The sequence below is a fragment of the Chiloscyllium plagiosum genome, unplaced genomic scaffold, assembly GCF_037043375.1.
Source record: "Chiloscyllium plagiosum isolate Xiang-an unplaced genomic scaffold, Cpla_swu_hap1 HiC_scaffold_33, whole genome shotgun sequence".
Classification (NCBI taxonomy): domain Eukaryota; kingdom Metazoa; phylum Chordata; class Chondrichthyes; order Orectolobiformes; family Hemiscylliidae; genus Chiloscyllium; species Chiloscyllium plagiosum.
The window spans coordinates 2,966,360-3,108,972 of record NW_028270171.1 but is presented as its reverse complement, the minus strand read 5'-3'; the positions used below and the strand labels follow the sequence as shown (position 1 = coordinate 3,108,972).

Sequence of the window (142,613 nt, the reverse complement as noted above, 5' to 3'; positions counted from 1 at the left end):
CCAGGGGCTGGGTGTCAGTGAGTTACTGTGACCCAGGGGCTGGGGGTCAGTGAGTTACTGTGTCCCAGGGGCTGGGGGTCAGTGAGTTACTGTGTCCCAGGTGCTGGGTGTCAGTGTGTTACTGTGTCTCAGGGGCTGGGGGTCAGTGATTTACTGTGACCCAGGGGCTGGGTATCAGTGAGTTAGTGTCATCCAGGGTCTCGGGGGGTCAGTGAGTTACTGTGACCCAGTGGCTGGGTATCAGTGGGTTACTGTGACCCAGGGGCTGTGGGCCAGTGCGTTACTGTGTCCCAGAGGCTGGGTATCAGTGAATTACTGTGAACCGGGGCTGGGGGGTCAGTGAGTTACTGTGACCCAGAGCATGGGGGTCAGTGAGTTACTTTGAACAAGACCCAGGGCTGGGTGTCAGTGAGTTACTGTGTCCTCGGGGCAGCATGTCAGTGAGTTACTGTGACCCAGAGGTTGGGTGTCAGTGGGTTACTGTGACCCAGGGGCTGGGGGTCAATGAGTTACTGTGTCTCAGGGGCTGTGTGTCAGTGAGTTACTGTGACCCAGGGGCTGGGGTCAGTGCGTTACTGTGTCCCAGGGGCTGAGTGTCAGTGAGTTACTGTTACCCAGGGGCTGGGTGTCAGTGAGTTACTGTTACCCAGGGGCTGGGGGGTCAGTGAGTTACTGTGTCCCAGGGGCTGGGTGTCAGTGAGTTTCTGTGACCCAGAGGCTGGGTGTCAGTGAGTTACTGTGTCCCAGGGGCTGGGTGTAAATGAGTTCCGGTGACCCAGGGGCTGGGGGTGTCAGAGCGTTACTGTGACCCAGAGCTGGTTGTCAGTGAGTCACTGAGACCCAGGGCTGGGTGTCAGTGAGTTACTGTGACCTAGGGGCTGGGGGTCAGTGTGTTACTGTGTCTCAGGGGCTGGGGGTCAGTGATTTACTGTGACCCAGGGGCTGGGTGTCAGTGAGTTACTGTGATCCAGGGGCTGGGGGGGTCAGTGAGTTACTGTGACCCAGGGGCTGGGTATCTGTGGGTTACTGTGACCCAGGGGCTGGGGCTCAGTGAGTTACTGTGTCCCAGGGGCTGGGGGTCAGTGAGTTACTGTGTCCGAGGGGCTGGGTATCAGTGAGTTACTGTGACCCGGGGCTGGGGGGGTCAGTGGGTTACTGTGACCCAGGGGCTGGGGGTCAGTGAGTTATGGTGCACCAGGGGCTGTGTGTCAGTGAGTTACTGTGACCCAGGGGCTGGGTGTCACTCAGTTACTGTGTCCCAGGGCTGGGTGTCAGTGCGTTACTGTGTCTCAGGGGCTGGGGGTCAGTGAGTTACTGTGACCCAGGGGCTGGGTGTCAGTGAGTTACTGTGATCCAGGGGCTGGGAGGGTCAGTGAGTTACTGTGACCCAGGGGCTGGGGGTCAGTGGGTTACTGTGACCCAGGGGCTGGGGGGTCAGTGAGTTACTGTGTCCCAGGTGCTGGGTGTCAGTGTGTTACTGTGTCTCAGGGGCTGGGGGTCAGTGATTTACTGTGACCCAGGGGCTGGGTGTCAGTGAGTTACTGTGATCCAGGGGCTGGGGGGGCCAGTGAGTTACTGTGACCCAGGGGCTGGGTATCTGTGGGTTACTGTGACCCAGGGGCTGGGGGTCAGTGAGTTACTGTGTCCCAGGGGCTGGGTATCAGTGAGTTACTGTGACCCGGGGCTGGGGGGGTCAGTGGGTTACTGTGACCCAGGGGCTGGGGGTCAGTGAGTTATGGTGCACCAGGGGCTGTGTGTCAGTGAGTTACTGTGACCCAGGGGCTGGGTGTCACCCAGTTACTGTGTCCCAGGGCTCGGTGTCAGTGCGTTACAGTGTCTCAGGGGCTGGGGGTCAGTGAGTTACTGTGACCCAGGGGCTGGGTGTCAGTGAGTTACTGTGATCCAGCGGCTGGGAGGGTCAGTGAGTTACTGTGACCCAGGGGCTGGGTGTCAGTGAGTTACTGTGTCCCAGGGGCTGGGTGTCAGTGAGTTACTGTGACCCATGGGCTGTGGTTGTCAGTGCGTTACTGTGACCCAGAGCTGGTTGTCAGTGAGTCACTGAGACCCAGGGCTGTGTGTCAGTGAGTTACTGTGTCCCAGGGGCTGGGTGTCAGTGACTTACTGTGACCCAGGGGCTGGGGGTCAGTGAGTTACTGTGTCCCAGGGGCTGGGGGTCAGTGAGTTACTGTGTCCCAGGTGCTGGGTGTCAGTGTGTTACTGTGTCTCAGGGGCTGGGGGTCAGTGATTTACTGTGACCCAGGGGCTGGGTATCAGTGAGTTACTGTGATCCAGGGGCTCGGGGGGTCAGTGAGTTACTGTGACCCAGTGGCTGGGTATCAGTGGGTTACTGTGACCCAGGGGCTGTGGGCCAGTGCGTTACTGTGTCCCAGAGGCTGGGTATCAGTGAATTACTGTGAACCGGGGCTGGGGGGTCAGTGAGTTACTGTGACCCAGAGCATGGGGGTCAGTGAGTTACTTTGAACAAGACCCAGGGCTGGGTGTCAGTGAGTTACTGTGTCCTCGGGGCAGCATGTCAGTGAGTTACTGTGACCCAGAGGTTGGGTGTCAGTGGGTTACTGTGACCCAGGGGCTGGGGGTCAATGAGTTACTGTGTCTCAGGGGCTGTGTGTCAGTGAGTTACTGTGACCCAGGGGCTGGGGTCAGTGCGTTACTGTGTCCCAGGGGCTGAGTGTCAGTGAGTTACTGTTACCCAGGGGCTGGGTGTCAGTGAGTTACTGTTACCCAGGGGCTGGGGGGTCAGTGAGTTACTGTGTCCCAGGGGCTGGGTGTCAGTGAGTTACTGTGACCCAGAGGCTGGGTGTCAGTGAGTTACTGTGTCCCAGGGGCTGGGTGTAAATGAGTTCCGGTGACCCAGGGGCTGGGGGTGTCAGAGCGTTACTGTGACCCAGAGCTGGTTGTCAGTGAGTCACTGAGACCCAGGGCTGGGTGTCAGTGAGTTACTGTGACCTAGGGGCTGGGGGTCAGTGTGTTACTGTGTCTCAGGGGCTGGGGGTCAGTGATTTACTGTGACCCAGGGGCTGGGTGTCAGTGAGTTACTGTGATCCAGGGGCTGGGGGGGTCAGTGAGTTACTGTGACCCAGGGGCTGGGTATCTGTGGGTTACTGTGACCCAGGGGCTGGGGGTCAGTGAGTTACTGTGTCCCAGGGGCTGGGGGTCAGTGAGTTACTGTGTCCGAGGGGCTGGGTATCAGTGAGTTACTGTGACCCGGGGCTGGGGGGGTCAGTGGGTTACTGTGACCCAAGGGCTGGGGGTCAGTGAGTTATGGTGCACCAGGGGCTGTGTGTCAGTGAGTTACTGTGACCCAGGGGCTGGGTGTCACTCAGTTACTGTGTCCCAGGGCTGGGTGTCAGTGCGTTACTGTGTCTCAGGGGCTGGGGGTCAGTGAGTTACTGTGACCCAGGGGCTGGGTGTCAGTGAGTTACTGTGATACAGGGGCTGGGAGGGTCAGTGAGTTACTGTGACCCAGGGGCTGGGGGTCAGTGGGTTACTGTGACCCAGGGGCTGGGGTCAGTGAGTTACTGTGTCCCAGGGGCTGGGAGTCAGTGAGTTACTGTGTCCTAGGGGCTGTGGGTTAGTGAGTTACTGTGACCCAGATGCTGGGTGTCAGTGAGTTACTGTGACCCAGGGGCTGGGGGTCAGTGGGTTACTGTGTCCCAGGGGCTGAGTGTCAGTGAGTTCCTGTGACCCAAGGGCTGGGGGTCAGTAAGTTACTGTGACCCAGGGGCTGGGGGTCAGTAGGTTACTGTGTCCAAGGGGCTGAGTGTCAGTGAGTTACTGTGACCCAGGGGCTGGGGTTCTGTGAGTTACTGTTACCCAGGGGCTGGGTGTTAATGAGTTACTGTGTCCCACGGGCTGGGTGTCAGTGAGTTACTGGGACCCAGAGGCTGGGTGTCAGTGAGTTACTGTGTCCCAGGGGCTGGGTGTCAGTGAGTTACTGTGTCCCAGCGCAGGGTGTCAGTGAGTTATCTGTGACCCAGGGGCTGGGTGTCAGTGCGTTACTGTGTCTCAGGGGCTGGGGGTCAGTGAGTTACTGTGACCCAGGGGCTGGGTGTCAGTGAGTTACTGTGATCCAGGGGTTGGGAGGGTCAGTGAGTTACTGTGACCCAGGGGCTGGGGGTCAGTGGGTTACAGTGACCCAGGGGCTGGGGGTCAGTGAGTTACTGTGTCCGAGGTGCTGGGAGTTAGTGAGTTACTGTGTCCTAGGGGCTGTGGGTTAGTGAGTTACTGTGACCCAGAGGCTGGGTGTCAGTGAGTTACTGTGACCCCGGTGACTGGGGGTCAGTGAGTTACTGTGACCTAGGGGCTGGGTGTCAGTGAGTTACTGTGTCCCAGGGGCTGGGTGTCAGTGAGTTACTGTGACCCATGGCCTGGGGGTGTCAGTGCGTTACTGTGACCCAGAGCTGGTTGTCAGTGAGTCACTGAGACCCAGGGCTGGGTGTCAGTGAGTTACTGTGACCTAGGGGCTGGGGGTCAGTGTGTTACTGTGTCTCAGGGGCTGGGGGTCAGTGATTTACTGTGACCCAGGGGCTGGGTGTCAGTGAGTTACTGTGATCCAGGGGCTGGGGGGGCCAGTGAGTTACTGTGACCCAGGGGCTGGGTATCTGTGGGTTACTGTGACCCAGGGGCTGGGGGTCAGTGAGTTACTGTGTCCCAGGGGCTGGGGGTCAGTGAGTTACTGTGTCCCAGGGGCTGGGTATCAGTGAGTTACTGTGACCCGGGGCTGGGGGGGTCAGTGGGTTACTGTGACCCAGGGGCTGGGGGTCAGTGAGTTATGGTGCACCAGGGGCTGTGTGTCAGTGAGTTACTGTGACCCAGGGGCTGGGTGTCACCCAGTTACTGTGTCCCAGGGCTGGGTGTCAGTGCGTTACAGTGTCTCAGGGGCTGGGGGTCAGTGAGTTACTGTGACCCAGGGGCTGGGTGTCAGTGAGTTACTGTGATCCAGGGGCTGGGAGGGTCAGTGAGTTACTGTGACCCAGGGGCTGGGTGTCAGTGAGTTACTGTGTCCCAGGGGCTGGGTGTCAGTGAGTTACTGTGACCCATGGGCTGGGGTTGTCAGTGCGTTACTGTGACCCAGAGCTGGTTGTCAGTGAGTCACTGAGACCCAGGGCTGTGTGTCAGTGAGTTACTGTGTCCCAGGGGCTGGGTGTCAGTGAGTTACTGTGTCCCAGGGGCTGGGGGTCAGTGAGTTACTGTGTCCCAAGTGCTGGGTGTCAGTGTGTTACTGTGTCTCAGGGGCTGGGGGTCAGTGATTTACTGTGACCCAGGGGCTGGGTATCAGTGAGTTACTGTGATCCAGGGGCTCGGGGGGTCAGTGAGTTACTGTGACCCAGTGGCTGGGTATCAGTGGGTTACTGTGACCCAGGGGCTGTGGGCCAGTGCGTTACTGTGTCCCAGAGGCTGGGTATCAGTGAATTACTGTGAACCGGGGCTGGCGGGTCAGTGAGTTACTGTGACACAGAGCATGGGGGTCAGTGAGTTACTTTGAACAAGACCCAGGGCTGGGTGTCAGTGAGTTACTGTGTCCTCGGGGCAGCATGTCAGTGAGTTACTGTGACCCAGAGGTTGGGTGTCAGTGGGTTACTGTGACCCAGGGGCTGGGGGTCAATGAGTTACTGTGTCTCAGGGGCTGTGTCAGTGAGTTACTGTGACCCAGGGGCTGGGGTCAGTGCGTTACTGTGTCCCAGGGGCTGAGTGTCAGTGAGTTACTGTTACCCAGGGGCTGGGTGTCAGTGAGTTACTGTTACCCAGGGGCTGGGGGGTCAGTGAGTTACTGTGTCCCAGGGGCTGGGTGTCAGTGAGTTACTGTGACCCAGAGGCTGGGTGTCAGTGAGTTACTGTGTCCCGGGGCTGGGTGTAAATGAGTTCCGGTGACCCAGGGGCTGGGGGTGTCAGAGCGTTACTGTGACACAGAGCTGGTTGTCAGTGAGTCACTGAGACCCAGGGCTGGGTGTCAGTGAGTTACTGTGACCTAGGGGCTGGGGGTCAGTGTGTTACTGTGTCTCAGGGGCTGGGGGTCAGTGATTTACTGTGACCCAGGGGCTGGGTGTCAGTGAGTTACTGTGATCCAGGGGCTGGGGGGTTCAGTGAGTTACTGTGACCCAGGGGCTGGGTATCTGTGGGTTACTGTGACCCAGGGGCTGGGTGTCAGTGAGTTACTGTGTCCCAGGGGCTGGGTGTCAGTGAGTTACTGTGACCCATGGCCTGGGGGTGTCAGTGCGTTACTGTGACCCAGAGCTGGTTGTCAATGAGTCACTGAGACCCAGGGCTGGGTGTCAGTGAGTTACTGTGACCTAGGGGCTGGGGGTCAGTGTGTTACTGTGTCTCAGGGGCTGGGGGTCAGTGATTTACTGTGACCCAGGGGCTGGGTGTCAGTGAGTTACTGTGATCCAGGGGCTGGGGGGGCCAGTGAGTTACTGTGACCCAGGGGCTGGGTATCTGTGGGTTACTGTGACCCAGGGGCTGAGGGTCAGTGAGTTACTGTGTCCCAGGGGCTGGGTATCAGTGAGTTACTGTGACACGGGGCTGGGGGGGGGTCAGTGGGTTACTGTGACCCAGGGGCTGGGGGTCAGTGAGTTATGGTGCACCAGGGGCTGTGTGTCAGTGAGTTACTGTGACCCAGGGGCTGGGTGTCACCCAGTTACTGTGTCCCAGGGCTGGGTGTCAGTGCGTTACAGTGTCTCAGGGGCTGGGGGTCAGTGAGTTACTGTGACCCAGGGGCTGGGTGTCAGTGAGTTACTGTGATCCAGGGGCTGGGAGGGTCAGTGAGTTACTGTGACCCAGGGGCTGGGTGTCAGTGAGTTACTGTGTCCCAGGGGCTGGGTGTCAGTGAGTTACTGTGACCCATGGGCTGGGGTTGTCAGTGCGTTACTGTGACCCAGAGCTGGTTGTCAGTGAGTCACTGAGACCCAGGGCTGTGTGTCAGTGAGTTACTGTGTCCCAGGGGCTGGGTGTCAGTGAGTTACTGTGTCCCAGGGGCTGGGGGTCAGTGAGTTACTGTGTCCCAGGGGCTGGGGGTCAGTGTGTTACTGTGTCCCAGGTGCTGGGTGTCAGTGTGTTACTGTGTCTCAGGGGCTGGGGGTCAGTGATTTACTGTGACCCAGGGGCTGGGTATCAGTGAGTTACTGTGATCCAGGGGCTCGGGGGGTCAGTGAGTTACTGTGACCCAGTGGCTGGGTATCAGTGGGTTACTGTGACCCAGGGGCTGTGGGCCAGTGCGTTACTGTGTCCCAGAGGCTGGGTATCAGTGAATTACTGTGAACCGGGGCTGGCGGGTCAGTGAGTTACTGTGACCCAGAGCATGGGGGTCAGTGAGTTACTTTGAACAAGACCCAGGGCTGGGTGTCAGTGAGTTACTGTGTCCTCGGGGCAGCATGTCAGTGAGTTACTGTGACCCAGAGGTTGGGTGTCAGTGGGTTACTGTGACCCAGGGGCTGGGGGTCAATGAGTTACTGTGTCTCAGGGGCTGTGTGTCAGTGAGTTACTGTGACCCAGGGGCTGGGGTCAGTGCGTTACTGTGTCCCAGGGCTGGGTGTCAGTGCGTTACAGTGTCTCAGGGGCTGGGGGTCAGTGAGTTACTGTGACCCAGGGGCTGGGTGTCAGTGAGTTACTGTGATCCAGGGGCTGGGAGGGTCAGTGAGTTACTGTGACCCAGGGGCTGGGTGTCAGTGAGTTACTGTGTCCCAGGGGCTGAGTGTCAGTGAGTTACTGTGACCCATAGGCTGGGGTTGTCAGTGCGTTACTGTGACCCAGAGCTGGTTGTCAGTGAGTCACTGAGACCCAGGGCTGTGTGTCAGTGAGTTACTGTGTCCCAGGGGCTGGGTGTCAGTGAGTTACTGTGTCCCAGGGGCTGGGGGTCAGTGAGTTATTGTGTCCCAGGGGCTGGGGGTCAGTGTGTTACTGTGTCCCAGGTGCTGGGTGTCAGTGTGTTACTGTGTCTCAGGGGCTGGGGGTCAGTGATTTACTGTGACCCAGGGGCTGGGTATCAGTGAGTTACTGTGATCCAGGGGCTCGGGGGGTCAGTGAGTTACTGTGACCCAGTGGCTGGGTATCAGTGGGTTACTGTGACCCAGGGGCTGTGGGCCAGTGCGTTACTGTGTCCCAGAGGCTGGGTATCAGTGAATTACTGTGAACCGGGGCTGGCGGGTCAGTGAGTTACTGTGACCCAGAGCATGGGGGTCAGTGAGTTACTTTGAACAAGACCCAGGGCTGGGTGTCAGTGAGTTACTGTGTCCTCGGGGCAGCATGTCAGTGAGTTACTGTGACCCAGAGGTTGGGTGTCAGTGGGTTACTGTGACCCAGGGGCTGGGGGTCAGTGAGTTATGGTGCACCAGGGGCTGTGTGTCAGTGAGTTACTGTGACCCAGGGGCTGGGTGTCACCCAGTTACTGTGTCCCAGGGGCTGAGTGTCAGTGAGTTACTGTTACCCAGGGGCTGGGTGTCAGTGAGTTACTGTTACCCAGGGGCTGGGGGGTCAGTGAGTTACTGTGTCCCAGGGGCTGGGTGTCAGTGAGTTACTGTGACCCAGAGGCTGGGTGTCAGTGAGTTACTGTGTCCCAGGGGCTGGGTGTAAATGAGTTCCGGTGACCCAGGGGCTGGGGGTGTCAGAGCGTTACTGTGACCCAGAGCTGGTTGTCAGTGAGTCACTGAGACCCAGGGCTGGGTGTCAGTGAGTTACTGTGACCTCGGGGCTGGGGGTCAGTGTGTTACTGTGTCTCAGGGGCTGGGGGTCAGTGATTTACTGTGACCCAGGGGCTGGGTGTCAGTGAGTTACTGTGATCCAGGGGCTGGGGGGGTCAGTGAGTTACTGTGACCCAGGGGCTGGGTATCAGTGGGTTACTGTGACCCAGGGGCTGGGGGTCAGTGAGTTACTGTGTCCCAGGGGCTGGGGCTCAGTGAGTTACTGTGTCCCAGGGGCTGGGTATCAGTGAGTTACTGTGACCCGGGGCTGGGGGGGTCAGTGGGTTACTGTGACCCAAGGGCTGGGGGTCAGTGAGTTATGGTGCACCAGGGGCTGTGTGTCAGTGAGTTACTGTGACCCAGGGGCTGGGTGTCACTCAGTTACTGTGTCCCAGGGCTGGGTGTCAGTGCGTTACTGTGTCTCAGGGGCTGGGGGTCAGTGAGTTACTGTGACCCAGGGGCTGGGGGTCAGTGAGTTACTGTGATCCAGGGGCTGGGAGGGTCAGTGAGTTACTGTGACCCAGGGGCTGGGGGTCAGTGGGTTACTGTGACCCAGGGGCTGGGGGTCAGTGAGTTACTGTGTCCCAGGGGCTGGGAGTCAGTGAGTTACTGTGTCCTAGGGGCTGTGGGTTAGTGAGTTACTGTGACCCAGATGTTGGGTGTCAGTGAGTTACTGTGACCCAGGGGCTGGGGGTCAGTGGGTTACTGTGTCCCAGGGGCTGAGTGTCAGTGAGTTCCTGTGACCCAAGGGCTGGGGGTCAGTAAGTTACTGTGACCCAGGGGCTGGGGGTCAGTAGGTTACTGTGTCCAAGGGGCTGAGTGTCAGTGAGTTACTGTGACCCAGGGGCTGGGGTTCTGTGAGTTACTGTTACCCAGGGGCTGGGTGTTAATGAGTTACTGTGTCCCACGGGCTGGGTGTCAGTGAGTTACTGGGACCCAGAGGCTGGGTGTCAGTGAGTTACTGTGTCCCAGGGGCTGGGTGTCAGTGAGTTACTGTGTCCCAGCGCAGGGTGTCTGTGAGTTACTGTGACCCAGGGGCTGGGTGTCAGTGCGTTACTGTGTCTCAGGGGCTGGGGGTCAGTGAGTTACTGTGACCCAGGGGCTGGGTGTCAGTGAGTTACTGTGATCCAGGGGCTGGGAGGGTCAGTGAGTTACTGTGACCCAGGGGCTGGGGGTCAGTGGGTTACAGTGACCCAGGGGCTGGGGGTCAGTGAGTTACTGTGTCCGAGGGGCTGGGAGTTAGTGAGTTACTGTGTTCTAGGGGCTGTGGGTTAGTGAGTTACTGTGACCCAGAGGCTGGGTGTCAGTGAGTTACTGTGACCCCGGTGACTGGGGGTCAGTGAGTTACTGTGACCTAGGGGCTGGGTGTCAGTGAGTTACTGTGTCCCAGGGGCTGGGTGTCAATGAGTTACTGTGACCCATGGCCTGGGGGTGTCAGTGCGTTACTGTGACCCAGAGCTGGTTGTCAGTGAGTCACTGAGACCCAGGGCTGGGTGTCAGTGAGTTACTGTGACCTAGGGGCTGGGGGTCAGTGTGTTACTGTGTCTCAGGGGCTGGGGGTCAGTGATTTACTGTGACCCAGGGGCTGGGTGTCAGTGAGTTACTGTGATCCAGGGGCTGGGGGGGCCAGTGAGTTACTGTGACCCAGGGGCTGGGTATCTGTGGGTTACTGTGACCCAGGGGCTGGGGGTCAGTGAGTTACTGTGTCCCAGGGGCTGGGTGTCAGTGAGTTACTGTGTCCCAGGGGCTGGGTATCAGTGAGTTACTGTGACCCGGGGCTGGGGGGGTCAGTGGGTTACTGTGACCCAGGGGCTGGGGGTCAGTGAGTTATGGTGCACCAGGGGCTGTGTGTCAGTGAGTTACTGTGACCCAGGGGCTGGGTGTCACCCAGTTACTGTGTCCCAGGGCTGGGTGTCAGTGTGTTACAGTGTCTCAGGGGCTGGGGGTCAGTGAGTTACTGTGACCCAGGGGCTGGGTGTCAGTGAGTTACTGTGATCCAGGGGCTGGGAGGGTCAGTGAGTTACTGTGACCCAGGGGCTGGGTGTCAGTGAGTTACTGTGTCCCAGGGGCTGGGTGTCAGTGAGTTACTGTGACCCATGGGCTGGGGTTGTCAGTGCGTTACTGTGACCCAGAGCTGGTTGTCAGTGAGTCACTGAGACCCAGGGCTGTGTGTCAGTGAGTTACTGTGTCCCAGGGGCTGGGTGTCAGTGAGTTACTGTGTCCCAGGGGCTGGGGGTCAGTGAGTTACTGTGTCCCAGGGGCTGGGGGTCAGTGAGTTACTGTGTCCCAGGTGCTGGGTGTCAGTGTGTTACTGTGTCTCAGGGGCTGGGGGTCAGTGATTTACTGTGACCCAGGGGCTGGGTATCAGTGAGTTACTGTGATCCAGGGGCTCGGGGGGTCAGTGAGTTACTGTGACCCAGTGGCTGGGTATCTGTGGGTTACTGTGACCCAGGGGCTGTGGGCCAGTGCGTTACTGTGTCCCAGAGGCTGGGTATCAGTGAATTACTGTGAACCGGGGCTGGGGGGTCAGTGAGTTACTGTTACCCAGAGCATGGGGGTCAGTGAGTTACTTTGAACAAGACCCAGGGCTGGGTGTCAGTGAGTTACTGTGTCCTCGGGGCTGCATGTCAGTGAGTTACTGTGACCCAGAGGTTGGGTGTCAGTGGGTTACTGTGACCCAGGGGCTGGGGGTCAATGAGGTACTGTGTCTCAGGGGCTGTGTGTCAGTGAGTTACTGTGACCCAGGGGCTGGGGTCAGTGCGTTACTGTGTCCCAGGGGCTGAGTGTCAGTGAGTTACTGTTTCCCAGGGGCTGGGTGTCAGTGAGTTACTGTTACCCAGGGGCTGGGGGGTCAGTGAGTTACTGTGTCCCAGGGGCTGGGTGTCAGTGAGTTACTGTGACCCAGAGGCTGGGTGTCAGTGAGTTACTGTGTCCCAGGGGCTGGGTGTAAATGAGTTCAGGTGACCCAGGGGCTGGGGGTGTCAGAGCGTTACTGTGACCCAGAGCTGGTTGTCAGTGAGTCACTGAGACCCAGGGCTGGGTGTCAGTGAGTTACTGTGACCTAGGGGCTGGGGGTCAGTGTGTTACTGTGTCTCAGGGGCTGGGGGTCAGTGATTTACTGTGACCCAGGGGCTGGGTGTCAGTGAGTTACTGTGATCCAGGGGCTGGGGGGGTCAGTGAGTTACTGTGACCCAGGGGCTGGGTATCTGTGGGTTACTGTGACCCAGGGGCTGGGGGTCAGTGAGTTACTGTGTCCCAGGGGCTGGGGGTCAGTGAGTTACTGTGTCCCAGGGGCTGGGAGGGTCAGTGAGTTACTGTGACCCAGGGGCTGGGAGTCAGTGTGTTACTGTGTCCTAGGGGCTGTGGGTTAGTGAGTTACTGTGACCCAGATGCTGGGTGTCAGTGAGTTACTGTGACCCAGGGGCTGGGGGTCAGTGGGTTACTGTGTCCCAGGGGCTGAATGTCAGTGAGTTCCTGTGACCCAAGGGCTGGGGGTCAGTAAGTTACTGTGACCCAGGGGCTGGGTGTCAGTGAGTTACTGTGTCCCAGGGGCTGGGTGTCAGTGAGTTACTGTGACCCATGGGCTGGGGTTGTCAGTGCGTTACTGTGACGCAGAGCTGGTTGTCAGTGAGTCACTGAGACCCAGGGCTGTGTGTCAGTGAGTTACTGTGTCCCAGGGGCTGGGTGTCAGTCAGTTACTGTGTCCCAGGGGCTGGGGGTCAGTGAGTTACTGTGTCCCAGGGGCTGGGGGTCAGTGAGTTACTGAGTCCCAGGTGCTGGGTGTCAGTGTGTTACTGTGTCTCAGGGGCTGGGGGTCAGTGATTTACTGTGACCCAGGGGCTGGGTATCAGTGAGTTACTGTGATCCAGGGGCTGGGGGGGTCAGTGAGTTACTGTGACCCAGGGGCTGGGTATCAGTGGGTTACTGTGACCCAGGGGCTGTGGGCCAGTGAGTTACTGTGTCCCAGAGGCTGGGTATCAGTGAATTACTGTGAACCGGGGCTGGGGGGTCAGTGAGTTACTGTGACCCAGAGCATGGGGGTCAGTGAGTTACTTTGAACAAGTGCCTGGGTGTTAGTGAGTTAGTAAGACCCAGGGCTGGGTGTCAGTGAGTTACTGTGTCCTCGGGGCTGCATGTCAGTGAGTTACTGTGACCCAGAGGTTGGGTGTCAGTGGGTTACTGTGACCCAGGGGCTGGGGGTCAATGAGTTACTGTGTCTCAGGGGCTGTGTGTCAGTGAGTTACTGTGACCCAGGGGCTGGGGTCAGTGCGTTACTGTGTCCCAGGGGCTGAGTGTCAGTGAGTTACTGTTACCCAGGGGCTGGGTGTCAGTGAGTTACTGTTACCCAGGGGCTGGGGGGTCAGTGAGTTACTGTGTCCTAGGGGCTGGGTGTCAGTGAGTTACTGTGACCCAGAGGCTGGGTGTCAGTGAGTTACTGTGTCCCAGGGGCTGGGTGTAAATGAGTTCCGGTGACCCAGGGGCTGGGGGTGTCAGAGCGTTACTGTGACCCAGAGCTGGTTGTCAGTGAGTCACTGAGACCCAGGGCTGGGTGTCAGTGAGTTACTGTGACCTAGGGGCTGGGGGTCAGTGTGTTACTGTGTCTCAGGGGCTGGGGGTCAGTGATTTACTGTGACCCAGGGGCTGGGTGTCAGTGAGTTACTGTGATCCAGGGGCTGGGGCGGTCAGTGAGTTACTGTGACCCAGGGGCTGGGTATCTGTGGGTTACTGTGACCCAGGGGCAGGGGGTCAGTGAGTTACTGTGTCCCAGGGGCTGGGGGTCAGTGAGTTACTGTGTCCCAGGGGCTGGGTATCAGTGAGTTACTGTGACCCGGGGCTGGGGGGGTCAGTGGGTTACTGTGACCCAGGGGCTGGGGGTCAGTGAGTTATGGTGCACCAGGGGCTGTGTGTCAGTGAGTTACTGTGACCCAAGAGCTGGGTGTCACTCAGGTACTGTGTCCCAGGGCTGGGTGTCAGTGCGTTACTGTGTCTCAGGGGCTGGGGGTCAGTGAGTTACTGTGACCCAGGGGCTGGGTGTCAGTGAGTTACTGTGATCCAGGGGCTGGGAGGGTCAGTGAGTTACTGTGACCCAGGGGCTGGGGGTCAGTGGGTTACTGTGACCCAGGGGCTGGGGGTCAGTGAGTTACTGTGTCCCAGGGTCTGGGAGTCAGTGAGTTACTGTGTCCTAGGGGCTGTGGGTTAGTGAGTTACTGTGACCCAGATGCTGGGTGTCAGTGAGTTACTGTGACCCAGGGGCTGGGGGTCAGTGGGTTACTGTGTCCCAGGGGCTGAGTGTCAGTGAGTTCCTGTGACCCAAGGGCTGGGGGTCAGTAAGTTACTGTGACCCAGGGGCTGGGTGTCAGTGAGTTACTGTGTCCCAGGGGCTGGGTGTCAGTGAGTTACTGTGACCCATGGGCTGGGGTTGTCAGTGCGTTACTGTGACCCAGAGCTGGTTGTCAGTGAGTCACTGAGACCCAGGGCTGTGTGTCAGTGAGTTACTGTGTCCCAGGGGCTGGGTGTCAGTGAGTTACTGTGTCCCAGGGGCTGGGGGTCAGTGAGTTACTGTGTCCCAGGGGCTGGGGGTCAGTGAGTTACTGAGTCCCAGGTGCTGGGTGTCAGTGTGTTACTGTGTCTCAGGGGCTGGGGGTCAGTGATTTACTGTGACCCAGGGGCTGGGTATCAGTGAGTTACTGTGATCCAGGGGCTGGGGGGGTCAGTGAGTTACTGTGACCCAGGGGCTGGATATCAGTGGGTTACTGTGACCCAGGGGCTGTGGGCCAGTGAGTTACTGTGTCCCAGAGGCTGGGTATCAGTGATTTACTGTGACCCGGGGCTGGGGGGTCAGTGCGTTACTGTGACCCAGAGCATGGGGGTCAGTGAGTTACTTTGAACAAGTGCCTGGGTGTTAATGAGTTAGTAAGACCCAGGGCTGGGTGTCAGTGAGTTACTGTGTCCTCGGGGCTGCATGTCAGTGAGTTACTGTGACCCAGAGGTTGGGTGTCAGTGGGTTACTGTGACCCAGGGGCTGGGGGTCAATGAGGTACTGTGTCTCAGGGGCTGTGTGTCAGTGAGTTACTGTGACCCAGGGGCTGGGGTCAGTGCGTTACTGTGTCCCAGGGGCTGAGTGTCAGTGAGTTACTGTTACCCAGGGGCTGGGTGTCAGTGAGTTACTGTTACCCAGGGGCTGGGGGGTCAGTGAGTTCCTGTGTCCCAGGGGCTGGGTGTCAGTGAGTTACTGTGACCCAGAGGCTGGGTGTCAGTGAGTTACTGTGTCCCAGGGGTGGGTGTAAATGAGTTACGGTGACCCAGTGGCTGGGGGTGTCAGTGCGTTACTGTGACCCAGAGCTGGTTGTCAGTGAGTCACTGAGACCCAGGGCTGGGTGTCAGTGAGTTACTGTGACCTAGGGGCTTGGGGTCAGTGTGTTACTGTGTCTCAGGGGCTGGGGGTCAGTGATTTACTGTGACCCAGGGGCTGGGTGTCAGTGAGTTACTGTGATCCAGGGGCTGGGGGGGTCAGTGAGTTCCTGTGACCCAGGGGCTGGGTATCTGTGGGTTACTGTGACCCAGGGGCTGGGGGTCAGTGAGTTACTGTGTCCCAGGGGCTGGGGGTCAGTGAGTTACTGTGTCCCAGGGGCTAGGTATCAGTGAGTTACTGTGACCCGGGGCTGGGGGGGGGTCAGTGGGTTACTGTGACCCAGGGGCTGGGTGTCACTCAGTTACTGTGTCCCAGGGCTGGGTGTCAGTGCGTTACTGTGTCTCAGGGGCTGGGGGTCAGTGAGTTACTGTGACCCAGGGGCTGGGTGTCAGTGAGTTACTGTGATCCAGGGGCTGGGAGGGTCAGTGAGTTACTGTGACCCAGGGGCTGGCGGTCAGTGGGTTACTGTGACGGAGGGGCTGGGGGTCAGTGAGTTACTGTGTCCCAGGGGCTGGGAGTCAGTGAGTTACTGTGTCCTAGGGGCTGTGGGTCAGTGAGTTACTGTGCCCCAGATGCTGGGTGTCAGTGAGTTACTGTGACCCAGGGGCTGGGGGTCAGTGGGTTACTGTGTCCCAGGGGCTGAGTGTCAGTGAGTTCCTGTGACCCAGGGGCTGGGGGTCAGTAAGTTACTGTGATCCAGGGGCTGGGTGTCAGTGAGTTACTGTGTCCCAGGGGCTGGGTGTCAGTGAGTTACTGTGACCCATGGGCTGAGGTTGTCAGTGCGTTACTGTGACCCAGAGCTGGTTGTCAGTGAGTCACTGAGACCCAGGGCTGTGTGTCAGTGAGTTACTGTGTCCCAGGGGCTGGGTGTCAGTGAGTTACTGTGTCCCAGGGGCTGGGGGTCAGTGAGTTACTGTGTCCCAGGGGCTGGGGATCAGTGAGTTACTGTGACCCAGAGGCTGGGTGTCAGTGAGTTACTGTGTCGCAGGGGCTGGGTGTAAATGAGTTACGGTGACCCAGGGGCTGGGGGTGTCAGTGCGTTACTGTGACCCAGAGCTGGTTGTCAGTGAGTCACTGAGACCCAGGGCTGGGTGTGAGTGAGTTACTGTGACCTAGGGGCTGGGGGTCAGTGTGTTACTGTGTCTCAGGGGCTGGGGGTCAGTGATTTACTGTGACCCAGGGGCTGGGTATCAGTGAGTTACTGTGATCCAGGGGCTCGGGGGGTCAGTGAGTTACTGTGACCCAGGGGCTGGGTATCAGTGGGTTACTGTGACCCAGGGGCTGTGGGCCAGTGAGTTACTGTGTCCCAGGGGCTGCATGTCAGTGAGTTACTGTGTCCCAGAGGCTGGGTGTCAGTGAGTTACTGTGACCCAGAGCATGGTGGTCAGTGAGTTACTTTGAACAAGTGCCTGGGTGTTAGTGAGTTAGTAAGACCCAGGGCTGGGTGTCAGTGAGTTACTGTGTCCTCGGGTCTGCATGTCAGTGAGTTACTGTGACCCAGAGGTTGGGTGTCAGTGGGTTACTGTGACCCAGGGGCTGGGGGTCAATGAGTTACTGTGTCTCAGGGGCTGTGTGTCAGTGAGTTACTGTGTCCCAGTGGCTGGGTGTAAATGAGTTACGGTGACCCAGGGGCTGGGGGTGTGAGTGCGTTACTGTGACCCTGAGACTTGGGGTCAGTGAGCTACTGTGTCACAGGGTCTGGGCTTCTGTGAGTTACTGTGTCCCAGGGGCTGGGGATCAGTGAGTTACTGTGACCCAGAGGCTAGGTGTCAGTGAGTTACTGTGACACCCCCCGGGGCTGGGGGTCAGTGAGTTACTGTTTCCCAGGGGCTGGGTGTCAGTGAGTTACTGTGTCCCAGGGGCTGGGTGTCAGTGAGTTACTGTGACCCAGGGGCTGGGGGTCAGTGAGTTACAGTGACCCAGGGGTTGGGGGTCAGTGAGTTACTGTGTCCCAGGGGCTGGGTGTCAGTGAGTTACTGTGTCTCAGGGGCTGGGTGTCAGTGAGTTACTGTGTCCCAGGACTGTGTGTCAGTGAGTTACTGTGTCCCAGGGGCTGTGTGTCAGTGAGTTACTGTGACCCAGAGGCTGGGTGTGAGTGAGTTACTGTGACCCAGGGGCTAGGGGTATCAGTGCGTTACTGTGACCCAGAGCTGGGAGTCAGTGCCTGGGTGTTAGTGAGTTAGTAAGACCCAGGGCTGGGTGTCAGTGAGTTACTGTGTCCTCGGGGCTGCATGTCAGTGAGTTACTGTGACCCAGAGGTTGGGTGACCCAGGGGCTGGGGGTCAATGAGTTACTGTGTCTCAGGGGCTGTGTGTCAGTGAGTTACTGTGTCCCAGTGGCTGGGTGTAAATGAGTTACGGTGACCCAGGGGCTGGGGGTGTGAGTGCGTTACTGTGACCCTGAGACTTGGGGTCAGTGAGCTACTGTGTCACAGGGTCTGGGCTTCTGTGAGTTACTGTGTCCCAGGGGCTGGGGATCAGTGAGTTACTGTGACCCAGAGGCTAGGTGTCAGTGAGTTACTGTGACACCCCCCGGGGCTGGGGGTCAGTGAGTTACTGTTTCCCAGGGGCTGGGTGTCAGTGAGTTACTGTGTCCCAGGGGCTGGGTGTCAGTGAGTTACTGTGACCCAGGGGCTGGGGGTCAGTGAGTTACAGTGACCCAGGGGTTGGGGGTCAGTGAGTTACTGTGTCCCAGGGGCTGGGTGTCAGTGAGTTACTGTGTCTCAGGGGCTGGGTGTCAGTGAGTTACTGTGTCCCAGGACTGTGTGTCAGTGAGTTACTGTGTCCCAGGGGCTGTGTGTCAGTGAGTTACTGTGACCCAGAGGCTGGGTGTGAGTGAGTTACTGTGACCCAGGGGCTAGGGGTATCAGTGCGTTACTGTGACCCAGAGCTGGGAGTCAGTGAGTTACTGAGACCCAGGGCTGGATGTCAGTGAGTTACTGTGACCCAGGGGCTGGGTGTCAGTGAGTTACTGTGTCTCAGGGGCTGGGGGTCAGTGATTTACTGTGACCTAGGGGCTGGGTGTCAGTGAGTTGCTGTGACCCAGGGGCTGGGGGGGTCAGTGAGTTACTGTGACCCAGGGGCTGGGTTTCAGTGAGTTACTGTGACCCACGGGCTGGGTGTCAGTGGGTTACTGTGACCCAGAGGCTGGGGGTCAGTGAGTTACTGTGTCCCAGAGGCTGGGTATCAGTGAGTTACTGTGTCCCAGAGGCTGGGTATCAGTGAATTACTGTGACCCGGGGCTGGGGGGTCAGTGAGTTACTGTGACCCAGAGCATGGGGGTCAGTGAGTTACTTTGAACAAGAGCCTGGGTGTTAGTGAGTTAGTAAGACCCAGGGCTGGGTGTCAGTGAGTTACTGTGTCCTCGGGGCTGCATGTCAGTGAGTTACTGTGACCCAGAGGTTGGGTGTCAGTGGGTTACTGTGACCCAGGGGCTGGGTATCTGTGGGTTACTGTGACCCAGGGGCTGGGGGTCAGTGAGTTACTGTGTCCCAGGGGCTGGGGGTCAGTGAGTTACTGTGTCCCAGGGGCTGGGTATCAGTGAGTTACTGTGATCCAGGGGCTCGGGGGGTCAGTGAGTTACTGTGACCCAGGGGCTGGGTATCAGTGGGTTACTGTGACCCAGGGGCTGGGTATCAGTGAGTTACTGTGATCCAGGGGCTCGGGGGGTCAGTGAGTTACTGTGACCCAGGGGCTGGGTATCAGTGGGTTACTGTGACCCAGGGGCTGGGGGTCAGTGAGTTACTGTGTCCCAGGGGCTGGGTATCAGTGAGTTACTGTGATCCAGGGGCTCGGGGGGTCAGTGAGTTACTGTGACCCAGGGGCTGGGTATCAGTGGGTTACTGTGACCCAGGGGCTGGGTATCAGTGAGTTACTGTGATCCAGGGGCTCGGGGGGTCAGTGAGTTACTGTGACCCAGGGGCTGGGTGTAAATGAGTTACGGTGACCCAGGGGCTGGGGGTGTCAGTGCGTTACTGTGACCCAGAGCTGGTTGTCAGTGAGTCACTGAGACCCAGGGCTGGGTGTCAGTGAGTTACTGTGACCTAGGGGCTGGGGGTCAGTGTGTTACTGTGTCTCAGGGGCTGGGGGTCAGTGATTTACTGTGACCCAGGGGCTGGGTATCAGTGAGTTACTGTGATCCAGGGGCTCGGGGGGTCAGTGAGTTACTGTGACCCAGGGGCTGGGTATCAGTGGGTTACTGTGACCCAGGGGCTGTGGGCCAGTGAGTTACTGTGTCCCAGGGGCTGCATGTCAGTGAGTTACTGTGTCCCAGAGGCTGGGTGTCAGTGAGTTACTGTGACCCAGAGCATGGGGGTCAGTGAGTTACTTTGAACAAGTGCCTGGGTGTTAGTGAGTTAGTAAGACCCAGGGCTGGGTGTCAGTGAGTTACTGTGTCCTCGGGGCTGCATGTCAGTGAGTTACTGTGACCCAGAGGTTGGGTGTCAGTGGGTTACTGTGACCCAGGGGCTGGGGGTCAATGAGTTACTGTGTCTCAGGGGCTGTGTGTCAGTGAGTTACTGTGTCCCAGTGGCTGGGTGTAAATGAGTTACGGTGACCCAGGGGCTGGGGGTGTGAGTGCGTTACTGTGACCCTGAGACTTGGGGTCAGTGAGCTACTGTGTCACAGGGTCTGGGCTTCTGTGAGTTACTGTGTCCCAGTGGCTGGGGATCAGTGAGTTACTGTGACCCAGAGGCTAGGTGTCAGTGAGTTACTGTGACACCCCCCGGGGCTGGGGGTCAGTGAGTTACTGTTTCCCAGGGGCTGGGTGTCAGTGAGTTACTGTGTCCCAGGGGCTGGGTGTCAGTGAGTTACTGTGACCCAGGGGCTGGGGGTCAGTGAGTTACAGTGACCCAGGGGTTGGGGGTCAGTGAGTTACTGTGTCCCAGGGGCTGGGTGTCAGTGAGTTACTGTGTCTCAGGGGCTGGGTGTCAGTGAGTTACTGTGTCCCAGGACTGTGTGTCAGTGAGTTACTGTGTCCCAGGGGCTGTGTGTCAGTGAGTTACTGTGACCCAGAGGCTGGGTGTGAGTGAGTTACTGTGACCCAGGGGCTAGGGGTATCAGTGCGTTACTGTGACCCAGAGCTGGGAGTCAGTGAGTTACTGAGACCCAGGGCTGGATGTCAGTGAGTTACTGTGACCCAGGGGCTGGGTGTCAGTGAGTTACTGTGTCTCAGGGGCTGTGGGTCAGTGATTTACTGTGACCTAGGGGCTGGGTGTCAGTGAGTTGCTGTGACCCAGGGGCTGGGGGGGTCAGTGAGTTACTGTGACCCAGGGGCTGGGTTTCAGTGAGTTACTGTGACCCACGGGCTGGGTGTCAGTGGGTTACTGTGACCCAGAGGCTGGGGGTCAGTGAGTTACTGTGTCCCAGAGGCTGGGTCTCAGTGAGTTCCTGTGTCCCAGAGGCTGGGTATCAGTGAATTACTGTGACCCGGGGCTGGGGGGTCAGTGAGTTACTGTGACCCAGAGCATGGGGGTCAGTGAGTTACTTTGAACAAGAGCCTGGGTGTTAGTGAGTTAGTAAGACCCAGGGCTGGGTGTCAGTGAGTTACTGTGTCCTCGGGGCTGCATGTCAGTGAGTTACTGTGACCCAGAGGTTGGGTGTCAGTGGGTTACTGTGACCCAGGGGCTGGGTATCTGTGGGTTACTGTGACCCAGGGGCTGGGGGTCAGTGAGTTACTGTGTCCCAGGGGCTGGGGGTCAGTGAGTTACTGTGTCCCAGGGGCTGGGTATCAGTGAGTTACTGTGACCCGGGGCTGGGGGGGTCAGTGGGTTACTGTGACCCAGGGGCTGGGGGTCAGTGAGTTATGGTGCACCAGGGGCTGTGTGTCAGTGAGTTACTGTGACCCAGGGGCTGGGTGTCACTCAGTTACTGTGTCCCAGGGCTGGGTGTCAGTGCGTTACTGTGTCTCAGGGGCTGGGGGTCAGTGAGTTACTGTGACCCAGGGGCTGGGTGTCAGTGAGTTACTGTGATCCAGGGGCTGGGGGTCAGTGAGTTACTGTGACCCAGGGGCTGTGGGCCAGTGAGTTACTGTGTCCCAGAGGCTGGGTGTCAGTGAGTTACTGTGACCCAGAGCATGGGGGTCAGTGAGTTACTTTGAACAAGTGCCTGGGTGTTAGTGAGTTAGTAAGACCCAGGGCTGGGTGTCAGTGAGTTACTGTGACCCAGAGGTTGGGTGTCAGTGGGTTACTGTGACCCAGGGGCTGGGGGTCAATGAGGTACTGTGACCCAGGGGCTGTGTGTCAGTGAGTTACTGTGTCCCAGAGGCTGGGTATCAGTGAATTACTGTGACCCGGGGCTGGGGGGTCAGTGCGTTACTGTGACCCAGAGCATGGGGGTCAGTGAGTTACTTTGAACAAGTGCCTGGGTGTTAGTGAGTTAGTAAGACCCAGGGCTGGGTGTCAGTGAGTTACTGTGTCCTCGGGGCTGCATGTCAGTGAGTTACTGTGACCCAGAGGTTGGGTGTCAGTGGGTTACTGTGACCCAGGGGCTGGGGGTCAATGAGGTACTGTGTCTCAGGGGCTGTGTGTCAGTGAGTTACTGTGACCCAGGGGCTGGGGTCAGTGCGTTACTGTGTCCCAGGGGCTGAGTGTCAGTGAGTTACTGTTACCCAGGGGCTGGGGGGTCAGTGAGTTCCTGTGTCCCAGGGGCTGGGTGTCAGTGAGTTACTGTGACCCAGAGGCTGGGGGTGTCAGTGCGTTACTGTGACCCAGAGCTGGTTGTCAGTGAGTCACTGAGACCCAGGGCTGGGTGCCAGTGAGTCACTGAGACCCAGGGCTGGGTGTCAGTGAGTTACTGTGTCCCATGGGCTGGGGGTCAGTGAGTTACTGTGTCCCAGGGGCTGGGGATCAGTGAGTTACTGTGACCCAGAGGCTGGGTGTCAGTGAGTTACTGTGACCTAGGGGCTGGGGGTCAGTGTGTTACTGTGTCTCAGGGGCTGGGGGTCAGTGAGTTACTGTGACCCAGGGGCTGGGTATCAGTGGGTTACTGTGACCCAGGGGCTGTGGGCCAGTGAGTTACTGTGTCCCAGGGGCTGCATGTCAGTGAGTTACTGTGTCCCAGAGGCTGGGTGTCAGTGAGTTACTGTGACCCAGAGCATGGGGGTCAGTGAGTTACTTTGAACAAGTGCCTGGGTGTTAGTGAGTTAGTAAGACCCAGGGCTGGGTGTCAGTGAGTTACTGTGTCCTCGGGGCTGCATGTCAGTGAGTTACTGTGACCCAGAGGTTGGGTGTCAGTGGGTTACTGTGACCCAGGGGCTGGGGGTCAATGAGTTACTGTGTCTCAGGGGCTGTGTGTCAGTGAGTTACTGTGACCCAGGGGCTGGGGTCAGTGCATTACTGTGACCCAGGGGCTGAGTGTCAGTGAGTTACTGTTACCCAGGGGCTGGGTGTCAGTGAGTTACTGTTACCCAGGGGCTGGGGGGTCAGTGAGTTACTGTGTCCCAGGGGCTGGGTGTCAGTGAGTTACTGTGACCCAGAGGCTGGGGGTCAGTGAGTTACTGTGTCCCAGGGGCTGGGTTTAAATGAGTTACGGTGACCCAGGGGCTGGGGGTGTGAGTGCGTTACTGTGACCCTGAGACTTGGGGTCAGTGAGATATTGTGACCCAGAGCTGGGTGTCAGTGAGTTACTGAGACCCAGGGCTGGGTGTCAGTGAGTTACTGTGACCCAGGAGCTGGGTGTCAGTGAGTTACTGTGACCCAGGGGCTGGGTGTCAGTGAGTTACTGTGTCCCAGGGGCTGGGGGTCAGTGATTTACCGTGACCCAGGGGCTGGGTGTCAGTGAGTTACTGGGATCAAGGGGCTGGGGGGGTCAGTGAGTTACTGTGACCCAGGGGGTGTGAGTAAGTGAGTTACAGTGACCCAGACGCTGGGTGTCAGTGAGTTACTGTGACCCAGGGTCTGTGTGTCAGTGAGTTACTGTGTCCCAGGGTGTGGGGGTCAGTGAGCTACTGTGTCACAGGGTCTGGGCTTCTGTGAGTTACTGTGTCCCAGGGGCTGGGGATCAGTGAGTTACTGTGACCCAGAGGCTAGGTGTCAGTGAGTTACTGTGACACCCCCCGGGGCTGGGGGTCAGTGAGTTACTGTTTCCCAGGGGCTGGGTGTCAGTGAGTTACTGTGTCCCAGGGGCTGGGTGTCAGTGAGTTACTGTGACCCAGGGGCTGGGGGTCAGTGAGTTACAGTGACCCAGGGGTTGGGGGTCAGTGAGTTACTGTGTCCCAGGGGCTGGGTGTCAGTGAGTTACTGTGTCTCAGGGGCTGGGTGTCAGTGAGTTACTGTGTCCCAGGACTGTGTGTCAGTGAGTTACTGTGTCCCAGGGGCTGTGTGTCAGTGAGTTACTGTGACCCAGAGGCTGGGTGTGAGTGAGTTACTGTGACCCAGGGGCTAGGGGTATCAGTGCGTTACTGTGACCCAGAGCTGGGAGTCAGTGAGTTACTGAGACCCAGGGCTGGATGTCAGTGAGTTACTGTGACCCAGGGGCTGGGTGTCAGTGAGTTACTGTGTCTCAGGGGCTGGGGGTCAGTGATTTACTGTGACCTAGGGGCTGGGTGTCAGTGAGTTGCTGTGACCCAGGGGCTGGGGGGGTCAGTGAGTTACTGTGACCCAGGGGCTGGGTTTCAGTGAGTTACTGTGACCCACGGGCTGGGTGTCAGTGGGTTACTGTGACCCAGAGGCTGGGGGTCAGTGAGTTACTGTGTCCCAGAGGCTGGGTATCAGTGAGTTACTGTGTCCCAGAGGCTGGGTATCAGTGAATTACTGTGACCCGGGGCTGGGGGGTCAGTGAGTTACTGTGACCCAGAGCATGGGGGTCAGTGAGTTACTTTGAACAAGAGCCTGGGTGTTAGTGAGTTAGTAAGACCCAGGGCTGGGTGTCAGTGAGTTACTGTGTCCTCGGGGCTGCATGTCAGTGAGTTACTGTGAACCAGAGGTTGGGTGTCAGTGGGTTACTGTGACCCAGGGGCTGGGGGTCAGTGAGTTACTGTGTCTCAGGGGCTGTGTGTCAGTGAGTTACTGTGACCCAGAGGCTGGGGTCAGTGCGTTACTGTGACCCAGGGGCTGAGTGTCAGTGAGTTACTGTTACCCAGGGGCTGGGTGTCAGTGAGTTACTGTGACCCAGAGGCTGGGGGTCAGTGAGTTACTGTGTCCCAGGGGCTGGGTGTAAATGAGTTACTGGGACCCAGGGGCTGGGGGTGTCAGTGCGTTACTGTGACCCTGAGACTTGGGGTCAGTGAGTTACTGTGACCCAGGGACTGGGTGTCAGTGAGATACTGTGTCTCAGGTGCTGGGGTCAGTGATTTACCGTGACCCAGGGGCTGGGTGTCAGTGAGTTACTGTGGTCCAGGGGCTGGGGGGGTCAGTGAGTTACTGTGACCCAGGGGCTGGGGGGTCAGTGAGTTACTGTGACCCAGAGGCTGGGTGTCAGTGAGTTACTGTGACCCAGGGTCTGTGTGTCAGTGAGTTACTGTGACCTAGGGGCTGGGGGTCAGTGAGTTACTGTGACCCAGGGTCTGTGTGTCAGTGAGTTACTGTGTCACAGGGTCTGGGCTTCAGTGAGTTACTGTGTCCCAGGGGCTGGGTATCAGTGAGTTACTGTGACCCAGAGGCTAGGGGTCAGTGAGTTACTGTGACACCCCCCAGGGGCTGGGGGTCAGTGAGTTACTGTTTCCCAGGGGCTGGGTGTCAGTGAGTTACTGTGTCCCAGGGGCTGGGTGTCAGTGAGTTACTGTGACCCAGGGGCTGGGGGTCAGTGAGTTACTGTGACCCAGGGGTTGGGGGTCAGTGAGTTACTGTGTCCCAGGGGCTGGGTGTCAGTGAGTTACTGTGTCCCAGGGGCTGGGTGTCAGTGAGTTACTGTGTCCCAGGGCTGTGTGTCAGTGAGTTACTGTGTCCCAGGGGCTGTGTGTCAGTGAGTTACTGTGACCCAGGGGTTGGGGGTCAGTGAGTTACTGTGTCCCAGGGGCTGGGTGTCAGTGTGTTACTGTGTCTCAGCGGCTGGGGGTCAGTGATTTACAGTGACCTAAGGGCTGGGTGTCAGTGAGTTACTGTGATCCAGGGGCTGGGGGGGTAAGTGAGTTACTGTGACCCAGGGGCTGGCTATCAGTGGGTTACTGTGTCCCAGGGGCTGGGTGTCAGTGAGTTACTGTGTCCCAGGGGCTGGGGGTCAGTGAGTTACTGTGTCCCAGGGGCTGGGGGTCAGTGAGTTACTGTGACCCAGAGGCTGGGTGTCAGTGAGTTACTGTGTCCCAGGGGCTGGGTGTAAATGAGTTACGGTGACCCAGGGGCTGGGGGTGTCAGTGCGTTACTGTGACCCAGAGCTGGTTGTCAGTGAGCCACTGAGACCCAGGGCTGGGTGTCAGTGAGTTACTGTGACCTAGGGGCTGGGGGTCAGTGTGTTACTGTGTCTCAGGGGCTGGGGGTCAGTGATTTACTGTGACCCAGGGGCTGGGTATCAGTGAGTTACTGTGATCCAGGGGCTGGGGGGGTCAGTGAGTTACTGTGACCCAGGGGCTGGGTATCAGTGGGTTACTGTGACCCAGGGGCTGTGGGCCAGTGAGTTACTGTGTCCCAGGGGCTGCATGTCAGTGAGTTACTGTGTCCCAGAGGCTGGGTGTCAGTGAGTTACTGTGACCCAGAGCATGGGGGTCAGTGAGTTACTTTGAACAAGTGCCTGGGTGTTAGTGAGTTAGTAAGACCCAGGGCTGGGTGTCAGTGAGTTACTGTGTTCGGGGCTGCATGTCAGTGAGTTACTGTGACCCAGAGGTTGGGTGTCAGTGGGTTACTGTGACCCAGGGGCTGGGGGTCAATGAGTTACTGTGTCTCAGGGGCTGTGTGTCAGTGAGTTACTGTGACTCAGGGGCTGGGGTCAGTGCATTACTGTGACCCAGGGGCTGAGTGTCAGTGAGTTACTGTTACCCAGGGGCTGGGTGTCAGTGAGTTACTGTTACCCAGGGGCTGGGGGGTCAGTGAGTTACTGTGTCCCAGGGGCTGGGTGTCAGTGAGTTACTGTGACCCAGAGGCTGGGGGTCAGTGAGTTACTGTGTCCCAGGGGCTGGGTTTAAATGAGTTACGGTGACCCAGGGGCTGGGGGTGTGAGTGCGTTACTGTGACCCTGAGACTTGGGGTCAGTGAGATACTGTGACCCAGAGCTGGGTGTCAGTGAGTTACTGAGACCCAGGGCGGGGTGTCAGTGAGTTACTGTGACCCAGGAGCTGGGTGTCAGTGAGTTACTGTGACCCAGGGGCTGGGTGTCAGTGAGTTACTGTGTCCCAGGGGCTGGGGTCAGTGATTTACCGTGACCCAGGGGCTGGGTGTCAGTGAGTTACTGTGATCAAGGGGCTGGGGGGGTCAGTGAGTTACTGTGACCCAGGGGGTGTGAGTAAGTGAGTTACAGTGACCCAGAGGCTGGGTGTCAGTGAGTTACTGTGACCCAGGGGCTGGGGGTCAGTGAGTTACAGTGACCCAGGGGTTGGGGGTCAGTGAGTTACTGTGTCCCAGGGGCTGGGTGTCAGTGAGTTACTGTGTCTCAGGGGCTGGGTGTCAGTGAGTTACTGTGACACCCCCCGGGGCTGGGGGTCAGTGAGTTACTGTTTCCCAGGGGCTGGGTGTCAGTGAGTTACTGTGTCCCAGGGGCTGGGTGTCAGTGAGTTACTGTGACCCAGGGGCTGGGGGTCAGTGAGTTACAGTGACCCAGGGGTTGGGGGTCAGTGAGTTACTGTGTCCCAGGGGCTGGGTGTCAGTGAGTTACTGTGTCTCAGGGGCTGGGTGTCAGTGAGTTACCGTGTCCCAGGACTGTGTGTCAGTGAGTTACTGTGTCCCAGGGGCTGTGTGTCAGTGAGTTACTGTGACCCAGAGGCTGGGTGTGAGTGAGTTACTGTGACCCAGGGGCTAGGGGTATCAGTGCATTACTGTGACCCAGAGCTGGGAGTCAGTGAGTTACTGAGACCCAGGGCTGGGTGTCAGTGAGTTACTGTGACCCAGGGGCTGGGTGTCAGTGAGTTACTGTGTCTCAGGGGCTGGGGGTCAGTGATTTACTGTAACCTAGGGGCTGGGTGTCAGTGAGTTGCTGTGACCCAGGGGCTGGGGGGGTCAGTGAGTTACTGTGACCCAGGGGCTGGGTTTCAGTGAGTTACTGTGACCCACGGGCTGGGTGTCAGTGGGTTACTGTGACCCAGAGGCTGGGGGTCAGTGAGTTACTGTGTCCCAGAGGCTGGGTATCAGTGAGTTACTGTGTCCCAGAGGCTGGGTATCAGTGAATTACTGTGACCCGGGGCTGGGGGGTCAGTGAGTTACTGTGACCCAGAGCATGGGGGTCAGTGAGTTACTTTGAACAAGAGCCTGGGTGTTAGTGAGTTAGTAAGACCCAGGGCTAGGTGTCAGTGAGTTACTGTGTCCTCGGGGCTGCATGTCAGTGAGTTACTGTGACCCAGAGGTTGGGTGTCAGTGGGTTACTGTGACCCAGGGGCTGGGGGTCAGTGAGTTACTGTGTCTCAGGGGCTGTGTGTCAGTGAGTTACTGTGACCCAGGGGCTGGGGTCAGTGCGTTACTGTGACCCAGGGGCTGAGTGTCAGTGAGTTACTGTTACCCAGGGGCTGGGTGTCAGTGAGTTACTGTGACCCAGAGGCTGGGGGTCAGTGAGTTACTGTGTCCCAGGGGCTGGGTGTAAATGAGTTACTGGGACCCAGGGGCTGGGGGTGTCAGTGCGTTACTGTGACCCTGAGACTTGGGGTCAGTGAGTTACTGTGACCCAGGGACTGGGTGTCAGTGAGATACTGTGTCTCAGGTGCTGGGGTCAGTGATTTACCGTGACCCAGGGGCTGGGTGTCAGTGAGTTACTGTGATCCAGGGGCTGGGGGGGTCAGTGAGTTACTGTGACCCAGGGGCTGGGGGGTCAGTGAGTTACTGTGACCCAGAGGCTGGGTGTCAGTGAGTTACTGTGACCCAGGGTCTGTGTGTCAGTGAGTTACTGTGTCACAGGGTCTGGGCTTCAGTGAGTTACTGTGTCCCAGGGGCTGGGTATCAGTGAGTTACTGTGACCCAGAGGCTAGGGGTCAGTGAGTTACTGTGACACCCCCCAGGGGCTGGGGGTCAGTGAGTTACTGTTTCCCAGGGGCTGGGTGTCAGTGAGTTACTGTGTCCCAGGGGCTGGGTGTCAGTGAGTTACTGTGACCCAGGGGCTGGGGGTCAGTGAGTTACTGTGACCCAGGGGTTGGGGGTCAGTGAGTTACTGTGTCCCAGGGGCTGGGTGTCAGTGAGTTACTGTGTCTCAGGGGCTGGGTGTCAGTGAGTTACTGTGTCCCAGGGCTGTGTGTCAGTGAGTTACTGTGTCCCAGGGGCTGTGTGTCAGTGAGTTACTGTGACCCAGAGGCTGGGTGTCAGAGTGTTACTGTGTCTCAGGGGCTGGGGGTCAGTGATTTACAGTGACCTAAGGGCTGGGTGTCAGTGAGTTACTGTGATCCAGGGGCTGGGGGGGTAAGTGAGTTACTGTGACACAGGGGCTGGCTATCAGTGGGTTACTGTGTCCTAGGGGCTGGGGGTCAGTGAGTTACTGAGTCCCAGGGGCTGGTGGTCAGTGAGTTACTGTGTCCCAGGGGCTGGGTATCAGTGAGTTACTGTGACTCGGGGCTGGGGGGTAAGTGAGTTACTGTGACCCAGAGCATGGGGGTCAGTGAGTTACTTTGAACAAGAGCCTGGGTGTTAGTGAGTTAGTAAGACCCAGGGCTGGGTGTCAGTGAGTTACTGTGTGCTAGGGGCTGCGTGTCAATGAGTTACTGTGACCCAGGGGCTGGGTGTCAGTGAGTTACTGTGTCCCAGCGGCTGTGTGTCAGTGAGTTACTGTGACCCAGGGCTGGGTGTCAGTCAGTTACTGTGACCCAGGGGCTGGGTGTCAGTGCATTACTGTGTCCCAGGGGCTGGGTGTCAGTGAGTTACTGTGATCCAGGGGCTGGGAGGGTCAATGAGTTACTGTGACCCAGGGGCTGGGGGTCAGTGAGTTACTGTGTCCCAGGGGCTGGGAGTCAGTGAGTTACTGTGTCTTAGGGGCTGTGGGTCAGTGAGTTACTGTGACCCAGAGGCTGGGTGTCAGTGAGTTACTGTGACCCAGGGGCTGGGGCTCAGTGGGTCACTGTGTCCCAAGGGCTGAGTGTCAGTGAGTTCCTGTGACCCAGGGGCTGGGGTCAGTGATTTACCGTGACCCAGGGGCTGGGTGTCAGTGAGTTACTGTTACCCAGGGGCTGGGGGTCAATGAGTTACTGTGTCCCAGGGGCTGGGTGTCAGTGAGTTACTGTGACCCAGAGGCTGGGGGTCAGTGAGTTACTGTGTCCCAGGGGATGCTTGTAAATGAGTTACTGTGACCCAGGGGCTGGGGGTGTCAGTGCGTTACTGTGCCCCTGAGACTTGGGGTCAGTGAGTTACTGTGACCCAGAGGCTGGGGGTCAGTGAGTTACTGAGACTCAGGGCTGGGTGTCAGTGAGCTACTGTGACCCAGGAGCTGGGTGTCAGTGAGTTACTGTGACCCGGGGCTGGGGGGTCAGTGAGTTACTGTGACCCAGAGCATAGGGGTCAGTGAGTTTCCGTGACCCAGAGCTGGGTGTCAGTGAGTTACTGTGTCCCAGGGGCTGGGGTCAGTGATTTACCGTGACCCAGGGGCTGGGTATCAGTGAGTTACTGTGACCCGGGGCTGGGGGGTCAGTGAGTTACTGTGACCCAGAGCATAGGGGTCAGTGAGTTACTGTGACCCAGAGGCTGGGTGTCAGTGAGTTACTGTGACCCAGGGTCTGTGTGTCAGTGAGTTACTGTGTCCCTGGGTCTGGGGGTCAGTGAGCTACTGTGTCACAGTGTCTGGGCTTCAGTGAGTTACTGTGTCCCAGGAGCTGGGGATCAGTGAGTTACTGTGACCCAGAGGCTAGGGGTCAGTGAGTTACTGTGACACCCCCAGGGGCTGGGGGTCAGTGAGATACTGTTTCCCAGGGGTGGGTGTCAGTGAGTTACTGTGTCCCAGGGGCTGGGTGTCAGTGAGTTACTGTGACCCAGGGGCTGGGGGTCAGTGAGTTACTGTGACCCAGGGGTTGGGGGTCAGTGAGTTACTGTGTCCCAGGGGCTGGGTGTCAGTGAGTTACTGTGTTCCAGGGCTGAGTGTCAGTGAGTTACTGTGTCCCAGGGTCTGGGGGTCAGTGAGTTACTGCGGCCCAGGGACTGGTGGTCAGTGAGTTACTGTGTCCCATGGGCTGGGGGTCAGTGAGTTACTGTCTCCCAGGGGCTGAGTGTCAGTGAGTTACTGTGACCCAGAGGCTGGGGGTCAGTGAGTTACTGTGACACAGGGTCTGGGTGTCAGTGAGTTACTGTCTCCCAGGGACTGGGGGTGTCAGTGAGTTACTGTGTCCCAGGGGCTGGGTGTTAGTGAGTTACTGTGTCCCAGGGGCTGGGTGTCAGTGAGTTTCTGTGTCCCAGGGGCTAGGTGTCAGTGAGTTACTATGACCCAGGGGCTGGAGGTCAGTGAATTACTGTGACACAGGGGCTGGGTGTCAGTGAGTTACTGTCTCCCAGGGACTGGGGGTGTTATTGAGTTACTGTGTCCCAGGGGCTGGGGGTCAGTGAGTTACTGTCTCCTAGGGGCTGGGTGTCAGTGAGTTACTGTCTCCCAGGGACTGGGGGTGTCAGTGAGTTACTGTGTCCCAGGGGCTGGGGGTCAGTGAGTTACTATGACCCAGGGGCTGGGGGTCAGTGAATTACTGTGTCTCAGGGGCTGGGTGTGTCAGTGAGTTACTGTGCCCCTGGGTCATAGTAACTCACTGATCCTCAGCCCCTGGGACACAGTAACTCACTGACACCCCCAGTCCCTGGGAGACAGTAACTCACTGACACCCAGCCCCTGGGAGACAGTAACTCACTGACCCCCAGCCCCTGGGAGACAGTAACTCACTGACACCCCGCCCCTGCGAGACAGTGAGTTACTGTGTCCCAGGGGCTGGGGGTCAGTGAGTTACTGTGTCCCAGGGGCTGGGTGTCAGTGAATTACTGTGACCCGGGGCTGGGGGGTCAGTGAGTTACTGTGACCCAGAGCATGGGGGTCAGTGAGTTACTTTGAACAAGACCCAGGGCTGGGTGTCAGTGAGTTACTGTGTCCTAGGGTCTGCGTGTCAGTGAGTTACTGTGACCCAGAGCATGGGGGTCAGTGAGTTACTTTGAACAAGACCCAGGGCTGGGTGTCAGTGAGTTACTGTGTCCTAGGGGCTGCGTGTCAGTGAGTTACTGTGACCCAGAGGCTAGGTGTCAGTGGGTTACTGTGACCCAGGGGCTGGGTCACAGTAACCCACTGATACCCAGCCCCTGGGTCACAGTAACTCACTGACCCCCCCAGCCCCTGGATCACAGTAACTCACTGACACCCAGCCCCTGGGTCACAGTAACTCACTGACACCTAGCCCTGGGTCACAGTAACTCACTGACACCCACCCCTGGGACACAGTAACTCACTGACACCCAGCCCTGGTTCACAGTAACTCACTGACACCCAGCTCTGGGTCACAGTAACTCACTGACCCCCAGTGTCTGGGTCACGGTAACTCACTGACCCCCCCAGCCCCTGGGTCACAGTAACTCACTGACTCCCAGCCTCTGGGTCACCCCCAGTCCCCAGAACTACAACAGAAACTGAAACACCTGGTCAACGGATCCAAACACTCTATACAATCAACACAGGAATTCTTGGACATCATCAGAAATATACACATAGACAAAGAAGAAACCATGATATCATTTGACGTAACGGCACTGTTCACTTCGATTGACAAAACCCTAGCCAGAGAAACAATAGCCAACCTACTGGACATAGAGAACAGAAAACAGGACGCTGAACCTATCAACAAAGACGGCATACTTAAACTACTGGACTTGTGCCTCACAACACACTCCACATTCAACAACCAGATTTACGAACAAATCAACGGAACACCCATGGGATCACCGATCCCGGGACTCATAGCAGAGGCAGTTATGCATAGGTTAGAACAAACAGTCCTACCACAAATTCAACCCAAACTCTGGGTCAGATATGTCGATGACACGTTTGTAATCATTAAAAACATGGAAGTAGAAAAAACACACCGGATCATCAACGCCACACTCACAGGAATCCGATTCACGAGAGAAGAAGAAAAGGATAGCCAACTCCCATTCCTAGACGTGATGGTACAGAGAACACTAGACGGAGAATTCACTACAAGAGTATACAGGAAAGCCACACACACAGACCAAGTCCTAAACTATGAAAGTAACCACCCCAACACACACAAACGAAGCTGCATCAGGACACTATTCAAAAGGGCCACAACACACTGCAGCACACCAGAACTGCAAAAAGAAGAAGAGGGACACCTGTACAAGGTATTCGCCAAAAACGGATACCCGCGCAACTTCATTAGCAGATGCCTCAGAGAAAGACCACGGAACGAGGACATACAACAAACAAAAGGACTAGCCACACTACCATACATCAGGAGCATCTCGGAACTGACTGCCAGACTACTGCGACCCCTAGGACTCATAACGGCACACAAACCAACAGCCACGCTGAGACAACAACTCACCAGAACGAAGGACCCGATACCCAACATGAGCAAGATGAATGTAGTGTACAAAATATCATGCAAGGACTGCACTAAACACTATATAGGACAAACAGGAAGACAGGTAACAATCCGCATACATGAACATCAACTAGCCACGAAACGACACGACCGGCTATCCTTAGTAGCCACACACGCAGACAACAAGCAACATGAATTCGACTGGGACAACACTACTATCATAGGGCAAACCTGACAGAGAACAGCCAGGGAATTCCTAGAGGCATGGCATTCATCCACAAACTCCATCAACAAACACATCGTCCTGGACCCAATATACCAACCACTACAGCGGACAGCTGAAACTGACAACCGGAAGCGGCAGGGACAGACCACTATAAACACCGGAGGAAACATCAAAGAAGCGCTTCGCAGGAGGCTCCCAAGCACTGATGATGTCGCCTAGCCAGGGGACGAAACGTTTGCAACAAAAACTTCCAGCTCGGCGAACAGAACCACAACAATGAGCACCCGAGCTACAAATCTTCGCACAAACTTTGAACACCTATGCCAATTTGCTGGTGGCTGTTATGCCAAACCCCAAAGACATTCCCGAGGTTATTCCAGCTCCGGGCAGATTCACCTCAGTGAGGAAGAAGGAACTGGCTTTTCTTTATTTACCACCCCGTTTGGTTAGTTACAGCAAGGTTGATTTGAAAAGATCCCTCAGTAGTGGTTGCCCTTCTCCCAAACCAAATAAGCTTATCTTTTAAAAAGGGACATTTAACCAGGCTTTCATGAGTTAGCAAAGAGTGAGTTTGTTAATTATTAAGTACAAAAGAAATAATTATGTAATACACATACTCACAGGTTAGGAATAAGGAGTAAAACCTCTCTCTTAGGTTTCCTTGACTCTGCATAGACAACATTCAGTAAAAGATGTCTGTGCTATTTTTGAAGAGTAGTTTCTGGAACTTTGAGAGTTGAACAGTCACTTTCAGAATTCTTGGTTTTACATGTTAGTTGAAATCCTTTGGTCCTGTTCCCTTTTGACAGAGCTTGGTTGGCAACACTCAGAGTGACAGAGTCCTTCTTGACATGCTCCCTTCAAACTGGCTTGTTATCTGTTTGGTTTCTAGTATTCACAGAAAGGGTCATTTTACCTGCAATGAAGGGATGACCAGTTTCTCAGCTGACATTCACTAGGCTGGTACATGTCAGTACCTCAGCCCACTGGTACACATGAGCATCTCTGTTCACTAACACATCTTCTTCCACTAGTCCACACAGTCCTGGACCACAGACCTTTTTTGCACATTCTTCAATGGGCAAGACATAACAATGTCTGGAAGAGGTGCCTTTCTGCTTGGGGTGGGGTGGGGGGGGGGGGGTTTGGGGGAAGTGATAGTCAGCCCTATTACTACCTTTTCCTGTTATGTCTCTGCAAGTGGAACATTCCATGGGTACCATGCAGAATGTTACCGGACACTAACTGAATTTGCACCTGTATCTTTGCATTTGTCTTTTATAAAGAAACAAATTTGGAATTAAAACTTTAAAACATCTCCAAAAACCTTTGTGTTTCTGATCTGTTTTTTTATAACAGTTGCTAACATAACAATCCAGATATTATTAGTTTTGAGGTCCTGCTTTTAATTTTGATCCCGGCTGCTCATACTCCCACAGCAGAACTTCTGTCCTACTCCTACATATAGGATATAGTATTGTCCCCACTTGAACCACGACTACTGGACCCTCCACTCCCACTGAAAGTATGTCTCCAGCCCTGAGCAGGTTTTCCAAACCCTGGCAATGGGTAGGCAATACAGCCTTCAAGACTCTCACCCCACTGCAGAGAACTGTCTGTCTTTCTGACTAAACTGGCTTCTCCTAGCACCACATTCTCATTAACTTCCAACCTGAATGGTTTCCAGTACAACTATGGTCATTGGCTTATTCAACTTGTAGCCTCCACAGTGTCACAGAGTTGTAGTTTATGGTTTAACTCGCATTGCATGTGTTTACAAACCAATAAGTGATTAGCACTGCTGTCTCACAGCACCAGGGACCTGGGTTCAATTCCTGCTTGGGGCTACTGTCTGTGTGGAGTTTGCACATTCTCCCCATGTCTGCGTGGGTTTCCTCTGGGTGCTCCGGTTTCCTCTCAGTCCAAAGATGTGCAGGTTAGGTGAATTGTCCGTGCTAAATTGCCCGTAGTGTTAGGTGCATTAGTCAGGGGTAAGTATAGGGCAGGGGAATGAGTCTGTGTGGGCTACTCTTTGGAGGGTTGGTGTGGACTTGTTGGGCCGAAGGGCCGGTTTCCATACTGTAGGGAATCTAAATCAAACTCCTGACATGTTGCTGATCCTCCTGAATGACAATTGAAACATTAATTTAGGATATCTGGTAGGCAGGGATGAATTGGACCAAAGGGTCTGTTCTGTGCCGTAAACCTCTATGAGTCTTTCAGTAAGCATTTTTATCTAATAGCTGTGGGGATTTCCTGAATACATACGACTCTCTTTCCTAACTTTTCTTTTTTCTTTCTTCTCCCTCATCTCAATCATACTTTGAGAATTATAGACTTACCACAACCTCTCTGTAGTCACATCACATCCTGAACCTTCTGTTGTGTTACGACAAGAGGTAAACCTTTCTGCTAATTAAACCAAACACACAGAAAGGCTCACCTCGTCTCGTAATCTGTTAAAGTATGAGTGACAGAGAACTTCCAAAAAGAATATTAATTTTATTCTTTAACTCTAAAAATGGGTATATGAATAGGAAGGGTTTGGAGGGGTATGGGCCGGGTGCTGGCAGGTGGGACTAGATTGGGTTGGGATATCTGGTCGGCATGGACAGGTTGGACCATGCTGTACATCTCTATAGCTCAATGACTCTAACTTTAAACAACAGCTGTGTACAACTGTAAGTCTCCTTTCTCTTAAAGATTTGTTTAGATTAGATTAGATTAGATTACTTACAGTGTGGAAACAGGCCCTTCGGCCCAACAAGTCCACACCGACCCGCCGAAGCGTAACCCACCCATACCCCTACATTTACCCCTTTACCTAACACTACGGGCAATTTAGCATGGCCAATTCACCTGACTTGCACATCTTTGGACTGTGGGAGGAAACCGGAGCCCCCGGAGGAAACCCACGCAGACACGGGGAGAACGTTCAAACTCCACACAGTCAGTCCCTGAGTTGGGAATTGAACCCGGGTCTCTGGCGCTGCGAGGCAGCAGTGCTAACCACTGTGCCACCGTGCCGCCCGTGTTATCTACCTCCCACTCTGTAACAATACACCGATCCAATAAAGCCCCCATTAAATTTACAGCAACTTAATTTTCAAAACCAGACAGTGGCTCTCGTCTCTGGTGTCTGTCTTCCTCTGTTTGTAGATCTCCTTGGGTCATCTTCGGTCTCCTTCTGCAAAGATATCTTATGTGAAAAAGGTACCTTTGATAGTATTGTGAATAGCAGTCTTTCAATGGCAATGGTGCTCTTTCTCTGGCTAACTATCCAAAATGTCTGCTTTTTATACTCAAACATCGGATCATTTCATTGGTTCAATGTTGTCAAAAGAGTAAAATTCAAATTCAATTGGGTTTTAGTATCTTAGGGCATAATTTAAACTGATTGGTTAAATTCAAACTGCTGTGAAAACAACTGAGGTATCTCAGTTACAGCCAACTTTCTGTTTTCCAGTGCACTCTGTGACTGCTAGTCAGTCACATGACAGGTGCTTGCAAGCTTCCAGCTTTCACTCGCTTTTAAAGGTACAGTACACGCATTCAAATTCATAACAGTTGCATTTCACTTATACTCTCTCGGTTTCCCATCTTCATTCATTCAATGACCTCATTCCCTGTGCCATGTACACAATGTCAGCAACAGGATTTCCCAAGCGTTGATATCAGGACCACTGGTTTTTTAAAAAGTCTATATTAATGATCCTGGCTCGTGCACTCAGGACACAATTCCAAAAATTCTAAAACATCACAAAATGGAGAAGTTCTGTGAACAGTGAGGAGGAGAGTAAATGATTTTGCAATGATAAAGCTCGGCTGGTTAAATGGGCAAACACTTGGCAGCTGAAGGACATGGGGGGAGTGCAGCGGCAGACAGACCAGGGATATATATCTGTGCACAATCCATTGAAGGAGGCAATGCAGGTTGAGAAAGCTGCTCACAAAGTGAATGGGATCTTGGTTTTTAAACACAGAGGTGTAGAGTACAAAAGTAAAAATGTGGTGAATATAATAATTATAACAGTATGGTGAATAAAATGATGGTCTGACCTCTACTGGCAAATTGTATCAATTTCTGTGCATTTTAGAAAGGCTGTGAAGGGTTTAGAGAGGGTGCTGAAAAGATTTATAGGAATAGTTCCAGGGATGAGGGGCTTCAGTTTCTCAGATGGTTTGGAGAAGCTCATTGTTACTCTGAGCTTTGGGAAGCTAAGAGAAATTAGAGAAAGCTGTTCGAACCTGAGGGGCCTGGACAGAAACAGGGAGAAGGGTTGAGGAGGGTTGACATTGATGTATGGGAAATGACAAAAGAACCAAGGGAAAAACATAGGAGAAAATGAAATAGGTGAATGTTATGTGAGTGTTTATGATATGGAAGGTACTGCCTTTGAGTGTGAAGGCAAATTCAAATGCAGTTTTTAAGAAGGAATTGGATAAACTCTTGAGAAGAAAACAAAAGGCATCCAGAGAAAGAGGAGAGGAGTGGGATCAGGGAGGTCCCTCCTGCAAAGACGTGGCATGGAAAAGAAGGGCTGACAGGCCTCTTTCTTGTTGAACCTACCTCGGTACAAAGTCACTATGGCCCTCCCTGAGGGGATTTCTGAGAGACATTTGTGGAGAATGATTTTCCAGGAATTTCCAATTCTGAGAAATTTCCCTAATTTGATGCAGGATTTCTGAAAATATTTTGGCAGAGATCTCCTGACCTTGTTGCAGTTCACCTTTTTGGTTGTTCACCCTCTTCACTGCCTGATTGTCTCGGGTTGGCTCAATAAACTGCAGGCTTTTCTGAAGGGATCATAGCTGTCGAAGTTTTTCTTTCCCATTGCCTAGGTCCGACAAGTGTAAGAAGAGGAATTCTCCATTGAAATCCCTTCAAACATCTCTCCTGTGCACCTGATATCATTGGGATAGTCACAGTGAACGTATTTTGCAGATAAAATGTCAGGGAGTTGAGAGATTTGGAGATTGTGGCAAATGTTTAACAAATTCAAATTCTTTCTCCTGTTCAGTATACACACACCTACTTAATTCATGAGGATGACACCAACTTTTACAAAGTGGCTCATTTCTGGAAACCTAAAAACCAATGTATACAATTTCAGACAGGAAACTCCCGTGATCTGATCCTTTTGTAATCTGTCATGGTGCCAGACAGGATGGAGGGAACCATTCATGATGCATTATCTGATTGCAAAGTTCTCACACTGAATTATTTGAGCTCAATGACACTTGACACAGCAATCAAAAGAATGAAAAGCCGTTTAGATACACATTTTAATGACTATTTTATTGCTCAGTTAATTAGCTGAGCAGCAAAAAGTGTCAGCAGGCTGGAAATCAGAAACAAAAACAGAAATTGTTGGAATAGCTCAGCAGGTCTGGCAGCATCGATGGAGAGAAATCAGAGTTAACCTTTCAGGTCCAGTTACCTTTCTTCAAAAACAGTTGAACCCTCACTCAGTACTGTAGAATCCCTACAATGTGGGAACAGGCCATTCAGCCCATCAAGTTCACACCAATCCTCTGAAGAGCATTCCACCCAGACACATCCCCCCACCCCATTGCTGTAAACCTGCATGTCCTATGGCTCATCTATCTAACCTACACATCTTTGGACTGTGGGAGGAAGCTGGACCACCAGGAGGAAACCCACACAGACTGTAGGAGAATGTGCAAATTCCACTCAGACAGTCATGCAAGGGTGGAATTGAACCCTGGTCCCTAGTGGTGTGAGGCAGCAGTACTAACCACTGCACCACCAGTGCTGTACTGAAGCATCAGCTCAGGTTAATGGTTTATTGTCAAAGTTAGGACTTGAATCCACATCTTTGAAATGATAGAGTAGACTGCTGCCCATTGAGCCACGCTGAACATGGAGAGCCTTGGATAGGGATCATGAGTAGGTCTCTGGAATGAACTTGAACATTTTAAATATCTTTCTATATTGCAGGTGAGCAAGCTGTGCAATCTTGAAAGCAGAAAGGATTGTTGTGGAGAACCAGGATCAGGGAAAACAACATTGGGAAATCCCAACTGGTCATGAGCTGTAAAGCCATGGTCACCCTAAACCAGCGTCAGTGCTTCTCAAAGCTCCTGCAGCACTGTGGCAGTGTCTGGGTGACCCAGATTCAAATCCCAGCTGCTCCAAAGGTGAGTCAGAACATCACTGAACAGGTTGATCAGAGACTTCAACAGGATTAGCCAACCCTTACAGTTCTTACAGTCACCAATAAGATCGACCTTGAAACACGCGGGGCACCAGGAATTCCACGTATATTGACCGGTGACCCATGTTTCAGGCGATAAAGTACATTTCTCCAGACGACAGAGTGAATTACTAATAAATATTTGTGGTCTTCTGCTGACATCTTTAGGAAATGATGGTTGAATTTACAGCTACCACCCTGGAGAAATATTCTTTCATCACAAACTCCAGCCACCCTCCTTATTCTCTGTAGGTAAGACCCCATTCTGGTAACAAGACAGACACTGGGGAATGAGGCACCACTCAAGAGTCAAGAGCTGTACAGCATGGAAACAGACCCTTCAGTCCAATTGGTCCATGCCAACTAGATATTCTAAATTAATCTAGTCCTATTTGCCAGCATTTAGCCCATATCCTTGTAAACCTTTCCCATATATATGTACTCAAGATGCCTCTTAAATGTTGTATTTAAACCAGCCTCCATCACAGCCACCTCATGCAGTCATTTCATACACGCACCACCCTCTGCGTGAAAAAGTTGCCCTTTAGGCCCTTTTTAAATCTTTCCCCTCTCATCTTAAACCTATGCCCTCTAGTTCTGGACACCCTTGGGAAAAGACCTTGACTATTCACCCTGTCATGCCCCTGACAATGTTACAAACTGAATACTGAACTTTTGTGATCTGTGTCCCAGGATATCCAAACCCCTGCGTACTGAATACTGCAATCTTTCCCTACTAGCATACCTTACACTCTATGATTCTTCCCTTACATTTAAGGTGACTCACACACCAACTCCTCACGCAAAGTTCTTGCAAAAAAGTACTGGGACAGCTGTGCATCGGCCGCTGAAAATAGGGACAAATCAAAAGCTTAGCAGCGAGTGGAATTTGCTGAATAATGCTGCTGCACTCAGTTGGTGAATCTGATGTGGTTTTGGTGAAGTGTGAGTTGTGTTGAGTTTTCTGGAGAGATTCTTGCTGTCACATTCACCTGCTTTCTCGCTTTTTTTTCCCAAGCTCCCTCAGTAATTACCTACCCTGCCCTAGGGCATTCCTTACATCTGATCCCATTCCCACCTAATTACATGCCATTCCCAGAACAACTCACCCTGACTGGGATATCTGGGATTTACTACCATGCCCTGGTCCCGTGCCATCTTTAAAAGCCCATGGTGTACCCAGACCACCCCTGTCAGTCCAGAGCTGCCCTACCTGGTTCCTGATATTTACCCCCGATGTGCCAGGCAGGGGTACCAGTGCCCACATTGCAGGCAGTGGACATGGGCACGGATATTTAAACAGGAGTTTGTATGTATTGGGCTGTTGTACAGTGAGGAGGGCAGGTTTAATCATCTGGAGACATCCCAGGAACTAACTAATTCCAATTTCTTTGCGTGTGAAGAATTCTGTTCTCAAAGCAGTCAATGGGATGTGGTGATTCTGAATCATCAGAAACTGTTGACACCCAGGAGTCGGGAAAGAAAAGCAAGACCTGAAAAGCTATGCCTGAAAGGCAAGGCCTGGAAGTTTTAAAACTCCAAAACCCAGTCGATACCATTTCACAGATGAATAATGGGATCCCCCTGATTTAGCCCAGTCTCTGGAACACTGTCCACACTGAAGACCCCCAATGATCCTGGTGTTTCTTCCCTTGTATCCACTAAAGATTCCTATGTTCCCAGTGTATTTCTGTCGAGTTGGTTGGATGTGAAACTTGTTGTGGTGATGATGCTGATGCACTGATTGGTCCAACAAATGAATAAAAATGAGACACATTGCTGAAAACCAGGTTAATAATCTCGGAGATGGTTTACATAGGACAGAAACTAAAAATGATACATTCGTTATCTGATTAATTGTGTACCTGCAGCATATTTCAAATACAATGTTGATTTCTGGCATTATTTCCAGTTGACTGTGTGACAGCAGGATGCTCTTGTACCTTCCTGAGTCACGGGGTGGGGAGAGACCTGACATCTTTGCTGGGCTCTGGGGAAGGGAAGGGGTGTGTTACTGGTTACACTCTTGCATTTTATTAGCTGGGAATTAGCTGATGCCAAAAGTGATTCTAGGGATCCGGAATTTCTCGAATCCTATCCACCCCAAGATCCTCCTCGAATTCTTCCTCGACTGAGGCTTTTAGTGACTTACTATCTCCCTCTGGCTCAGTGTTTGTTCTCACTAAATAAAAACCAAAACAATCAAGGTTGCTGGAAATCAGAAACAAAAACAGAAATTTCTGGAGCAACTCAATAGGGAAGAAATCAAAGCTAATATCTTGGGTCAAGTATTCTGAGGAAGATGTCATTGGACACAAAACATTAACTCTCATTTCTCTCCCCACAGATGCTGCCAGACCTGCTGAACTTTTCCAGCAATTTCTATTTTTGTTTGCTCTAAATAGTGTTGCCATGAAGCACCTTCAGATATTGACCTTGAGCGTATTTAATAACAGACCTTCCTGATCAAAGGCAATTAGATTTAGCAACAACTGCCGACTACATCAACCACATCCCCATTCCATCAAAATAATGTTAAAAAGTCTCACTGTTGGGGTGTTCTGACTTCCCAAGAAGAGCCCTTGGACACGAAAGGTTAACTCTGTTTCTGCTCACACATGCTGCCAGTACTTTCTGTGTTTGTTTCAGATCTTCAGCATGCTTTGCTTTTATTACAGCATTGAGAAGGTTGAGAGATGCAGAGGTTGTGAAAGATGCTTAACAAATGCAAATTCTTTCTCCTGTTCAGGCGACACTCATCTATTTAGTCTCTGAGAGCGGCACCAACTATTACAAAGTGGGTCATTCCAAGACGCCTAAAGAATGAGTCAGTCAAGTTCCGACAGGAAACCCTCGTAAGTGGGTCCTGCTTTGTTCAGTGAGAGTGGTGAAACAAGAGGAGAAATGTTTAGAAAGACAAGTCCATGAGGGGCTGAAAGATTACAAAGTGGACCTGGGAGGAGGCGCTGAGTGGTTTGAGCTCAGGAATGGACATTCTTGAGGCAAGAAGTGTGATTGAAAGCCTTAATCCTGCAGATTTTTATGATAATCCCCAAAATAAATGATTCTGCTGAAGGGTTTGTCTGAGGAGCAAACAACGATGCCAGATTGGACTCTGCAACTTTATTCTGCATTTGATGTAAATGCATTGTGGGTGGACTTATCCCATTCAGATTGACCCCCCCTTCACCATTCCCATTTAATGTAATACCCATTTCAGGGTGACAGCACCAAACACCCCTTGGAGTCAAATCCAAATAAAGCCACAATTGGTGGATTATATTCACCAGTCTGTCCACAGTCCATCCCCATCAGACAGAGGGATCCCACTGTTTCTACCCAAAACCATTGGATCATCCACTGACTAAGGGAAATGATAACTCGGGGTTACTGAGTGGAATTTACCCCATTTCGCCCTGAATTGCCCGACCTCACAATGTGAAGTCCAGCCTCTGGGTCACTCTATATGCTGCTATTCTGCTGTAATTTCCTCTTGCTGTGATTCTCCTTCCTGTCCACTAGGATACCCCTTTCCTCACCTTTTCCATGTCCTGACCTATCCATCATTCATGAAAATTCACAAAGGACTTGATTAATCACAAAATCATTTCTCAGGGAACAGTCTGATGAACTGCCTCACATAGGCTGATGGGAAATGTCTCTTTGATCTTGGGTTCAGGATCTACTGAATGATCTAAAGCTGATTCCAGACTGAGTGGAAGGAAACACCTTATTTTAGATCAGCGCAGTGACTCCCAGCTCTTGGGACACAGTAACTCACTGACCCCCAGCCCCTGATCTGATGCAGTTACAGAAACCAGCCCCTGGAACAGTGGGGAGCTGTGGGAATCCCAACTCCAACTGGAAATCATTACTGAGAGCTGATCACTTTCTCTCAGAATATAAATATCAAAGTCTTTTCCTGCAATAAACCCTGCAATAAACCCTGTCACAAGAAGATGCGTGGCCTTATTCTCTAGTGGTTAAATTTTAAATTCAATAATGAATCTGCAAACAGTGGGGAACAGTCTGTGGGTAAAGAACAGAAGGTTCAGTGCCAGGGTACAGACAGTGGGGGGCATGAGACATGCTCTGAGGGTACAGACAGTGGGGGGCATGGGACATGCTCTGAGGGTACAGACAAAAAAGCAGCATCAGATTCGGTCTGGAAATATCAGAGCATATAAGGCTACTGAACCAGTGCTGGAAAATGGAATAAGCACAGATAGGTGCCTGATGACTAGTATGGATACAATGGCTTAGAGGGCTTTTTCCCATGCTGTAAAAACTCAGTGATTCTAACTTTGCTCCTATTGCAATAACACTGTAGGATCCCTGTTACAATTCCCATGGAAACTAACACCTCTTGAAAAGAAATTAAAATTTCCAGGAAATAGCTGAATAGATGAATACAGCAAAGTATTCATGTTTTAAGATATTAACAAACAGACTAAAGCAAGATTGATCAAACCCTGTTTTTGTAGGCCACTTATACTTTAAATTACAAAACATTTAAAACAACTGAAAATAAAACAGGCTTGTCTGTGTGTTACTGTGCTCTTTAAGGAAACATTTAATTCTCCTAGAGTCAGTCCAAACTGAAAATATCTTTCAATTTGAAACTAAATGGACAATTGAAAGTCTGTCTGTTTTTAGAGTCCAATATTCTTGACGGGTTTCTGGGACTTTGGAAACCTCTGCTTTATCCAGCATTAGAGAAAAAAAAGCTGCAAATGCTGGAATCCAGGTAGACAGGCAGGAGATTCGAAGAACCCAGCAAGCCAGGCAGCATCAGAAGGTGGAGAAGCCGAGGTTTCGGGTGTAACCCTTCTTATTTATCCAGTGTTAGCTGACTTTCCAATGCCATTGTCTCACCGTTTAAACCCTTGGCTCCTCCTTTCCCAGTAAAACTATCCAGGTTCCCTTTAACCTATTCCAACCTGCATTGATGTACAACCCGAAACATCCCAGTCTTATAAACCTCACGGTTGTAACATTTTACATCCACAGGGCAGGCAGGTCTTCTGTTTAGCATCTTCGCTAAACAGTCAGTCAAGTGCACCCTCATGTTGCACTGCAGGTCTCCCTGAATTAAAGATTCTAATCTATGCTACCCTCTGATTGAGAGAGCTTGGGTGCTACCCACTGAGTCAGTTGACACCGGGGAAAGAGTCAGGGACAGCACAACGAAACGGAAGCAGGAACAGCAGACAGGGACCAGGAGTGGGAATGCAGGCTGACTATTCCCTTTCCAGTGTGAATGTTTCTTCATGTGGGGGAGCGAGCTGTGCAGGTCCCACTGTAAAAAGGATTCTTGTGGAGGAACCTGGATTAAGGGAATACGTTCCTGGAAAACCCCTTCTTCCCTTAAATCTGAACTGATGGATCATGATATGTACCACCGTGCTCTCCGTGAGCTCACCCCAACATTCCCTACAGTAAAATGCATTTCTCCACAAGTTGGGGCAACTTATCAATAAATATTTAAGGTCTTCCTCAAAATTTAAACCAATTATTGTTGAAAGCATTTGTGCAGGAATATGCAGTTATTACCCACCCTCCTGCACTGGCTGAGGGACAACTTGTTACATGTTCAAGTCAAATTGACCACGGGATCCAGGCAGGCATTGACAGGGAGAGCTGGAATGAGAGTATGACAGGGCCATATACTTCAAAATGGCTTTGTATGTGAGGCTGTGGGAGATGGTTAACCATCAAGACATGTCCTGGGAATGAACTCATCCAATTGTCTTTGTCTGTGAGGAAATCTGCTCTATAACAGGCCACTGGAATGTTGCTGTTCCTGTTTTGAAACAGACATTTCGAAATTGGAATTCCAATCATTACAAACTGTTGATGATCAAAAGCCACGAAGGAAGGAAAGTGAAACTAATGTTTTGACTTGTTACACAGACCCCGACAGACTAAGAATTATCTTCAGACCCTGTTCTGAAGCAGAGTGGCAGAATCGTTGCAGTGCGTAATGAGGACATTTGGCTCATTGATTCTATTCCTTAGTGCCAATCTGCTGCATTTTCCCCCATACCCTTGCATACCCTTTCAATCCAAATAATATATGAACGCCCCCTTCAATGCCTCAGTTGAACCTGTCTCCAGGCAGAGCATTCCACACCCCAGCTACTTCTGGGTGAGGACGTATTTTCTTGCATCACCCTTGCTTTATTTACACATCACTTTAAATCTGTGCCCAAATTTCACACTCAATGGAGAAATTGAGTTTGGTAGTTCAGCTGGTACCTTTAACAGTTTCGCTCTCCTACAATGCTGCAGCTCAGTGTCAGCTTGCGTTATGGGTTTAGGCTTTTGAAATGGGTTTGTACCCCCAGCTGTGTGACCCACATGGGAGTGAGAGTCACACTGATCCACACCGAGATCCTGAAAGGCTTAGGATGTGTCACTGCTAAACTGGAATTGGAATGATATGGGAATCCTGGCTGGGATTTCCCTTCCCGATTTCCACACTATAGAAAGGATTATTGTAGAGAACAGCTTTGAGAATATCCTTCTGGGACACCTTTACTTCCGACATTTGTGTGAAATGCATTTCTCCACAAGATGGCACAATTTATCAATAAATGTCTTTTGTTGACATTTTTACACATTGTTGAATCGAGATTGGTGTGGTACAGAAATGTTGAGGAATTGCAAGATCGCTCTCCCTCCATTTCTCAGTTGATAGCCTCCAATCAGAACATTTTGGAAGCATAAATGTGGGGAATTAACATCATCAACCATCAAATACAGGTTACTGAGGACTCTGTGGGTTGTCAGAAAAGCAGCCACTATCTGGGCTGTCATCCCACCTTAATCAGACACTTTTTCTTGTTGCTGTATTTTTGCCCAAGTAATGAGAGTTAATTAACATCAAATGAAATGATTAGACCATAAGACATAGGAGTGGAGGCAAGGCCATTCGGCCCAGTGGTGAGCTGCCCAGAGAGACTTCTTGTTAGATTAGATTCCCTAGAGTATGGAATAGGCCATTTGGCCAACAAGTCCACACTGACCCACCGAAGAGAAACCTACCCAGATCCATTCCCTTACCCCATATTTACCCCTACGTAATGCACTTAACACTATGGGCAATTTCCCAAAGAAAATTCACCTGACCTGCACATCTTTGGATTGTGGGAGGAAACTCACACAGATACAGAGAATGTGCAAACTCCACACAGACAGCCGCCCGAGGCTAGAATCAAACCCGGGACCCTGGCGCTGTGAGGCAGCAGTGCTAACCACTGAGCCACTGTGCTGCCTGGAGCGACTGCCCGAGCAGGACTATCTTCCAGTCGTTCCTCATTGGACTAATGATCCATCCATAAGAGAAACTCTCACCATTTCCTGTTGGGTTAATGAGAATGTTGTCAGGGTCCTGCCCTTTAATCACTATCATGGAATATTCAACATCCACTAGAACAAGTGGGTGAGAGAGAGAGAGCGGGAGAGAACTCCTTCAAACTCTCATTCAAGGGATGGCAAATCCATCCAGGATAGTGACAATACAGGGTTAAACCCTGGGTCACAGTAACTTACTGACCCCCAGCCCCTGGGACACAGTAACGCACTGCCCCCCCCATCCCTGGGTCACAGTAACTCACTGACCCCCAGTCTCTGGGTCACAGTAACTCACTGACCCCCAGCCCCTGGGACACAGTAACTCACTGACCCCCAGTCTCTGGGTCACAGTAACTCACTGCCCCCCCATCCCTGGGTCACAGTAACTCACTGACACCCAGCCCCTGGGTCACAGTAACTCACTGCCCCCCCATCCCTGGGTCACAGTAACTCACTGACCCCCAGCCCCTGGGACACAGTAACTCACTGCCCCCCCATCCCTGGGTCACAGTAACTCACTGACACCCAGCCCCTGGGTCACAGTAACTCACTGACACCCAGCTCCTGGGTCACAGTAACTCACTGATACCCAGTCCCTGGGTCACAGTAACTCACTGACACCCAGCCCCTGGGTCACAGTAACTCACTGACCACCAGCCTCTGGGTCACAGTGACTCAGTGATGCCCCGCCCCTGAACCTTTAGCTGATGTAGTTCCAGAAACCAGCTTGGAGCAGTGGGGAGCCGTGGGAATCAGTTATCACCTGCTCCCAGTTCCAAGGGGAATCCATTACTGAGAGCTGATCACTTTCTCTCAGAATATAAATATCAATGTCTTTTCCTGAAACAAACCCTGCTGCTTATATCACATGAAGGTGGGTGGCCCCTGTCTCTAGTGTTTACATTTTAAACTCAATAAAGAATCTACTGACAAAAAAGAACACAGAACAAAGAACATTACAGCACAAGAACAGGCCCTTCGGCCCTCCAAGCCTGCGCTGATCCATATCCTCTATCTAAACCTGTCGCCTATTTTCTAAGGATCTGTATCCCTCTGCTCTCTGCCCACACGTGTTCCAGGCCCCCACCACCCTCTGCATATAGAACTTTCCATGCATATCTCCCCTAAACCTTTCCCCTCTCACCTTGAACCCGTGACCCCTCGTAATTGAGTCCCCACTCTGGGAGAAAAGCTTCTAGCTATCCATCCTGTCTATACCTCTCATGATTTTGTAGACCTCAATCAGGTCTCCCCTCAACTTGCGTCTTTCTAATGAAAATAATCCTAATCTACTCAACCTCTCCTCATAACTAGCACCCTCCGTACCAGGTAACATCCTGGTGTACCTCCTCTGCACCCTCTCCAAAGCATTCACATCTTATTGGTAATGTGGAGACCAGAACTGTAAGCAGTGTTCCAAATGTGGCCGAACCAAAGTCTTATACAACCGTAACATGACCAGCCCATCCTTGTACTCAATACCCTGTCTGGTGAAAGAAAGCATGCCATATGCCTTCTTGACCACTTTACTGACCTGCATTGCCACCTTCTCTGACAGTCCCCTTCCTATCTGCTACTCCATCAATCTTTGTGTCATCTGCAAACTTGCTAATCAGACCACCTATACCTTCCTGCAGATCATTTATGTATATCACAAATAAAAGTGGTCCCAGTATGGATCCCTGTGGAACACCACTGGTCACAGGTCTTCATTTTGAGAAACTCCCTTCCACTACTACTCTCTGTCTCCTGTTGCCCAGCCAGTTCTTTATCCATCTAGCTAGTACACGCTGGACCCCGTGCAACTTCACTTTCTCCATCAATCTACTATGGGGAACCTTATCAAATGTCTTACTGAAGTCCATGTATATGACATCTGCAGCCATTCCCTTATCAATCAACGTTGTCACTTCCTCAAAGAATTCTATTAAGTTGGTAAGACATAACCTTCCCTGCACAAAATCATGTTGCCTATCACTGATAAGTCAATTTTCTTCCAATTGGGAAAATATTCTATCCCTCAGTATCTTCTCCAGCAGCTTCCAGGCTCATCAGTCTATAATTACCTGGACTATCCCTGCTACCCTTCTTAAACAAGGGGACAACATTAGCAATTTTCCAGTCCTCCGGGACCTTGCCCATGTTCAAGGATGCTGCAAAGATATCTGTTAAGGCCCCAACTATTCCCTCTCTCGCTTCCTTCAGTAACCTGGGATAGATCCCATCTGGACCTGGGGACTTGTCCACCTTAATGCCTTTCAGAATACCCAACACTTCCTCCCTCCTTATGCCGACTTGACCTAGAGTAATCAAACATCTATCCCGAACCTCAACATCCACCATGTCCCTCTCCTCGGTGAATACTGATGTGAAATACTCATTAAGAATCTCACCCATTTTCTCTGACTCCATGCATAACTTTCCTTCTTTGTCCTTGAGTGGGCCAACCCTTTCTCAAGTTTCCCTCTTGCTCCTTGTAAAAAGGCTTTGGGATTTTCCTTAACTCTGTTTGCTAAAGATATGTCATGACCCCCTTTTAGCCCTCTTAATTCCTCATTTCAGATTGGTCTTACATTCCCGTTATTCTTCCAAAGCTTCGTCTGTCTTCAGTCACCTAGACCTTATGTACACTTCCTTTTTCCTCTTAGCTAGTTTCACAATTTCACCTGTCATCCACAGTTCTCTAATCTTGCCATTTCTATACCACATTTTCACAGAAACATATCTTTCCTAAACTCTAATCAACCTCTTCTTTAAAAGCCTCCCACATATCAAACGTGGATTTACCTACAAACAGCTGCTCCCAATCCACATTCCCCAGCTCCTGCTGAATTTTGCTATAGTTGACCTTTCCCCAAGTTAGCACCTTTCCTTTAGGACCACCCCTGTCTTTGTCCATGAGTATTCTAAAACTTACGGAATTGGGATCAGAAAGTAATTTCCAAAGTAATCCCCTACGGAAACTTCATCCACTTGGCTGGGCTCTTTCCCAACACCAGGTCCAGTATGGCCCTTTCCTGAGTTGGACTATTTCCATACTGCTCTAGAAAACCCTCCTGGATGTTCCTTACAAATTCTGCTCCATGTACACCTCTAAAACTGAGTGAATCCCAGTCAATGTTGGGAAAATTAAAATCCCCCATCACTACCACCCTGTTGCTCCTCCATCTTTCTATAATCTGTTTACATATTTGTACCTCTATCTCACGCTCGCTGCTGGGAGGTCTGTAGTACACCCTTTCCACACCCTTCCTGTTTCTGAGCTCTGTCCATATTGCCTCACTGCTCGAGTCCTCCATAGTACCCTCCTTCAGCACAGCTGGGATATCCTCTCTGACCAGTAATGCAACTCCTCCAACCCTTTTTTCCCTCTCTCTCTGTCCCGCCTGAAGCATCGATATCCTGGGATATTTAGTTGTCAATCATGCCCTTCCCTTAACCAAGTCTCAGTAATTGTAATAACATCATACTCCCAGTTACTAATCCAAGTTCATCTGCCTTACCTACTACACTTCCTGCATTAAAACAAATGCACCTCAGACCAGTTGCGTTCATCATCTGCTTCCTGCCTCCTCTTCCCCTTAGTCACTCTGACTTCATTATCTAGTTCCTTACAGGCTTTAGTTCCTACCTCCTTACTGTCCACTAACCTCTACATTAGTTTAAACCGTCCCCAATAACGTAAGTGAAAGCATCCCCTAGGGCATTGGTTCCAGTCCGGCCAAGTGTAGACCGCCAATTTTTAATTGTCCAACCTCCCGCAGAACCAGTCCCAATGTCCCAAAAGTCTGAACCCCTCCCTCCTGCATCACCTCTCAAGCCACACTTTCATCCTGCCGATTCTAACATGCCTACTCTGACAAGCACATGGCATTGGCAACAATCCTGAGATTACCACTTCTGAGGTCCTACTTTTTAACTTGGCTCCTAACTCTCGTAATTCTGCTTGTCAGACCTCATCCCGTTTTTTAACCTATATCATTAGTGCCTATATGCACTACCACAACTGGCTGTTCACGCTGGGGTGAGGATGGGGAACACAGTCTGAGGGTAAAGGACAGGGGTTCAGTGTCAGGATGCAGACAGTGGTTGTGGGGCTGCAATTTGAGAGTACAGATAATTGGAGGGGGTATATAGATGAGGGTTCAGACAGTGGGGGATGAGTGGGTGGGGTCTGAGAGTATAGATAGTGGGGGATGGGGGTATTGGCAGTGGGGGATAGGTGGGTGGGGTCTAGGGGTACAGACAGGAGATGGCGGGAACTAGGATTTCAAACATCTGCCAATCAAACATTGTGCTTCAGTGCCGTGACATCAGTGGCCACATTTCCTGTCTCTGGTTCTGCTGAGTTGATTCTGAGTAGATTTCGAATTGATTCCAAGGTGTGATCTAACGAGCCCAGTATTGACGAGCAACTGCAACGGTGAGTCGCAGACCTTCCTGAAGCTAATGATTCGATTTTATAGCAGACGGTTTCCTGGAGCCAATCCTCATTGAGTCACGACGAGAGTTCGTGTTCAGTTTAATATCTCTCACCGTCTGTAACTGCAAAATTTTTCCGGTCTGGTCGCTGCATGCTTCCTGTTCAATTGAGCTCCAAGTAACTAAAACTCTCAGTTTTATTGATCGGACGCTGTCCATGAGCTAGGCATCTCTAGGCAGTGGGTGCGATGGTTACACAGTAAATGCCCAGTTAGACAGCTCTTTACCCTTTGAGATGCCAGGTTCCTGGGTGGGGCTTTCAGAATGGCCGCGAGCTGTTGCTCCTCACAGTCCTTTACAAGGTGCTGTGCCTGGGGTAGGAGGTTGTCTTTATTCCCATCTTTAACTGGGGACTCCTAGCTGTCTGCAGAGCCCACTAGCTTGCTCTGGTCTGGACTGAGCTCTCTGATTTCAGCTGGAGCTGAGGGGTTTTCTGTTTGGAAGTAAAGTTTTCACGGGTACCTTGGGCGTTTCTGACCTGTATCTTAATTGTTCTTCAATAGTGCTGAGCTATAGCTTTGTCCCAGCACAGAATTCTTAAACCAAGCTCCATCATTTCACTGGGCAGTCAAACATCGACCGAATTGGTCTGTCACTGGAGTAACACATTGCTGCAGACTCTGCTGTAATTCATTCAGGCAGAATTTGATGACAATCTAACAATAATTTGCAGCAATTTGTCATTTGAATTACGGCATCCATTTCTCCCAACCATCCCAGGGTAGGGTTTGAACTGAGTTCCTTTGGATTATTAGCCTCATTATTACACTGCTGTATTCAGTGCTGCAGCGTTGCAATTAACCTTCCCACCCTTAGTTTGGGATGGATGGGAAATGTCAGTTAGAAGATTGTTTTTAATGGCAAGGTGTGGCATTGCGTTGGAAACATGGTCAGAGTTGGCCAGTGAAGACTCCCACAGTTGGTAAGCCAGTCAGTCCTCACTGTGGAACCTATCCTGTGAATAATGACCACTGTTGTATGGGAACTGAAGGATCAGCAACACGGGGCAAAGCAGCAAAGAGATGAGAATTGGATAAGAAACTGAGATGTTGCCAGTTGTTGGGGAGACTAGGCCTGGAGGGCAGAGTCTCAGAGTGAAGGGACAACTCTTTAGAACTGAGGTGAGGAGGCATTTCTTCAGCCAGAGGGTGGGGAATCTGTGGAATTCATTGCCACAGAGGGCTGTGGAGACTAAGTCATTGAGTGTATTTAAGACAGGGATAGAAAGGTCTTATTTAGTGAGATGGTCAAGAGTTAAGGAGAGAATGAGGTTGAAAACCATATCAGCCATGATCGAATGCACAGCAGACTCAATGGGCTGAATGGCCTAATTCGGGTAAAATGAAGCCTCAATTCTTTCTGTCTCAGGGCCTGAGTATTTGTGAAGATTATTCACTGATGTCCAGTTCATGGCGCAGTACGGTGCAGCAAACGTGTGAGCTCAGAGCAGGGAAAAATATAGCATACAAATAAAAATCACAATTTGCATTTGTTGAAATTATGTTGAATTTCTAGAGGAGCAAAAGGCCATTCGGCCCAGCAAATTTATACTGACATTTCTGCTCCACTTTCTCTTCATCTCACCCCCATCAACATACCCTACTGCTTTCCCCATTGTCTGGCTGTTGCACTCTGACCCTGCGCTCTGATCCTAGGTCAGAGGTCATTTTTTTGGAAACCAGCACAATTCTGCATGGAGCAAAGATTGAATCTGATCTGTTCCAACTGGCCTTTTCCCCGAACTGTTTGTTTAGAAGCTGAATGACAGGGTTTCTGTGCTTTTACTGTCAACCTATTTTCACACATTTCCCAATCCCACCTGGGATATGCTTCAGGATATTTTAAATAAGTTTAACATGATTCTTCATCCCTGTGCCTCGAATGTCTCCATTCTGCGTGATACAAAACCAACTGTCATTTCACCCACTTCCTGTCACAGAAACTCTGTGCTCAGAGCTTAGTGATGAGAAATATTAAATTGCAGTTCGACACCGGGGCCGATGGGGAAGGGGTGAGGGGAGGCTAGAGTGGGTGTGCTTAGTTTGTGAATTAGTTTGAGGTGTTCTAAAAATATTCCTTGTGCTGCTCACACCCTCCTAAACATAACCCGGTGGCTTCAGAAATCTCAAATTCCAGGATGTTGGCTGCTTATCGAGTGTAGAACAAGCGCTGTAGAATATTATGGCGCAGAAGGAGGCCATTCAGCCCACCTTGCCTGTACTGGCCCTTTTAAAGAATGGTCAGTTCTGCTATAATGCGGTAGTTCTGTTCTCGTGCAATCTCATGTTATAAGAGAATTGTGTAATACCAGCACCATTTAAACTAAAGGGGTCAGAATTGCATTATAACCGATACACGCATTAAAACTTCACACTTTACAAACAATGTCCCCAGATCATCAGACCTCAGCGTTTGCAACAGGAAGATGTTGGCATACACATTGCCTTTCTCAATCATTTCACAACACAAGGTGCAGCTTTCTACTGAATCTCCCTCAAACAACTTCAGCAGCTTCAATGATCCACTTCTGTGTTTGGACACCTAGGAAAACACATTCTTCCTGGGAAGTATTGGAGAAACTCAGCAGGTCTGGCAACATCTGTGGAGAGAGAGAGAGTCAGTATCTTGGGCCCAGTGACCCTTCCTCAGAACTGACAGTAGCTGGGGAAAGGTGGTAAGATGGATGTAGGAGTAAGTGAGCAGGTGGGGATGGAGCCCAGAGAGAGAGAGAGAGCGAGAGAGAGAAAGAAAACCATCCCTTTGTCTGCCTATGTTTTCTCTCTCTCCCTTCCCCCACCCCTCTGCCTTCAGTATAAATACTGCACTTTTCTAAGCTACAGTCAGTTCTGACCAAATGCTACTGGACTCTAAATGTTTAGAGGGGTTAAATGTTTAACTCTGTTTCTCTCTCCACAGATGCTGCCAAACCTGCTGAGTTTCTCCAGTAATTTCTGTCTTTGTTTTCAGATTTCTAGCCTCTGCAATTCTTTGCTTTATTCTCCCATATTTGTTCATCAACATCAATCACATGACTCTGGTCCATGAAACAACCACCTGCATTTACATAGCTGCTTTAATACTGTAAAATACTCCAAAATGCTCCTGAAGATTTAACATGGAGTCATAACAACATAGCAAGAGCCCTGTTGGCCCATCCAGTCTGTGCCCATTATCAAACATATTCTATTCTAACCCCATATTCCATCTCTCGGCCCATAGCCTTATATGCCTTGACATTCAAGTGTACATCCAAATATTTCTTCGTGTCTTGAGGATTCCCACTCTCTCAATCCTTTCAGGCAGTGAGTTCCAGATATCCACCACCCTCTGGGTGAAACAACTTTTCTGCAAATTCCTTCTAAACCTCCAAACTTTTCCCTTAAATCTTTGTTTCCAGGTTAATGAGAGGAAAGGTTTCTCCCTAACTACCCTATCTATACCCCTCATAAGTTTATACATCTTAACCAAATCCCCCTCAACCTTCTCTGTTCAAAGGAAGACAGCCCCAGTCCCTTTAGTATCTCTCCATTGCTGAGCCACTCCAGCCCAGGCAGAATCCGGGTGAATCTCCTCTACACACCTGCTCACACAACCATATCCTTCCTCTCCTGGTGACCAGAATTGCACACAGTGCTCCAGCTGTGGCCTAACTCATGTCTTACACAGATTCATCATAACCTCCAATGGCTTGACTAACAAAAGCAAATATCCCAATATGCCCTGTTAACCACTTCATTGCTTTCAAGGATCTGTGGACACAGGCACAAGACAATGTTAGACTGATGATCAAATATTTCTAAAAGGGATGCAGTTACAAGGAGGCTATTAAAGAGGGGAAAGAGAGGTAGAGGGGTAGAGAAGGTTAGAGAGGGACCTAGGCCAGGAGATTAAACAAAAACTAGTGTCATAGTGTTCCAGTCAGAGTGAGTGGAGGCAGGACACACAGATTTATCCAAATGAGGCTGAATTCCTCCATGAAACAGGCACCTGAATGTAACACGAAGGGAGGAGACAACAAGACAAAGGCCACCTCAGTAAAACAACAACAGAAAACAAACAGTGGCCCTGGATACAATCTAAAGTTAAGATTTGAAGAAGAGGCATTCAGGAAGCGAAATGTTCACTCTGTTTCTCTCTTCACAATCACTGCCAGACCTGCTGAGTTTCTCCAGCAGTTTCAGTCTTTATTTCAGATCATCAGCATTCGCAGTATTTCATTTATATTTTAAATGGAGCTCTCTAGCCTCACACAGCAGTCAGTGATCATATTAGCTCTCTCTCTCTCACATACACACATCACACATACACTGTCACACACTCTCTCTCTCACATAGACACTCACTCAGACACACACACTCACAAACACACTCTCTCTCACATACACACACACACACTCTCATACTCTCTGTCTCTCACACACATACACACGCACGGACATCCCCTCTCTCACACACAAACCCATACATACAGGTACACAGAATCAGACACAGTCACTGGGTGAAGACTGGGACACTGGACGACTTAACAGTCCACTCGATTCTGGATCCTTGGGAAAGTAGCGATGATGTGGGAAGGGGGAGGAAGGGAACTGAGCATCTGGTGAAGGTTCTCCCGGAATGACCCAGCTCCATCCATCTCCTCAGCTGAAATGACGGAAGAGAAACACAACGAGAAAGCCGTGTCCGATGAAGAAGAGGAGAAATCGCTCAACTACAAGCCGCCGGCTCAGAAATCCCTCGCCGAGATTGTGCAGCTTGATGCTGAGGATGAGAGTCTGGCAAAGTACAAGAAAACTCTCCTGGGAGCAGACTTACCCCTGGTGTCAGGTCAGTGTGCTTTAGAACTCTGATCCCCAACCCCTTAACTCTAACCCTAAACCCTAACCTGAGCTCCTAACCCCTAAACCCTGACCCTAACCCTGACTCGAACTCCTAATCTTTAAATGCTAACATTAAACCTAACCCTGACCCTAACTCTTAACTGCAATCCTAAACTCTAACCCAAACATTTATTCCTGAACCATGACCTCTAACCCTTAAACTCTAACCCTTAACCCTGACCTGAACTCCTGACCCTTAAACTCTAACCCCTGACTCTCTAACCCCTAACCCTAGCCCATCCCAACCCCCCAACCTTAGCCCATAACCCTAAACTCTAAATCCTTACTCTAAGCCTAACTCTAAACCCTAAATCCTGACCCTAACCCGAGCCCCTAACCCTGAGGAATGCAGGCAATAGGGAGGCAGGAGGTAGATACAGAAGGCAATGAGCATGGGGGTGTGGCAGGAGACATTCCCCCACCCCGAGGGTGTGAGGGGGGAGAAGGCAATGAGGCAAAGAGGGAATCCTGTGTTTCTGGAGGTGGATGGGTAAATGATCAGGGGAATGTAGGGTTCATGACATGTTGAGAAGGAGTGGGATAGTGCGGGGTTTGGAGGTATTGTGAGAGGGTGAGGACAGGGTGAGGGTTGAGAATGGAATGAGATTGCATTTGAGCACAGTGAAGGACACAGGTGGAAAGTTTGATGCCGGGACTGAGTGGTCAGTTTACAATCAGTAACGCCTGAAAACTCTGTTCTAGATCCGAATGTTCCCAACGTGACTGTGACACGAATGACTCTCATCTGCACCGAAGCACCAGAACCAATCACCATGGACCTTACTGGTAGGTTGTTGGGGCCTGTACATGTTGGTAATCCATCGAGGAAGCTGCCTTTGCTGATAGCCAGTATTTTGGATAGTGAGGGGTTGGGGAGGTTCCCTCAGATAGTGGAACACAAGAGATATCTGCTTTCTCATGTTCTATAGGAAGGAAACTGCCATCCTTACCTGGTCTGATGTACATGAGAATCCAGACCCACAGCAAGGGGTTGATTCTTAACTGCCCTCTAGGCAATTAGGGATGGGCAATAAATGCTGCCTAGGCAGCGACGCCCTTATCCCATGAATGAATAAGGAAAACAATCCATCTCCCACTACCCAGAGCAGTAACAAAACTGAGTATGATGTGTTTTATACATGAGAAAATAGCCTTGGTAATTTGACAGACCATGAAACAGTCCAATAACTGAGGGGACTTTGTGGATTATAAACATTGCATAAATTTGCATCTAATTTTGCTTTAAATCTATTCTGATCCCAATACTTGAGTCACTCATTAACCACAAGCACTCTCCTTGTTAACCAGTTATTAGGAGATGTGAAAACTGCCTCACCCGAGTCTCATCTGAGATTCAGACTCGATGCCACTGGATTGTTAATGAGATGCTAACTCTGGTTGGATGTATTCCTGGAGGCTTCGCTGAGTGGGGTTTGACCTCCTCCTGTTCCACCCAAACAGGCCTTTCCCCCAAACAGTGAGAAACAAAGCTAACTCAAAGAAAATGAAACAGTTTCTCTACCACCTCAATAATATTTCTCCCTGGTGTGGCCTGTCACAGTGTGGATGTTAATCTTTAACCTCGGAGAGTCCTGGGCAGTTGGTGATTCTCACTGACTCCAGGACCCTGCCACCAATTCTCCTACTTCACTCATTTTGAATTATTGATAAGGATAACAATTCCAATAACTTCAAACACAATCAGATCATGTTGGCCCGCTGAGTGGCAAGGGGTAATGGCCAAATCAAACCATTGCCCAGGAATTGATTCCAGCTGTGACCCATCACAGAAATACCTCTCCCAGCAAAGAATCACTTTCTGGCGTTTACACAGTGTTGACTGACAAAATATTTGTAGAGTCATACAGCATGGAAAGAGACCCTTCGGTCCAGTTAGTCCATGCCGAACATAATCCCAAACTAAACTAGTCCCACCTGCCTGCTCCTGACCCATATCCCTCCAAACCCCTTCCTATTCATGAACTTCTCCAAATGTCTTTGAAATGTTGTAACTGTATCTGCATCTGCCACTTCCTCTGGTAGTTCATTCCACACAATAACCACACTTTGTGTAAAAGGGTTACCCCTCATGTCCTTTTTAAAGCTTTCTCCTCTGACCTTAAAAGTTTGTCCCCTAGTTTTGAACTCCCCTATCTTAGGGAAAAGGGTTTTGCTATTCATCTTATCTATGCCCCAAATGATTTTATAAACCTCTATAAGATCACCCCTCAACCTCTTATGCTCCAGTGAAAAAAGATCCACTTTCTCCTTATAACTGAAACCCTTCATTGCTGACAGCATCCTGGTAAGTCATTTCTCAACCCTCTCCAATTTAAATGACAAACAAAAGTGGACTCAGTACCAAACCCGATGGAACACCGCTGGTCACAGGTCTTCAGTTCAATAAACAACCTTCCACAAGCATCCTCCTGGTGTCAAGCCAATTTTGTATCCAATTCACAAGTTCACCCTGAATCCCATGTGATCTAACTTTACTAATCAGCCTACCGTGTGGAACTTTGTCAAAGGTGTAACTACAGACCAAGTAAACAACATCTAGAATAAATTCTATAGAGCAAAATAGCATTTCCAGCACAGAAAGAGGCCATTCAGTCCATCTACTGGTATTTGGGTGAATGGAACATAAGGATTCAATTATGCGTCCAGGATCCTGAAACGAGAAGCAGGTTTTTTACAAAAGTGACAAAAGCACTTTGACCTCTGAGCAGTAACAGCAGCCATTGGGTGGCCGTGACTCAAAGGGTGAGGGTTCAAGACCCGCCTGAGGGACTGTGCACCAAGGTCTAGACTGATGCTGGTATTGTACTGAGGGGGTGCTGCACTGCTGAAGGTGTTAGCTTTCAGACGAGCGAAGTCTGCCCTCTCGGGTGGGCATAACATATCAGGGCTCTGGGCCAACAGCTGTCTCTTATCTGCCTCACATTTCAGTTTGTGGGATCTTGCTGTGTACAAACTGGCTTCAGTATTTCCTGCAAAAGGTGCTACATAAATGCACATCTTCAGTTTTATTGTTCAATTCCGGGGCATCATAAATGGAACACAAATTGAACACAGTGTATTTTTGCAGGTTGGGTTATAATTCAAACAGTCAGGGAAATGTCATCCACTATTATTTGACAATCTCCTCAATAAATTGTGTCCTTCCGACAAACAGACAAATACCTCAACCTTCCACAAGCTCATCTCCACCTCCCCCCACCCCCGTGCCAACCTCCCCCCCTCAGGATGTGGTTACATTTCAGGATATTGTGAGGTAGCATTGTTTGTTGCAATTCACAAAACCATAGCACCAAATGCTGAAAGACCCCAGATAAATCAGAACTGACAGATACATTCTTTTTCACGGCATATTAATTTTAAACTTGCTGCTTAAGGACGGCTGATATTTCAATAAGTGAGACCCTTTTAGTTTTGGAGGGGCATCTAAAGTTGGCGTTGCTTTGTGCTTGTCTCTCAGTGTGACTGAAAGCTCTGACTCAGGAAGCTGGGCTGGGCTGCTGATTATATCTTTCGGGCTGACACCTGACAAATATGCTTGTGCTCCGTTTCTCAGTTTCTCCCTTAAAAGGACTTTGTCAGAAACAGCTTGCGACAGTCTGTCTGTCAGTCACTTGCACAGATCGCACTCTGTGGGGACAGCTTGCATTCACTTCCTACATGGAACTGCTCAGCATTTGTGAAAACAATTTTTTTATCCTTTCACAGGATGTGGCTGGGCCAACTTCTATTACCCGTTTCTAATTACCCAGAGGGCAGTGAAGAATCAATATTGCTGTGAGTCTGGAGTCACATGTAAGCCAGACCGGGTAAGGATGGCAGATTTCCTTCCTTAAAGGACATAGTGAACCAGATGGGTTTTAACAATGAGTGAAAACAGTTATATGGTCGCCATTAGATCAACTTTTTAAAAATTTCACAATTTTATCGAATTCACTTTTTGGCCTCTGTCATGGTGGGGTTTGAGCAATTTCCCCATATCAGAACAAGATGCAATGGTATCATTACTAAACTGTTAATCAAGAGATTCTGGGGATTTGTGTTCAAGTCCCACCAGGCAGATGGTGGAATTCCAATTCATTAAAAAGCTGGAAATAAGAGTCTAATGATGACTTTAAAACATTACCGATTCTCAGGGAGAAACCCAGCTGGTTCACTAATGCCAACAATACCTGGTCTAGCCTACATATGACTCCAGACCTACAGCAATGTGGTTGACTCTCAACTGTCCTCTGGGCAATTAGGGATGAACAATGCTGGCCTACCTAGTGATGCCCTCATCCTTTGTCTGAATAAATAATGTTTTAAAAATAAGTCTGGGATTCAGGATTACTCGTTCACACACACAGCCTTCCTCCCAAACTCTGCTCAAAGTAACAGCTTGTGGGCTTCCTCTGAAAATCCTCAGTGTGGCGACAGTGATGTCGCACTGACCACTTGCCAGGCACCTCCACCCCATTGCCAAGGTCACTCTGCCAGCAGTGCCCAGACCATAGAGCCCCCTGCCAGCATGAATTGTGAACTGCCCACTGCAGTTCCTGCCCACCACATGTCTCGAACACGTGACTGAACAATGAACCTGGGATTAGGACCACGACAGACCACTCCCCATCCGCAATGCAACTCAATAAAATCCAATCCAGCCTCAGCAGCTCTTCACCATTTCATGTTCAGGGCACCATCCTCATTCTTCCCGGTTTTAACTCAAAAGTGAAGGCTCAGCAGATCAAATATCGGGGGACCTCATTATCACAGAGGACAATGGAGACCAGGTCATTGAGTGTTGAGTAAGTGCCCCACTGTCAGAGGGTCAGCATTGAGGGAGTGCCACACTGTCAGAGGGTCAGTGCTGAGAGAGTGCCGCACTGTCAGAGGGTCAGTGCTGAGGGAGTGCCGCACTGTTGGAGGGTCAGTGCAGAGGGAGTGCTGAATTGTCGGAGGGTCAGTGCTGAGGGAGTGCTGCACTATCGGAGGGTCAGTGCTGAGGGAGTGCTGCACTGTCGGAGAGTCAGTGCTGAGGGAGTGGGCACTGTCAGGTCAGTGCTGAGGGAGTGCCACACTGTCTGAGTGTCAGTGCTGAGGGAGTGGGCACTGTCAGGTCAGTGCTGAGGGAGTGCCACACTGTCTGAGGGTCAGTGCAGAGGGAGTGCTGCACAATCAGAAATTCCAATATATGGTTGAAAATTCAAGCCAAGGTTCCTCTGTTTTTCGGGATGGATGCAGAGGTTCCTATGGCCACTATCTTGAAGCTCAGCAGGGGTGATCACCTGCAGTGTCACATTCAACATTTATTCCACAATGAATTTGACTGAAATGGGTTTATAGAACATAGAACATAGAAAAATACAGCGCAGTACAGGCCCTTTGGCCCTCGATGTTGAGCCGATCCAAGCCCACCTAACCTACACTAGTCCACTATCCTCCATATGCCTATCCAATGCCCGTTTAAATGCCCATAAAGAGGGAGAGTCCACCACTGCTACTGGCAGGGCATTCCATGAACTCATGACTCGCTGAGTAAAGAATCTACCCCTAACATCTGTCCTATACCTACCACCCCTTAATTTAAAGCTATGCCCCCTCGTAATAGCTGACTCCATACGTGGAAAAAGGTTCTCATGGTCAACCCTATAAAACCCCTAATCATCTTGTACACCTCTATCAAGTCACCCCTAAACCTTCTTTTCTCCAATGAAACAGCCCCAAGTACTTCAGCCTTTCCTCATACGATCTTCCTACCATACCAGGCAACATCCTGGTAAACCTCCTCTGCACCCGTTCCAGTGCCTCCACATCCTTCCTATAGTATGGCGACCAAAACTGCACACAATACTCCAGATGCGGCCGCACCAGAGTCTTATACAACTGCAACATGACCTCAAGGCTCCGGAACTTAATTCCTCTACCAATAAAAGCCAGTACGCCATATGCCTTCTTCACAGCACTATTTACCTGGGTGGCAACTTTCAGAGATCTGTGTACATGGACACCAAGATCCCTCTGCTCATCCACACTACCAAGTATCCAACCATTAGCCCAGTACCCCATCTTTTTGTTACCCTTACCAAAGTGAATCACCTCACACTTACCTACATTGAATCCATTTGCCACCTTTCTGCCCAGCTCTGCAACTTATCTATATCCCGCTGTAACCTGACACATCCTTCCTCACTGTCAACAACTCCACCGACTTTCGTATCATCCGCAAACTTGCTCACCCAACCTTCTAGCCCCTCCTCCAGGTCATTTATAAAAATGACAAACAGCAATGGTCCCAAAATAGATCCTTGCGGAACACCGCTAGTAACTGCACTCCAAGATGAACCTTTACCATCAACTACTACCCTCTGTCTTCTTCCAGCCAGCCAATTCCTAATCCAAACCTCCAACTCACCCTCAATGCCATACCTCCGTATTTTTTGCAGTAGCCTACCATGGGGAACCTTATCAAACGCCTTACTAAAATCCAGATACACCACATCTACCGCTTTACCCTTGTCTACCTCCTTAGTCACCTTCTCAAAGAATTCAATCAGGTTTGTGAGGCACGACCTGCCCTTCACAAAACCATGCTGACTATCCTTGATCACATTATTCCTATCCAGATGTTCATAAATCCTATCCCTTACAATTCTCTCTAAGACTTTGCCCACAACAGAAGTGAGACTCACCGGCCTATAGTTACTAGGGTTATCCCTACTCCCCTTCTTGAACAAGGGAACCACATTTGCTATCCTCCAGTCTACTGGCACTATTACTGTAGACAACAAGGACATAAAAATCAAGGCTAATGGCTCTGCAATCTCCTCCCTTGTTTCCCAGAGAATCCTAGGATAAGTGCCATCAGGCCCAGGGGACTTATCTATTTTCACCCTTTCCAGAATTTCCAACACCTCTTTCCTACATACCTCAAAGCCATCCATTCTAATTCATTGTGACTCAATATTCATATCGGCAACAATGTCCTGTTCCTGAGTGAATACTGACAAAAAGTATTCATGCAGTGTCTCCCCAATCTCTTCAGCCTCCACACGCAACTTCCCACTAATATCCTTGACTGGACCTATTCCTACCCTAGTCATTCTTTTATTCCTGACATACCTATAGAAAGCCTTTGGGTTTTCCCTAATCCTACCAACTAAGGACCTTTCATGTCCCCTCCTTGCTGCTCTTAGCTCTCTCTTCAGGTCCTTCCTGGCTACCTTATAACTCTCAATTGCCCCAATTGAACCTTCACGCCTCATCTTTACATAGGCCGCCCTCTTCCATTTAACAAGGGATTCCAATTCCTTATTAAACCACGGCTCCCTCACATGACCATTTCCTCCCTGCCTGACAGGTACATACTTATCAAGGACACTCAATAGTTGCTCCTTGAACAAGCTCCACATATCAATTGTGCCCATGCCTTGAAGCCTACTTTTCCAAGCCATGCATCCTAGGTTGTGCCTCACCGCATCATAATTTCCCTGCCCCCAGCTATAACTCTTGCCCTGCAGTGCACACTTATCCCTCTCCATCACTAGAGTAAAAGTCACCAAATTGTGGTCACTGTCCCCAAAGTGCTCACCTACCTCCAATTCTAACACCTGGCCTGGTTCGTTACCCAGAACCAAATCCAGTATGGCCTCACCTCTTGTTGGCCTATCTACATATTGTGTCAGGAAACCCTCCTGCACACACTGGACAAACACTGACCCATCTCACGAACTCGAGCTATAGCTTTCCCAGTCAATATCTGGAAAGTTAAAGTCCCCCATAACAACCACCCTATTACTTTCACTCTTCTCCTGAATATTCCTCGCAATCCTTTCTTTTACATCTCTAGGACTATTAGGAGGCCTGTAGAAAACTCCTAACAGGGTGACCTCACCTTTCCTATTCCTAACCTCAGCCCAAACTACCTCAGATGGCGAGTCTTCATCATCCTTTCCACCGCTGTAATACTATCTTTGACAAGCAATGCCACACCTGGTTTCCTGGCTGTTATCGCATTGCTGTTTGTGGAAGCTTGCTGTGCTATGTTTCCTTCTTTACTGGACCTGAAAATTGTTCAAATAAAGCACTTTGTAATCCTGTGGTTCTGAAATGCTTTAGAGAAATGCAGGTCCCTCATTCTGGTGGCTTTCTATTCTTCCTGGCACTGCAGATTACTTTCATTTGTTACAAAATCAGAAATTGGTTTAAAAGCTCAGTAAGTCTGGCAGCCTTTGTGGAATGTAATGAGAGTTGACATTTCGTGGCCAATGACCTTCTCTCAGAACACTCCACCCAAAACATTAACTCTGTTTCTCTCTCCGCAGATGCTGTGAGACCTGCTGAGCTTTTCCAGCAATTTTTGTTTTTGATTTACAGCATCCACATTTATTTCATTTTTTATCTTTGATTTGATTTGATCTGAATTGATTTATTGTAGTCACATGTACCTAAGTACAGTGAAAAGCTTTGTTTGCGAGCAGTACTGGCAGGTCATAGCAAACAAAGATATACAGATCAAGGGTACTTGGACAGAGTGAGGCATACAGGTTACACTGTACAGGAGGTGTGTGAAGCAAGATCAACATTAACAAAATGAATATTAATTGAAGTGAGAGAGTCCGTTCAACAGACTAATAACAATAGGAAAGAAGCTGCTCTTGAATCTGTTGGTGCGTGTGTTTAAGGTTTTTTATCTTCTGCCTTAACAGGTGACCTCCAGGCCTTGAAGAGCACAAAGTTTGTGTTAAAGGAAGGCGTCTCCTACAAAGTGAAAATCCATTTCAAAGTCAGTCTCACCTCCAGCAATTTCTTTTCCTATTTGACACAATGTTGGTTTGATCTGGTCATTGAGACAAATAAATATTGCATACAATTCTGGTCTCCATGCTATAGGAAGGATGTTGTGACACTTGAAAGGGTTCAGGAACAATTTGCAAGGGGGTTGCCAGGGTTGGAGGGTTTGAGCTAAAGAGAAAGGTTGAATAGGCTGGGGCTGTTTTTCCTGGAGTATTGGAGGCTAAAGGGTGACCTTATAGAGGTTTATAAAATCATGAGGGGCATGGGTAAGGTGAATAGACAAAGTCTTTTCCTAGGGTGTGTCCAGAACTAGAAGACATAGGTTTAGGGTGAGAGGAGAAAGATTTAAAAGGGACTTAAGGGGCAACTTTTTTCATGCATATGATGGTGTGTGTATGGAATGAGCTGCCAGAGGAAGTGGTGGAGGCTGGTACAATTACAACATTTAAAAGGCACCTGGATGGTATATGAATAGGAAGGGTTGAGAGGGATATGGGCCAAATGCTGACAAATGGGACTGGATTAATTTAGGATATTTGGTAGGCATGGATGAGTTGGACTGAAGGGTGTGTTTCTGTGCTGTATGACTCAATATATTTCCTCCAATTCTAGCCCATTTTGGAAGCCTCATATTTCTGCGGTTTGGCTGATGTTACCCTCTGAGTGAATCTTTCTTCTGTTTTCCCCAGAGGAGGGGGTTGTACTCCATACTGATCCACATTAGTGTGAATTAGCACACAGGCTGATGGTCCAGGGTTAAATCTTTGATCCAAGGGAAATCTGGACCTCTGTCCCTGTATCTCTGTTTACTTCGACCCAGGAGGGGGCTGCTGTTTCATCATCCATCAAAAAATGCAAGAACTCCTGCCCCATATCCTCTGATCTCCATTTCCAACAAATCTCCAGCTTGTCTTTGGAAAGGGAATTTTAGATTTCCACTCCCTGTTATGTGAACAAGTGTTTGCACCGGGATGATCTGGTTCCAATCTTCAGGTTGACCTGTGGGATCTGGACACCACACTCTCCCCATGGGGAAAAGGCTTCTCTCCAGCCAGCATATTAAATCCTTTAATCATTGTAACCACCTCATTTAGAGCAGCCCTAACTCTGTGAAACCTGACCATAATCTGCCAAACCTGTATTCCAATGTCAATGACCTGTTCCAAAACTGCAAACCATGTTTGTCACCATCAATCCCAGTGAGATAATGTTCCAGTTTGTTAGTGAAGATGAAATGGAGCAGACAGCAGAGAGAGTGAGAGAGAGAGAGAAATGTTGTTATTGCTTGTAACCAATACAACTCTCATCAAATCAGTGACTGGCAGCGATGATTAGGATTAATTTTGTGTAGTTCTTGGGGCTACAGGAATCAAATAGCTTGGGGAGAGGAACAGGTGATTGAGTTGGATGATTACCCACAATCCTATTGAATGGTAGAGCAGGCTAAAAGGGCTGAATGGCCTCTTCTATGTTTCTATGATTTGATTTCAGATGCCTTGGGAATGTTTGATGGAGATACTGTAGAGGGACCTTTACTCTGTACCTAACCCCATGTTGTCCCTGTCATGGGTGTCATGGGACCATTTGAGTGGACAGTATCAAGGGGGATTTGCTTTCAGTTTAAAAGAATTGAGGGAGGTTTACTCTGTACCTAACTTGGGTAACTGTTCTGGGTATATTTGATGGAAAAATGAGTGTCAGAAATCCTCTCTAGTATGAAGTCCTATTTACTAAAAGCAGTTTCTCTCCAACCCAACAGAAATTGCATTTTAAGAAATGAAAAGTTGATAGAAACAGGCAGTGTTTGGTTAGTGAGCTCAACAGATTCCCCAGGTCTGAGTCTCATTTTATTCTGTTTGTATTTTACCAGCTGGGAACTAAAACCTATTTCTCTCTCTAGGTAAATAAAGAAATTGTTTCTGGATTGAAATACATAGCAGCCACCTTCAGGAAGGGGATAAAAGGTGAGGTGGCTGAGAATGGAAGGGAATCTTTCCTTTGTCACTGGAATTGGTTTCTGAGTGATGTTTGTAAAGGATTATTTTTGGGTTTGGTCACTGGGAGCCAGCCGATGGTGGGGGCAGAGAATTGGAGCGATTATATTCCTGAATGAGGTACACGTTCACCAATAATCTACAGGATAAGCTCAAATCCCACAGTGTTAGAGCGAGAAATTGTATTCGGTTTAAAAATATGAAGCTGGGATCGATGTAGGTCGCAGATTGTTATAAAAAACAATGGGGAAGGAAATCTGCCCCATCATTACTCCAGACCCACAACAATGTAGGTGACCTCTAACCGCCCTCCGGGGTAACATGGTAAACCCCTCCATCAAATCAAGCTGATGAATCGCAATCTGTTTTTCAGTAAGTGCCCCCTTACCTGTGGGCAGGGGACAGGCAGAAACCCTCAGAAGACTGAATATGTAATTTGATGTGATGCCAAGGGAGACATGGCTGGGGGGCAAGAGCTGAGAAAGGGATTAGAACAGGCAGCAGGGTTTGTTGGACCAACATGAACAAGATGTGCCGAATGGCTGTAGCCCTGCATGCCCGCATGACTTTAGTGCTAGCTGGTCAGTGTTGAAATGTCACTTTGAGCTGGGCACATTGTAAAGGGGAACGTGACAAAAGAGAAACATGGATGGGGTGGTATGTGAAGGTCACCTCACCAATGCACTTTCGATTCCAATCATAGGAGGGCATGCCTCAGCTTCTACCTGACAGGAAATAGGAAATTTTCCTGAGACGGTCAGGTCAGGGAATCTGGGGGAAGGAAGGAGACATAGCAGCTACTGTCAAACAAGGCGAATACAGCCGAAAACACAACCTCAACCTCCGAGCAGGATCTGCTGCACCCAAAGCTGTCAGCAAGAGAACTGGCTGGAATACTCTGAGGATTGTAAATTTTCCAATGGAGTACTAACAAAACGTCAGAGGGTCAGGGCTGAGGGAGTGACTTACTGTCGGAGGGTCAGTGCTGAAGGAGTGCCGCGCTGTCGGAGGGTCAGTGCTGAAGGGAGTGCCGCACTGTCGGAGGGTCAGTGCTGAGGGAGTGCCGCACTGTCGGAGGGTTAGTACTGAGTGAGTGCCGCACCGTCGGAGGGTCAGTGCTGAGGGAGTGCCGCACTGTCGGAGGGTTAGTACTGAGTGAGTGCCGCGCCGTCGGAGGGTCAGTGCTGAGGGAGTGCCGCACTGTCGGAGGGTCAGTGCTGAGGGAGTGAATTACTGTTGGAAGTTCAGTGCTGAGGGAGTGCTGCATTGTCGGAGGGTCACTGCTGAGGGAGTGCTGCACTGTCGGAGGGTCAGCGCTGAGGGAGTGCCACCTGTCGGAGGGTGAATGCTGAGGGAATGACTTACTGTTGGAGGGTCAGTGCTGAGGGAGTACTGCACTGTCGGAGGGTCAGTGCTGAGGGAGCGCCGTACTGTCGGAAGGTCAGTGCTGAGGGAGTGCCGCACTGTTGGAGGGTCAGTGCTGAGGGAGTGACTTACTGTTTGAGGGTCAGTGCTGAGGGAGGACTGCACTGTCGGAGGGTCAGTGCTGAGTGAGTGCCGCACTGTCGGAGGGTCAGTGCTGAGGGAGGAGTGCACTGTCGGAGGGTCAGTGCTGAGGGAGTGCCGCACTATCGGAGGGTCAGTGCTGAAGGAGTGCTGCCCTGTCTGAGGGTCAGTGCTGAGGGAGTGCTGCACTATCGGAGGGTCAGTGCTGAGGGAGTGACTTACTATCGGGGGATCAATGCTGAGGGAGTGCCACACTCTCGGAGAGTCAGTGCTAAGGGAGCGCCGCACTGTCGGAGGGTCAGTTCTGAGGGAGTGCTGCACTGTCAGAGGGCCAGTGCTGAGGGAGTGACTTACTGTTGGAAGGTCAGTGCTGAAGGAGTGCCGCCCTGTCAGAAGGTCAGTGCTGAGGGAGTGCCGCCCTGTCGGAGAGTCAGTGCTGAGGGAGTGGCGCACTGTCGGAGGGTCAGCGTTGAGGGAGTGGCGCACTGTCGGAGGGTCAGTGGTGAGGGAGTGACTTATTGTTGGACGGTTAGTGCTGAGGGAGTTCCGCAATGTCGGAAGGTCAGTGGTGTGGGAGTGCTGCATTGTCAGAGGGTCAGTACTGAGGGAGTGACTTACTGTTAGAGGGTCAGTGATGAGGAACTGCCGCAGTGTCGGAGAGTCAGTGCTGAGGGAGTGCCGCAATGTTGGAGGGTCAGTGCTGAGGGAGTGACTTACTGTTGGAGGGTCCATGCTGAGGGAGTGCTGCACTGTCGGAGGGTCAGTGCTGAGGGAGTGACTTAGTGTTGCAGGGTCAGTGCTGAGGGAGTCCCGCAGTGTCGGAGGGTCCAAGCTGCAGAAGTGTCGCCCTGTTGGACGGTCAGTGCTGAGGGTGTGCCGCACAGTCGGAGGGTCAGTGCTGAGGGAGTGCCGTACTGTCGGAGGGTCAGTGCTGAGGGAGTGCCGCACAGTCGGAGGGTCAGTGCTGAGGGAACGCTGCACTGTCGGAGGGTCAGTGCTGAGGGTGTGCCGCACAGTCGGAGGGTCAGTGCTGAGGGAACGCTGCACTGTCGGAGGGTCAGTGCTGAGGGAGTGCTGTACTGTCGGAGGGTCAGTGCTGAGGGAGTGCCGCACTGTCGGAGGGTCAGTGCTGAGGGAGTGCCGCACTGTCGGAGGGTCAGTGCTGAGGGAGTGCCGCACTGTCGGAGGGTCCGAGCTGCGGAGGTGCTGAGGGAGCGACATAGTGTTGCAGGGTCAGTGCTGAGGGAGTCCCGCAGTGTCGGAGGGTCCGAGCTGCGGAGGTGCTGAGGGAGTGACTTAGTGTTGCAGGGTCAGTGCTGAGGGAGTCCCGCAGTGTCGGAGGGTCCGAGCTGCAGAAGTGCCGCCCTGTTGGAGGGTCAGTGCTGAGGGAGTGCTGCACTGTCAGAGGGTCAGTGCTGAGGGAGTGGGCACCGTCAGGTCAGTGCTGAGGGAGTGCTGCACTGTCAGAGGGTCAGTGCTGAGGGAGTGCCGCACTGTCGGAGGGTCAGCGCTGAGGGAGTGCTGCACTGTTGGAGGGTCAGTGCTGAGGGAGTGCCACCCTGTCGGAGGGTCCGAGCTGCGGAGGTGCTGAGGGTGTGACATAGTGTTGCAGGGTCAGTGCTGAGGGAGTCCCGCAGTGTCGGAGGGTCCGAGCTGCAGAAGTGCCGCCCTGTTGGAGGGTCAGTGCTGAGGGAGTGCTGCACTGTCAGAGGGTCAGTGCTGAGGGAGTGGGCACCGTCAGGTCAGTGCTGAGGGAGTGCTGCACTGTCAGAGGGTCAGTGCAGAGGGAGTGCTGCACTGTCGGAGGGTCAGTGCAGAGGGAGTGCTGCACTGTCAGAGGGTCAGTGCTGAGGGAGCGCCGTACTGTCGGAAGGTCAGTGCTGAGGGAGTGCCGCACTGTTGGAGGGTCAGTGCTGAGGGAGTGACTTACTGTTTGAGGGTCAGTGCTGAGGGAGGACTGCACTGTCGGAGGGTCAGTGCTGAAGGAGTGCCGCCCTGTCTGAGGGTCAGTGCTGAGGGAGTGCTGCACTATCGGAGGGTCAGTGCTGAGGGAGTGACTTACTATCGGGGGATCAATGCTGAGGGAGTGCCGCACTCTCGGAGGGTCAGTGCTAAGGGAGTGCCGCACTGTCGGAGAGTCAGTTCTGAGGGAGTGCTGCACTGTCAGAGGGCCAGTGCTGAGGGAGTGACTTACTGTTGGAAGGTCAGTGCTGAGGGAGTGCCGCCCTGTCAGAGGGTCAGTGCTGAGGGAGTGCCGCCCTGTCGGAGAGTCAGTGCTGAGGGAGTGACTTATTGTTGGAGGATCAGTGCTGAGGGAGCGCCGCACTCTCGGAGGGTCAGTGCTAAGGGAGTGCCGCACTGTCGGAGAGTCAGTTCTGAGGGAGTGCTGCACTGTCAGAGGGCCAGTGCTGAGGGAGTGACTTACTGTTGGAAGGTCAGTGCTGAGGGAGTGCCGCCCTGTCAGAAGGTCAGTGCTGAGGGAGTGCCGCCCTGTCGGAGAGTCAGTGCTGAGGGAGTGACTTATTGTTGGAGGATCAGTGCTGAGGGAACGCCGCACTCTCGGAGGGTCAGTGCTAAGGGAGTGCCGCACTGTCGGAGAGTCAGTTCTGAGGGAGTGCTGCACTGTCAGAGGGCCAGTGCTGAGGGAGTGACTTACTGTTGGAAGGTCAGTGCTGAAGGAGTGCCGCCCTGTCAGAAGGTCAGTGCTGAGGGAGTGCCGCCCTGTCGGAGAGTCAGTGCTGAGGGAGTGACTTACTGTTGGAGGATCAGTGCTGAGGGAGCGCCGTACTGTCGGCGTGTCAGTGCTGAGGGAGTGCCACACTGTCGGAGGGTCAGTGTTGAGGGAGTGACTTATTGTTGGACGGTTAGTGCTGAGGGAGTTCCGCAATGTCGGAAGGTCAGTGGTGTGGGAGTGCTGCACTGTCAGAGGGTCAGTGCTGAGGGAGTGACTTATTGTTGGAGGATCAGTGCTGAGGGAGCGCCGCACTCTCGGAGGGTCAGTGCTAAGGGAGTGCCGCACTGTCGGAGAGTCAGTTCTGAGGGAGTGCTGCACTGTCAGAGGGCCAGTGCTGAGGGAGTGACTTACTGTTGGAAGGTCAGTGCTGAAGGAGTGCCGCCCTGTCAGAAGGTCAGTGCTGAGGGAGTGCCGCCCTGTCGGAGGGTCAGTGTTGAGGGAGTGACTTATTGTTGGACGGTTAGTGCTGAGGGAGTTCCGCAATGTCGGAAGGTCAGTGGTGTGGGAGTGCTGCACTGTCAGAGGGTCAGTGCTGAGGGAGTGACTTACTGTTAGAGGGTCAGTGATGAGGAACTGCCACAGTGTCGGAGAGTCAGTACTGAGGGAGTGCCGCATGTTGGAGGGTCAGTGCTGAGGGAGTGACTTAGTGTTGCAGGGTCAGTGCTGAGGGAGTCCCGCAGTGTCGGAGGGTCCAAGCTGCAGAAGTGCCGCCCTGTTGGAGGGTCAGTGCTGATGGTGTGCCGCACAGTCGGAGGGTCAGTGCTGAGGGAGTGACTTACTATCGGGGGATCAATGCTGAGGGAGTGCCACACTCTCGGAGAGTCAGTGCTAAGGGAGCGCCGCACTGTCGGAGGGTCAGTTCTGAGGGAGTGCTGCACTGTCAGAGGGCCAGTGCTGAGGGAGTGACTTACTGTTGGAAGGTCAGTGCTGAAGGAGTGCCGCCCTGTCAGAAGGTCAGTGCTGAGGGAGTGCCGCCCTGTCGGAGAGTCAGTGCTGAGGGAGTGGCGCACTGTCGGAGGGTCAGCGTTGAGGGAGTGGCGCACTGTCGGAGGGTCAGTGGTGAGGGAGTGACTTATTGTTGGACGGTTAGTGCTGAGGGAGTTCCGCAATGTCGGAAGGTCAGTGGTGTGGGAGTGCTGCATTGTCAGAGGGTCAGTACTGAGGGAGTGACTTACTGTTAGAGGGTCAGTGATGAGGAACTGCCGCAGTGTCGGAGAGTCAGTGCTGAGGGAGTGCCGCAATGTTGGAGGGTCAGTGCTGAGGGAGTGACTTACTGTTGGAGGGTCCATGCTGAGGGAGTGCTGCACTGTCGGAGGGTCAGTGCTGAGGGAGTGACTTAGTGTTGCAGGGTCAGTGCTGAGGGAGTCCCGCAGTGTCGGAGGGTCCAAGCTGCAGAAGTGTCGCCCTGTTGGACGGTCAGTGCTGAGGGTGTGCCGCACAGTCGGAGGGTCAGTGCTGAGGGAGTGCCGTACTGTCGGAGGGTCAGTGCTGAGGGAGTGCCGCACAGTCGGAGGGTCAGTGCTGAGGGAACGCTGCACTGTCGGAGGGTCAGTGCTGAGGGTGTGCCGCACAGTCGGAGGGTCAGTGCTGAGGGAACGCTGCACTGTCGGAGGGTCAGTGCTGAGGGAGTGCTGTACTGTCGGAGGGTCAGTGCTGAGGGAGTGCCGCACTGTCGGAGGGTCAGTGCTGAGGGAGTGCCGCACTGTCGGAGGGTCAGTGCTGAGGGAGTGCCGCACTGTCGGAGGGTCCGAGCTGCGGAGGTGCTGAGGGAGCGACATAGTGTTGCAGGGTCAGTGCTGAGGGAGTCCCGCAGTGTCGGAGGGTCCGAGCTGCGGAGGTGCTGAGGGAGTGACTTAGTGTTGCAGGGTCAGTGCTGAGGGAGTCCCGCAGTGTCGGAGGGTCCGAGCTGCAGAAGTGCCGCCCTGTTGGAGGGTCAGTGCTGAGGGAGTGCTGCACTGTCAGAGGGTCAGTGCTGAGGGAGTGGGCACCGTCAGGTCAGTGCTGAGGGAGTGCTGCACTGTCAGAGGGTCAGTGCTGAGGGAGTGCCGCACTGTCGGAGGGTCAGCGCTGAGGGAGTGCTGCACTGTTGGAGGGTCAGTGCTGAGGGAGTGCCACCCTGTCGGAGGGTCCGAGCTGCGGAGGTGCTGAGGGTGTGACATAGTGTTGCAGGGTCAGTGCTGAGGGAGTCCCGCAGTGTCGGAGGGTCCGAGCTGCAGAAGTGCCGCCCTGTTGGAGGGTCAGTGCTGAGGGAGTGCTGCACTGTCAGAGGGTCAGTGCTGAGGGAGTGGGCACCGTCAGGTCAGTGCTGAGGGAGTGCTGCACTGTCAGAGGGTCAGTGCAGAGGGAGTGCTGCACTGTCGGAGGGTCAGTGCAGAGGGAGTGCTGCACTGTCAGAGGGTCAGTGCTGAGGGAGCGCCGTACTGTCGGAAGGTCAGTGCTGAGGGAGTGCCGCACTGTTGGAGGGTCAGTGCTGAGGGAGTGACTTACTGTTTGAGGGTCAGTGCTGAGGGAGGACTGCACTGTCGGAGGGTCAGTGCTGAAGGAGTGCCGCCCTGTCTGAGGGTCAGTGCTGAGGGAGTGCTGCACTATCGGAGGGTCAGTGCTGAGGGAGTGACTTACTATCGGGGGATCAATGCTGAGGGAGTGCCGCACTCTCGGAGGGTCAGTGCTAAGGGAGTGCCGCACTGTCGGAGAGTCAGTTCTGAGGGAGTGCTGCACTGTCAGAGGGCCAGTGCTGAGGGAGTGACTTACTGTTGGAAGGTCAGTGCTGAGGGAGTGCCGCCCTGTCAGAGGGTCAGTGCTGAGGGAGTGCCGCCCTGTCGGAGAGTCAGTGCTGAGGGAGTGACTTATTGTTGGAGGATCAGTGCTGAGGGAGCGCCGCACTCTCGGAGGGTCAGTGCTAAGGGAGTGCCGCACTGTCGGAGAGTCAGTTCTGAGGGAGTGCTGCACTGTCAGAGGGCCAGTGCTGAGGGAGTGACTTACTGTTGGAAGGTCAGTGCTGAGGGAGTGCCGCCCTGTCAGAAGGTCAGTGCTGAGGGAGTGCCGCCCTGTCGGAGAGTCAGTGCTGAGGGAGTGACTTATTGTTGGAGGATCAGTGCTGAGGGAACGCCGCACTCTCGGAGGGTCAGTGCTAAGGGAGTGCCGCACTGTCGGAGAGTCAGTTCTGAGGGAGTGCTGCACTGTCAGAGGGCCAGTGCTGAGGGAGTGACTTACTGTTGGAAGGTCAGTGCTGAAGGAGTGCCGCCCTGTCAGAAGGTCAGTGCTGAGGGAGTGCCGCCCTGTCGGAGAGTCAGTGCTGAGGGAGTGACTTACTGTTGGAGGATCAGTGCTGAGGGAGCGCCGTACTGTCGGCGTGTCAGTGCTGAGGGAGTGCCACACTGTCGGAGGGTCAGTGTTGAGGGAGTGACTTATTGTTGGACGGTTAGTGCTGAGGGAGTTCCGCAATGTCGGAAGGTCAGTGGTGTGGGAGTGCTGCACTGTCAGAGGGTCAGTGCTGAGGGAGTGACTTATTGTTGGAGGATCAGTGCTGAGGGAGCGCCGCACTCTCGGAGGGTCAGTGCTAAGGGAGTGCCGCACTGTCGGAGAGTCAGTTCTGAGGGAGTGCTGCACTGTCAGAGGGCCAGTGCTGAGGGAGTGACTTACTGTTGGAAGGTCAGTGCTGAAGGAGTGCCGCCCTGTCAGAAGGTCAGTGCTGAGGGAGTGCCGCCCTGTCGGAGGGTCAGTGTTGAGGGAGTGACTTATTGTTGGACGGTTAGTGCTGAGGGAGTTCCGCAATGTCGGAAGGTCAGTGGTGTGGGAGTGCTGCACTGTCAGAGGGTCAGTGCTGAGGGAGTGACTTACTGTTAGAGGGTCAGTGATGAGGAACTGCCACAGTGTCGGAGAGTCAGTACTGAGGGAGTGCCGCATGTTGGAGGGTCAGTGCTGAGGGAGTGACTTAGTGTTGCAGGGTCAGTGCTGAGGGAGTCCCGCAGTGTCGGAGGGTCCAAGCTGCAGAAGTGCCGCCCTGTTGGAGGGTCAGTGCTGATGGTGTGCCGCACAGTCGGAGGGTCAGTGCTGAGGGAGTGCCGCACTGTCGGAGGGTCAGTGCTGAGGGAGTGCCGCACTGTCGGAGGGTCAGCGCTGAGGGAGTGCCGCACTGTCGGAGGGTCAGTGCTGAGGGAGTGCCGCACTGTCGGAGGATCAGTGCTGAGGGAGTGCTGCACTGTTGGAGGGTCAGTGCTGAGGGAGTGCCACCCTTTCGGAGGGTCCGAGCTGCGGAGGTGCTGAGGGAGTGACTTAGTGTTGCAGGGTCAGTGCTGAGGGAGTCCCGCAGTGTCGGAGGGTCCGAGCTGCAGAAGTGCCGCCCTGTTGGAGGGTCAGTGCTGAGGGAGTGCTGCACTGTCAGAGGGTCAGTGCTGAGGGAGTGGGCACCGTCAGGTCAGTGCTGAGGGAGTGCTGCACTGTCAGAGGGTCAGTGCAGAGGGAGTGCTGCACTGTCGGAGGGTCAGTGCAGAGGGAGTGCTGCACTGTTGGAGGGTCAGTGCTGAGGGAACGCCGTACTCTCGGAGGGTCAGTGCTGAGGGAGTGCTGCACTGTCGGAGGGTCAGCGCTGAGGGAGTGCTACACTGTCGGAGGGTCAGTGCTGAGGGAACGCCGTACTCTCGAGGGTCAGTGCTGAGGGAGTGCCGCACTGTCGGAGGGTCAGCGCTGAGGGAGTGCCGCACTGTCGGAGGGTCAGCGCTGAGGGAGTGCCGCACTGTCGGAGGGTCAGCGCTGAGGGAATGCCGCACTGTCGGAGGATCAGCGCTGAGGGAGTGCCGCACTTTCAGAGGGTCAGTGCTGAGGGAGTGCCGCACTGTCAGAGGGTCAGCACTGAGGGAGTGCTGCACTGTTGGAGGGTCAGTGCTGAGGGAGTGCCACCCTGTCGAAGGGTCCGAGCTGCGGAAGTGCCGCTCTGTCGGAGGGTCAGTGCTCAGGGAATGCCGCACTGTCGAAGGGTCAGTGCTGAGGGAGTGCCGCTCTGTCGGAGGGTCAGTGCTGAGGGAGTGCTGCACTGTCGGAGGGTCAGTGCTCAGGGAATGCCGCACTGTCGAAGGGTCAGGGCTGAGGGAGTGCCGCTCTGTCGGAGGGTCAGGGCTGAGGGAGTGCTGCACTGTCGGAGGGTCAGTGCTCAGGGAGTGCCACCCTGTTGGAGGGTCCGAGCTGCGGAGGTGCTGAGGGAGTGACTTAGTGTTGCAGGGTCAGTGCTGAGGAAGTCCCGCAGTGTCGGAGGGTCCGAGCTGCAGAAGTGCCGCCCTGTTGGAGGGTCAGTGCTGAGGGAGTGCTGCACTGTCAGAGGGTCAGTGCTGAGGGAGTGGGCACCGTCAGGTCAGTGCTGAGGGAGTGCTGCACTGTCAGAGGGTAGAGGAAGTGCTGCACTGTCGGAGGGTCAGTGCAGAGGGAGTGCCGCACTGTCGGAGGGTCAGCGCTGAGGGAGTGCTGCACTGTCGGAGGGTCAGTGCTGAGGGAACGCCGTACTCTCGGAGGGTCAGTGCTGAGGGAGTGCCGCACTGTCGAAGGGTCAGTGCTGAGGGAATGCCGCACTGTCGAAGGGTCAGTGCTGAGGGAGTGCCGCTCTGTCGGAGGGTCAGTGCTGAGGGAGTGCCACCCTGTTGGAGGGTCCGAGCTGCAGAAGTGCCGCCCTGTCGGAGGGTCAGTGCTGAGGGAGTGACTTCTTGTTGGAGGGTCAGTGCTGAGGGTGTGCTGCACTGTTGGAGGGTCAGTGCTGAGGGTGTGCTGCACTGTTGGAGGGTCAGTGCTGAGGGAGTGGGCACTGTCAGAGGGTCAGTGCCGAGGGAGTGGGCACTGTCGGAGGGATAGTGCTGAGGGACTGCTGCACTGTTTGAGGGTCAGTGCTGAGGGAGTGACTTACTGTTGGAGGGTCAGTGCAGAGGGAGTGCCGCACTGTCAGAAGATCAGTGCTGAGGGAGAGACCTACTGTCGGAGGGTCAGTGTTGAGGGCCTGCCGCACTGTTGGAGGGTCAATGCTGAGGTAGTGCTGCACTGGCATTATCTTCTTGCTATTAATGTTGTTGGTTGTGATTCCTACATTAAGCAGTGGTTTAGAAAGCCCGCAGTCTGGGCAGTGATGATAGCTGCTGTCAAAGTTCACTCTCTTTAATCTTCTCTTCCTCCCCATAGTGGAGAAGACGACCTTCATGGTGGGTAGTTATGGTCCACGTACTGAAGAATATGAGTTTGTATCCCCCGTGGATGAAGCCCCGAAGGGTATGACAGCCCGTGGCCAGTACACTGTGAAATCTAGCTTCACAGATGATGACAAGACTGATCACCTGAGCTGGGAGTGGATCCTGTGCCTGAAGAAGGAGTGGAAGGAATAGTCAGTATGGGAGAGAGAAGCTTCCTGCGTGAACACCCTGCCATCCCCCTCAGCACCCTCCCTGCTATGCCAGACACACCCAGTTCAGCTGTTCAATCAAACCATCCAGAACCCTACACCATTCCAGTAAACCACGACCCACCATGTGAGGGAATAATGAGAGGAATATCGTTCTTTACTTCCTCTCCCTCTCATTCCTCCACCTCCCACAGTCCATTCTTTCTCCTCCACCCTCTATCTTTCCTCTCTGTCTCTTCTCTTGTTTTGCCTTTATCCTTTCTCTCTCTCCCTGTTGCCCCACTCTGTGTGTTGGCTCTCTGTCTTTTCTCTCTCTCCCTCTCTCTTTCCCTCCTCTTTGTGACTCCACTTTCAATCTCTTCCCCTTTTCTATTTTTGGCTTTCTGCTTCACTTCCCTATCTACTCTCATTTGTTCCTGTTCTCTGTCCTCTCTCTCCCCTTCCCCCAGTTTTCTTGTGCCGTGTTGTGTAAAAGAATCTCTGAAACACTCCAAACCCAGGTTGTGTGATCAAGGATTGGGTGATGTGATTGAGCTGACACCTTGTAATAAGACTACAATTCTGTGACAACGTAATGCTGTATGAACTCTATTTAAGACACAGTCTGTTACTGATTTGCTGGTTTCATTGTAAATTACAAGTGTCCTTTATCAGGTCACACAGCTGCCATTCTGTTAATAAGACACATTTAACTTCTGTTTTCTGATGTGTTTTTCAGTAAATTTGACAATCCCCTCTTTTTCAAGCATTGTCAAAGATGCAAAAAATACATCTGCACCTTTTGAATAAATACATCAAGGCCTTCAAGATGACCCAGAAAGAGATTTCACTGAAATGGGAACTGGGTTGAGGGATTTCAGTCACCTGCAGACCAGAGACCCTGAGATTATTCTGTATACATGATGTGGAGATGCCAGTGTTGGACTGGGGTGGACAAGTTCCAAAGTCACACAACACCAGTTTATAGTGCAACAGGTTTATTTGAAATCAGTGCTCCAAAGACTTGTGATTTCAAATAAATTTAAAAGGCATCTGGATGGGTATATGAACAGGAAGGGTTTGGAGGGATATGGGCCAGATGCTGACAGGTGGGACTAGATTGGATTGGGATATCTGGTCAGCATGGGCGAGTTGGACTGAAGGGTCTCTTTACATGCTGTACATCTCTACAACTCTAAACCTGTTGGAATATAACTTGGTGTTTTGTGACTTCCGAACTTATTTTGTATACAGCAGGTAAGATTAAAGGGAGATTGAGTAAAATTAAAGACAGAATAAATAACAAGAAGCTGTTGGCAAAAAGGTCAGAACCAAAGTGACACAAATTTCATAGAATTAGCAAATGACCCAGAGAGAGCATTGAGACAGAGCGTTGCTGTGATCTGGAACGTGCTGCCTGAAAGGACAATGGTACAATTGAACAGAACGTTCAGGAGGAGGCTGGATACTGAGGGCAAAGGGTGACATAGGGAGGGCGAGTCTCCCCCCTCAGGCACAGAAAGGGAGTAGGTACATTGATGTAGGGTGGGACTTTGGCCCATCAGCAGGAGGATAGCCCAGTGATCCGGAAATGCCAACAGCTTGGTGGTGGAGATCCCAAAGAGAGGGACGTAGAGCAGGGAATGTCTGATTGCTGGGAGGGAGAGGATGAGGTGGGAGGGGGTGGGCTGGTGCAGGGTGAGATATGAGAATAGTGGGGCCAGAGGTTAGGAAAGGAGGGGTGTCTACTCCCTTCAGGGCAGCGCACCCAACCCCTGTGTGTGTAGAACACCCCTCTCCCCACTCCTAACCACACCCCCCCACCTTTCTTCCGACATTTTAAAAGCACTTTTCACAAAAATAGGGGTGTCCACTCACACTGCACTGACCCAACTGACCGCATAACGGTGTGGTCATGATTGGTGGGAGGTGGGGGGTTGTGGAGGGGCAATCCCTTAATAATTTATTTAAGAATGGGTTGGGGGGTGCTGTAGATTGCTGTCCCCCCTTCCTCAGCATACTGGGGGGGGGACCGGCCTGGGGATGGCGCGGGGGGGGGGGGGTGATCAGGAAGTCACCTGACCAATTACAAATGCCTCCGCGCCCTCACCCCCTTCCCAACAAAACCATTCCAGGAGGGTGGCGAATATAGTGCAGCCCTTGCAGAGGAGGGGGAGGATTGCCAGGCTTTGTGGCAAGTGTCACATGAGAAGGGGGGAGTGGGACAAATGGATTAGCACAGGCTCAATGCACTGAATGGCCTTGCGAGGCCCTGTAGGAATGACTGGGCAGCGTTTCCAATAGCTCAGTGGTTCATGGGGAATGGAGCTTTGGGCTTGAAGCTGGGACTGGGCTTGTCCATCAATCCTTGGCACCGAGGGCAGCATATCCAGGTTTCAATTCCAGTTTCCCATCACCTGGAGACTTTATTTCTGCACTCACCGTGGAAAGGCCAGCTGTGTGCTGTATCGATTTTCAGTAAACCTTGAGCCACACATCCCTGTGAGTTGATGGTGTTTTAGTTCAGTAAGAGCCAGAAGGACGTTATTAAAATGAGAATCAGTGACTCTCGCTGCCCACACCCCACCCCCCTCAGCTGGACGGTTCCCATAGTCACGAGCTCCCCCAGAGGGAGGTTTCTCACACCTCTGCAGGTTCAGGGTCACTCAATGTAGTGTTATTGGTGAGGCTGGTGGAGGGGAGTGGCTGGCTCTGGAGTGGGTATTGTGAGTGAGCCGTTACATCAATGCCAGGTCTCTCTGTTGCACGTCCATTGTGGAGTTTGAGTGGTGGCAGCTGGCACTGTGCGGATTTTGACGCTCAGTATGACTCCACAGACCCTGATCCTCCTCACCCTGCTCTCCCTGAACTTCATCTGGGCTGAGGATGAGGTGATTAACAAGGGGGAAGGGGAGGAGAACCCGGACGACGAAGAGAAACAATTTGAAAAACCAAACTCCCTCAAAGGTAGGAATCAGAGAAACTTACAGCTGGCCATTCTACCCACCATGCTGAATGCTGGCTCTTTGAATGTGCATGTGTTTAACTCCACATAGTTGCTTTACGTCTGTAACTCTGTCCTTCCTCATTATTAAGTTCCTTTTAAAATTATTTTTGAAATAAGTTTCCGGCAGATGCCAACAAACACTCCATGAGTGATCAGCTGAAAGGATTAGAGAGGGCCAGTCAAGAGGAGATTCATGTCCAAGGATTGTATCGATAAATTCTTTCTGTCATGAGATGTTCAGTTTTGGTGTCACAGTGTTCAGAGCATCAGTAACTAGTTCATTAACCATTTGCTGCCTCAAACTCCAACTGGTGAAACTCACAGAGTGTGGACTGCTCTAGCTTTACCCTCGAATTCTGTGGGGAATGTGCTGTCTGCTCAGCCTTCACTGTCTGTGACACAGACTGGGTATCACAAACAGACATCATTCACTCACCTGGTGAATAACTGCCCAAGTCACAGAGCAACCTGGAGGGATGGTCAAAACATTCAGCACAGTGCCAACATCGGCAATACAAATGCCAGGTGGTTGGTACTCATTATGGGCAGAGAGATAGGGACAGGTTAATGGATTGGGCAACAAGGTGGCAGACTGAGTTTTTTAATTTATTCATTTTGTGGGATGTGGGCATCACTGGCTGGTCCCAGGATTTATGGACATCCTTAGCTGCCCCTTGAGAAGGTGGTGGTGAGCTGCCTTTGAACCACTGCAGTCCACCTGCTGTGGGTTGACCCACAATGCCCTTTGGGAGAGAGTTCCAGGATATTGATCCAGGGACAGTGAAGGAACAGCGATATATTTCCAAGTCAGGATGGTGAGTGGCCTGGAGAGGAACTTGCAGATGTGGTGTTCCCATGTGTCTGCTGCCCCTGTCCTTCCAGATGGAATTGGTCGTGGATTTGGAAGGAGGATCTTTGGTGAATTTCTTTGGAGTATTATTTGGGGAAGTGGGACATTAGTCCCTTGTTGTAAGAACAGAAAAGCAAATCATCTTTTAAAATGTGTGAAACTTGTAAATTTCTTGGGTTGATTCTTACATGGGAAACGAGTGGGTGCAGCCAATACTCAGCAGGATAACTGGTACATTGATTTTCACTGGAACACAAACATAAAGAAGTCTTTCTTCCGAGTAGGGCTTTGAGGAGGCAGCACGGGCAGTGTCAATCTCCAGGTCGAAGGAGGTGCAGGGAAGGGTCATTAGGCTGGTCCCTGCAATGAGATGCCCAATGGGGACCAGTTGGGTCAATATTCTTTGGAGTTCAGAAGAACAGGAGGTGATTTCAAGGAAAGGGGCTTAGGCAGGGTCAACACTGAAAGGACATCTCGGTGAAAATACGGGACACAACCTCAGGTTAAAGTGGACAATCATTTTGGACTAAGATAGGAAAAGACTTGACTCAAAAGGTTTAATAGAATCCTTACACTGTGGAAACAGACCATTCAGCCCAACAAGTCCACACTGACCCTCCGTTAAAATCCCCCCATCCTACCCTATCCCTGTAACTTTGCATCTGGCCTGCACATTCCTGGACACTATGGGCAATTTCCCACGGCCAATCCACCCTAACTGGCACAACTTTGGACTGGGGGAGGGAACCAGAATGCCTGGAGGAAACCCATACATACACGGGGAGAATGTGCATACCGACAATCACCCAAAGTTGGTATTGAACCTGGCGCTTGTGAGGCAGCACTGAGCCACCCAAATATTTGGTATCCTTTCCTCCAATGGGCTGTGGAACATATTTAACACTGAGGATGGACCAATTTTTCAGAAAACATAAATCAGAGTGTTAGAAAGAGACCACGAAACAGAGAATCAACCATGATGTTATGAAAGGTTTGACAGGACTCATGGGGCTGAATGGCCTCCAGCTGCTCATGTTTCTTGTGTTCTTATACATTAATTGTTCCAACAAACCTTTATGGCATAAAACATTCAGCGGCCAAAGATCTTACAGTGTGTTCATCCACCTGGAACAATCTCCCCCTCGATCTCTACTCTGCAGCTAAGCCACTGGAGACACGCTGCCCGTGAGAAAGTTGCAAGAAGCTCACGAGTTATTGATTTCAAAGCTAATTATTCAACTGAAGTTGGCAACACAAAGGAAAAACAAATACCTGGCAGAAAGAGAGAGAGAAAAAGAGTAATAGGGAGAGAGAATAAGAAAGGTAAAGCAAGAAAGAAAGGACAGAGAAAGAGACAGAAATTGAAGAATTGCTGATATCAAGGAAGCTTGAAAGGTAGGAATGCTGTATAAATGGAACTGTAAATCTCTGAGCATTTCAAACTGTGAACATAATGAGAAAAAAGACAGCAGTCTAGAAGAGAGACATATTTGCATCCCTCCCCCCCACACTTTAAAGAACACACTGGGACAGGAGATAAAAGTGTGAGCTTTACCCTGACCCATGGTTGTTCGTGACCTAACATCCTAATGTGTCCTGGTGAGTGTCAAGGTCACAGCTTTGGGATTTGCCATTACACACTCCTGCACTGCAAAGAAAGGGGAAGGGCTCAGCACACTCTGTGAGCTACAACCAGCCATTGTTGAAACAGACCAGGCCAATTGGGATTTCAACCAACCTGTAAGGTTGAGAATCTCAGGACTGACTGTTTCATTACTAACGCCGATACTACAGCAACATCCACAGATCCAGCGGCAATGTTCAACTACCCAGTCTTCATGGACAAGCAGAGATTGAACTTTTTTTTAAAAACTTTTTTTTGGACTTACTTCTTAGTCCCAATCTGTGTGTTCAGTTATTATTCTTCTTGTGTTCACTGACTGTTAAACTCACTCTGATCTAACTCAAGAAAACTCAGTTCAATTGGCTTCTTTGTAGAATAAAACTTTGGTTTGTAAGAAATATCAACAAGGGACTTATTTGTAAATGAACCTTGTTGGAATCTAACAAGGGAAGTGGCAGGTGAATAAAGAAGGGGCTGATTCTTTCTTCCCCACCCAGGAGGTATTCACGTTGAGTATTGTGTCTGGGCTATTGTGTCTGGGGCTCACCCATAGACTGTTTGGTCCAAACTACAGCTCGTCCATGATTCAAATTCACAAAGTACACGGATTAGAGTGGGTCAATGTCACTTTCCAACCGATTTATTTGTTTGCAAACGCTTTCTTGCTCTTCCACATTATAAAGACAGCAGTCTTCAATGCCAGTGAGCTCCTAGAATCAGGGCAAGTTAATTTTTGAGGATTTAGAACTTCTTTCCCTTGAACAGTTAAAAGATTCAGTGATGCACCTGCAATTTAAATTTCACCTGCAAGAAACCCTGAAATTTTAAAAGTGGTGGATTATACGGTGCAAAGGGTTGACAGGTGGACATTGGCAATGATGAAACAGAGAGATTAGTGGGCGAGAGATTAAGGTTGGTTTTGGTCAGCGAGTGCAGGGACCTCAGAAATAACCAAAGAGAAGATTTTCAACAGAAAGAGGAAGCCCCCACAGTAGACTATGTAGCAGAGTTCTGTGAGTGATTCTTGCAAGATTGCAAATGGGCCTGAAATCAGATGAAAATCTCCCAGATAGCGACGAAACTAGCTGGGACTGAACCTGTTAGCAGGAGGCTTTGTGTTAGTGTTCTTCATGCTATCATAGAATCCCTACAGTGTGGAAGCAGGCCATTCGGTCCATTGAGTCCACACTGATCTTCTGAAAAGCAGCCTGCCTCGTCTCGCCCCTATCCCTGTAACTCTACATTTCCCATGGCTAACCCACTTAGCCTGCACTTTCCTGGTCACTATGGGCAATTTAATATGGCCAATCCATCCTGACCTGCACATCTTTGGGTTATGGGAAGAAACCAGAACACCTGGAGAATATGCCAACTGTACAGGGACAGTGAACCCGAGTCTGGAATTGAACCTGAGACCCTGGCACTATAAGGCAGCAGTGCTAACCACTGAGCCACTGTGCCGTATATCAGGTGCGTACTTATAAATCTAGTTGTGTGGCTTGTACAGAATAGCCAAGGAGCTCAGCATCTGATCATATCAACAAAAAAAAAGCAATGGTTATGTCAGGTCAATGTGATAAAGCAACATTACCAAGGTCAGGAGGGCAAGCCTGGCTAACTGCCCTGACCTGGAGGATGTGAGTAGGAGCAGGGACAATTTGCAAAGACAAATGGGGCAGCACGGTGGCTCAGTGGTTAGCACTGCAGCCTCACAGCGCCAGGGACACGGGTTCGATTCCAGCCTTGGGTGACTGTCTGTGTGGAGTTTGTGCATTCTCCCCGTGCCTGTGTGGGTTTGCTCTGGTTTCTTCACACAGTCCAAAGATGTGCAAGTTAGGGTGGATTGGCCTACTTGCAGAACGTTTCAGAGAACATCTCTGGGATACAGGCAGGAAGCAACCCCACCAACCTGTGGCCAAACACTTTAACTCCCTCTCCCACTCCCCCAAAGACATGCAGGTTCTGGATCCCCTCCACTGCCAAACCCTAACCTCCCACTGCCTCAATGAAGAATGGCTCATCTTCCATCTTGGGACCCTGAAACCACGTGGGAACAATTTGGATTTTACCAGTTTCCTCAATTCTCCTCCCCCCACCCTATCCCAGAGCCAACTTTCCACTGCCCTCTTGACCTGTCCTGCTTGTCCACCTTCCTTTCCAACTATCTGCTCCACCCTCCTCTCCAACCTATCACCTCCACCCCTACCTCCATCCACCTATCGCACTATCAGCTATCTTCCCCCCAGCCTCACACCCCTCCGATTTATCTTTAGGCCCCCTTGGCGGACAAGCCTCATTCCTGATGAAGGGCTTATGCCTGAAACATCGATTCTCCTGCTCCTCGGATGTTGCCTGACCTGCTGTGCTTTTCCAGCACCACACTCTTGACACTGGTACCCAGCATCTGCAGTGCTCACTTTCTCAAAGTAACAAAAACAAATCATCCAACTCCCAGAGTGAACAGCATTAACCACATCACAGTTTATCATATATAACCAGAAACATATTCACTCCATTAAGCAGCTTAGAAGGTCACACTATGCCACCTCAGGGAGAAGGGTAAAGGATTGAGTCCCATCTAATGATTCTAAAATAAATTCAATGGCCAGTACTGAGGGAGTGCCGCACTGTTGGAGGAACAGTGCAGAGGGAGTGCCGCACTGTCGGAGGTTAAAAATGTGTTGCTGGAAAATCGCAGCAGGTCAGGCAGCATCAAAGGAGCAGGAGAATTGACGTTTCAGGCATAAGCCCTTCTTCAGGAATGAGGAGGGTGTGCCAAGCAGACTAAGATAAAAGGTAGGGAGGAGGGACTTGGGGGAGGGGCGTTGGGAATATGATAGGTGGAAGGAGGTTAAGGTGAGGGGGTGGGGGTGGAGAGGTCGGGAAGAAAATTGCAGGTCAAGAAGCGGTGCTGAATCTGAGGGTTGGGTCTGAGAAAAGGTGGGGGGAGGGGAAATGAGGAAGCTGGAGAAATCTGCATTCATCCCTTGTGGTTGGAGGGTTCCTAGGCGGAAGATGAGGCGCTCTTCCTCCAACCGTCGTGTTGCCATGGTCTGGCAATGGAGGAGGCCAAGAACGGCATGTCCTTGGCGGAGTGGGAGGAGGAGTTAAAGTGTTCAGCCACGGGGCGGTTGGGTTGATTGGTGCAGGTGTCCCAGAGGTATTCTCTGAAACATTCCGCAAGTAGGCGGCCTGTCTCCCCAATGTATAGGAGGCCGCATCGGGTGCAGCGGATGCAGTAAATGATGTGTGTCGGAGGGTCAGTGCCGAGGGAGCACCGCACTGTTGGAGGGTCAGTGCTGAGGGAGTGGGCCCTGTCAGTGGATCAGTGCTGAAGGAGTGCCGCATTGTCGGAGGGTCAGTGCTGAGGGAGCACCGCACTGTCGGAGGGTCAGTGCTGAGGGAGCACTGCACTGTTGGGGGGGGCAGTGCTGAGGGAGTGCCATATTATCAGAAGGATTGCTCTCCATCTGAATTGCCTAATTATGAGTGTTTTACAGATACATCCAGAAGAATATGGTACCTAAAAAATATCTCGGCCACTGACGATTTCATCAGTGAGGCTTCAATTTGTGTCATTGGTTTTATCAAGGTTAGTGATACACTTCATTCCAACATAATCAATCTTAGTCCCTCTATGTTGTACCACACATCAGCCTCTCAGCACTGAGGGAGTGCCGCACTGTCGGAGGGTCAGTGCTGAGGGAGTGCCACACTGTCGGAGGGTTGGTGCTGAGGGAATGCTGAACTGTTGGACGTTCAGTGCTGAGGGAGCGCTGCACTGTCTAATGGGCCAGTACTGAGGGAGTGCCGCACTGTTGGAGGGTCAGTGCTGAGGGAGTGCCCACTGTTGGAGGGTCAGTGCTGAGGGAGTGCCGCACTGTCGGAGGGTCAGTGCTGAGGTAGTGCCGCACTGTGAGAGGGTCAGTGCTGAGGTAGTGCCGCACTGTGAGAGGGTCAGTGCTGAGGGAGTGCCGCACTGTTGTAGGGTCATTGCTGAAGGAGTGCCACACTGTCGGAGGTACAGTGCTGAGGGAGTGCCGCACTGTTGTAGGGTCATTGCTGAGGGAGTGCTGCACTGTTGGAGGGTCAATACTGAGGGAGTGTCGCACTGTTGGAGGGTCAGTGCTGAGGGAGCGCCGTGCTGTTGGAGGGTCATTGCTGAGGGAGTGCCGCACTGTTGGAGGGTCATTGCTGAGAGAGTGCCGCACTGTCGGAGGGTCAGTGCTGAGGGAGTGCCACACTGTCAGAGGGTCAGTGCTGAGAGATTGCCGCACTGTCGGAGGGTCAGTGCTGAGGGAGTGCCGCACTGTCGGAGGGTCAGTGCTGAGGGAGTGCCACACTGTCAGAGGGTCAGTACAAGGGGCCATCTTTAAGGTGTGATGTGATAGTGATGCTTAGATTTCCAACTGAGATGTGTTTAAAATGCTCTCACTGGAAGAATAATGGGTATTTTCTACAGTAGCATGTGTCTCTCACCAACAGTATGGGTGGAAATGGTCTTACCGTTTGCCTGTTCCTGTTTGTGAGCTCCTGGGGTAAACTCCTCACCCAGTGACTCTCCGTAGTGGATCTTCATTGGCTCAGCCACGGAGCAGCCTGAGAGACTGAGAGTTGCAGTGAAGGATGTGAGCTCCCATTCTGACCATTACCCTATGCACTCATGACTCTAGGGAGGGTAACTTGACAGAGTTTTACCATTTGTCCATCATTCCTGAGTGGTTCTGTGACATTTCTTCATCAACTGCTGCTTCTGTTTCATATTTGTTCCCTTAATCAGCAGCAGCTGCTATCTGGGAGAGCTGCTGTTCCCAATGAGCCTCACTACCACTCTCCAGACAGGGGTGTTCAGGATGGGGGTTGGGTGTGGTGGTGGTGCTGTCCAGTCCTGTTCCCATATTTGCTGGCTCTGAGCGGCGAATGTTTTGGGATTGCTTCCTTCCTGAGTTTTCCTTTGGCCATTCCCTCAGGATCTGGAATCCGGTGATGCAATGACCTTCAATGACCTGGTTGACATCGTTAGGAATTTACCTTTCGCTATCACTTCGGACAGCGCCGTCTGGGAGAAATACAACATCAGCCAGAACACCATCAGCCTCTTCAAGAAGGTAAGAGCCAGCCCCAGGTTCAGCCCCAATGAAAGCAAGCCCCACCTGAGCTTTTGTCACCCACCTCCAGCTCAGTCCAGCAGCAAACCCTCTCCCTGCTTCCTCCATCCTGAATTATTCCAGGGACATCAATCTGTCTCTGTTCTAGACCTCCATGCTCACCAATTCCATCTCCCCTCCCTTCCCCCGCTAACATCTTCCCCTTCCCTTTCTTCCTGAATTTGATATTGATTTCACTTATGACTGTCTTCTTATCTATGCACCCCCCACCACTGCCCCCAGGGATTTTGATCCTGCCCCAAGTAGTTTTCTTGTTTAAGTACACAGATTGGAACAGTGGCCATCTACAATCATCTTTCCAGGCTGTATATCTCCAAGATTCGACGTTCAAGTTTTAACACAAACTTCTCCTCAGAAACAGAGAGTTGGTTACAAGGTGGTTCAGATGTGATTATTTTCTCTCAGTTTGCTGTTTAATCTTGGACTCTGACCCATGTCTCTGAGCAAAGTCTCCTCCTGATCTGACGATATTTTAGTTCAGGCCGTCGTGTCACTCCTTATGAAGTATGGAAATGCTATCTTCCCTTGAACTGTCCCAGCTCTTGCTCAATTCCCATGGACAGCCTGGGTCTGAGTCAGTTGGAAATGGGACCACAGTTGCTGAGGAAGCTCCAAAGTCCTGATCACTGGCTGATGACCTTCCTTCAGCCTGGAAGTGGGATGGATATTAGACGAGCAGAGACATTTCCTCAGGGCGGAAACTCCCTAATCAATCTGTTCAGAGACGTTATTACACATCTCTGGAGCAAGTGGGACTTGAATGTGAACCTCCTGGTTCAGAGGTAGATGCACTACCACTGTGCCACAAAAGCCCTCATCAGATGAAAATCATAGACTTCCTACAGTGTGGAAGCAGGCCTTTTGGCCCAGTGAGTCCACATTCTTCTGCTAAAGAACATCCTTCCCAGAGCCATTCCCCCACCCCCCTCCAATCCCTGTAACCCTGCATTTCCCAAGACTAACCCACCCAGCCTGCACATCCCTGGACACTATGGGCAATTTAGCATGGCCAATCCACCCTAACCTGCACATATTTGGACTATGGGAGGAAACCCACACAGACACGGGGAGAATGAGGAGAAAGTGAGGTCTACAGATGCTGGAGATCAGAGCTGAAAATGTGCTGCTGGAAAAGCGCAGCAGGTCAGGCAGCATCCAGGGAACAGGAGAATCGACGTTTCGGGCATAAGCCCTTCTTCAGGGGAGAATGAGCAAAGTCCACACGTACAGTCTCCCGAAGCTGGAATCGAATCTGGGCCCCTGGTACCATGAGGCAGGAGGGCTAACCACTAAGTCACCGTGCCACCCTAAAGCTTAGAATAAGCTTAGTCACAGCTGCGATGCCCTCTTTTGTTAAATAGCCTGTTGAGTGAGACTTTGAGCCACGGATGAAGGGAGGCTACTGGAATCCCTAGAATTGGAGCTCAGTGATGGGAGCGGCGGGGCAGGGAGGGGAGCTGGCTGGAAGCTGGGGATGGGAATGCAATTGTGAAAGCGTTGAACATGTTCTTCATTCTTTCTTGTAGTTTGACGAAGGGCGTGTGGACTTTCCGTTTAACGATGGGGAACTGGATCACGACCAAATCATTCCGTTTCTGCGACAGAATGAGATGCGCCTGGTCATTGAGTACAACCACCTGGTAATATCTTCATTGAGCTCCCAGCCCCCTAAATCGAGAGGGTCGGAGTGGGTGGTGGGCGTGTGGTACATCACCCTGCAGCATGCTCAGCTTTTTAAGGGGGTAGAAACTCCAAGGCAGGAACAGGGCTCACTGGACTGGTATTGGGCAGGAATGGGAGGCTGGGAAAAGAAACTATAACAAGAGGAACACAATGAAAGCGATGAATTTCGGTTTGATGTCAGTGAGATCTCAGATAAGGATTGACTCCCAGTGGGGAATCCCCAGGATTGTGTAAGTGGGAGGAATTGGAGGCTGTGATTGGATGGAAAGTTATTCTTTAATGGAGGGGTTCAGACGGGCCAATGACATTCCTGGTCCATTTAGAACCTGTGAAGATAAACCTGTCAGGAAATTAATCTTAAGTTTCCTGGGATCCAGAAGATACTGAACTCCAAGGCGAGGGGAATTCCTTGCCACTGAAGGGTTTAGAAGATGAGAAAGGTTATACAGTCAGCTAAAGATAAAACTTAGAACACAAACAAAACATGCTGGAGAACCTCAGCAGGTCTGGCAGCATCTGTGGAGGGGGAGAGAGAGAGAGAGAGAGATAATGTTTTGGGCCGAGTGACCTTTCCTCGGGACTATCTGATTGGTTATTGGAAGGTGGAAAATTCCGGTGATGGGCAGGTCAGGCAGCCAATGGTGGGAGAGAGGAGGTGAGAGGTCCCAGGGATAAACCCCATGCACCTCAGGTTTGGGACAATTGGGCACCATTGACCAGGAGCCTAAACACCTCCCTCCCAACCCCACCCCAATCCAGCCAGGCCCACCTTAATGAATCTCATCCACGTCAGCTGTAGGCCATTCAACCCCTCGAACCTGCTCTACCATTCCATCATCCAACTGGGGGTGTCGCACATTCTTTCTCTTTGATCTTTTTAGCCCTAAGAGTTGTAACTAACTCCCCCTTGAGAACACTTTGGCCTCAACCACTTCCCCGATAGTAGAACATAGAACATTACACCATAGGAACAGGCCCTTCGGCCCACGATGCGTTGAACATGACGCCGAATTAAACTCATCCCTTCTGCCTGCCCTTCATCCATATCCCTCCATTCCTTGCATATTCATATGCTTATCTAAAAGTTTCTTAAACATTGCTATCATCCCTGATTCCACCACCCATCCCTGGCAGCACATTCCTGACTCCTACCTTTCTGTGTAAAAAACTCGTCCCACACATCTCCTTTGAATTTTCCCCGTCTCACCTTAAATGCATATCCCCTAGTACTAGACATTTCAACTCTGGAAAAAAGATTCTGACTGTCAAACCCATCGATGTATCCTTTAATTCTATAGACTTCTGTCAAGTCTCCTCTCAGCCTCCACTGCCCTAGACAAAACAACCCAAATTTTTCTAGCTTCTCCTTATAGCTCATACCCTCTAATCCAGGCAGCTTCCTCGTAAACCTCTTCTTCAGCCTCTCCAAAGTCTCCACATCCTTCCTGTAATGTGGCAACCAGAATTGAACACACTACTCTAAGTGTGGCCTAACCAAAGTCTTATAAAGCTGCAACATGGCATCCTGACTCTTGTACTCAATGCCCCAACCAATAAAGGCAAACACCTTCCTTATCACTGTATCTACTTGTGTGGCCTCTTTGAGGCTGCTATGGATTTGAACTCCCAGGGTCCTCTGTATTGAAAGTCACAGGCTCCCCACTCTCTGGGTGAAGATATTGCCTCATCTCAGTCCTACCCTGTATCCTTTAGACTGTGGCCCCCTGGTTCTGGACTCCCTGTTCATCAGGAACATCCTTCCGACATGTCTCCCTGTTGAGTCCTAGGTAAATCAAGCTCAGTCCAACTCAGACCAGCCAAGCCAAGATCTAAAGCTCTATGCTGTGCACTTCCAGCACCACTCTAATCTTGACTCTAATCTCCAGCATCTGCAGTCCTCACTTTCGCCAAGATCCAAAGCTGCTGAAGGCTCACTGCCTGCACAGTGAACCATTGCCTGATTTCCCTGCTCAGGCATCATGTCTCCTCAGCATTCACGTTGACTCTGAAGGCACCACATTCTCTGGAAACAAGCTCAAGCGCAAACTGATGTTGTTCCTCTCCTCTTTTCCTCAGGATGCCAGCCAGATCTTTAGGTCAGGAATTCCAATTCATCTCCTGCTCCTGGTAAGCAAGAGATCTGCACAATACAGACCGCTCTTGAAGCAGCTGAAAACCGTTGCCCCTGAGTTTCGGGGGAAGGTGAGTCACAAGATTCAGGGACACACACAATTTGGAAAAGATTGTAATCGAAGCAAAAACTGCAGATCTGAGATGTGAGCTTTCTCTGTACAAATTGATTGCTGCATTTCCTGCATCACAATGACATCTGCACTTCAACAATGTTTAACTGGTGTAAAATGCATTGCAATGTTCCATGGCTGTGGGAATATATTCTGCATTTTTATCAATAGTTCATACAATCACAGAATCCATATAGTAAGGAAGCAGGCCATTTGGTCCACTGAGTCCATACTGACTGTCCCACCCAACCCACACACACACCCCCGCCCCCCCTGCCCCACTCACCATTTCTCTGTAACCCTGCATTTCTCATGGCTAATCCAGCTAGCCTGAACATTTAACCTCAGTTAGATAATACACAGCCTGCATTAAACTGACAGCCATGCATCGTGAAAAAAGGTGGAATTGGGGCAGGAAAGGACAGTAAAAGCTGAAATTTGTCCCAGGTGGAGAGGGGGAGCTGAAATCCTACATTTCACCCACCCACACTCAGGGACTGCTTTCTGGTTCTGACACCAGGGAGAGTGAGGTGGAGATGAGTCATTTGACCCTAATTTGTGCAGGAATCTAATAATTTTAATCCCATTGGGAACTGATACCCCACTTTGCCCAGTTAAACATTGTGGAGTGAGCTCCTGATCCAGATTTCCCAGAAACGGCAGGAAATGTTCCCAGCTGGGTACCTGTGAGGCCGAATGTTTCAGGCTCAGTGTGATACAGGGCACAGGGGAATGTTACACAGAGACTCTGCTGTCTTAGTTACTACATTGTAATTCCTCAGAGTGGGTGATGGGGGCAGGGAAATCCTTTCTTTTTATTCAGTCATAGGATGTAAACATTGCCAGCCAGGCCAGTTTTTATTGGTCATTCCTAATTGCCCAGAGGGCAGCTAAGAGTCAACCACATTGCTGTGGGTTTGGAGTCACATGTAGGCCAGACCAGGTAAGGACGGCAGATTTCCTACCCCAAAGGCATTAGTGAACCAGTCGGGGTTTTCCGACGATCAAAAAACAATGGTTTCTGGATTAATAGTTGAGTGAAAAACTACTGAGCGACCGCTTCCGCAGCAGTGTGGATAGCAGTTTAGTGCAACTCACACTGGCCAGTTACTGGGAGAATGACGAGAGTGATGCACCCATGGAAGGTTCTTGTGCAAAGTCGGTTCTGAGACACAGTGACTCCTCTCCTCTCTCGCAGGTGATCTTTATTCTGGTTGACACAGATGTGAAAGGAAACAGCCGTGTGAGCTCATATTTCAAAGTTAAGGAAGTCGAATATCCATCCCTCTGTCTTTTTCACGTGGCGACAGAGGCTGTGGCTGTGATGAAAGCCAGTAATATCAGCTCGGACTCCTTACGGGAATTCTGCACCAACTTCATGGAAGGGAAAGATACGGTGAGAGATATTCATTAACACACATGGCATGGGCCTTCCTTCTGCCTCACACTCTCTGATCTGCCCCTTATTCCAATATCCTGTATATTGCCCATTACTATCGCTTCACTATTCATCCCCACCCTTTAAGCTCCCTGGGTCTGAATGTCTGCAATGCCCTCCCAGACTCCCCTCTGCCTGATTCTCTTTGACCCCTTCATCCAGGCTTTTGGTCTCCTTCCCAATATCTCCAAATTTCAAATTTAATATTGATCTTGCTTTTTCTGCATCTTTTTTGCAGGCATAACTTTGTATGCTCTGATCTGCCTGTACTGCATGCAAAGGGAGACTTTTCACTGTACTGAGGTGCATATGGCAATAATAAATCAAATCAAATTTGTTGGTAACAAGAACAGAAATTGTGGAAAAGCTCAGCCGGTCTGGCAGCACCTGTGAAGAAAAATCAAAGTCAACATTTTGGATCAGGTGACCCTTCCTGAGAACACTGAGGAATGGTGTTCCGAGGAAGAGTCACTCACCTGAAATGTTAACTCTGATTTCTCTCCATGGATGCTACCAGACCTGCTGAGCTTTTCCATCAATTTCCGTTTGTGTGTCTGATTTCCAACATCTGCAGTTCTTCCATTTTTTTAGCAAACATTTTTGTGATGTTTGATCTTTTTTCCAAATGATACACCTTGAGAGATTTTACCATGACACTCCTACAACCATATTGTTCAAACTGTGAAATTATGTCCAAGACTCTAGAGAAATGCTGGTTGCCAGGGCCACCAGAATATCCTATACCCTCACTGCAGCAATTTGTACTGCAGCCTGCAGAGGGCACTCATACCTCAGTTCACAAAGTGAAGGGAATCTATTCAGCAACTGCCCCAACCTTCAAACACTCCGAGGACAGGGACAGACAAGGTTAGATACAGAGTAAAGCTCTCTCTACACTGTCCCCATCAAACACTCCCAGGATAGGAACAGACAAGGGTAGATACAGAGTAAAGCTCCCTCTACATTATCCCCCTTCAAACACTCCCAGGATAGGGGCAGCACGGGGTTAGATACAGAATAAAGCTCCCTCTACACTGTCCCCCATCAAACACTCCCAGGACAGGGACAGGCAAGATTAGATACAGAGTAAAGCTCCCTCTACACTGTCCTCCATCAAACACTCCCAGGACAGGGACAGCACAGAGTTAGATACAATGTAAAGCTCTCTCCACATTGTCCCCATCAAATACTTCCCGGACAGGGACAGCATAGGGTTAGATACAGAATAAAGCTCTGTTTATTCCTAACATGCTTAGTCCCTGAAAACCTGCCCAAATCAATTTCGATCCCTACTGTCAGCAGTATGAAAGCTGAATATTTTGAGTAGTATTTACTGTGTTGGGTTATTTTTGGTGTTTGTTTGTGATTGCTGAAATCTGGGTTGAGATTTATTAAGTCGTGTGTACAAAGCCCAGGTGTCAGAGAGGAAGTTTCTGTCTAACTCACTGTGACAGACAATTCACTGAGATCATGCTGGAGACTGATGGTGACCTCAGATGACCCAGGATTGTAGACACGGATGTTGATCATGTTGTCCATTCCAATCAAAATTCATTTTACCTGAAACTGAGTGTCATATATTGTTGTGTAACTCTCCTACAAAGCTTTGAGGTCAGTTGAAAAGTGCATAATTCACAGCTAGACAGAGATAATCCTGCATAGGGTGGACATGGAGAAGATGTTTCCTCTGGTAGGAGAGACTAGGACCCGAGGGCACAACCTTAGAGTGAAGGGACAACCCTTTAGGACTGAGAATGAGGAGGAATTTCTTCAGCCAGAGGATGGGGAATCTGTGGAACGCATTGCCACCGAGGGCTGTGGAGGCCAAGCCGTTGAGTGTATTTGAGACAGTAATAGTTTCTTGATCAGTGGGAAAAGGCAGGAGAAACACATCAGTCATGATCGAATGGTGGGAGCAGAATTGATGGGCTGAATGGCCTACTTCTGCTCCTACATCTTATGGTCGTATGGATTAACTGTGGATATAAAGTGTAAGGTGAACATTATTACTACCTTGTCCGTGATAAATGCCCTGCCTCACTTCCCCAGGGTATCGGTCAACTGAGTTAGACATATCCACAACTCCGCACAGTCTCTCTGTCTGGTGAAAAATCTGTGTACCTGCAAATCCGGTCAGACTGGGCCTAGCCGCGATGCTCTGACAGTTGAATAGCCAGCTGCTCATACCTGGACTAATTGTGTGTCTGAAGATGCAGTTAAATGGGGTGATGATACTGTATACTAGGGGGAGAAAGTGAGGACTGCAGATGCTGGAGATCAGAGAGTGTGGTGCTGGAGAATTGATGTTTTGGGCATAAGCATTCCTGATGAAGGGCTTCCTCAGCACCACACTATTGACTGTACACTAGGGAGAGTCAGTGATTCCAGGAGAACAGAAAATGTAAGGGCTGAGAGACAGAAAATCACACTCAGTGTATCAATCATATGTTTTATTCAGGTGGTCAATTCTTGTCCATTTTTCAATGGTCACATTCATTTCTAAGCCAGCATTGAAACTGTTTTTGTTAAGGTTTGAAAATTGAAAAATGTAAATATTTCCCTGTCACAGTGTAGTAACAGATGTTGACCAGTAAGCAGCGCTGTGTGGGGAGTATCTTATCCATAGTTATGTCGAATCTAAAATAAGCTTATATTCATGGCCTTCCCACTGGAGCGTTGAGTGACAATCTGGCCAAAGGAAGAGTGAGTGAAGTGGTTCTCTCCATTCAGTAAACTTCAAGACAGAGATTGTCAGTATCTCACCTGCCTTTCCGATCGAAGCCGGTGCAGTTGATCCACATTGTTTGCCAAGTTCTGGCTTGATTGAATCAGGATGTCATGGCTTGTGTTCAATAAACAGCAGAGTGTGGCATCCACACAGTGTGGCCATTCCACCTCTGGGTCAAAGGTATCCAGACCTCACTCCATAACCGCATTCCTCTTCCCATCTGCTACAGTATGGCATCTGTATTGCTATTCCCACAAGCTGCTTTCTTGAGCAGCCCTTATGTGAGCATAACAAAAACTCTGATTTCTCTCCACAGATGCTGCCAGACCTGCTGAGTTTTTCCGGCAATTTCTATTTTTGTTCCTTATCCGACTGGGATCTTTTACTCCTGTCTCAGATAAACCGTGGACCCTCTCTCCAATCTCAGTGTTTTTACATATACTAGAAATGGAACGATATAGGGAACATTAGCATCACTCCTGTCCTAAGGGTGAATGTTAACTTGTGAGGTCCAGAGTGTGTAACAGCATCTCTGATCAAGTCAATTTAAAAATACTTCCAGTTTGTCAGGGTAGATGGAGATGAATTGTTTCTGCTGGTGATGAGGAAGGGGGGTCTGCATTGTTTAAAATCAGTTCAGTTCAGGGTGACCTCAGACTACAAATCCTTAGGTTTTGTAAGGGTTGTTAGAAAACTTGAACTGTCTCCCCCTCAGCAGAATTGTGGAACCTAAGATCAGTTGATGCTTTGGAAATGAAAAGTTAACAGGAGGGATGTGCAACAAAGTTAGCTAAATGGATTTTAGGTAGAGACCAGCCATGATCTAATTAGAAGCAGAGAGGGGAAGAAAGAGAGAGAGAAAGTAGACTGAGCCAGAATGGACTGACAGGAAGGGAGGTGACTGAGAGAGAGAGAAAGCCAGAGGAAATTGAGAGAAAGGACACAGAGAGAAAGCGAGACAGTGAAGAAAAAGAGTGAGACAGAAACAGAGAAAGGAGTGTGTGGAGCCATGAATAGAAACAGAGGGAAAAGCCTGAGAAAGGGAGAGACAAAGAGAATTTAAACTGTTACTGATGGCTGAAACTTATTTTTCTCTTCTTCAGAGCACTATCAAACCGCCGAGACCTCCGTCTGAAGAACTGTAGCTAATCGGGAGTGGATGTTGTTTTGTTTGCATTTTCCTACATTACCATCACAGCAAAATAAAGCAATATGATTCACTGCGGAACAAATGGTTAATGATCTCACACAGACATCAGCATCAAAAACAAAATGTAACTAGTCATGCAATTGCTATAGAATAATTCCAGCAATCTTAACCTTTTCGCTGTATCTAACCCTGTGCTGTCCCAGTGCTGGGAGTGTTTGATAGGGGACAGCGCAGAGGGAGCTTTACCCTGTATCTAACACCATGCTGTCCCAGTCCTGGAAGTGTTTGATGGGGGACAGCGCAGAGGGAGCTTTACTCTGTATCTAACCCCGTGCTGTCCCAGTCCTGGGAGTATTTGACGGGGGACAGCGTAGAGGGAGCTTTATTCTGTATCTAACCTAATGCTGTCCCTGTCCTGGGAGTGTTTGAAGGGGGACAGTGTAGAGGAAGCTTTACTCTGTATCTAACCCGTGCTGTCCCTATCCTGGGACAGTTTGAAAGGGGACAGTGTAGATGGAGTTTTACTCTGTATCTAATCCAGTGCTGTCCTTGTCCTGGGAATGTTTGATGGGGACAGAGTCGAGGGAGCATTACTCTGTATCTAAACACGTGCTGTCCCTGTCCTGGGAGAATTTGAAAGGGGACAGTGTAGAGGCAGCTTTACTGTGTATCTAACACCGTGCTATCCCTATCGGGGGAGTGTTTGAAGGGGACAGTGTTGAAGGAGCATTACTCTGTATCTAACCCCATGCTGTCCTTGTCCTGGGAGTGTTTGATAGGGGACAGTGTAAATGGAGCTTTATTCTGATCTAACCCCATGTTGTCCCTTTCCTTGGAATGTTTGATAGGGGACAGTGTAGAGAAAGCTTTACTCTGTATCTAACAAGGTGCTACCCCTATCGGAGGAATGTTTGAAGGGGACAGTGTTAAGGGAGCATTACTCTGTGTCTAACCCCATGCTGTCCTTGTCCTGGGAATGTTTGATAGGGGACAGTGTAAATGGAGCTTTATTCTGATCTAACCCCATGTTGTCCCTTTCCTTGGAATGTTTGATGTGGGACAGTGTTGGGGGAGGGGGTTTATTCTGTATTTAATCCGATGTTGTCACTGTCCCTGAAATGTTTGATGGGGACACTGTAGATGGAGCTTTACTCTGTATCTAACCCTGTGTTGTCCCTTTCCCTGGTGTGTTTGATGGGTGACAGTGTAGAGGGAACTTTACTCTGTATCTAACACCATGCTGTACCTATTGGGGGAGTGTTTGATGGGGGACAGTGTAGAAACAGCTTTACTCTGTATCTAACACTGTGCTGTCCCTATCAGGGGAGTGTTTAATGGGGGACAATGTAGAGACAGCTTTACTCTGTATCTAACACTGTGCTGTCCCTATTGGGGGAGTGTTTGATGGGGGATGGTGTAGAGACAGCTTTACTCTGTATCTAACACCGTGCTGTCCCTATTGGGGGAGTGTTTGATGGGGGATGGTGTAGAGACAGCTTTACTCTGTATCTAACACTGTGCTGTACCTACTGGGGGAGTGTTTGATGGGGGACAGTGTAGAGACAGCTTTACTCTGTATCTAACACTGTGCTGTCCCTATCGGGGGAGTGTTTGAAGGGGATGGTAAATTAATGGTCAAATGTAATTTTGAACACTCCTCACCAACTTTCATCCAATCAGGAGCTGGATACCTATTTGTGGAAATGTTTTAGAATTCTAACTTTGTGAAATGATCAGAAATCACTTCAGGATGTCACCATATTGGAAAAGGACATTCCCTCCTATTCCTACTGTCTATCTGCTCACTGCTGAAGTACCTGCCCTGGATAGGAGCTTGCTCCTGACCATCAACATAAATCATGCCGGAATGACAGTCATACAACAATTAGTGAACTTGCTTCTGATCCCTGTCCAGGAACACCACAGGCTAGAGGCATAGAGTTGCACAGAAAAGGCCCTTCTGTCCATCGAGTCTGCACCTATCTACCATACTAGCCCCACCTTCCCATACTAAGCCCCTAGTCCTGACTGTTATAACACCACAAGTGGCTCATCCAAGGACTGTTTAAAAGTTGTGAGGTTTCCTGCCTCAAACCCGTCCCAGGCAGTGCATTCCAGACCCACACCACCCTCTGCGTGAAAAAATCCTCAAATCCCCCTCTAAATCTTCTGCCTTTCAGTTTATAATGATGCCCCCTTGTTATTGCCTCTTTACCTAAGGGGAACAGCTGTTCCTATCCAGCCTGTCCATGCCCCTCATAACCTTACACATCTTTATCAGGTCCGCCTCACTCTTCTCTGCTCTAAAGAAAACAAATCGAGCTTATCCAGCCTGTCTTCATCTCTGAACTGCTCCATCCCAGGCAACATCCTGGGGAATCTTCTCTGCACCCCCTCCAGAACAATCACATCCTTCGGACAGTGTGGTGATCAGAACTACACACAATATTCCTGCTGTAGCTTCACTAAAGTCTGTACAGTTCTAACAGAATCTCCTTATTTCTTTAATCTACATCATGACTGAGAGAGGCAAGTGTCCTATCTGCTGTCTTAACTCCCCATCCAATCTGACCTGCCACCTTCAGGGATCTCTGGACCAATACTCCAAGATCATGCTGAGCTTTCTGGTGCCATGCCATACATTGAGCAGCCCCTTGTCTTGTTCCTCCTTCCAAAATCCATCATCTTACATTTCTCTAAATTCATTCCATCTGCTACTAATCTGCCAATCTGACCAATCGGTGTATATCCTCCTGTAACCGAACACCTTCCTCTGCATTGTCAACCACCTGGTCAGTCTCTGTGTCATCCATATCAGCACTTCCCCTACACCCCTCCACACACATACACACTCACACCCGCACACACAGCCAGTCACACACCCACACATACCCACAGGCACGCATTCTTATCTTCATTGTTTATACGTATCACAAAAATAACATTACATATATTAACATATATACTTGGGGTTGGGGGGGGGGAGATTAGCCTGGCTTCCTGCTCCTGGTCACTGTCTGTGTTCTGACTCAGTGGAGACATTCGGCCACACACGGGTTCTGCTGCAGCTTAACCCTGACCCCCCCGAGGGTGCTGCTTCCTGGGGACAAATCTCAGGGCGAGAGGCCGGGGGTCAGCAGCAGACACAAGGTGAGACACCCAGTGAGTGCTACAAGAGAAGGAGCTGAAAGGTGGATGTGGTAAAAGTGTCCCTTTGTGCTCTAGACAGAGGTATTTGTTGGAATGTTGACTCTGAGCTGAACACAGGGATATGGCAGTGTCCCCTTCACTGCTCTCAGTCTATGATAATCCTCCGAGTAACTGTGTTCCTGAACGGAACCAGATTTATTGTTTGGAAAATTAAGCTGCTACAAAAGATGAATTAACTCGCTACGGAGCCTCAACCCCCCAGTTAATGGCAGCCTTTAAGTGGAATCAGGGTTATCAGCCAGTAAACTGTTCCATGTCCCAGGGATTTCGCAGACTCGCTGCTGACTCCTTGCTGATCTCAGATGAAAGCTGCACTCACGGTCGCTTTGTACATTTTCCATTCTTTTCACCAATTGTTAACCATTCCATTCCTAAACCACAACCTCTTCTCCAAAACGTTCCTCAATTTGTTTTCCTTTACATCTCCTTTCCTACCATTCTCCCACAACACCCTCTCCACAACCCACTCCCTAAATTTCAGACTGTGCCCCTCAGGCAGGTAATTATATTGTGCCCCTCACCCGCACTCATAGAGTCATACAGCACGGAAACAGACCCTTCGGCCCATCCAGTCCATGCTGACCATGTTCCCAAACTAAACTTGTACCGTCTCCCTGCACCTGGCTCATATCCCTCCAAACCTTTTCTATTCATGAACTTCTCCAAATGTCTTTCAAACATTGTAATTGCACCCACATGCACAACTTCCTCTGGAAGTTCAATTCACAAATGAACCACTCTGTGTAAAAAAAAACTGGCCCTCATGTCCCTTTGAAACCTTTCTCCTCTCACCTTAAAAATATGTCCTCATACTCTTGAAATCCCTCATCCTAGTGAAAAGACACTTACCATTCACCTTATCTATGCCCCTCATTATCCTATAAACTCTATAAGGTCATCCGTTAACCTCCCATTTTCCAGTGATAAAAGTACCAGTCTATCTTTATAAGTCAAACTCTCCATTCTCAGCAACATCCTGGTAAATCTTTTCTGAACCCTCTCCCATTTAATAATATGCTTACAGGGCGACATGAGCTGCACACAATACTCCAGAAGAGGCCTCACCAACATCCTGTATAACATCAACGTGACATCCCAACCCCTATACCCAAAGGTCTGAGCAATGAAGGCAAGTGTGCTAAATGTCTTCTTACACACCCTGTCTATCTATCACGCAAACTTGAAAGAATTATGTACCTGAAACTCTAGGTCTCTCTGTTCAACAATACTACCTCAGGCTCCACACACCACAGCCCTTCACCCTCCCTCAGCCCCTTTACATTTAAGGGCAGCACAGTGGCTCAGTGGTTAGCACTGCTGCCTCACAGCACCAGGGTCCCAGGTTCGATTCCAGCCTCTTGCAGCTGTCTGTGTGGAGTTTGCACATTCTCCCTATGTCTAAATGGGTTTTGCTCCCACAGTCCAAAGATGTGCAGATTAGGTGGATTGGCCATATTAAATTACCTATTGTGTTGAGGGATGTGCAGACTAGGTGGGTTAGCCCTGGGAAATGTGGGAATACGGGGACAGGGAGGGAAGCTGTTCAGAGGGTCGGGGGTCGGTGTGGACTTGCTGGGCCTAATGGCCTGTTTTCACATTGTAGGGATGCTATGATTTAAGGAAATGCAGGCAGAGGTGCTGTGGTCATTTCTGTGGTTCAGGAGACATGCAGTCAGTGTGTGATTTGTTTCTAGGATGTGGGTGCCCCTGCAAGAGTGCTGTTACGGAGGGAATTCGAGGATTTTGACTCTGTGACACTGAAGGAACAGTGATATATTTCCAAGTCAGGATGGTGAGTGGCTTGAAGAGAACTTGAAGGGGGTGGTGTTCCCATGTATCTGCTGCCTGTGTCCTTCTCGGTGGATTTCGAGATTCTGTCTCAATCCAGTGCAAGCTGAACAAGACTGGGGCTGTGTCTGATAACATACAGAGAGTAAGACTGGTACAAACATTACATTCACATGTAAACATACTGAAAACTGCCACGTTGTGAGAAAAATACAATCAATTGTGAGCTTAATGAAGCACTGTGTCCAGCTAATGAAAAACGTTTAAATGAGAATTAAGTATTGATCTCAGGAATGCAAGCTAATTTTGCCAGTTATAAGTTCATTGCATTAACAGTGTTCAGTCAAAATGAAGCTGTTTCTCATAATCGAACAATGAAATGAAATTCGGCAGTTTCCCCTCCACCAGGTCCAGGTTTCTCCGTTTAATCCTCATCCATCACAGACCTGTAAAGTTCCAACCAGGTGATGGCCACAGGAAAGAAAGCTGGACTTCAAAGAACCTTCCAGCCTTTGAAGTGAGTAATGAGTGTGCCTGCGCTGCTCCATGTGATCACAGAGTTTTATAAGTGTGTCAGAGGAAAACTCTCCTTTGGGTCCTCAAAGTACCTTGTTTAACAGGTGGACCAGATAGTTAGCTCCTGCCATCAGTCTCTGAACTTAGGGCCACCTCCAGTATCTCAGTAAAAAGCCCACTCTCTCTGTGCAGTTTCAACAAGAAATGTGAATGGAGGCAGAATGTTCAGCCTCCAGTTCCCATAGTCACAGCTTGTGAGTTTCAGTCTGAGTTCACAATCACTAACCATCACAGATCCAGGGAGGGATACTGAGAGAGGAGGTACTGTCAGAGGGTCAGTGCTGAGGTAGTGCTGCACAGTCCGAGGGTAAGTGCTGAGGGGGTACCACACTGTTGGAGGGTCAGTACTGAGGGAGCGGACACTGTCAGAGAGTCAGTGCTGAGGTAGTGCTGCACAGTCCGAGGGTAAGTGCTGAGGGGGTACCACACTGTTGGAGGGTCAGTACTGAGGGAGCGGACACTGTCAGAGGGTCAGTGCTGAGCGAGTGCCGCACCGTTGGACGGTAAATACTGAGGGAGTGTTGCACTGTCGGAGGGTAAATACTGAGGGAGTGCCACACTGTCGGAGGGTCAGTGCTGAGGGAGTGCCACACCGTTGGAGGGTCAGTGCTGAGGGAGTGTCACACCGTTGGAGGGTCAGTGCTGAGGGAGTGCCACACTGTTAGAGGGTAAATACTGAGGGAGTGCCGCACTGCAAGAGGGTCAGTGCTGATCGAGTGCCGCACTGTCGGAGGGTCAGTGCTGAGGGAGCACCACACTGTCAAAGGGCCAGTGCTGAGGGATTGCTGCACTGTTGGATGGTCAGTACTGAGGGAGTGCTGCACTGTCAGAGGGTCAGTGCTGAGGGAGTGTTGCACTGTTGCACGGTCAGTACTGAGGGAGTGCTGCACTGTTGGAGGGTCAATGCTGAAGGAGTGCTGCACTTTCGGAGGGTCAGTACTGAGGGAGTGCTGCAGTGTCAGAGGGTCAGTGCTGAGCGAGTGTTGCACTGTTGCAGGGTCAGTACTGAGGGAGTGCTACACTGTCGGAGGGTCAATACTGAGGGAGTGCTGCACTGTGAAAAGAGTGATTTGACCACCCTGGCCCAATGGTGAGTGCAGGAGGGCATGCTGGGAGCAATACAAGGCAGACCTAAGAATGAGGTATTAACCTGGTGAAGCCACCAAACAAGATTACCTGCATACCAAATAGCACAATCAGCAAGTAACATACAGAGCTAAGTGATCCCACAACTAATGGATGAGATCTAAGCTCTGCAGTCCTGCCACGTCGAATCATGAATGATGATGGACAATAAAACAACTCACTGGAGAAGGAGGCTCCACAAATACTCTCATCCTCAATAATGGAAGAGCCCAACACATCAGTGCAAAAGAGAAGGCTGAAGCTTTCACAGCAATCTTCAGCCAAAAGTGCCGAGTGAATTATCCATCTGTGCCATGGGGTGGCACGGTGGCTCAGTGGTTAGCACTGCTGCCTCACACCACCAGGGTCCCAGGTTTGATTCCAGCCTTGGGCGACAGTCTGTGTGGAGTTTGTACATTCTCCCCGTGTCTGCGTGGGTTTTCTCCGGGCGCTCCAGTTTCCTCCCACATTCCAAAGAATGCTGGTCAGGTGAATTGGCTAGGCTAAATTGTCCATAGTTGTGGCTGCATTAGTTGGGTGGGGGGGTGGGTTACTCTTCGGAGGATCGGTGTAGAGTTGTTGGGCCGAACAGCCTGTTTCCACATTGTGGGGAATCTAATCTAATCTAATCTAATCTCGGCCTCCTGCAGTGGTTCTCAGTGTTACAGATGCCAGTCTTCAGCCAATTCGAATATCTCCAAGTAAATCAAGAAACAGTTGGAGATACTGAATACTGCAAAGGCTATGGGCCCTGACAACATTCTGGCAATAGTACAGTAGACCTGTGTTCCAGAACTTGCCGCTCCCCGAGCCAAGCTGTTCCAGGACAGTTACAACACTGGCATCTACACAACAATGTGGAAAATTGCCCAGGTATGTCCTGTACATAAAAAGCAGGACAAATTCAATCCGGTCTATTACCACCCCATCAGTCTACTCTCGATCATCAGTGGCATCAACAGGGCTACCAAGAAGCACCTGCTCAGCAATAACCTGCTCAGTGATGCCCAGTTTGTGTTCTGCCAGGGCCCCTCAGCTCCTGACCTCATTACAGCCTTGGTTCAAATCTGGACAAAGAGCTGTATTCCAGAGGGGAGGGGAGAGGGACAGCCTTGACATCAAGGTTGCATTCGACCAAGTGTGGCATCAAAGAGCCTGAGCAAAAACTGGGATCATGGGTATCAGTAGGCAAACTCTCCACTGTTTGGAATCATACCTGACACATAAAAAGATGGTGGTGGCTGTTGGATATCAGTCATCTCAGCGTTAGGACATCTCTGCTGGAGTTCCTCAGGATAGTGTCCAACCATCTTCGGTTGCTTCATCATTGACCTTCCCTCCACCATAAGGTCAGAAGTGGGGATGTTTGCTGATGATAATGCACAATGTTCAGCACCATTTGCAACTCTTCAGATACTGAAGCAATAATATCTGGACAATATCTAGGCTTGGGCTGACAAGTGGCAAGTAGCATACACTCGACACAAATGCCAGGCAATAACCATCAGCAATAAGAGAGAATCTAACCACTGTCCCTTGACATTCAATGGTGTTACCATTGACCAGAAACTCAGTTGGACTCACTAGATAAACACAGAGGCTACAAGAGTGGGTCAGAGGCTAGAAATACTGTGGCGAGTAACTCACCTCTTGACACCCCAAAGCCTGTCCATTATCTACAAGGCACAAGTCAGGAGTGTGAAGGAATACTCCCCACTTTCCCAGATGGATGCAGCACCAACAACACTGAAGAAGCTTGACACCATCCAGGACATAGCAGCCCACTTGATTGGCACTACGTCCATAAACATCCCTCCACCAACAATGCTCAGCAGCAGCATGTGTACCATCTAGAAGATACAATGTAGAAATTCACCAAAGATGTTTAGACAGGACCTTCCAAACCCATGATAATTTCCATCTAGAAGGACAAGGGCAGCAGAAACAAGGGCACGCCACCCCCTGTAAGTTTCTCTCTGAGCCACTTACCATTTTGATTTGAAATATATTGACATTTCTTCACTGTTGCTGGGTCAAAATCCTGGAGCTCCCCCCCTAAGGGCATTGTGGGTCTATCTACACCACATAGGCTGCAGTGGTTCAAGAAGGCAGCTCCCAATCACCTTCTCAGGGGACGGGCAATAAATACTGGACCCAGCCAGTTACGCCCATGGCCCATGAATGAATTTTTAAAACAATCTGGGGTTGGGATTTGGGGGTTAATCAGGGTCATGGATGGAGATGAAGGGGTTGCTGCTGGAAGCCATGCCCCTGCTCTTGCCCCTGAACTCTCCAAGCCCCCGCAGTCACCAGGCTGCAATCCCCTGCCTCCCTGCTGCCCTGATCCTGGATTGAGCTGTCCTGCCAGTTGCCAGCCTCTCCCAAACAGCTGCTTGCCTCCAATTGGCCAGCTGCTTCAGGCTGGGAGTCACATGGGGGCACCACATCTGATTGGCCCTCAGTCTCCTCTCTGGTGGGGTGGGGCAAGTCTTGCTCCTTAAAGAGAACCCTCGCCCCCCTAACATTCAAACTGAAAAGGAGAAAATGAGAGCCAAGTCTCAGCAACGATACAACTTTGAGATCCGTGCACCATCCCACTTCTAACCTTGTCGCATCTTTCATAGAATTCTAGGAACAGGCCATTTGGCTTAACTAGTCCACGCTGCGTTAAAGTTTCACACCAGTCCCTTTCTCACCCTGATTTCTCTCTCATTTACTATGCCTCCTCCCTTTGCTCGCTCTCCTACACCAGCTCAGAGGTACATTCTTGAGTCTCAGGAGTGGGACTTGAACCTGTTACCTCTTGTCTTGGAGGTCACAGTGCTACCCAGAGTCACAAACTCCCAGCTGGCTTGCAGACGGAGGCATGGTACTTTTCGTTTGGACAAAACCAGCTGACTACATAATGAGCTGTGCCTTGAGAGATTGAACAGGAATGATCTGTGAGACAGGGCAGTGCGTGCGACTGAACATCAGGCAAGTGCCAGCAATCCGTGTTAGCACACAGAAGTGTAACTGTGGGCTGTTACTGAGTAGATACCACAGCAGTTTAGAGGGATACACCAGATCACCGTGGGGTGTGTTTCAGATAAATCCAAACACCTTTATAGATGGAAAACATGCCCCAACAGGAATGTCAGGCACTGTGATCAAAGAGAACAGCTCATTCTCTCCAGTTAGCCATCAATGCATCTGGCTGAATCGTGTCAGCAATCATTTCCATTTGATTAAAATAACTTTCCTCTTCCTGCTTTCACCACAGCCATGTGGAATGTAATTTTTGAATGTTTTCCTCCCATGTACGTGTGTGGAGCTGGTGGAGACATTCCTGTGAAATGTTGGAAGTTAATATTCAGAAAATGTCAAGGGAAATGTTCATGTAGGTAAACAGCACGGAAGTCCCCCAAAGCGCCTCTGGCATCCTGGGCAAATCCAAGGCGGGTCACCAGAGACAGAGCTCCATTGCTCAACACGCACCAACTAATGTCAGACAAGAGCAGCAATTTGACACCACCTTCCAAAACCCACAACCATTTCCATCTAGAAGGACAAGTGCAGCAGATAAATGGGAACACCACCCCCTGCAAGTTTCCCTCCATCCTGACTTGGAAATATATCGCTGTTCCTTCAGTATCGCTGTGTCAAATTCCTGCATTTTCCTCCCTAAAGGTATTGTCGGTCTATTTACAGCACTTGGACCCAGCCAGTTCAAGAAGGCAGCTCAGCCCCACCTTCTCGAGGGGCAACTAGGGACAAGCAATACGTTAACTTCTTGCCAGTGTCACTCTCAATCCAAACAATGATTCTTCTCTGACCCCCTCAATATTTCAGCTTCCCTGGTGGAAACAGCTTCAAAGATTAAACTAATGCCACATCGCAAATGGGTGATGTCATCATTGTAGATTATCAATTTTTTGCCTGTAGTTTAGCAACATTCTTAAGTGATTTCCATGATGAGGTAATTGTACAAGTGACCTTTGTGGAGGAACAGTCCTGACATCTAACTGCTCTTCACTGAGTAATCTCCTTCTGAGGCAGTCCATCAGGGTCAGGGTTGACTTGTTTTCAGCACAGAGTGTGGGTCCTAAGGTGACAGAGGAGGTGGGCAGGAAGCTCTGGTTTTCACACCCTCCTTTCAGTATTTGCTGTAAGGCCTGGCCTAGGCCTGTCAGAGATGCTCAAGGCAGTTAGAACTTCTGTCGATGTTTCTTCTGCAGTTAATCATCTTGGGTTAGAGATTTCCACCGGTTGGTGGGGTCATTGCATTTTCCACAGACGTTTTAAGGACATCCTTGAAGTAATTTTTCTGGCCTCCTGGTAACCATTTTATGGTGCCAGAGCTCAGAGTAGAGTGCTTGTTTTGGAAGGTATATAGATGTTGTGGACCAGAAATCCAAGATGGCGGCGACTCAGCAAGTCTGAGTCTATAGTGCTCCTCCCAAGACCTAGGCAAAGTGGGCCACTCTCCCCCACCACACTCACCAAATCAACTAAAAATAGTTTTTATTTAATGTAATTAGTGGTTTAGTATTAAATTTATACAGTTCAGTCCCTTGTAAAAATGACTAGGGGGAAAGGAGCCCGCAGCTCTCAGCAGGCAGGAGCCCCTCCCCCACCCTCCCCAGCTGCAGCAGAGGCATCCGCAGCTGCCCCGGGGGACTTACCTACGGTGGCGAGCCTCGCGGAAATAATCTCCAAACTCGACGCGAAGATCGATGCTTTCATGGAAGAGTCCCGAAGTCAGTGGAATTCACTCTCGGTCGCTACAAAAGCACGGCCGAGACATCGAAGAAATTGAATGCCGAGTCGGAGGGGCAAAGCTAAAGGCCGCCACCTCCGAGGCCATTGCAGAATCAGCTGTGGATTGGGTCCGGACTCTCGAGCACACTGATGACCTTGAGAATCGAGGTCGTCGAAAAAATATTCGTTTGCTGGGCCTTCCCGAATGGGAAGAAGAAGGCCAGCTGACAAGGTTCCTTGAACAGTGGCTTCCACAGCTGTTAAATCTGGAGGCTGGATCAGGCCGGGTAAGGGTAGAATGGGCCTACTGGGTCGCAATATGCAGGCCTGGCTCGAACCAGTGCCCCTGCCCGGTCCTGTTCTGGCTGCAGAGCTATAAGGTGAGGCAGATGCTCTTGGAAGCCTCCAGAAATCTTGGGAAAGATCCACAAGCCATGACTCATAAAGGATCCAAGATTATGTTATTTCAGGACTTTTCCCCAGCTTTGGTTCAAAAGAGGAAGGCGTTTGATGAAGCAAATAAGTGTTTAAGGGATTTAAACATTCAATACTTCTTGCACTACCCAGCTATACTACGCTTTAGCCATGAAGGGTCTGTGTTTAACTTCGGATCACCGGAGAAGGCCAAGGAACTTTTGAACTCTCTTAGACAAATTATAAGAGTTAATTGATGTTGTTTTGCCCTACCCCACCCCGGTTTACCCCCCTTTTTTTTTCCTTTCATTATCTGTTTCATATTATCTACGGGGGGGAAGAAGGGCTTATTTATTCATCCTTTACTTAGCGATTTCCTTTCCCCCCCCTTTTTTTATATATATATATAGGCCAGGGGATCTAGTTAATGTAGATGGGGGGAAGGTGGCTACATTATCTTATTTTATCTTTGTCCTTGGGAGCGGGGTTGTTTTCCCCTGTTATTTTGTATTAATATATTTAATTATTATTTGCTGAGACTGTAATTTTATAGTCATATATGTTCATATATGATATTAACATTACCAAATATATCCAGGTGTGGGTGGGGGATAGGGTACTCACTGTTAGTTTTAGTTCAGTAGTATACTTGAATTTTCTTTATCCTATCGTGGGGTGCCTGGGTCAAGGGTGGAGCACTGGTTGGGAGAGGTTATGATGGGTTGTTTGGAAAGGAAGTGATGCCCCCTGGGAATAAGGGGGAAGATCTCCATTTAAATACGTTTTATACTTTTTTTTCACTATTTAGAAATAGGTTTTTTTAAATTATATTGATCTGAATGTACTAAAGAGCTTTTATTTTTGTGAATTTTATATGCTATATGCTCGGGATGTTTTGGATAAATATGGGTTTTGTTGTAATCTGATGTTAACACATTCCGAGTATGTCTATCACTGCTCAATTTATGTGTTATCCATTGGATTTTTTTTTTCTCTTGAATAATGTAAGAATTTTAATGATACACTCTGGTTAGTTGTAAGTTAGATGAGTAGTTAGTTGAGTTTTGTCTTTTTTTTTCTCTTGGTATTTCTGTTTTCTTGTTTGATAGATTTTGGTTATCATTTATTTAAGATTTAACTGTATATCAATGTTCATACTTGGGTCTTTTTTTTAGTTTTCTTTTGTAAACTTGTGGAAAAAAAAGATGTTGTGGATCAATCAATGCAGCCAGATTGACAGTAGCCAGTGCTTCAGTGCTGAGGATGTTGGCCTGAGAAAGAACACTGATATTGAAGATTCTATCCTGCTGGTGAATTTGTAGGACTTTGCAGAGACATGGCTGGTGATATCACTGTAGAGATATGAGATATCTGCTGTGCATTGTCCATGTCTCTGACACAACCAGAAGGGCAGATTGTACTACTGCCTTGTATACCAGGAGTTTTGTGCGAGTGTGAGGTCTCTGTCATCAAGCCTAATGACCAATGGGATAACACGGGGGGCTGGGTGGAATTTCATTATCAATGAGAGCAAGTCCCAACATCTAAGAAGACGGGGGGGGGGGGGGGGGGGGGGCGGGGGGGGCGAGGAGGTACTTGCTCTCAGACAATGTTAGTTCTGAGAGCAGTATGTACACAATCCAAATTTGTGCAGGTTAGGTGAATTGTCCATGCTAAATTGCCCATAGTGTTAGGTGCATTAGTCAGGGGTAAATATAGGGTTGGGGAATGCGTCAGGATGGGTTATTCTTTGGAGGGTCGGTGTGGACTTGTTGGGCCAAATGGCCTGTTTCCATACTGTAGGGAATCTAATCAAAAACTGAGCTCCATAGCAGGAGCTCTGATTGAAGCTCTCACTGATACGTGCACCTGCAGGTAAACTGTTTGCGTCTCATGCACAGAAACACAGTGATCCTTCTGCACTGCTCTTTTTTGGAGTCTCCCTCCATTTGAATAAAAGTCTGCCTTTTGACTATTTCCACCTAAAGTACATTACCTCACATTTTCATACATTAATTTCCAAAGGCTAAGCTTTTACCCAATCACTCAATCTACATATATCCCCTGGACAGAAAGCAGGATTAATGTTTCAAGTCCTCAAGATTGGTTCAGCAGCACCATTATGGTCTTATGGGGAAAAGCTGAGGGACATGAGGCTGTTTTCATTACAGAGAAGAAGATTGAGAATTGACTTAATTAAGACATAAAAGATAACCTAAGCATTAGATAGGGTGGACAGTGAGAGCCTTTTTGATGGTGATAGCTAACACGAGGGGACATAGCTTTAAATTGAGGAGTGATAGGCATAGGATAGATGTCAGAGGTAGTTTCTTTACTCAGACAGTAGTACGGGCGAGGAACGGCCTGCCTACAACAGTAGTAGACTCGCCAACTTTAAGGGCATTTAAATGGTCATTGGATAGACGCAGTGATAAAAATGGAATAGTGTAGGTTAGATGGGCTTCAGATTGGTTTCTCAGGTCAGCGCAACATCGAGGACCAAAGGGACTGGACTGCACTGCAATGTTCTATGTTCCAGTGAAGGCTGAGTTTCTTCAGTAGTTTCTGTTTTTGTTTCAGATTTCCAGCATCCACAGTTCTTTGTTTTGTTTTATCTATATTTTCTTTCAGATTCCTTATGTCCTCTACAACATGCTGTCCGACCTAGCTTGTATTGTCAGCAAATTTGGATACATTGTACTCTGCCTTAGCTTCCAAGTTGTTAATGTAGACAGTACATAATTATCATAGTCATAGAGATGTACAGCACAGAAACAAACACTTTGGTCCAACTCGTCCATGCTGATCAGATATCCCAACCCAATCTAGTCCCACCCACCAGCACCCGGCCCATACCCCAACAAACCCTTCCTATTCATATACCCATCCAAATGCCTCTTAAATGTTGCAATTGTACCAGCCTCCACCACTTCCTCTGGCAGCTCATTCCATACACATAACACCCTCTGAGTGAAAAGGTTGCCCCTTAGGTCTCTTTTATATCTTTCCCCTCTCACCCTAAACCTATGCCCTCTAGTTCTAGACTCCCCCCCCCCCCCCAGGGAAAAGACTTTGTCTATTTACCCTGTCCATGCCCCTCATAATTTTGTAAACCTCTCTAAGGTCACCCCTCAGCCTCCGATGCTCCAGGGGAAACAGCCCCAGCCTGTTCAGCCTCTCCCTATAGCTCAAATTCTGTAACCCTGGCAACATCCTTGTAAATCTTTTCTGAACCCTTTCAAGTTTCACAACATCTTTCTGATAGGAAGGAGACCAGAATTGCACGCAATATTCCAACACTGGCCTAACCAATGTCCTGTGCAGCCGCAACATGACCTCCCGACTCCTGGTACTCAATACTCTGACCAATAAAGGAAAGCATACCAAACGCCTTCTTCACTATCCTATCTACTTACGACTCCACTTTCAAGGAACTATGAACCTGCACTCCAAGGTCTCTTTGTTCAGCAACACTCCCTCGGACCTTACCATTAAGTGTATAAGTCCTGCTAAGATTTGCTTTCCCAAAATGCAGCACCTCGCATTTATCTGAATTAAACTCCATCTCCTACTTCTCAGCCTATTGACCGATCTGATCAAGATCCCGTTGTAATCTGAGGTAACCTTCGTCACTGTCCACTACACCTCCAATTTTGGTGTCATCAGGAAACATACTAATTGTACCTCTTATGCTCCCATCCAAATCATTTATATAAATGATGAAAAGTAGTGGACCCAGCACCGATCCTTGTGGCACTCCACTAGTCACAGGCCTCCAGTCTGAAAAACAACCCTCCACCACCACCCTCTGTCTTCTACCTTTAAGCCAGTTCTGTATCCAAATGGCGAGTTATAGAGTCATAGAGATGTCCAGCATGGAAACAGACCCTTTGGTCCAACCTGTCCATGCCGACCAGATATCCCAACCCAATCTAGTCCCACCTGCCAGCACCCAGCCCATATCCCTCCAAACCCTTCCTATTCATATACCCATCCAAATGCCTCTTAAATGTTGCAATTGTACCAGCCTCCACCACTTCCTCTGGCAGCTCATTCCATACACATAACACCCTCTGAGTGAAAAGGTTGCCCCTTAGGTCTCTTTTATATCTTTCCCCTCTCACCCTAAACCTATGCCCTCTAGTTCTAGACTCCCCCCCCCCCCAGGGAAAAGACTTTGTCTATTTACCCTGTCCATGCCCCTCATAATTTTGTAAACCTCTCTAAGGTCACCCCTCAGCCTCCGATGCTCCAGGGAAAACAGCCCCAGCCTGTTCAGCCTCTCCCTATAGCTCAAATTCTGTAACCCTGGCAACACTCTTGTTAATCTTTTCTGAACCCTTTCAAGTTTCACAACATCTTTCTGATAGGAAGGAGACCAGAATTGCACGCAATATTCCAACACTGGCCTAACCAATGTCCTGTGCAGCTGCAACATGACCTCCCGACTCCTGGTACTCAATACTCTGACCAATAAAGGAAAGCATACCAAACGCCTTCTTCACTATCCTATCTACTTACGACTCCACTTTCAAGGAACTATGAACCTGCACTCCAAGGTCTCTTTGTTCAGCAACACTCCCTCGGACCTTACCATTAAGTGTATAAGTCCTGCTAAGATTTGCTTTCCCAAAATGCAGCACCTCGCATTTATCTGAATTAAACTCCATCTCCTACTTCTCAGCCTATTGACCGATCTGATCAAGATCCCGTTGTAATCTGAGGTAACCTTCGTCACTATCCACTACACCTCCAATTTTGGTGTCATCAGGAAACATACTAATTGTACCTCTTATGCTCCCATCCAAATCATTTATATAAATGATGAAAAGTAGTGGACCCAGCACCGATCCTTGTGGCACTCCACTAGTCACAGGCCTCCAGTCTGAAAAACAACCCTCCACCACCACCCTCTGTCTTCTACCTTTAAGCCAGTTCTGTATCCAAATGGCGAGTTATAGAGTCATAGAGATGTCCAGCATGGAAACAGACCCTTTGGTCCAACCTGTCCATGCCGACCAGATATCCCAACCCAATCTAGTCCCACCTGCCAGCACCCAGCCCATATCCCTCCAAACCCTTCCTATTCATATACCCATCCAAATGCCTCTTAAATGTTGCAATTGTACCAGCCTCCACCACTTCCTCTGGCAGCTCATTCCATACACATAACACCCTCTGAGTGAAAAGGTTGCCCCTTAGGTCTCTTTTATATCTTTCTCCTCTCACCCTAAACCTATGCCCTCTAGTTCTGGACTCCCCGACCCCAGGGAAAAGACTTTGTCTATTTACCCTATCCATGCCCCTCATAATTTTGTAAACCTCTATAAGGTCACCCCTCAGCCTCCGACACTCTAGGGAAACCAGTCCCAGCCTGTTCAGCCTCTCCCTGTAGCTCAGATCCTCCAACCCTGGCAACATCCTTGTAAATTTTTTCTGAAGACTTTCAAGTTTCACAACATCTTTCCGATAGGAAGGAGATCAGAATTGCACGCAATATTCCAACAGTGGCCGAACCAATGTCCTGTACAGCCGTAACATGACCTCCCAACTCCTGTACTCAATACTCTGACCAATAAAGGAAAGCATACCAAACGCCTTCTTCACTATCCTATCTACCTGCACCCCAAGGTCTCTTTGTTCAGCAAAACTCCCTAGGACCTTACCATTAAGTGTGTAAGTCCTGCTAAGATTTGCTTTCCCAAAATGCAGCACCTCGCATTTATCTGAATTAAACTCCATCTGCCACTTCTCAGCCCATTGGCCCATCTGGTCCAGATCCTGTTGTAATCCTCTTCGCTGTCCACTTCACCTCCAATATTGGACTCATCCGTAAACTTACTAATTGTACCTCTTTTGCTCGCATCCAAATCATTTATGTAAATGACAAAAAGTAGAGGGCCCAGCACCGATCCTTGTGGCACTCCACTGGTCACAGGCCTCCAGACTGAATAACAATCCTCCACCACCACCCTCTGTCTTCTACCTTTGAGCCAGATCTGTATCCAAATGGCGAGTTCTCCCTGTATTCTGTGAGATCTAACATTGCTGATCAGTCTCCCATGGGGAACCTTGTCAAACGCCTTACTGAAGTCCATAGAGATCACATCTACTGCTCTACCCTCATCAATCTTCTTTGTTACATCTTCAAAAAACTCAATCAAGTTTGTGAGACATGATTTCCCACGCACAAAGCCATGTTGACTATCCCGAATCAGTCCTTGCCTTTCCAAATACATGTACATCCTGTCCCTCAGGATTCCCTCCAACAACTTGCCCACCACTGAGGTCAGGCTCACCGGTCTATAGTTCCTTGGCTTGTCTTTACCGCCCTTCTTAAACAATGGCACCACATTTGCCAACCTCCAGTCTTCAGGCACTTCACCTGTAACTATCGGTGATACAAATATCTCAGCAAGCGGACCAGCAATCACTTCTCTAGCTTCCCACAGAGTTCTCGGGTACACCTATGAACAATTTGAACAATTAGATTAGATTAGATTATGTTACAGTGTGGAAACAGGCCCTTTTGGCCCAACAAGTCCACACCGACCTGCCAAAGCGCAACCCACCCATACCCCTACATTTACTCCTTACCTAACACTACGGGCAATTTAGCATGGCCAATTCACCTGACCTGCACATCTTTGGACTGTGGGAGGAAACCGGAGCACCCGGAGGAAACCCACGCAGACACGGGGAGAACGTGCAAACTCCACACAGTTAGTCGCCTGAGGTGGGAATTGAACCCGGGTCTCTGGCGCTGTGAGGCAGCAGTGCTAACCACTGTGCCACCGTGCCGTCCACCTGATCAGATCCTGGGGATTTATCCACTTTTAACTGTTTCAAGACATCCAGCACTTGCTCCTCTGTAATCTGGACATTTTGCAAGACGTCACCGTCTATTTCCCTGCAGTCTATATCTTCCATATCCTTTTCCACAGTAAATACTGATGCAAAATATTCATTTAGTATCTCCCCCATTTTCTGTGGCTCCACACAAAGGCCGCCTTGCTGATCTTTGAGGGGCCCTATTCTCTCCCTAGTTACCCTTTTGTCCTTAATATATTTATAAAAATCCTTTGGATTCTCCTTAATTCTATTTGCCAAAGCTATCTCATGTCCCCGTCTTGTCCTCCTGATTTCCATATTAAGTATACTCCTTCTGCCTTTATACTCTTCTAAGGATTCACTCGACCTATCCTGTCTATATCTGACATATGCTTCCTTCTTTTTCTTAGCCAAACCCTCAATTTCTCTCGTCATCCAGCATTCCTATATCTACCAGCCTTCCCTTTCACCCTGACAGGTATATACTTTCTCTGGATTCTTGTTATCTCATTTCTGAAAGCTTCCCATTTTCCAGCCGTCCCTTTACCTGCGAACATTTGCCTCCAATCAGCTTTTGAAAGTTCTTGCCTAATACCGTCAAATTTGGCCTTTCTCCAATTTAGAACTTCAACTTTTAGATCTGGTCTAACCTTTTCCATCACTATTTTAAAGCGAATAAAATTATGGTCACTGGCCCCAAAATGCTCCCCCACTGACACCTCAGTCCACCTGCCCTGCCTTATTTCCCAAGAGTAGGTCAAGTTTTGCACCTTCTCTCGTAGGTACATCCACATACTGAATCAGAAAATTGTCTTGAACACATTTAAGAAATTCCTCTCTATTTAAACCCTTAACACTATGGCAGTCCCAGTCGATGTTTGGAAAGTTAAAATCCCCTACCATAACCACCCTATTATTCTTACAATTTGAGATCTCCTTACGAATTTGTTTCTCAATTTTCTTCTGACTATTTGGGAGTCTATAATACAATCCCAATAAGGTGATTATCCCTTTCTTATTTCTCAGTTCTACCCAAATAACGTCCCTGGATGTATTTCCGGGAATATCTTCCCTCAGCGCAGCTGTAATGCCACTCCCCCTCCTCTCTTGCCTCCCTTTCTGTTCTTCCTGTCGCATTTGTATCCTGGAACATTAAGCTGTCAGTCCTGTCCATTCCTGAGCCATGTTTCAGTAATTGCTATGATATCCCAGTCCCGTGTTCCTAACAATGCCCTGAGTTCATCTGCCTTCCCTGTTAGGCCCCTTGCATTGAAATAGATGCAGTTTAATTTATTAGTCCTACCTTGTTCCTGCCTGCCCTGACTGTTTGACTCACTTCTGTTCTCAGCTGTACCCGTCTCAGATTGATCTCTTTCCTCTCTCCCTGTATTCCATGAGATCTAACCTTGCTAACCAGTCTCCCATGGGGAACCTTGTCGTACATCTTACTGAAGTCCATATAGATCACATCTACCGCTCTGCCCTCATCAATCCTATTTGTTACTTCTTCAAAAAAACTCAATCAAGTTAGTGAGACATGATTTCCCACGCATAAAGCCATGTTGACTACCCCTAATCAGTCCTTGCCTTTCCAAATACATGTAAATCCTGTCCCTCAGGATTCCCTCCAACAACTTGCCCACCATCGACATCAGGCTCACCAGTCTATAGTTCCCTGACTTGTCTTTACCGCCCTTCTTAAACAGTTGGACCAGGTTTGCCAACCTCCAGTCTTTCGGCACTTTACCTGTGACTATTGATGATACAAATATCTCAGTAAGAGGCCCTGCAATCACCTCCCTAGCTTCCCACAGAGTTCTACGGTACACCTGATCAGGTCCTGGGGAATTATCCACCTTTATGCATTTCAAGACATCCAGCACTTCCTCCTCTGTAATACGGACATTTTCCAAGATGTCACCATCTATTTCCCTACATTCTATATCTTCTATGCCCTTTTTCACAGTAAATACTGATGCAAAATACTCGTTTAGTATCTGCCCCATCTCCTGAGGCTCCACACAAAGGCCACCTTGCTAATCTTTGAGGGATCCTATTCTCTCCCTAGTTACCCTTTTGTCCTTAATGTATTTGTAAAAACCCTTTGGATTCTCCTTAACCCTATTTGCCAAAGCTATCTCATGTCCCCTTTTTGCCCTCTGATTCTTCTCCTACTGCTTTATAGTGTTCTAAGGATTCACTCGATCTATCCTGTCTATACCTGACATATGCTTCCTTCTTTTTCTTAACCAAACACTCAATTTCTTTCGTCATCCAGCATTCCCTATACCTACCAGCCTTTCCTTTCACTCTAACAGGAACATACTTTCTCTGAATTCTCATTGACTCATTTCTGAAGGCTTCACATTTTCCAGCTGTCCCTTTACCTCCGAACATCTGTGCCCAATCAGCTTTTGAACGTTCTTGCCTAGTACTGTCAAAATTGGCCTTCTTCCAATTTAGAACTTCAACTTTTAGATCTGGTCTATCCTTTTCCATCAGTATTTTAAAACTAATAGAATTATGGTCGCTGGCCCCAAAGTGCTCCCCCACTGACACCTCAGTCACCTGCCCTGCCTTATTTCCCAAGAGTACAAGGTTAAAAATCACACAACATCAGGTTATGTCCAACAGGTTTAATTGGAAACACGAGCTTTTGGAGCGCTGCTCCTTCATCAGGTAGTTCTGACAACCGCCTGATGAAGGAGCGACGCTCCGAAAGCTAGTGCTTTCAATTAAACCTGTTGGACAATAACCTGGTGTTTTGTGATTTTTAACTTTGTACACCCCAGTCCAAAACCGACATCTCCAAATCATGATTTCCCAAGAGTAGGTCAAGTTTTGCACCTTCTCCAGTAGGTATATCCACATACTGAATCAGAAAATATTCTTGTACACACTTAACAAATTCCTCTCCATTTAAACCCTTAACACTATGGCAGTCCCAGTTGATGTTTGGAAAGTTAAAATCCCCTACCATAACCACCCTATTATCCTTACGAATTTGTTTCTCAATTTCCTTCTGACTATTTGGGAGTCTATAATACAATCCCAACAAGGTGATCATCCCTTTCTTATTTCTCAGTTCCACCCAATTAACTTCCCCGAATGTATTTCCAGGAATATCCCCCCTAAGTACAGCTGTAATGCTATCCCTTTCAAAAATGCCACTCCCCCTCCTCTCTTCCCTCCCATTATATCCTTCCTACAGCATTTGTATCCTGGATCATTAAGCTGCCAGTCCTGTCCATCCCTGAGCCACGTTTCTGTAATTGTCATGATATCCCAGTCCCATGTTCCGAACCATGCCCTGAGTTCATCTGCCTTCCCTGTTAGGCTTCTTGCATTGAAATAAATGCAATTTATCAGTCAAACCTTGTTCTCTGCTTTATCCCTGCCTGCCCTGACTGTTTAACTTGCCTTTGTTCTCAATTGTACCAGTCTCAGATTGAAATCTTTCCTCAGTATCTCCCTGGGTCCCACTCCTTCACCTTACTAGTTTAAATCCTCCCGAGCAGCTCTAACAAATCTCCCTGCCAGTATATTAGTCCCCTTCCAATTTAGGTGCAATCCATCCTTGTTGTACAAGTCACTTCTACCCCAAAACAGCTTCCAATGATCCAAAAATGTGAATCCTTCTCCCGTACACAAGCTCCTCAGCCATGCATTCATCTGCTCTATCCTCCTATTCCTGCCCTCACTAGCTTGTAGCACTGGGAATAATCCAGATATTACTACTCTGAAGGACCTCCTTTTTAAATTCCTGCCTAACTCTGTAATCTCCTTTCAGAATCTCAACCTTTTCCCTTCCTATGTCGTTGGTTCCAATGTGGACAATGGCCTCCTGCTGGTCCCTCTCCTACTTGAGAACATTCTGCACCCTCTCTGAGACATCCTTGGTCCTGGCACCAAGGAAGCAACACACTACTCTGATTTTCCGCTGCTGGCTACAGTACCTTGGACTAGAGAGTCTCCTAACACAATTGATTGCTTGGAACCTGACGTACCTCTCTTTACATTAGAGCCAGTCTCAATACCAGAAACGTGGCTGTTCGTGCTACATACCCCTGAGTGTCCATCACCCCTGACACTTTCCAAAATAGCTAGCCACAGGAGACTCCTGCACTACCTGTCTACCTCTCTTAGCTTTCCTGGAGTTAATCCATCTATGTGACTGTATCTGAGACTTTCCGCCCTACCTATAACTGCCATCTACCACATCCCATTGCACTTGTAAATTCCTCATTGCCTCTACCTGCCTCTCCAACCAATCCTATCGATCTGATAGGATTCGCAACCAACAGCATTTAATGCAGATATAATCCGCAGTAACATGTCAACTCTCCCTAAACTCCCACATCCGACAAGAAGTGTATATCACTCTCTTAAAGGCCATTTTTGTTTCTTTCAATCTACAGACCCAGAAAATAGCATTGTCTTATTCCTCTACAAAACACTGCTCCAGATTAAATTAATACTTATGGCTTATATTTTAAATTTAATCAAGAGACATAGTTCAATAAAACATATAATCAAGAAAGCCCATTTTACTCACTACTGCAGACTTATTTTAAGGCTGTGCTTAAAATCCACTTATCTGCTTCTATGTTGTGACCTTTCCCAAACAGGTTCCAAAACATTATCCCTCTGAGCTCCTATCTTGTTCAATAATCTTTTATGTGACATCTTAATGAATGCCTTCTGAAAATCCACATGTGCAACATCCATCAGTTCCCCTTTATCAACTCAGCATGTTCAACCTCAAAGAGCTCTAGAAAATTTGTCAAACATGATTTCCAGCATTTGTTGCTGATCTGTAATTGTCCTGGAACTAAGTGACTTGCTATGCTATTTCAGAGTCATTACTGTTAATCAGTATGTAAGGTCAAAAGTCAGATGACACCAGGTTATGGTCCAACAGGTTTATTTGAAATCACAAACTTTCAGAGTGCTGCTCCTTCGCCAGGTGAAGTCAACTGGTGTCGTGTGACTTCTGACTTTGTCCACCCGAGTCCAACTGCGGCACCTCCACATCATGGCTACAATCAGCTTTAAGGTGGTGAAGACAGTTAATTTCCTTTTCGTAAAGCGAAGAGTGGGATTTTGACAGGCAATCAAAGATACCGTGTGATCACCATCACTGAAACTGGAATCACATTTCCATGGATGCTGTGGTGGGATTTGAAGCTATACCACCAGAACTTTTGTCTATGTTACTGAGTTCCTGACCTAATGGTCTTACCACAAGTCCACCAACTCCAGGTATGCTATGCCTGAGTACACACTTGGATTAAGGGTTTCAGCTGTGTGTTCATGGATTTTCTAAGGGGCTCATGGATGTTTCCCACAAATTAGGACATTATTTCCCCATCAACACTTTCCTGGGGACATGTCAACTGATCCTGGGTCAGTCTGCAATAATCACTTTGGGAGAAAAAGCAGTCTTACTTTTGGTATCAGCTTATTGGAACCAAGACCCAAAGCTAAGCCAACTAGTTATGATTTCCTTCTGGTTCCTTTAACAATTTCTATTCCTTCCATTTCGAAAAATCTCCAGGACATCAGTTTAATTCAACACAGGTGTATGTGAGAATCAGGCCTGGATAACTGCCCTGTGTCAATGAGAGGCCTCCCTTAGAGATTACAGAAAGAAACTCAAAGTCGCAGGGAGTTTCCGACTGATTTTAACACCTGACCAATTGTGCGGTTTATCACATAAATATATTTGGGAATTGTCTGCTTTGTCCCATTAAAAGTTATTTTAATGATACAGTCAGACTGGCCACCTGTGTTTGCTCAGTAATGCTTCACTTGAAGCTACGTTCATGGTGAGTCACACATTATCCTCACTGTGGCATTTGTCTGCAACACTTTGTCTCCACTCTGGCATTATATTTCAGTGGAAATCTGATAAAAGTCTTCAAAATCACCAGCGGTCTGGATAGAGTAAGATTAACAGTCAGACTCATAGTTTGATGTACTCATTTGACGTAGAAACTACATATGGACTGTACCTTCTCAAGAAAGCAGCTCATCCCCATCTTTTCAAGGGCAACTAGGGAAAGACAATACAACAAATTACACTTGTCTATCTGTTCAATGTAGGCAAAAGGAATTTCTCTACACTTTGCACTTTTTTCACTGGGTTAAGTAGGGTCATGCCTTATCCACCTGTTGCCTTCAAGGATCTGTGGACACATACACTGAGTTACCTCTGATCTTCTGCACTTCCTAGGGTCTCACCATTTGTCATGTATTCCCTTGTTTTGTTATACTCCATGATGTGGAGGTACTGATGTTGGACTGGGGTGGACAAAGTCATAAGTCACATGATACCAATTTATAGTCCAACAGGTTTATTTGAAATCACAAATGCTTGGAGTGCTGCTCCTTCATCAGGTGAAGTCAGGTCTATAACCTGGTGTCATATGACTTCTGACTTTGTTAGTCTTCCCAAAGGGCATTACCTCACACTTTTCAGGATTAAATTCCATTTGCCATTTTTCTGCCCAACTGACCAGCTTGTCTAAATAATTCTGTAGTCTAAGGCTTTCCTCTTTGCTATTTAGCACGCCACCAATTTTTGTGTCATCTGCAAACCTACCAATTAAACCTCCTACATTCATGTCTAGACAACACACACTATGAACAGTAATGGACCCAGTCCCAAGTCTTGCAGAACACCAATGCACATAGGCTTCCAGTCACAAAAACAACCTTCAACTATCACATCAAAAGAGAAAATGCTGGAAAATCTCAGCAGGTTTGACAGCATCTGTAAGGAGAGAAGAAACTATCACACCCTTCCTGCTGTTGCTAAGTCAATTTTGGATCCAATTTGTCAAACTGTCCTGGATCCCATGGACTCTTGTTTTATTGACCAATCTCCTATGCAAGATCTTGGCAAAAACCTTACCAAAGTCCATGCAGACTACATCTACTACACTATCCTCGTGCATACATCTAGTAGCCCCACAAAATACTGATTCAATCTATCAGACATGATTTACCGCTAAACAAAGTTATGCTTAATTAATTCATGCCTCTCCAAGTTGAGATTAATTCGGTCCCTCAGAAATTGTTTTCCCAAGAGTTTCCCCACCACTTATGTTAGACTCACTGCCTATAGATCCATATCACTTTTCTTGAACAAGCTATCCCCCAATTCTCTGACACCACTCTGTCCAGTAAGGATCTGAAAATTAATGTCATAGCCCCTGCAACTTCCTCCCTTTCTTCACATAGCAGTAGGGAATACATCTCAGTTGGACCTGGGGTGTCTGCTAAACCGCTAATAGCTCCTTCCTCCCAAATGTAATTTGGTCAAGTATATCACAGCCTTTTCCATGACTTTGATACATACATAGTTCTCCTTTATTGTGACCACAGAGGCAAAGAACTCATTTAAATCTTCACCAACATCTTCTATCACCATACACAGGTTGTCACTTTGGTCCCTAATGCCCACTCAAACCTGCCCCCGTCACCCTCTCACCCCTAATACATTTACAAAATGCATTTAGATTTTCCTTTAGTTAACCTGCCTGTGTTTTCCATGGTCCACCCTCTACCATTCACTTTCCTAATTCTGTTTGCAGTAATCCTCTGCTCCTCCTCCACACCTCCGGGATGTCCAACGTTTTAAGTCCTTATTATTTACCATTAACTTCCCTTATAGTCTTTATCTAATCCTACACATTGATCAATATTCAGGATTCTCTAGATTTCATCTTTACCGGAATACATTGATCCTTAGCTCTCACTGTTTCTTTTTTTTGAAAGATGTTCACTGCTCCAGTATAGATTTTCTACAAGGAACTGCTGCTATTCCAATTTTGGCCAGATGCTGTCTTTTCATCTTAAAATGGGCCTCCGTCTGGGTCAGTACCTTTATTTCTGGTCCATCTTTATCCTTTTCTATTTTAAGTCTCACTGAATGATGCTCACTAGTACTGAAATGCTCTCCCACTGATCCTTCTCCAGCTTCGTTCCCTAATATTATGTCAAGCACCAGCACCTCTCTTGCGGGACTAGATGCTGACTTTAGAAGCTTTCCTGGGTGGATTTTAAGAAATTTACACTGCCCAAGACTTTTACACTTTGTGTATCCCACTTAATATTGGGAAATTTGAAATCATCGACTACGATTGCCCTGTAACTTTCACACTTCTCTGAGATGTGTCAACATATCAATCTCTCCCTGACTGCTTGAGGGTCTACAACACAACAATGTGATGGTCTCCTCTTTGGGCACTTAGTGCATTGGGTGACTTGCTGTAGCGTTGTGGCATCTGCTCTGAGGGTCTTTGTGTGTAATCTGTGGTTGTGATTAAACACACATCAGTCGGAATACAACTCTCATTTCTCCTCTGGAGCTGGATACAGCTATCAGTTGCTCTTTGGTCTCTCAGTGACAGGGGGTGGTGAGGAAAAGGCAGTGCCTGCTGTAACACTGAGCCAGACAAGCTGCCTGAACCTGGCTCTGTGAGCTCTGATTGTAGACGTGGAGATTAGAAGGAGTTGGGGTCTTGGAAGTGATTGCTTCCTTTGCCAAGAAGCTGCTGATGTCTGTGAAAAGCTCAGCACGTTCAAGACAGAAGTGAAGTATGTTCAGTTACACCATGACCCCACTCTGCAGCCTGCACCCTCCCTGCACTGCGCTTCTTTGATGGTGAGTGGAGAATCTACCTTTCCGATACATGTGTTCCTGTTTATTTCCAGATGAAGCAGTTATTATATTGGGAACACGCTGGCAATTCATGTGGTCACTTTACATATAAAGTTAGCAGAATATTTCCCAGCCATTAAATGGCTTGCACCCTCCCGACCATCAACCTGTTTTCATTTGGGGAAGAATCGTGTCAAAGTCTCCAGTCACTGTTGGACTTTGGATCTGAGTTAGTTGCCAAAACCTGTCCGTGTTGGCACTGGGCAGCCTGCTGCTTTGGGACAAAGCCACACTATACTGTGGAGATTGAAATGGCCTGTTCACTCAGTGCAGTATTCAGCATGAAATCTTAACCAGAGACAGAAAGGGAGAGTAAGAGTTAGCAGGACATGGTGCCAAACCGAGATGGTGCAATGAGTAGGTCAGTCAGATCTAGTCCTTGCTGAAGATAGTGTCACAGAGTCTTGGTTTTTACAGAATGGTGACAGGCCCTTCAGCCCATCATGTCTTGACCAGTAATTAAGCATCCATCCATTCTAATCCCATTTTCCAGAACATCGACCCATAGCCTTGTATGCAATAACAATTTGAGTGTTCATCTGAATAATACCTCTTCAATGTTCCTGCTTTAATCGCCCTTTCAGGCAGCAAGTTCCAAATACTCACCACCCTCTGAGTGAAAACAAATCTTCCCTCAAATTCCCTATAAACCTCTTGCTGCTTACCTTCAAATTGCACCCCCTGTTTATTGACCCCTTGACTAAAGGAAAAGGTTTCTCCCTATTTACGCCATCCATACCTCTTGTAGTTTTACACCTCAATCAGTTTCCCCCACCTTGGTCTTCTCTGATAAAATAACCCCAGCCCATTGAGTGTCTCTCCCTCGCAGAATTGTTCCAGCCGAGGCACCATCTCAGTGATGGAGATAACAACCACTTGTGCTTTGAGAAATCAGAGCCTGGGCTGTGCACATATTGAATACAATATCCCATTATGTTCAGGATACTTAGGAAATCAAAGAATGCAGGGAGAGGCTAAGGGAACTGGAGTCATTACAGTGTGATGGGCAGGCCAGGTTTGAGGGCCTGAATGGTCCACACTAACTCTTGCCCCTTATATCATCATGTGTGCAAGCCACAGTCAAACACGGTGAAACCTTTACTATCCCAGCAGCTTCCAGGTCTGTCCGGTAAATCAATAAAACATGGTGCTAGGGTGGATTAATGTGTAGAGACAGACATTGATCATCTCAACCTCTTCATCCGAACAGGAGGAGACTATTCAGCCCCTGGAGTCTGCTCTGCTGTTCATTGAGATCTTGGCTGATCTGTGGCCTAACTCCATGTATTTGCCTTTGGCCCATATTGTCGAATCATAGAATCCCTATAGTGCAGAAAGAGGCCATTCAGCCCATCGAGTCTGCACTGTCCCTCATATCCCTTAATATCTTTGCTGAACAAAAACTTATCAATAGATTGTGATAGATTTAAGACAGATGTCAGAGGCAGGTTCTTTACTCAGAGAGTAGTAAGGGCGTGGAATGCCCTGCCTGCCAATATAGTTAACTCAGCCACATTAAACAATCCTTGGATAAGGACATGGATGATGATAGGATACGTGGTGGGGCGGGGGGACCTGTTTTGTCCTACATTGTTCCATGTTCTATCAATCTCAGATTTAAAATGACCATTGGATCCAGCATCCAATGCCATTTGTGGAAGAGAGTTCCAAATCTCTCACACCTCTGTGTGTAGAACTTAGAATTTTTGTGACTAAAAATAGAAAATGCTGGAGATACTCAGCATTCAGTCAGAGTCTGCAGGGAGAGAAATCAGGTCATGGTTTCAGAATGATGGATAGTCACCAGAAAGGGAACATTACTCTGAAGAAATGATCTACAACAAGTAAAGCCTTCCTCATTCTGCTGCAGAGGTTCCCCAAACTGATGAATCTTTTAACAATTTTATATTTTCCTTTCAGAATTCTGGCATTCACATAACTTTGAGCCTTAGATTTCTTTGATAGTAAGAAGCCAACAACAAATTGTCTGAATTTGAAAAGACAAGGAGAATTTGAGATAAATCAAGGCATGTGGGAAAGATAAAAAAAAACAGAGAGAGAGAATTTAGGATCAGGATGCACTTTAGTGTGTTTACATCCAATGAACTAAGTTTTAAAGTCACTGTTAGCAGTGAAGAAATTTGGCAGTCATTCCACACCCAGCAAGATCCCACAAACATCAGGAGATAATGAGCAGAGGAGGTTTCTTATGAGTGATGTTGATTGAAAGATATTGTCCAGACACGTGAATACCACCCCTCTGCAAGTTCCCCTCCAGGTCCCTCACTATCCTGACTTGGAAATATATCGCCATTAAGTACAGCATTCCCTCAGCAATGACCCTCTGAATCTCCCTCAGTACTGCTGTGGGAGTTGAGCCTGCCCTTTGAGTTGATGTGAAGATAAGTACTGCATAGATTTGAAATTGAAATGATTTGAGCAGCTGTGCTGGAAATGATTGTTGCAATTTGTGAGCAAAGCACAGACAGAATAAAGAGTTGCAGAATCCCAGAGGCCCACACCACAGTAAAAGGCCCTTTGGCCCTTCCAGTCTGTGCTGGTCAAAAACAGCCATCAAAGGATTCTAATCCCACTTTCCAACATTGATGTTGATAGCCTTGTATAACTTAGCACATTGAAATGCTTCAGTGTTTTGTGGCTTTTTGCCTCTCCCATCTTCAAAGTCAGTGAGTTCCAGATTCCCACCACACCTTTTCCTCAAATCCTCTGTAAACCTTCTTCCCTTTACCCTAAATTCATGGCACCCTGTCACTGATCCTTCCACCAAGGTGAGAAACATTCTTTGCTGTCTCCTGCATCTCTGCGCCTATACCTTTATACTTATCAAACATGTCTTCTCTCAGTTTCCTCTACCCCACAGAAAACAGCCCAGCCGGTTGGTTAGCAATGCTACCTCACAGCGCTAGGGACCTGGGTTTGATTCCATCCTCCAATTACTGTCTGTGTAGAGTTTGCACATTCTCCTGGTGTCTGTATGGGTTTCCCCCAGGTGCTCCCATCCCACAGTCCAAAGATGTGCAGGTCAGGGTGGATTGGCCATGGGAAATTGCCCATAGCGTCTGGGGCAGTGCAGGCTAGATGGATATAGCCATGGAGGGTGAGGTGATGTGTCTGGATGGGTTGCTGTTTGGAGGCTTGGTGTAGACCTGATGGGCGACGTGACCTTCTTCTGCACTGTGGAGATTCTATGATTCAGTCCATCCAATCTCTCTTCATAATGGAAAGTCTCCAGCCCAGGAAACATCCTGTTAAATTTTGTCTGCACCCTCTCCAGATCTATCACATCCCTTAATCATCGCTGATATTATTCCCCTGAAGTACTGCTGAACATTGGGATTTCCCAAAAATTAGGGGTGACGTTAGGAGGTCTTACGAAGTTATGAAAGAATTCTGCTAACAATTATGGGAAAGTGCCATAGTGGTTAGTCTGCACTGTTCAGTGAAGGCAGAAGGCCAGAAATATAAAGAATTAAAGGAAGCTTTGAAAAAAAGCTCACAAATATCTCTGGAACTTCTCTGCCATAAACAACAACAGGAATTTCTGGAAAAACTCAGCAGGTCTGGCAGCATCTGTAGACAGAAAGCAGAGTGAACGTTTCTATTCCTGTGACCCTTCTTCAGAACAGCCAGACCTGCTGAGTTTCTCCAGAAATTCCTGTTTCTGTTTCAGATTTCCAGCAGGTGCAGTTCTTGGAGAGATTCTCGGCCATTAGGACTAACTGTAGCCGATCCAGGAATGATTATTTGTTATCAGTGGTGACTGGGTTCAGTTAGTGACCAACTGCAGAATGTGTGGATGACAGCTTAGTGAAAGCACTGACAGATGGCAATGCAAACCATTTCAGGAAAACATCACAGTGCGGGAACAAGACACACGTGCTCGAGTGTGAGGATCAGGGAGAATATAGAAATAAGGAGGGTTCTGACTGCTCAGATTAAGGTCTTTGATAACTCCCTTTGAAAGCATCAGAAACTGTCAACACTAATACACTATAAACCCACACTGTCACCAAACTGAACAGTTTATACACTGAATGGAATCCTTACTATAGGTAAAAAGATCTTTCTGTTATTTTATTCAGGGAATTTTAATTTCATTCAGATGGAGTGTGTTAATACTTGGAAATGTGTCTGAGACAATTGCAGCATGGGGTTAGATCTTGAAAATTAGATTAGATTAGATTAGATTACTTACAGTGTGGAAACAGGCCCTTCGGCCCAACAAGTCCACACCGACCCGCCGAAGCGTAACCCACCCATACCCCTACATTTACCCCTTACCTAACACTACGGGCAATTTAGCATGGCCAATTCACCTGACCTGCACATCTTTGGACTGTGGGAGGAAACCGGAGCACCCGGAGGAAACCCACGCAGACACGGGGAGAACGTGCAAACTCCACACAGTCAGTCGCCTGAGGCGGGAATTGAACCCGGGTCTCTGACGCTGCGAGGCAGCAGTGCTAACCACTGTACCACCGTGCCGCCCACCCTTCTTCAGGAATGAGGCTTATGCCCGAAATGTCAATTCTCCTTCTCCTTTGATGCTGCCTGACCTGCTGCGCTTTTCCAGCAACACATCTCCAGCATCTGCAGTCCTCACTTTCTCCTAGTTGATTTTAATCTACTGCGAATTCTCTTGCAAGGATGCCTTCCTTGAAGAAGCTCTACCTGCAATCTTCTTCCCAACCTCTCCGCCCCCACCCCCTCTCCGGCCTATCACCCTCACCTTAACCTCCTTCCACCTGTCGCATTCCCAATGTCCCTCCCCCAAGTCCCTCCTCCCTACCTTTTATCTTAGCGTGCTTGGCACACCCTCCTCATTCCTGAAGAAGGGCTTATGCCCGAAACGTCGATTCTCCTTCTCCTTTGATGCTGCCTGACCTGCTGCGCTTTTCCAGCAACACATTATTAAGCTCTGATCTCCAGCATCTGCAGTCCTCACTTTCTCCATGGGGTTAGATACAGAGTAAAGCTCCCTCTACACTGTCTCCATCAAACACACCAAGGAATGGGACAGCATGGGGTTAGATACAGAGTAAAACTCCCTCTACACTGTCTCCATCAAACACTCCCAGGACAGAGACAGCACAGGGTTAGATACAGAGCTAGGCTGCCTCTATACTATGGGGGAGGTGATGATCTAGTGGTATTATCGCTAGACTGTTATTCCAGAGACTCAGAAAGTGTCCTGGGGACCTGGGTTTGAATCCTACCTTGGCAGTTGGTATCATGTGAATGCAATTCAAATCTAGAATCAAGGATCTAATGATGAATCCGTTGTTGATTGTCGTAAAAACTCATCTGGTTCACTAATGCCCTTTAGGGAAAGCAATCTGCTATCAATCATAGAATCCCTACAGTGTGGAAACAGGCAGTTTGGCCCAGCAAGTCCACACTGACCCTCCGAAGAGGGTCCCACCCAGACCCATTCCCCTATTATTTTACATTTACCCCTGACTAATACACCTTACCTACACATCTCTGAACACTATGGGCAATTTATCATGGCCAATTCACCTAACCTGCATATCTCTGGACTGTGGGAGGAAACCGGAGGACCTGAGGAAACCCATGCAGACACAGGGAGAATGTGCAAACTCCACACAGACAGTCGCCTGAGGGTGGAATTGAACCCAGGTCCCTGGCACTGTGAAGCGGCAGTGCTAACCACTGAGCCACCATGCCATCCTTACCTGGTCTGGCCTACATGTGATTCCAGACCCACAGGTTGACTCTAACTGCCCTCTGAGCAATGAATGGTCTAGCCAGTGACACCTGCATCCCATGCATGAATAAAGGAAAACAAAAATATCCATATCAAACACTCCCAGAACAGGGATAGTATGGAGTTAAAAACAGAGTAAAGTTCCCGCCACATTCTCCTGTTTGGGGAAGTGTGGTATTGATTTGGGCAGAGTGGCACAGTTGAGGTACACAGCTGTAAAATGTGTGAGGAAGGGGTGATGGACACAGCTTTGTCTGTGAGTCACAGTCAGATCTGGCTGAGCTGAAATTGCTGTCAGGCTGTTTTCTGGATCAGTTGCTCACACAGTACCTGCTTTTATTAACCTGAGCTATGGAACAATTAAAACCTTACACCTCACTTTCAGGCTTTGTTCTCGCATAAACTTTAAAACTTGAGTAATGAGCTTTGGCTCCAGGGTTCTGTTTGCAACAGAACATTAATGTTTCCAGAAGATGCTTCTGCCAAAAAACAATTTTCCAACATTACCCCTGGCCCTTCCCCACCTTCCATCAGTCTACCTTGATCAGGAGGTACCTCCCTCTGCCCACCCTGAGGGTGTTCCTGACATAATGAGCTCAGACAGGGCAATAAAATGCTGCTATGGTTGTCCCCAGCTCTGACCTGTCTGTCTCACACTGAGCTCTTTCTTAGCAAAGGTGCACTCGGATCAAGGACTGCATCGAGATGAGGACTCTGATTCTGCTCAGTCTCTGTGCACTGGCTGCTGTCTGCATGGGAGGTAGGGAGTTTACACCTTGTTACATTATCCTCTGAATCTCTACTTCATTCCTCACCGTGACGTTCCACTCTCCTCTTCCTTTTCTGTGCTCCAGGTGTCAAACTCAGGCTGTGAGGCTGGTTCCGTCTGGGAAAGCTTCACCGGGAATACTGACCCCAGATTCATTACCTTGACAAGTCGAAAGTAAAACCCAATTTTTGCCTCTGCCTATTGGCTGGGGAGCAACACAATATTTGAGAATTTTGAGCATAAATAGCAAAGCGAGAGCGCCTTAGGGAAGGGTATTCCCTTTGGGAGTCAAACAGGATAGCGATAGCTTCCTGGATTTAATGCAGAAACAGGAACCTGCATTTATATAGCATATTTAATGTCCTCTGGATGCCTGGAAGTGCCTTGCAGCCAATGGATTTTAGTCCCCAATGCCAGCCACTGTCGCAATGTTGCACATTCATCAAGAAAATCTGTTCAAAGCAACATCCCGAGAACAGCAATAAGATAAAGGATGAGGTAATCTGCGCATGTGTGAGATTGCTGAGCAATATCTGATCAGTGCTTCATGGAATAATAACACAAGCTGTTTTATAATTGTTCCTTGATTTAACGTCTGATTTGAAAGATGCCATCCTTTGATAATTCAGCGCTCCCTTGATACTGAATCAGTTCAGATTCTATGTTCAATTGACTTTCACAGCAGACCACCTGACTCAGAAACCACAATACTAGCCCCTGAGCCATGCACTGCCCACACTGACTGTTAAAGACTGGGCAATTAGCTCAGAATTGCTAGTGCTTTAAGACCCCTTACTACAGAGTACATCAATCACTGAAGGAGACTAAAGGGAAACCTTATTAGATCAGAAGGTTGGAAGGAGCTAATATAATGTGGAAACATTGATATCTAGTTTATAGTGTACCAACTCCCCAAGCTTCCTAGCACCATTAACAACCCATCCTGCCATTTAAAAAGATTTCTGTATTGAATCCAGTTACTATCTTATCATTTAGTGTATATTTGTTATTTGTTCCTCCTTCAAACGATAGCATTCCAGCACCAAGTGGATCTTATTCCTAATGTACTGCCCAGTCTGTGTTCTCCTGCACATAGTTACAACCCCTATTCTCACTGTCTCTGTAGAATCTGTAAATGTTGGTATTCTGCCCTTTATGTCTCAGTACAATATGAAGTCTGATGCTAATCCATTAGGACACTGGGAGAGCAGTGAGAAGCCTGAGCCAGAATTTCTCACTTTCATTTCAGACCTGCTGAGACCAGACTCCCTTGATTCTCTTCAGTGGTCTTCCCCGCCCTGTCCCTGCCGGATCTGTTTGTCAATTCTTTATCTCTTCTCCTGCTCTGGTTTTATTGACACCTCCCAGACGTCACTGATGTAATTGTCTTTTAGCTAACCATCACCTGTGCTCACTCTGACCAGTCAATGATAGCTAGAGAAGTTCATGCCAATGTTTCTCTGGCCACCCTCGCCTCACAAACTCCAAAATCTCCTCCACAGATTTATCACTTGGCTTTCTTTCTGTGCCTTAGCAGCATCACCTGAAAATATATCCTGAGGTTTCCCACTCCATTAATTTCAACGTTTTACAAAGCTTGCCCCCCATCTATCTCTTCAACCCTCTCCAGTCCCACAATCCATGCACATGTTCCAATTCTGACCAATTCCAATTCCTCAATCTCTCATTGGGAGCTATCCCTTCAGCTGCCAAACCTTTTCTTGTGGAATTCCTTCCCTAACCCTCTACATCTCTTTACCTCTCTCTCTCTTCTGGTTGTTACTAAGCGAACAAAACCAACCTTTTAGAACCAATCCTCTCCCTCTCTCTGTTGAAGAGTCTATTACCAACAGGTTTGTGTTTGCTGGTTCCACACGCATTCCCCAACCTGTCAATCTCTTACCACTTTGTTGTTCTCTCTTTCAGCTCCCAAAGAATTCATCGGACCTGCTGAGAAGGAAGGTCAGTGTTTCAGTCGGGAAAGTGAGGGACAGCAGGGAAATTAAAAGGGGAGAATGAGAGGCAGTGAGCTGGCCGAGAAAGAAAGAGAGAGAGTGAGGAGCGAAGGCTGGGATAGAGACAGTTCGATATTCTCTCATCTCTGCAGAGGTTGAGGGGCAAGGGATGGTGGGGGTGTGGGTGTCAGTGTTGGGAGGGGAACTGCTCTCGGGTGAGAAACCAGGTCTGAGTGAAAGACCTGGCTCCGTCTGATGTGTGAACCTGAGAAAATAATCGAGGGATGAGCAATGCTGCAATTTCCAGCCCGGATGTAATCAACAGAAAGTATTCAAATTCAATGCTTAAAATTCAGTTGATGTCATCCCAAAGCCACAGTGACCACTGCCCTATAATAATGCTAATGAGCCTTTCTTCCCTAGATTATATCTTCTCTGGTTTTGATAATCCCATATTGTGCTTGCTAACTGCGATGTAATCCTGTAATTACTTGCAGCACACAATGATGGTCAGTATTATTCTGGATCAGCTAACAGTCACTGCCAACTGTTTTTTTTATCTGAAATCTGCTTGTTGACATCATGCTGCACTTTTTATATGAGGAGTTGATGGGTTAATAAACAGTAATTTAATGACAGAAACCCAATCAGAGTCAAAACAACATCTCAGAGCCTCAGTTAAACTATTTACTCTCCAATTCCAACTCAGCCAAACTTAGCTGCAAGAATTCAGAGAACCTGTCCACAGAGAGGCCATTCAGTCCACTGGGTTGATGACAGATCTTTGAAAGAGCTGTCCAATTACTTTCTCTCCAACCCTCTCTTCCACCATAGCTTTGAAAATGGATTCAGATCTTCTAATCAACTCTCTCCCCTCACATTGCTGACTCTCACTGAGGTACAGTCCCACACACACTGACTCTGACTGGAGTACAGTCCCGCACATGCTGACTCACTGGAGTACAGTCCCATACACACTGACTCTCACTGGGGTACAGTTCCACACACATTTACTCTCGCTGAGGTACAGTCCCACACACACTAATTCTGACTGGAGTACAGTCCCGCACACGCTGACTCACTGGGATACAGTTCCACACACACTGACTCTCACTGAGGTACAGTTTCACACACATTGACTCTCACTGAGGTACAGTCCCCCCTACACACTGACTCTCACTGGGGTACAGTCCCACACACACTGACTCTCACTGAGGTACAGTCCCACACACACTGACTCTCACCGAGGTACAGTCCCACACACACTGACTCTCACCGAGGTACAGTCCCACACACACACTGACTCTCTCTGGGTTACAGTTCCACACACACTGACTCTCACTGAGGTACAGTCCCCCACACACACTGACTCTCACTGGGCTACAGTCCCACACACACACTGACCCGCACTAAGGTACAGTCCCACACACACACTGACTCTCACTGGGGTACAGTTCCACACACAGACTCTTACTGAGGTACAGTCCCACACACTGACTCTCACTGAGGTACAGTCCCACACACACACACTGACTCGCACTGGGGTACAGTTCCACACACACTGACTCTCACTGAGGTACAGTCCCACACACACACTGACTCTCACTGAGGTACAGTCCCACACACACATACTCTCTCATTACAGTACAGTCCACACACACTGACTCTCACTGAGGTACAGTCCCACACACACACTGACTCTCACAGACGTACAGTCCCACACACACACACTGACTCTCACTGAGGTACAGTCCCACACACACACACTGACTCGCACTGGGGTACAGTTCCACACACACTGACTCTCACTGAGGTACAGTCCCACACACACACTGACTCTCACTGAGGTATAGTCCCGCACACACACACTGACTCTCATTAGGGTACAATCCACACACACTGACTCTCACTGAGGTACAGTTCCACCCACACACTGACTCTCACTGAGGTACAGTCCCACACAGACTCTCACTTGGGTACAGTCCCACACACACGACTCTCACTGGGATACAGTTCCACACACACAGACTCTCACTGGGGTACAGTCCCACACACACTGACTCTCACTGGGTACAGTCCAACATACACTGTCACTCACTGGGGTATTGCTGTCTGACCTTTCATGTTTTGCTTCATCTTGTCAAATTCCTCATTAATTGAATTTTTATAATCTCTTTAGAAACCTTTATGGACAAACAAACTGCAAACAACTTTGTGAGGAGAAAGAGACACACGTATGGTTACTATCATCATTACCCATCGTACGAAAGGTGAGCTCTCTACTGCAGAGGCAGGAGCACCTCTGGGTTAAATTCCTTGCCCCAGAATTTAAATGTTTCATCCACAGCCCCGGGGGAGGGGTATACATCTCCCTGACAGGAAGGCTACTGCATAGAACTCGCAAATTTGGAGCAGGAGGCCTTTCGGCCCCTCAAGCGTGTTCTTCCAGTCGATTCACTCACTGACTCCTGCTATGGGGGTGAAATGAGGGAAGATTGAACAGGCTTGGCCTGTACTCATTGGAGGTTGGATGGATGAGAGGTGATCTTATTGATCTTACAGTTTAGGATGAAGGGGCCTCCCCTTTAAGGAGATTGCTTCTCTCCCAGAGGATCTGAGGTATTTTCTTCTCCAGAGTGGGGCCAAAAGGGTCACAGTGCAGGAAGGGTCAGGGTGGTCAGAATTCAGAGATGGTCAGGGTGCAAAGAGGGTCATAGTATAGGAAGGGTCAGGGTGATTCATAGTTTAAGCAATGTAAGGGATCAGGATTCAGGATAGGTCAGGGTTCAGATGTGGTCTGTTGAGTATTTTTGAGAACATGATGGACACATGCTTGATGAACAAAGGAGTCAGATAATATTGGGGGTAGATAGGAAAGTGGAGCTGAAGCCACAGTTAGATCAGCCACGATCGTATAGAACAGTGGAGGATTCTTGAGGGGCTGAATGGCCTGCTTTTAATGGTGTTCTATTCTGTTCCATGTCTGTACCTGTGTCTGTGATTCCTCCCCATGCTGATGGGTGATGGTGAGCTAATGTGATAATGTCAAAGCTCTGGGTTCAAATCCCTCCACAATCACTGACAGAATTCAATGAAGTTTATAAAGTCTGGATGTGAAAGATCCGTCTCAGTATAACAGCAACTGCGAATGTCAGAGGAACCCATGTGATATGCTAATGACCTTGAGGGAAGGACATCAGTCCTTAGCTAGTTGTGGATAAATCCTAATGGTGCTTTGAAATGGCAGGCCATCAGATCAGCTGTGATCCAACTGAATGTTGGATCAGATTCCAAGGGGCCGAATGGCCTATTTCTGCTCTGGATTTATATGTCGATATTTTATAGAATAACATCCCTCAGAAGTCCCTTGAAATGCTCTACCGCATTAACGGCACTACTTAAATGTAGGTTGTCATTGTAAAGCTAACTCTCCTGTGTTGTATTGTTTCAGTGTCCGGGAGATCTACAAGAGTCCTGTTGAAGTTAACAGGGAATACTGTGACGGAGACGAAAACTGTGGAAAGGGTTACCCCTACGCAGTCTACGGGAAAGGATACGGCTATGGCTATGGTTACCAAGGATATTACCGACCATATTATCACAGCGCCAAGTACTGAACAAATGCACATCAGATCTCCCCTCCCCTCCCCCCTTGTCAACAGGAGCCAGAGGTTAGAATGGAACAGTTACTGGAAATATGAACATAACTTTTAATTCAAATAAAACCAGGGAAGAGAAAACACAAGAGATTTGCCAAGTAGGTCCCTATTTAAAAGAAGGCAATTTATTCCCCAAAACTGCCCATTCTCAATGAACAGGTTTTTAAAACACAAATTATGATGGGGATGTGGAAGTCCCATCTCCCCATGAAATTCCTGCTGGGCTTTCGCTGTCAAACCAGAGACCAACTTGGTAATTGGACGTCAGTGGTGAATTGTGAAGGTTACAAAGGGTAAAGTCTACAGTACAATATGGTGACAGACAGGGCAGCCACGCTATCACTGCATGGTTGTAAATTTTCTTGGTCTGATCGCCTTCACACGCTGTTCACTACAGAGTCACAAATTTAGCTGAGATCAAAAATCGAAGCCTACTGTGTCCCTAAAGCAATGCAACAATTCACTGTGACTTGAAATTTACACTGGGGAATGAACTTCCAATGAGAAAGTCAGTTATATGGGAACTTTGAGTCTTCCTGCCTTGCAGAAGTGTGACGGTATTCTGTGACAGTGCGAACAATGCAGTTACATGTTGGGTCAGAGAGGCAGAGTAACACCAATAGCTACTAAATAGAACAGCAGGCCTTGTTAGAAATGAAGGCACCTGGGGAATAATTGCTGGACAAAGCTATTTTTTGAGAATCTAGATTAACAGGACACACAACCTTGGGTCTTGGGGCACCCTGGTGAGCTTTAACAGAGAGCAAGAGCAAATTGCATCTTGCCCATGCTAACAGCAAACATTAACAAACCACCAACAAGAAGAGATCTGCTCCTTATTGCCAGTAACAGTACTGTTCTAACCTGTGAAGCTCAGGAGTGTGAAGGAATATTTAACTGTCAGCCATTCTGAAAGACATGACTGATGGAAACAGAAATGTGTACATTATCATGATGTTAGGACACAGACAGATTAGTTTCTGATCGATTATTAATAATATGCATGTCTCCAAAATACTGTTCCATTTATTACTCCTTTCACAATCACTGCCTTGTCTCTTTAATGTTGTTCTCAGTGTTAAGCTCCCTTGCTGTAATATGCATGTACTGCTGCCATTCTGTGAAGATAGCAAAAATATAAATAAAATGCATTCTCCCTCCTGTCTGATTTCTCCCAGTGTTGGTTACTGGCTTGAACTGGTAAGTTCGAGGGGACAGATTGGTAAGTATCAGGAATTAGGGTCAGCTAAGCAGGTTTTCACTATGAGAGAATAAATTGACAGTGAGATTGTCTCATTTTGTAGAATTTTAAAGGGACTGGTTAATGGGGACAGTGACAATTTGCTTCACCTTCTCCAAAGGACAAGACCTGGAATTGAAAAGAGTAAATTCAAAAACTGATCTAATATTTCACTGGGATCTGCAATCTATGAAACTGATTTCCTTGGGAGCTGGTAATTAGCAGATAGCAGTAAGAATTACTTTGGGATAACGTGGATTGGGGATTTGAGACAGGATGTGTAATGAGGGATGCTCAGGAGGAACAGATGGGCTTAACCTGATGGATCCCAAAGCTCTCTTTCAATGGAATGGTGGGGGGGGGGGGGGAGAGGGGGGTGCTGTTGATGGGGTGGGATGTTGGGGGGACAGTTGGTGACAATTGGCGGGACATGTGAAGGATGGTGACATCTTGAGAAATGTCCATATCACAGAGGAGGAGGTGCTGGATGTCTTAAAATGCACTAAGGTAAATAAATCCCCAGGACCTGATCAGGTGTACCCTAGAACTCTGTGGGGAGCTAGGGAAGTGATTGCTGGGCCCCTTGCTGAGATATTTGTATCATCGATAGTCACAGATGAGGTGCTGGAAGACTGGAATTTGGCTAACGTGGTGCCACTATTTAAGAAAAGCCAGGGAACTATAGACCAGTGAGCCTGACATCGGTGTGGGCAGGTTGTTGGAGGGAATCCTTAGGGACAGGATTTACATGTATTTGGAAAGGCAAGGACTGATTAAGGATAGTCAACATGGGTTTGTGTGTAGGCACCGGTAGCAAACCTGAGAACACTACTCAAAACGTCCTGCTCTTCAGCTTCCAACCTAGCTCTCTGTAGTCACTTCTCAGATCCTCAATCCTTTTCCTGACTATATCAATGGTACCAATATGTACCACGATTTCTGGCTGCTCACCCTCCCCCTTCAGAATCTTGTAAACCCGATCGGTGACGTCCCGGACCCTGTCACTGGGGAGGCAATGTACCTTCCGGTAGTCCAGTTCCTAATCACAAAATCTCCTGTCAATCCATCTAATGATTGAGTCTCCTACCACCAGCACTTCTCTACTTTCCTCCCTTTCCTTCTGAGCCACAGTGCCAAGCTCTGTGGCAGAGACCTGACAACTATGGCTTTCCCCGGTAGGCTGTCCCCAGCAGCAGTATCCAAAACGGTATTCTTATTGCTGAGGAGAACGGCCAGATGGAATCCCTGCCCTATCTGTTGGTTCCCTTTCCTCCCCCTGACTGTAACCCAGTTGTCCTTATCCTGTGTCTGAGGAGTGACCACCTCCCTGTATATCCTCTTTATTCCCCCCTCAGTCTCCCGGATGATCCACAGTTCATTTTGGCTCCAGCTCCAGTTCCCTAACTTGGTTTTCAAGGAGCTGCAGTTGGGTGCACTTCCTGCAGATGTGGCCAGTGGAGACATGTGTTGTGTCTCTCACCAGTCATATTCTGCAGCAGGAACATGCAACTGCCCTATCAGCCATACTCCATGAATATTTTGGGTTTAGATCGCACCCACTTAAAAAACAATCACTTACCTTTCCCGGCAGTCCTTGTTTCTCTCTGCCCCCTCTCCTCACCGTTCTGTAAAAAATGGAGACCCGACTCTCAAGGTAAGTCCCTTTTTAAGTGGGAAAATGTACCCTTCTCGGCAGCCCTCGTTTCTCTTCGCCAGGGGAGGGCATGGATTGGGTAAATAGACAAGGTCTTTTCCTTGGGGTAGGGGAGTCCAGAACTAGAGGGCATAGGTTACGGTGAGAGGGGAAAAATTTTAAAGGGATCTAAGGGGCAATTTTTCACACAGATGGTGGTGTGTGTATGGAATGAGCTGCCACAGGAAGTGGTGGAGGCTGGTACAATTGCAACATTTAAAAGGCATCTGGATGGGCATATGAATAGGAAGGGTTTAGAGGGATATAGGCCAAGCGCTGGCCAATGGGACTAGATTATGTTAGGATATTTGATCGACATGGACGAGGTGGACTAAAGGCTCTGTATCTGTGCTGTACATTTCTGTGAACCTAAGACAGGGTTCCCCACATCACGTATGGGTCTTTTGTAGATACATTGGCTGATCACTGAACATTCAATAGCCCCAGGGTCAAGTGACCAGGCTAATGGGAGAAGGTGAGATATGTTAATTGTCTTCTGTTCTTGTCTGTGGATCCCTATGTTCTTACATTTCTGAATGATGGTTACACGCTCGGAACTAGGGACAGCTCAAATCAAAACAAAATACGGTGGATGCTGGAAATCTGAAATGAAAACAAAGTGCTGGAGAACCTTCCCATGTCTGGCAGCATCTGTGGAGAGTGACAGAGTTAACATTTCGAGTCTGATATGACCCTTCTGCAGAAACGGAAAGAGATTGGAAAATGGTGCTTTCGAAACTGTAGACACAAGGGGACACCTTCATTTCCACTTTGTACACATCCTTTATCATCCCCCCACCACCATTAGGAAGCCCTCTGTTCTTGGCTTTTTGCAACTTTACAATCTGCTACATTGTAGTCGGTTAGCTTAGTTGGCTGTACAGCCGGTTTGTGACACCAACAGCATGGGCTCAATTCCTGCACTAGCTGAGATCATCATGTTGGTCCCACCTTCACAACCTCTCCGCTTGCCTCTGACATTGTGATCCTCAGGTTAAACCTCCACTAGTCATCTTGCTCTAATGAGACAGTGAAACAATAATGACTTTACCTTTGTAATCAGTTCCATTTACTCCTCAGCATAAAGAACTCTGTTTCCAATCGCTTTCTGTTCTGAAGTATGGTCATATCACACAAAATGTTGACTTTGTTTTCTCTCCACAGGTGCTTTTAGACCTGTTGAGTTTTTCCAGTGTTCGGTTTTTATTTTAAGGACATGTCTATCCTCCTCAGCTGAGATTTCACCACTAAATGACCTGCTGCCTATGAAGATCTAACCAGTCAATTAAAATTCAAACTCCTCCCCACAACTACTATAGTGAGGAGAAATGCATTTGAGGAGGAGACTGGAAAGGCAGACAGGCTGAAGCCAGGATAATAATCTCTTCAATAATCTACCTTTGAGGCTACCTTTACTAAAATATACCTTTGGGAGAGACAATGTGGATTGAAAGTGTCTTTCCATAAATCTCAGTCCTTCATATTGTTTTAATAACTCTCTGACACATTTGACAGCTGTTGCCTATTCCTTGAGAAGGTCTTGCAAATAATGTAGCCATTTATACGCAGCAAATTCTGACAGACAGTAATGCAGTGAATGATTTGTTGAGGAACTTGATAGGGATAGGACCCTGAAATACCTGTGGAACTGGGGAAGGAGGCATCATGTCATTGTCCCACCCAGTGCTGCATCATCCTCATTATTTCACCAGAGAGTCCACCTTTGGTCTGTCATAACGTTTGATCCCATAGTCTCCCAGGTCAATCCTACAGCTCTGTGACTCAGAGAGGAAGGTGGTTATTGGCCTGTATGTGGTGAGCACTCACCTCAGTCCCAGCAATAAGACTAACCGAGGTCAGACATCCCTAGTCTGGAGGCTCCCCCAGTAATCCACCACTTCAACACTAATAATATCCTCAGTGTCGGCGACATGTTGGGTTAGCTAATTGTGTGTGCGCGCGTGTGTGTGTACATCTGTCTGTGTGCGTGTGTGTGCGCATCTTTGTATGCGTATTTATATGTGTCTAGTTGTCTGTGTATGTGTGTGTCTGTGGGAGTGTGACTCTGTGTATGTGTGTGACTAACTATCTGTGTATGTATGTCTGCATGTGTATGTTTGTCTGTGGGAGTGGGAGTCTGTGTGTGTGTGACTAACTGTGTAAGTGTATGTGCGTGTCTCTATGTGTGTGTCTGTGCGACTGGGCATGTTGGTGAATCAAGTCAGGCAGTTGAGGCCCGCTTGCTTGCATTCTCTCCTTACGGGACCAGAACAGGGGTACTGCCAATGTCAGAGAAGGAGACCATGATAGTGAGAGTGTGTTCTGACAGGAGGTTTTACGCTAATTTCCTTGTACCTCTTTAGCCTTGTCTATGAAGGAACATTTTCCACGGTAGCAATAGACCTTGTTGTCTGTAGCAGCTTCTCACCCAATCACCACCTTCTCACAGCAATGAGAGGTGAGTAATAAAGAGCAGCTTTCTCAGTGACGCTCATTACCCAGAGTGAATTTTTCAAAAATTCCCCATGCACTTTGATGATCTTACAGCTATGACTGAAATCAGGTTGTGAACACAATCCACACATAGGGATTGAAGTTCATTTATTTTATGACTGGCAGCCTTCAGACACCAACCATTCAGTTTGTTTATATACTGATTTGATGCAATATTTTCATGTTACACCTACACTTCCAGGGACTTTGCCAGCTCAGGTATAACACTCCAGTCCTAGGCACATTGAATTAACTCGAGCTGGTATCAGGGCAGGTAGGAGCAGTTCAGCTGGAAATGTCAGTAGACACAGGGCCATACTCTCCAGACTGCACTCACCCAACACCAGAAAGCTTAGACACCATTATTCCAGACACAGGAATCTGGGGAATGTCCACAACCTCATTTCAATAAACCTTTACATTTATGTTTAATATTTTTTCCTGAAACATCCTTAATATTTACTATTGAAAGAATGTCACCTGCATATTAATGTACTGTGGAACAGGAACTATCTGACTCTTGA

General features: G+C 49.4%; 3 protein-coding genes across 3 annotated transcripts; all 3 read left to right on the top strand.

Annotated features, from left to right (window-relative positions):
* The first annotated feature begins 50,786 nt into the window (after positions 1–50,786).
* On the top strand, positions 50,787–78,061 carry LOC122542092 (rho GDP-dissociation inhibitor 2-like). The gene is made up of 6 exons (XM_043679451.2): positions 50,787–50,908; positions 55,611–55,793; positions 56,549–56,632; positions 64,552–64,628; positions 66,540–66,603; positions 77,033–78,061. The coding sequence occupies exons 2-6, from the start codon at positions 55,616–55,618 to the stop codon at positions 77,230–77,232; spliced, it is 603 nt and encodes a 200-aa protein (XP_043535386.1). The 5' UTR covers positions 50,787–50,908; positions 55,611–55,615; the 3' UTR covers positions 77,233–78,061.
* A 1,921-nt stretch (positions 78,062–79,982) lies between these two features.
* On the top strand, positions 79,983–97,190 carry LOC122542091 (endoplasmic reticulum resident protein 27-like). The gene is made up of 7 exons (XM_043679450.2): positions 79,983–80,195; positions 86,210–86,301; positions 87,680–87,817; positions 89,404–89,517; positions 91,637–91,762; positions 93,002–93,199; positions 97,073–97,190. Exons 1-7 carry the CDS (start codon positions 80,054–80,056, stop codon positions 97,112–97,114), a joined length of 852 nt encoding a protein of 283 aa, XP_043535385.2. The 5' UTR covers positions 79,983–80,053; the 3' UTR covers positions 97,115–97,190.
* LOC148141182 (uncharacterized) lies at positions 97,108–137,812 on the top strand. Its single transcript, XM_087978203.1, has 8 exons — positions 97,108–97,243; positions 101,354–101,458; positions 102,024–102,121; positions 102,526–102,634; positions 130,953–131,040; positions 132,976–133,011; positions 135,184–135,274; positions 136,456–137,812. The coding sequence occupies exons 5-8, from the start codon at positions 130,986–130,988 to the stop codon at positions 136,619–136,621; spliced, it is 348 nt and encodes a 115-aa protein (XP_087834329.1). The 5' UTR covers positions 97,108–97,243; positions 101,354–101,458; positions 102,024–102,121; positions 102,526–102,634; positions 130,953–130,985; the 3' UTR covers positions 136,622–137,812.
* The last annotated feature ends 4,801 nt before the right edge of the window (positions 137,813–142,613 follow it).

Excerpts from the sequence above, each read along its gene's own strand:
- LOC122542092 (XM_043679451.2), top strand. The coding sequence starts at position 55,616 with ATGACGGAAGAGAAACACAACGAGAAAGCCGTGTCCGATGAAGAAGAG. Across the intron at positions 56,633-64,551 it reads AATCACCATGGACCTTACTG|GTGACCTCCAGGCCTTGAAG; the intron begins GTAGGTTGTTGG and ends CTGCCTTAACAG. Across the intron at positions 66,604-77,032 it reads CTTCAGGAAGGGGATAAAAG|TGGAGAAGACGACCTTCATG; the intron begins GTGAGGTGGCTG and ends TCCTCCCCATAG.
- LOC122542091 (XM_043679450.2), top strand. The coding sequence starts at position 80,054 with ATGACTCCACAGACCCTGATCCTCCTCACCCTGCTCTCCCTGAACTTC. Across the intron at positions 87,818-89,403 it reads CCATCAGCCTCTTCAAGAAG|TTTGACGAAGGGCGTGTGGA; the intron begins GTAAGAGCCAGC and ends TCTTTCTTGTAG. Across the intron at positions 89,518-91,636 it reads TCATTGAGTACAACCACCTG|GATGCCAGCCAGATCTTTAG; the intron begins GTAATATCTTCA and ends TCTTTTCCTCAG.
- LOC148141182 (XM_087978203.1), top strand. The coding sequence starts at position 130,986 with ATGAGGACTCTGATTCTGCTCAGTCTCTGTGCACTGGCTGCTGTCTGC. Across the intron at positions 133,012-135,183 it reads CGGACCTGCTGAGAAGGAAG|AAACCTTTATGGACAAACAA; the intron begins GTCAGTGTTTCA and ends TAATCTCTTTAG. Across the intron at positions 135,275-136,455 it reads CATTACCCATCGTACGAAAG|TGTCCGGGAGATCTACAAGA; the intron begins GTGAGCTCTCTA and ends GTATTGTTTCAG.